Source organism: Parambassis ranga, chromosome 16, assembly GCF_900634625.1.
Source record: "Parambassis ranga chromosome 16, fParRan2.1, whole genome shotgun sequence".
Taxonomy (NCBI): domain Eukaryota; kingdom Metazoa; phylum Chordata; class Actinopteri; family Ambassidae; genus Parambassis; species Parambassis ranga.
This window is the reverse complement of record NC_041036.1, coordinates 6,881,346-6,995,107: the sequence shown is the minus strand read 5'-3', so window position 1 is coordinate 6,995,107 and position 113,762 is coordinate 6,881,346. Positions and strand designations below refer to the sequence as shown.

At 40.5% G+C, this 113,762-nt stretch overlaps 4 protein-coding genes across 4 annotated transcripts; all 4 read left to right on the top strand.

Moving 5' to 3' along the window:
- Positions 1-31,227: 31,227 nt before the first annotated feature.
- Positions 31,228-46,402, top strand: LOC114448634 (tumor necrosis factor receptor superfamily member 11B-like). Its single transcript, XM_028425718.1, has 6 exons — positions 31,228-31,302; positions 38,198-38,425; positions 39,214-39,358; positions 43,036-43,254; positions 44,693-44,917; positions 45,014-46,402. Exons 1-6 carry the CDS (start codon positions 31,255-31,257, stop codon positions 45,406-45,408), a joined length of 1,260 nt encoding a protein of 419 aa, XP_028281519.1. The 5' UTR covers positions 31,228-31,254; the 3' UTR covers positions 45,409-46,402.
- A 1,285-nt stretch (positions 46,403-47,687) lies between these two features.
- tnfrsf11b (tumor necrosis factor receptor superfamily, member 11b) lies at positions 47,688-49,877 on the top strand. The gene is made up of 5 exons (XM_028425727.1): positions 47,688-47,818; positions 48,606-48,990; positions 49,140-49,319; positions 49,404-49,485; positions 49,589-49,877. Exons 1-5 carry the CDS (start codon positions 47,810-47,812, stop codon positions 49,821-49,823), a joined length of 891 nt encoding a protein of 296 aa, XP_028281528.1. The 5' UTR covers positions 47,688-47,809; the 3' UTR covers positions 49,824-49,877.
- A 1,585-nt stretch (positions 49,878-51,462) lies between these two features.
- LOC114448622 (F-actin-uncapping protein LRRC16A-like) lies at positions 51,463-95,721 on the top strand. The gene is made up of 38 exons (XM_028425696.1): positions 51,463-51,844; positions 54,606-54,703; positions 66,578-66,628; positions 70,030-70,089; positions 70,994-71,115; positions 71,342-71,439; positions 71,629-71,699; positions 71,995-72,068; positions 72,277-72,352; positions 75,393-75,481; positions 76,599-76,693; positions 76,847-76,933; positions 78,055-78,158; positions 78,601-78,678; positions 79,174-79,250; positions 80,405-80,509; positions 80,692-80,761; positions 81,914-81,995; positions 82,088-82,187; positions 82,368-82,422; positions 85,107-85,279; positions 85,418-85,486; positions 86,204-86,297; positions 86,384-86,482; positions 86,664-86,792; positions 86,936-87,067; positions 87,177-87,352; positions 87,439-87,526; positions 87,664-87,804; positions 88,842-88,908; positions 89,067-89,293; positions 89,378-89,487; positions 89,596-89,817; positions 89,900-90,110; positions 91,394-91,433; positions 91,559-91,825; positions 91,959-92,090; positions 92,630-95,721. Exons 1-38 carry the CDS (start codon positions 51,805-51,807, stop codon positions 92,791-92,793), a joined length of 4,173 nt encoding a protein of 1,390 aa, XP_028281497.1. The 5' UTR covers positions 51,463-51,804; the 3' UTR covers positions 92,794-95,721.
- A 163-nt stretch (positions 95,722-95,884) lies between these two features.
- On the top strand, positions 95,885-103,704 carry LOC114448641 (secretagogin-like). The gene is made up of 11 exons (XM_028425729.1): positions 95,885-96,068; positions 96,362-96,432; positions 98,237-98,329; positions 100,131-100,220; positions 100,719-100,775; positions 100,857-100,934; positions 101,574-101,629; positions 101,783-101,828; positions 101,924-101,983; positions 102,611-102,679; positions 103,132-103,704. Exons 1-11 carry the CDS (start codon positions 95,999-96,001, stop codon positions 103,258-103,260), a joined length of 819 nt encoding a protein of 272 aa, XP_028281530.1. The 5' UTR covers positions 95,885-95,998; the 3' UTR covers positions 103,261-103,704.
- The last annotated feature ends 10,058 nt before the right edge of the window (positions 103,705-113,762 follow it).

Sequence of the window (113,762 nt, the reverse complement as noted above, 5' to 3'; positions counted from 1 at the left end):
CAGAAGCCGACCTTCACCCTCAAGGCCTAGGGTGTGTCCCCTTTAGGGCTCTGTTGTTTTATTAAGGTTAGGTGCCTAAAGCAGGGTACGTTTGTTGTGCTGTTGGTATCACTCTCCACATGAAACATCCATCCATCCATTATTTTGAACCTGCTCTATCCTGCAGTGCAGGGTCATGGGGGGCTGGAGCCTATCCCACCCTATCCATAGGTAAAATGCTAAAAAAAAGTACGTGTGCATAAAAAATATGTTTAAATGACAATGCTAACATATGGAATGAGACTGGGTCGGCAGGCCTGTGTCTCTGGTGATTTGCCTTGACAGGTTTTTGGAAAAAATGCAAACCATGACCTTTACCTAATCTAAACTGAGAGCGACAGCCAATAAGAACGCAGTCACATACCTGACTCATATCAGATGCAAACAGTCCCATTTTTTGTCTATCTAATGGATAAAAATACAATTATACAATTATCACTTTTCCATTTTATCTTTGTTTTGATGTCCATCAGCTCCAGAGGGAAATTTGATGGCTAACTTTCTCTGAGCAGGTAGTTTGTAGTCGATTTGACTAAAAACAAAAGTAAAAAACAACACTGATGTGACATTACAGCACACGAACAGCATATAGGAACAACCCTGTTTATCCTGACGGCTAATTGTTGGCATGTGGTTTAGATTGCAGCCTCTCATTAAAAGCGTGATTCACACTCTTGGTTGAGGGTTGACTCCACAGTGATAACACCACCATGAAACAGCCCTGTATTTTCTGCAGCCTTCAGTCCACATTGGGAGCACCACTTTAAAACAGCAGTAGTAGCAAAAACTGCCCACATGTGTGTCAATGACAAATCAGTCAGCAGCAACTTCAGCACATAAAACATTTATGTAACCCCTGCTCTGAACCCACATTCAATTTACTGTAGAGCTGGTGTGTCACAGTTGGCCTGTACTTCCTAGGTTTTACTGGAGATTCACACACACAAAGCCTATTCTCGGTAAAAAAGAATAGGCTAACAAAACACTGGCGACAACAAATGACAAACCCTGTGTGATGTATCTCTTTGTTTTTAATGATTTCATTTTTCTTAAGCGAGTCAGTTTATTTTCAGGGGAATGAGTGATCTTCAGCAGGGTTCAATTAATGTCATGATTCATTCTGCTTCAGCAGTTCCCCATCAGTCTTCAATGAGCACTGCTGGTCTGGTGTGTGCAGTCACCGAAAAACCTCTAATCTGATACTCAGCATTTAAAAATTATCATTAGTCTACTGACAAGAAAAGTAATTGGAGAGGATTGAAATATTAATGGTGCCTTTGAAATCTTTTCACTGGCTTTTATGGCTCATCAAATACTAATTTATTTACTGATATCCAGATTTGTTTATGTTAGTGGTTATTCAGAAACAAACAACAACAACAAAAAACACATTGTTTTCATCTTGATCAGGAAAACATAAGGTGCAGTTAATTTTGCGAGGCAATTGTGATCACTATGTTGTTGTGGCTGTATGAAGGATGTGCATGTTACATGGTGATGGACCGTCATCAACATGGTAGCCAAAACTTTCTGCAAAAATGGACAAATTTGCTTTGTAAAATGTGTTTAATGCATAGACTGGACGGACCCTCCATGACATCCTTCATTGTTTTATAAAGTGCCACCTGGACCCTCCATGCTCTCATTGTCTTAGTCTGCCTAAACTTTTGGTTAATCCAATAACAGGCAAAGAAGTAGAATGTGAGTGGAGCTGATGGCTGTAGTAGGACTGTACGTCTCAAGTGACATGATGCATGATGATGTGTTGATGGGTTTAGATTATTTGTGACAGATTTGAACATGTGTAAACTACATGGACACAGTCACTGGGGTTATAAAGTAGAGACTGATTTTTTTTATGAAGGCATAATAATAGGTTATAAGACAGGGTGAAAGTTATCTTCCTGGTTTAGGACCCGGGCCAGCCTGACACATTGACTTCCTCTACTAGCCAATTGTGGAAAGACCCTCTTGGTGTGGTCACAAAAACACATTCACTTCCCACCTTATACCATAGACTGAAAACTCATCTGGTCATCTTTTCCCATGAAACATTCCTCCCACAGGATGATTTCCCCTTTTTACTCACTGTGATTGAAAGAAACCGCTTTCTAACACAAATAAGCAAACTCAAATCATTTGTTGTTGCACTATAGTGGATTACGCTTGCCCTGGGTGTGAGCCCCACACCCACTACATCCTATGTCCAAATTAAAGACTGCAGCCTACAAATCTTCATTTTTAGTTTAATGTTTGTACCTTTGTCATCTGCAACAGAACATCAAGTAAACAAGTAAATGAGGACATAATAGTGAGTGTTTCTTTGCTAAAATGTAAATGTACTATAGCAGGTGTATACGACAGTGCACTTGTTCATTTTAAAATCCCTGTGGAAAGTGTGGGAAGAAAATGCAAAGTGAGAGCAGCTAAAAAAGTTGCCCTGGAGGTGGAGAACTCAAATGAGGGGGAATGGTGCTACCCACATGAAGTCAAAATATTTCAGCTACCATATGTGTCCTCAGAAGTGCTTATTAGATAGTTGAACCAACTTTGTAAACCCCTGGTGCCTTTCTGGTGTGGCTACAAATAGGCAATTCATTTGGGACTTTTACTACACTTTACACCACAGTTTGTTTAGGAGTAAGCCAGGCAACTTTTTTTTTTTGCACTTCTTTAATAGGTTGTTAATGGTTTGGTCAGTTGATAACCAATTAAATGATTTGACCCACTTTTTCACTTGATCATTTTTTAGCTAATGGTTAGGGTACTTGGTTGTGTCACTTCGGTTCAGACATTTTCATAACAAACACATTTTAAGAGCAACATCTGGCAGTTGCATCATGATTCATCATTTTTTTAGTAACCATGGTGACATCACCCATGACAACTGTCAGATTTCACATGCACAACTGTAGAGGCTTATCACCTTTTCTCTAGTGTGACCAGGGCTTCTAAAAACAAAATTCACTGAAGAATATTTGGGAAATAGTAAGTAAAGTAAAGACATGAAAAAACATTCAGTTTGACATGGTGGACAGTAAATATGGTTCTGAGGTGATGGATGGCTGTTTATGCTTGCCGACATTGGTTCAATATCAAAAGAAGCACATCACAAAAAGAAATGTTCAGTTTTAGACAAAAGTTTGTCTTATTGGACCACAACCAGCGGCTTTCCACAGCTTTAAATAAACTGTTTTGTTGCTAAACCTCAATTTTAATTGTGTTGCCTTAATCTAATCCTAACCTTAACCAAAGTGGTTAGTATTATTTCAGCTGTTTGACACACACACATAAAAAAAAATCCTGTTTCAGTATATGAAATGTCAGTTTCACTGCCACAGTAGTAAAATTGTGCTTATTATGCATTACACACCATATAAACCATTACAATTCTTGTCTTGCCATTTTTGTAAAAAATATGCACTTTTTTTCTCTAACAACTGGAGAAAGTCAGACAGCCACAAAACAAGCTTTGTTTGCTTAAGAAGCATTTTTTTACATCTATCTCATGGTCTGGATTTCTCTTCAGAATTTCACTCCATGTGGCACTTGATCAAACCAAGGTTCTGGACAAAACATCAATACTCGAGGAAGATTATAAACAGCAGCAGCAGCGGGAATGTGCTTGGGCCTGGTTATGACTCATCAGTATTGAATATTATATACATAAATTCTGCAGTATTTTGTTGTTCGTGTGTATATGAAATCATTGTAGCATATCGTTTAGCATGTTGTCCAGATATGAGGCCTGATTTGCTGTCATTTGCATCGTTTAAGCCGCAGCTTCCCGGAGAAAGTCCCCAGGGGAAGTTTGATCAGTTTTCCCTGAACCATATAAATGGAAAACAAGCAATTTTCTTTTAATTTTAAAAGCACCTTCCATTTTTAAGAGGGAGTGGGCAGGTGGCGCTGACACAGGTCGTCTTTATCTGCAGGGAGAGGTTATTATGAGACAGATTAATAGTGGCAGACAGACAGACTGCAAAATAAGCAGACATTCACTGTCTAGCATGTGCAGTCACGTGCAGTAATAAATGATAAACTCAACCGCCAACAGTATTACCTTTGAGCTGTCAGGTCTAGCACATAAATGACTGCCTGCCTTTACACCAGTCTTACTACAGTTTATTCATACATCAGTTTTTTTAAGCTAATATTGGAATAATCATTGTGATTGACCTTTGAGAATGGTCCTAAATTTCAAATAACTCTTAATGTTAATGTTAATTTTGACAACACAGTGAAGACACTACCAACATAAGACACCATTCCAGTAACAAATCAAATATCAGCTCCCCTCCTTGACATCAAACAGTGTGGCAATTCTGTCTAAAACCATCACTACACAAACACACACACAAACACACACAGCTACATTTAAAGCTTTTAATCAAATACTGATCTCACAGAGATTACAATTCCCCTCTCAGGATTTCAGACACTATACTTGGAGCGAGCGACTATTGTGCAAATGTCTTTATCTCACTCTCGATGAAACGTTGGATTAGATAGGGAGCCGTAAGCCTTCAAAATTGTCGTGTGCAAGTAGCTGGCAATATTAAATAATATGAGTCAGATGGGTGTTGAGAAAACCACCTCTAGAGTACTCAGCATTTCTCACGACTCCACCTTACAGCTTTGGATGTCACAGTGTTTTTATAACATACCTCATCCAGACCTGTGGTTGCACTTTTAATATTAAAAATCCTTCCTGTTCTTCATGATTGACTTAAGCCTTAAACTCCTCTCGTGTGTGTGTCTGAGCTACACCTAGAAGTTTGGAAATAACCTCTGCAGTAACAAAGAGGGAATCAACAAAGGCAAACACATGTCTCACAGCGCTCAATTGTCTGATTACATCTTCTTTAAATAACTATCAAACAGCACTTAATATTTATTATTACCTGTTTTTCTCCAAATGTGTTGTTGTTACCTACAAGCAGTCTTATGTTGCACTTTTGTAATTAAACATTTTTGTCATGTAAACATGTATGTGCATCAATCTGGACCTTATCTTTAGAACATTACTTCTGTAAGGTATCATGTACACCAGACAAAACATCCTACCAGAGACACAGACAGTTTTAGTGATAATCATCTCATCCCTTGTTGGATAAGAGGATTACAAAAACAAACAGTGTCTCACTTACACATCAATTTGTCCTGTGTCAGCATGTGCTAATTGTCTTTGGGGCCTCCATGGTACATATAAATATACTGTTGCGGAAGTGGAAATTACACATTAATAACATCTGATTCAAATGCTGTCAGGCTGTTCAATAGGTTGTTTGTTAGTGCTACCACCAGGTCCCACTGAATGGCCTGGACCACCAGTAGGTTCAATAGATGTGTTATCAGTCATTACAACAAAGCTGCTGTGCCTGTAAGGCTGGCAGTTGGAGTGATGAAAGGTTACAAAAGCCCTGGACAAAAGCCTGGATTTTACTTCATGTTTACTTCTATTTTCTGTTATTTGTTTAGGCAATAAAGATACTTGGTTCAGGTTTAGAGAAAGCTGGCAAACTCTAAATTTCACTTCCAATCACACTTTAGTTTAGTATCACTGGCATGCCAGCATGGCACTGATCCTAGTGACCATAAGAGGCCGTAGATGCTGGTAATCTGTATTATTTTCTTATTATCACTCATCTGTCAGCATATGATAACATCTATTTTCTCAAACATTTCTGGTCACACCCATATATTGGTTAGAATATCTATTCATTTTAATAGCTCCTTTGGTCATTGGACTCAGCCGATTACTCATTTTTGGTCGCTTTAACAGTCCGTTAAACAGCCCACATAGAGCCTAGTTTGATGGGATAAACAGACAATGGTGAAAAAACCTTCAACAATACTTTCATGTCACTGTGGACAAATTAGTGTTTTGGAGAATTCCCCCTCGCTCCCTTGAACACGTCGTGAAAGTGGTTTGGGTGCATTTTAAAAGCTTCCCGTCCTTCTACATCAGCCTCTTGGCAGAGCGGCCTGTTTGTCACACGCTGGGTCTTACTGAATGACTGATTTCAACATCACAGTCTGACACACACACATACACACAATCACAAATGCACACATGCAAGCAATTCACCCAATGCAACTGCGAGATGACCTCAGCTGACCTTTCCCTCTCAACACTGTAGCAGTGGTGGAAAAAGAAGGAGGGATACTACTCTGTAAAATGAATGTATTTACCAATTGTGATGTGACTGGTGGAGAGAAAAGCATCCAGTCCTGCTTCTTTTTGTGCAAACTGGCAACATCTAAAACAAAAGATACAGCATATAAGGCTTATAGAGTGGATGTGCCTGAACTTGCACATCCTATTTTAGGTTCATTTTGGGTGTTTTGGTCCATGCAGAGAGGTTCTAGTGTTATGTAAACACTTACTGTAAGTGTGATCAACCCAAAATCCCCCAAATGCATATTTTTCTTCCCTGATTATTATTAGTGTTATTTCTTTTATTCAGGATTAATAACAGTTGTTGCCATTTGGAGCTGATGCAATGCAAAAATGCTTAATGTAGCGTTACAAATGTGCATTTCGTGTTTTCCTTCCTTTCATTTTATTGATGACTGTTTTTACAACATGATTGTTGAGGTTTCAGGTCAATAATGTTTAAAAAAACAGCAATACTATAACACTTTTAAAAAGGCTTACCTAAAAAAACAGACTTTAAGAGGACTGAAACACCTCTTAGAGGTCAGTATCTTTTAGAAGAGTCTACTAGAAGTTCTTGGACTCGAGTGTAGATCTTTATTTTTATGCCTTTTTCTTCACGACGTAAATCACTGACACAGAAAATTTAATTTGCGGTGGATGACTTATGGAATGACAACAGAAGGCTGGAGCGGCTATTGAAGGCTGAGGTTGGAGCCACTAGTGTTGCTTTAGGCATGACTTGTCCTGCGTGTGTGTGTGTAAAAATGTGTGGGTGTGTGTCTTTACTGTGGATTTGATACTCTGTGTCTGGATTCAGAGTTACAACTGCAGCCATAATCTTTTATTTCATGTACACAGCACAGACTTGTTCACCTCATTGCTGTGTAATTTGTGCTCTATTTTCCCCCTGCATCACTTTTCTGTATTGGAATCAAGCAGCAGGCTGCGTTACAGTTCATGCCATGATGTGTGGGCTGAGATCATGACGTGTGGCTTGAAACAGCGATGTGTGGTTTTGAAAGGCTGCATGAAATATGGGTCCTCATTGGTGACAGCTCGCAAGAGAGACCTGCTCGGCTTTTTGCTCTCACGTTCGCACAATAAATCAGCCTTAAAGGGTGAATTGTTATACTATGACAAGAGGATGGGTGGAGAGGCAACATTTTGATGGTGTGTAGCTGAAATGAATTGATTCCAGAATTTTTAGAAATTTGTGCAGTTACTGAGATCCACAGTATATTGGTGACATTGTTTGTTTGAATCTTGTAACTTTCAATGTAGTGTGTGACCTATGACCTCTCTGAGGTAAGATCATGATTGATAACCCTCATGATGTTTTGTTAGTTCAGATTAAGTGTGTGTTCAGTATTTCTGTCTTTTAATGTGTGAAATTCCTGTCTGTTGTTTTAAATTGTCACGAAGCTGTGTAAAAGAATTTGGGAATCCTCTCATAAAACAAGACTACTGTATTATTATTTTCTTTTGGTTTATAACATTTCAACCACAAGGAAAGTAGTTCTTCTCTGTGTCTGTTTCTGTCCTTGACTACGAGAGCTATTACAGCCAAAACCTCTATAAGATCAGGTAACCAACTATTTTTTCCTTTGCCTGATATTTTTCTTTTAGTTTTTACTTATTTCTTTTCTTTACCCTGTACCCTCTGGGAAAAAAAAACACTTTCTTCACACTGCAAAAACTAATAAATTACATAAATCACTTAAGCTAAGTTATGTCATGTGTCCAAAAAAAGAAGACATCTTGCCTCCATACATGGACATTCATACATGGGAAATATGTGCACTAAGTACACATAAAAATATTTATGTGTTCAAGTGCAAACAAACATGATTCAAAAGGTATTTTAAAAGCCCAAAATGCTTGAAAATAGTGATGAACCGGCTGTTAGAATCAGCTCTTTGAAGTAAACGATCGAAACAACGCACACACACACACACACACAAAGAAACAGGAAGGAGGGAGACGTGTGAGTGAGAAAGAGAACAGCCGCTACAGGGACAACATGATGGAGAAAACGAGTGACTGCAGGAAATGCAGAAAAAAGGTCTCATTTCAATTACTTTAAAGGCGATTGTGCAGTTTGCACGGTTAAAATCTCATTGTATCAGAGCTAATTAACAAGCACAGGAGCTGTACCTCCATCAGTGCAGAGAACCTGTGCAATTCTGTGCCACAATTCCCATCACTACTTGAAAAATAAGGGTAAGAGCAACGTCATGTGATGAGCATGGACTAACTCGTGTTTTTTTCCTCCGTCTTCATTACTGTTTCTGCTCTCATCTGTTCTATTACATAAGCTAAGCCTAATGGCAAACAAATACAGACCTTATTCACATTCAGTGACAGCCAAATGTTGATTTTAAAAGATAAATGTTTGGGTGCATACATATTATGATATTGCAGCAAAACAAATGTCAAATAAATAAATAAATACAAATAAAAAAAATGTTTAAAAAAATCACCACTCTAATAGCTCAGTATCAAATTCGCCATATGCACACCACTTTGGTATGTGAGCAATCCTGAGCCATGATGGGATAATCAGTCTTCAGGGGAAAGGGTTTCACAACCTGGCTCTGTTTCCAGACATCCACCATGTGGTTTCCTCAGCTGGCTCAGGTGCCACCGTGAGGTCCCTCCTCTCTGTCATTCCTTTTCCCTGGCTCTGGTTCTTGACGGCAAATCAACTTTTCTCCAGGAATTGCATGGGCTTGGTGGGTCATCTCAGACAGCTTGGGTAAATTATTATGATGTGTTCATCTCATTTGGGCTCTTTGCTGTCTTCTTTCCATCATCCTGCTGGCTCGCATGTTGAAATCCTGGACTAACTTGTGCTCATCTTTCCCTTCAGTGTTGTCAGAGCGTGTTATGCTGTGATGGTCAGGTTTTTCCTGAGCACACTACCTGACTCACCATCAGCTGAAGCCACAAGAAGTGACAAAAAAGTCCCAGAGAGGGACTGGACAGAAATGAAAAAACTAATATTTTACAACACAAAACAAGCAAACTATTTGCTCTCCAATCTCTTTTCCACACCTAAGCAGAGGTGACATCTCTTGACTACACATCCCGTAATTCTCACTCCATTTTCTCCCCATCTTTCTGTCCTCCTTGATCCCTCCTTTTCCTCCACCCAGCCAGCGATGACAGACTGTCACTTACAGATGAAAGTTTGCGTATATTCTCTGTCCCCAGGGCATATGGTGGAACATATGATACGACAAATAGCAGGAAGGGAGGGTCGAGGCAGGAAAGACGACGAGCAGACTGCGATGGATGATTGATTTTATGGAACACTGGAGCAGTCACATAAATGTTCATTCATGCTGTCGCCTCTGGGTTTGGGATCATCCTCCCAACTTTTAATAGGCTGGATCATTTTGTGGCCCTGGAATACACACAGGCCCTTTTAAAATCACATTGGTCACTACCTTGGCAGCACCTTTGACTTGGATAACTTAAAATGTTTTTGTTTAGTTTTTTTAAGGAGTCTCTTTCTGAAGAGATTTTCACACCCATATAGGCGTGTCGTTCATAACACAGAAACATCTTGAGGTACTTTTCACCACAACATGTGGTAATGCGATTTTTGTGTATAAATCTTTGTCACATGCTGTGCTGAAAGTTTTCTGCACCTGAAGAAAATCTGTCTAAAGCTTGCTCAAGACTAATCTTTGCTCTGAGACCAAAAAATGTTCCACACCAGTGATCTTTGTTGAGATTAAATTTACATTATATTACAACAGACTTTGTCCCAACGGGCTTCTCTTTGTTCACTGTTGAAAGTTTGAATATTGAGATGGATACATGAACATGACAGATAATCTTTAATTGTCCCACAAGGAGATTTGCTTGACATTTACACAAACCAGTACTTGAATACAAATCCTGAGTTTTATTGTGGGATAAATCTCCTTATTTAAAACTGGATATGTAATGTGTCAGTCATTTCTATCTGCTATGTGATGATATTTAAATACAATACACATAGTCTTAGTTTAACTTTCATGTTGGAAATAAAAAAAAGTAACTATTTGGCAAAACATGTGTAAGACATTTGTCATATTTGACATCTATACAGTGTAGTCTTTTTCACCAATTCCCAGCAGAATTATTTCTCATTGCACGGTGACATTGGACTCTCTGACATCATCACCGCAGTTCCAGCAACACACATACACTCACCGTGGTTGCTCAGCCCATTTGCATTGACAAAAGACTGTTTAGTTTCTCTGGAAGTGGGCACATTAGAGCCACAGGAGCTACAACAACAATTCTTTTCTTCTATTTGTTCTTTCTTTTTTTTTCTATTGTTTTACCCTCTCCCTTCTTTTCATCCTGCAGCACAGGAGCACACATTTTTTTCATTTCTCCTTCTCTTCCTGTCTAAAAGGCTAAATCTGTCACTGTCCTCTTAGAGAAATAAACACAGCGCCAAAGTAAAAGCAGAAGGACAGAGAGCGACTTTGATGAGAGAAGCAGACAGGGTGCTGGCAGTTTGTCTGGGAGAAAGAGACAGTGAAGGAGAAAACATTAGGTTGCCAACACAGACTGAAAAGGTCACTCCAGATGCACCCGGGATGTTCAGGGGACAAACAGTGTCTCAATCAACTGCTTTTATGTAAACTTTACTGTTTTACTTAAAGCATTGACAAATAATTTGACTCCAAAAATGAAACATTTTAGTCTCTTATTGTCAAAGCTCATGGGGCCCTGTGACCCTAACACTGTGTACATTACTGTAAGATTCATACAACACGCCCTCACACATGAACAGAAACAGAATATTTGGATGAGGTAGTTTCATGACTGAGAAACTACTTTTACTCATAACTACTTGGTTGTGAAACAATTGTGGTTTGGGTTCAAACAAAGACTTTCACAAACACAGGACAAGAAAGAGACAACAAGAGATCTGCAACAAGCTTCTCTGACATCTTTCTTTGTGTTTTGTTTACATCCTTATTAGATATGTTCTTTGGAATTCATTTGATCTATTCTTTTGTTTAAGTGTATGGATGAGCGACAACAAAAATACAACAATAAATCTTGGACCGCTTCCAATATGCAAAGTAAAAGCTTATTTTGCACCAAAATCCTTTCAGTGTTCAATGTGAAGCCGGCTGTTTAATTTTTTTTGTATTGTGAACTACTGTAGATAAATCAATTCTGCCCACACCACTGCAACATAAATAGTCCTGCAGTACAACAACACAACCGGGGTTATGGTGATTAGTGGCAAGATCAAAAAAAAAAAAGTCCACCTCTGCACACTTTCATGGTCTTCATTTAGAACAAAAACCGTCCCTTTGGGGCAGAAAACGCTGTGGTAGAACTCAGCCTCAATAGATCATATTTGACTGAGGTTTAAGGGTTTCTACTTGTCTTAGCCTGTTAATCTGGGTAGCCACAGTAGCTTGGAACCCCATTGACATTTAGTCATGGTCGCGTGTCTGGAGGCTGAGCAGATTGCCGCTTGTTGGTGGGTGTGAGTCACCGAATGGTCGATGATGCTCTGGTTAAAAACGATCCATGGCATGGCGGGAGAATGGGGTGTCTGGCAGGTGAAATAACAAGCTCCGATGAATCACACAATTCATGTGAAAGGAGTGTAAATATTCTAATAGTGTGTGTTGTCTGCTAGAGAGAAAGGAGTAGTATTTTGAAGGGAGAATATTTTGCATTGATGAAAAAAGTGTGAGAGAGAGTGTGCAAATGTTAGAGTTGACCACACACACACACACACACACACACACACATGGACACACAGTGACCCATTCATCAGGGTCTGTGGCGTCTGGAAACTCCCCTGTCACGGCCAAACACACAAAAACATAGACACACACAAATACAGACACACACACACACACGTGCACATACACGCACAGTATATGGCGAAACACAGTGTAAGACACATAAACAGCTGGCCTGCTGAATACATCTGTCACATTTCATATACTTAAAGAAATTTGCAACTTCCATAAATCTGTTGGGTTTTCCTTGTCTGACATGCAAAGCTTCATTTAATGTTATGGGTCTGTTTTCACGCTGTTTAAATCACTGAGGCCTGGAATTGCTTTGGCTAATTGTCGTGTTGTATGTTTTTGTATTTTTGACTGAATTTGATTTAGTCATGGGTGTGGCACTTTTTTGTGCTTTGCAAAAATCTTGTTAGGGTCAAATTCACAAGGCTCAGTTGGAAGTGAGAAGGTGCAAGTTATCGGTGACCTGAAAAATGTTTTATATAAAAAATTAAGACCATGCAGAGGCACCAAAAAATGTAGTTCCCCCCATGGTCTCATGGGTGACATTTTTTGAAAATCTGATTTCATGACTATACCTCACGAAAAGTTATTTATTTGTATTCTCTGTTTTAGCTGTTATAATTGAATTTTGACGCAAATAAGAGCCCTACCCAGCACACACACCTTTATAGATCTTTGCTTACAGGATTATCTTGCCTTTCCTTTTTCCCAGCAAGACATAATGCCATTAACGCAGTTCTTTGTGGTTGAGTCGTAACATTTTTTGGTGAACTGTCCCTTTAATATAGTCCTGTCCATGCATAAAGTCCAGTACTCGGCCATGAACTTGTATGTCCTCTAAATTTCCAGTAACTGTCTTGTGAAAAACAACTGTGCTCCTCTTCCAAATTACCCAATGAAATTGGACTGGTAGTATGAGCTTTGACTTCAGACGTCTAATTTGACGGCTCCTTGATGGCAGAGTAAAGACAGAGAGAGGAGAGGAGAAGAGAGGAGAGAGGAGAGGACAACTCAAAGTGAAGAGGAGGAAATTGGAACATTGTGTGACCACAGAAAGGCCATAGACGTTTTTTTTTAATATGCCCCGCTAAAAAGAAGGGGAAAGCCAGAAAAACAAAAGGGGGTTTTGGCAGCACCTCTTTCGCAAGCAACCTGGCCAGCTGCTCCAGTGGGGTGCAGGGTGGGAGGGGTGTGTCATACACATGGAGGCTGCTGGAATGTGAATTCTTGTTCACTTTCTTTGCTCTTCCTCTCAATCCACTTTGTTTTTCCAAGACATTTATAAATAATTATCTTTAAAAAGTTCCTTTCACACCACTAAATCACACTTTCAATGGCATACAATGGCCCACTACTACATCATTTTAAAATGAACATGTAACAATGACAAATAACTACCACAGAGGATCACAAAGCCACATCAACCATCTTAACTTCCGAGAACACAGAGACTGGGGTAAATTAAGAAGTATTTCTTAAGCTATTTAAATCATATTATGCTGCCTCCGAGGAATAGAGTCAATTACTAAAGCAGAAACTTGGAAAGAAATCACCCAGTGGCAGGAATCAGGGACATCTAAACCACATTTTAGGGGGGACTGGAGAAAATCAGACAAATACACACCACAGAGAAACACACACACAGAAGCCTACCTATACACATGGAGACCAGAACATTTGCAGGAAACCCCAAAGAAACACACACATGCTGTTTGCATGACTTGAACATGAACATGAACACATACACACACACAGAGGCCTGGGATTGTATGTTCCAGGATATGTGTGTGTTCTACATTTACCAGAAACTGTATTAACAATAAGAACTCTAACAAGATGATTATATGATTATTACTGTCTTGGCCAGAAAGAGAGAGTTAAAATTGAAGAAAGGGCAGCGGCGGTCAGAAGGAAAATGACATGAAAGACTCAGGGAGGAGTTCTGGACGACCTTAAAAGGATTTAAAAAATTTTCTTTAAATTTCAAGGATGTTCTGATCTTTGAAGTCTGACCTGACAATAAATGAGACACATGCACATGTCACTACATCAGCGCTTACACGTAGTGTCTTTACAATTAGACTGTGGTGTTTGTTCAAACGCAGCCTACAGTTTTAATCACACACGTCATTCTTTCATGTTTTCCAGAGCTGCCTACCAAAACATAAAATCTGTAAGTGATAGTATTGTTCAGGGAACAACCTCAGTTCTTACACTTCCTTACGTCATTTCAACTGTTCCTCAGAAATTCACATCAGATGCAGCTGTTTTATTGTCTTGGTTTCACTGAATCCTGCCACATAATACAAGTGACCTGATAGAAGATTTAAGACTATCATTTGACCATTTGAACCTACATCCACACTCACTTCCCAGATGTTCATTGATAAACTATGGACCCCATTTGGTCAATCCACTCATGCTGCACCACAATACTGAGCCATTTGAATGGGAGCATGACAGAGTGGCCTTCTCCTCAAACCTCACCGCTGCTTTGAACCTCCAGAAGGTTTAGAAAGAGGCTTAGGAGCTCAGCTCATAATATGGTTACTGGTTAGCCACTAGTGACCACATTGTGCTCTCTGATGTTGCCTTCAGAGGCCCAGCGCAGCTGGCTGATGGTCGAGGCTTGGCTTAACAAAACTCTTTGTAGTGTGGCAGGTTGCAAAAAGGCAGGGAATGCCCCCTCATTGGATTGCTACCCCCTAAAGATCATTTCTTATTTAGAAAAGGAAGCTGTCACAACACATCAAGTCTTGAACATATTTACTGCCCATTTCCAGAAAGTCAGGTGATTTATGACTACTTGGAACAAAAAAAGCAAAAATGAACTGTGGCGCATCAGTTGAATACTTAAGCCCTGGTTGCTGCAGTTGTGTTCCATCCTCAGCATGACCTCACATTCCACCAGGTGAGAATCTTGAAATTGTGCAGTAACATGCATTTCAAGACAAACAAAAAGCGCCTTTTGCACTTCCAATATTAACCTCTCATCACCCATGAAGGCGTATGATATGACTCAATGGAGTTGCAATGTAATATTGATCTAAGATCTGGGGTCAGTGTATGGTGTTTTATTTGGAAATTTGCTCGAAAATTAAGCACCAAAACAGACATGTAAAGTGTGGATGCTCACATCTTGTTGGAGCACACGCTCTAGAGTGGCCGTGGTCAACTGAAGTCCTGCTTGGATGGGACGAGGCTTTAGAGGGCACGCCATGAACAGAATGTGCAGAAGCAGTAAAGAATCTATTTCTCCCTGTTCTGGGCCTGTATGTTAAGTGAGGCTAATGCCATTGGACAGTATGTAAGTATGAGTATGAGTATTTCTCAAAATCTAACAACTATGAGCTCAAGATGTTTGTTTGAGTCAGATCTCAATCAGCCTCAGTGAGTCTGGCTACTAATTTAACATGATTAGCACAACATCTGTGAAGTAGAACAAGAACAGGCATTGGTTAACATCCCAGTGTGAAAGCCCTCAGCCGCAATCCTGTGATTCACACAGTAAATATGCACTGTCTCCGTCTAGTCATGCACCAAGGATATCCTGCCTGGTTTGGTTCATAGAAAACTGGATGGGACACTCACACATCAATGAGTTTGTGTCAGTGAATCATGCCACCTGCTTTTAAAACTGAAACAACCACACCCTAACATCCTTACTGAAGCTGTCTTAAACGGTATAACTTGGAACAGTTTAGTTAGGAAGACTCACCCCTCCCTGATGCCTTATAAACTTTATGAAACATCTTACTGGAGAGTTCACATGCTGCTGCTCCCTCCCTGGTTGCAGAGGAGTGAGAGTTCTCGCACTATAGTGAAAGCAGACTGCAGCAGCTCACTGTTCACCTGCAGATGTGTGCCTGAACTTATTAGATCTACAATTTTTAAGGGCACTTATTGTGTCCATGCTGGGAAAATCACACCTGTATTGTGTACATTGTCTTTTTATGGACAAGCGACACTCAAGTGCTTTGCTGCAGTGCTGTGAGTCAAGCTTCCCTGGAAGTGAGTTGCAGACACATGATGTATGACATCATCCATCATTTCCATTAAATCAAGGTTACTCGGTACCTACTGATAAACCTTGACCGATGATTGACATGTTCATGACTGATAGTGGGGAAAATCCTCTTCACCCTCTTTTTCTGCAGCCACTCCCCTTCTCACCTGGTGTTGTGACAGGTAGGTGTTAGAGCTAAAACCAGAGCCTCACCGGCTGCACAACATCACAACTATCAAAGGTGTGATTCAGTTCCTTTATAACTGGATGACCAAGAATCTTCATCGACATTTGCCGAATAAGTTCTGACAAAGCCAACACTGAGCCTATGTATTAGAGGTAGTAGAAGAAGAATGTTGACCTCATGTGACCACTGTTTTGTTTCCCCATAAAAGGGTGAAATATGACCACTCCTGTCTTCCTCTTCAGACAGTCAAAGTGATTACATGCTGAATAAAGTGGACAAGCACAACCTGCCCAGTTGACGCAAATCAGCCCTTTCCAGTTTTTTCACTGCCTGACTTGTTTTATGCTGCCTATACCACCATCTTTCACTGCAAACTGTCAAAAGATTCACCAGGCAAATAAGTCAAAACTCCAGACATTAATCACATCTAGTTGCTTGCCCAGATGTTAAAAATATCTGTAAGTCTGAACCAATTAAGTGGTGAAAGCAACAAAATCCCCCGTGCCTTGCATAAGAAAACAAAACATTTCTTCATTTGTCATTTATTGTTATCAAATTCAGCCAGTCAGACACTGCCAAAATTAACTAACACCAATATTCCATTCAGCCCGCTATTTAACCTTTTGCTGCTCACTATTTCTTAGATGCAATGCTTCATCTAGTATGTACTACTGCTGGAGGCTTAGACATTATGGTCCAGAAAAGCCTGACATATTTTTTTTATTTCCCATGTTAATTTAGCCGTTCCACCCATATTTGGTAACCTTGTACTGAGATTAGATCTGTTAGCGTTACAGTCACCACCCTGTCAGCTGCGCCAAGCGCTGTTCTCCATCTGTCTACTGTGGCTCTGATCTTACTCTTTGCCCGACCTCAGTTTAATCAAATGCACAAAGATCTGGAGAGCATCTAAAAGAATGGGGAAAAAAAACTGGACAAGACTTTAATTGCTCAGCCACTAAGTATAAAAAAAATCCTGCCCTATAGGAAACAACACCTCTTCTGCTGGAGCACAAACTAATGCTCTGTGGTGAAGTTTTATTGGTTTGTAGCACTGCATAATACACAGAGCAGCCATTATGTGATCCAGGCCACACAGCTCTGCCTGCTTTAACAGTAGCAACCACGTGTTTAATCATCTTTTACAAAAGCCTCCTCCACCACCACTGTTATTGTAAGTTGTGAGCTATCATGCCAGCTAGGTAGCTGCCCACTCTGAGCTTTATATGAGCCCAGTCTAAGTGCCTGTTATTAACGCTGACTCATTGAACTTGAGAATTACTTTTTACACTGAATCAGCAACAGAAAGTTACTATTTAGTTTTGAATAATAATGTGTTATGTTTGTATATTAAAAATAATACTTCATGTTTCATGTTTCCTGTCAGGTCTCTTTGAGGAACACTTTCAGAACAAATAGGAAAATATTTATAGTTGCCAGAGCAGAAAAATGTGAGCGAAAAGAGAAAGAAATGAATGAACAACATTATATGTAGGTGTTGAGTGATTTTTGGGAAGTATTGTGAAACAGAGAAGTAAAGTCTGAATAAAATATATTCTGTTAACCCATGTTTAAGTCAAGGAAGTTCAGTTTGTCAAAGAGGCAGTAGAGAAACCGTTAGAAACTAGGGGAAACTACACAGCCTACTGACACTGACATGGCTGTCAACAGATCATCATGCTCTAGATAAAGCAAAAGATGATCTAAAGATTAAGATTAGTCAATAGATAAGCAACCAATGTACAGACTACCTCTCGATTGTATATTCCCCAAGCACGACTATCCATCCATCCATCCTCTGAACCCGCTTTGTCCTGTGCATGTCTATAATAAAAATAAATAAAAAAACATTCAAGACAATAAACAGGTGCTCAAGATAAGCGAGTTACCATGTGATTTTCTGGTTGGCAATAAAGATTTCATGTCTAATATTAATAGTCAATAATATTAAGTAAAATCTAACCCTTGTAAATAAGATAAAACACCCATAATAGCTGAAGTGAGATACCGTCTATTATTACGATTTTTGGTCACAAGCTAATGAACAGACAAGAAAGATTTTGAGCAAGTGTTCTTGCTTCGTCCCTCTCCTCTGTGTGTTTGTTTGTCTGGGTGTGGCACACCTGACAGTCATCCACAATCAAGCCTCTCACAGTCTCCCTCTCACCTCATGCAGCAATCACACTCTGCAGTAAATCAATCTGCTCTTCCTGCTAGCTATTTTCTGCGGTCAATCCTAATTAAATCTAGCTTACGTGTGATGCATTGCAGCTAATAAAGGTAATTCTAACTGTGAGGGACCTCTGCCAACCATTACAGCAGCAGACCTCACTGTTTATTTACCCCTGACTTATAAGCGCTCTCCACCACTCTACCACCCATTAGTACCAGTTGGCCCACACACACACACACACACACACGCACACACTCATGACCACTCTGTTCTCCTGGCTGGCTCACACTGCCTTCCCAGCACCAAGCCACTGTGTGATTCCACTGGGGGAACATTCATTTATGTTTCCCATTGCTTTTCAATGTGGAAATAAATAGTTTCCGACCAGACAAGGATCGCTGAACTCTTTTTAGAGGCATCACCAGAGCGTCGCTGATTATGGCCTCTAAGGCTGCATTTATATAATAACAGCTTTTTTAGCAGAGATGGACATAATGAATCCTCATCCCTTGTTTTCTCATCAGTCCAGTCTGGATACTTTAAGGAAAAAAAGTTGTTTCAGTGGTAATCCATCCATAAACTCTGAGCTCATGCAGGGATTGATGACAAACGCAAACAGAATTCCATCTCATGTTACGCATTTACGTATTGTTTTGTATTTTCCCAGCCTGTGTGTGGTTCAGGGAGAAGATAGGGTGGATGGTAAAATAATAAGATTGTACTGATTTGCCACAATACAATAGGAATGCACTAAATAACCTCAAATAGTCTTGGACTCCATAAATTGATGACTCTGACCCACTGTATTTTTCTTCAGTTAGTCAGATGTGGCTAGTTATACCATATAAGACAAAAATCACATTTAGGGAAATACCCTAAATGCCAGCATGTTTTCCAAGGCAATAATAATAATCAAGACCCTGGGGAATGAAGAAAAAAGTTTTATTAATGATTTTTTTCTATATATAATAGTTTTTTCTTTTTACTTTCACTTTGGTATTAGTAGGTGCATTATCACTGATTTGTATAGAGAAGTGCCTCACATAACAATTCTTTTGTCAGCACGCACTTGGGTGAGGTTACTTTTGCAGTGTTTGTTACTTGCTTCTTATCACACATTAAAATGCATTACATGTCCTTCTGATCGCTAACAGAGATACCCATAGCTGATAAAAATATCTGTTTAATGGTAGGATAGGAACCAAATCGGATAGAAATATAAATTGGGAGAATATTTGGGATAACCTGCACTTCCTCTGAATCCATCTAATTTGAAAAAAACACAAAATCAGAGCTAAGTGCTGATGTCCTTGATGCTTCCTGACAGTCGTCATTGCAGGTTTAACTTAGTGTACAATGTGCTGAAGGGCTGTGCTCATTTCACCATATGGTCTTTATTACATTTTATCCTCCATATTTTGGACAAACATAGTTTATTTATTAGTTGTGGTCGCATTTTAGACATTTAATTATTTTAGTTTAGTCTACAGTCAGTTAAGAAAAAGTCAGGACAATTTAGTTTTACTAAATAATCAAAACATAAAATTCCACATCATATCTTTATAGTTATAATATATAATATAATATTGTCACTGCTGTTTGTTCCTGTAGTGTGACAGGTAAATGTGTGTGTATGTGTGTGTTTGTTGTAATTTGAAATCATATAATCAAGGCTATCCAGCTCTGTAAGATTACAGAGCCTCCATTCAGTTCCCACATATGTTTCGGATTATTTTTTTATAAACATGTGACAAATAATCTGAAACACATGTCCAAACAGAAATAAATAATTTTTAAGTGGTTTGTCTGAAGGGTCTGGAAACAAACAAGCTAATAGTATTGCTTTGACAAAAAATAAACTATTATATAACAGCCATTATAGCTGTCACACTATACCACTCCTCCTGTTCAAAACACAATTTAGCAAATATAGTGTTCAACTGTAATTCTCAGTATAAGTAATGATTGTTGTCAAAGTACATGTTTCTCTGAGGTGACACAAAATGAAAGAGTGCTTTGCCACCAATAACATGCAATTACAGGGGTTAAACATCCAGAAATAAAAATGATTGTGAGTCATACAGTGTGATGTGACTCTATTATGAAAGTTTCTTAGTAGATAAAATCTTGAATAAATCTGCAGTTATCAGTAGGGTAAGAAGGAGGATTGTGCACATATACCAGATTTAATTCAACTTTATACATTTTACCTGCCTCACTCCCTGCTTGGCACATGTGGACTGATCAGGTTGCCTAGTGTGACATTTTAACACAACGATGCTACTCATGAATCAGTTAAGCCAAGGTTGTCCCTAACGGTCAGAGGTAAATCCCATGGTGACATAGCTGGAAGTGTTACCATAGCAACTGAGCTCCTCCAACCAAGTAGTGTCACCTTATAATATGGAGTTTGGATGCTTTGGAGACCTGCAGTAGTGTCATATAAAATGAATGTGGTGTTAATTGATTTAGGGGAAAAAATTGAATCCCAAACGCAAACAAGCAAGATCTTATGGTTTGTTTTACATGCAGGTGGTAATATTCCTCTATGTTTTGCTAATATAATCTGATGGACTCACACTTTTTGGAGTCTTTGTGTTGCCAGCAGTGGCAGGCAGTGCATATCACATACCTAGGCCTTCAATGACGTCCCACTTAGTCGTACCTAAATTAATACACCTCATAATAACATCAACATGACACCATGGCTCGAGAATACATACAGAATCACATTTAAACATAACATCATCTCAATATAAGCTAGCTGAGCAACACTTGATTTCCGGAGCAACAACAAAAAGCACAATAATTAACAATTAAGAGTGGGAAACTAAGATAACAGATACTGTCAAAGCCCAAAATAAAAGGTGATAAAATCCATCCTCCTTTCTTTTCTCAAGAAGACTTCTGTTTATCTGTGCATTTCAGTTCCACCAATAAGTCATTTCATCGTTCTACCTGGTCGTGTTTCTGGCATAAGTTTTAATACGCTTTAATGTCGAGAATGATGGCTCAGCAGAAGCAGTGGGCACAGGGACAGTCACGGCCGAACAGGCCAGTCCGTTCCTCTGCTGGAACAGGCTAGCTAGCTTGCTAGGGGTTGTCCGACTGCTTCTCACAACATCCAGCTTTTCGTGAATGATCCATCTCAAAAATGGCGTTGCGAGTATATCTGTAACCAGATATATCTCTTCTCCTCCATCATGGAATAAAAACACAGCTGTAGCTGTTAGTATCAATCGGACCTCCAGGGTTTAGTTCAGACATTTTGCAAAGTGCGGCCGTTTAGGCTCTCGCGAGTGCTTATCCAATCACAGAGCTCGTTCGTGTCCGAGGCCTTCTATCTGGCCTTGGTGTCACTGACTCGAGATCTGATTGGCTATTGCTGACTGCTGACTGTGTCCATTCACTTACAGCGCACAGGAGCCTGCTCTGTTGATTCTGAAGGCCGCAGGCAGATTTCAAAGAACCTGGCAACAGAAGCTAGCTGTAATATGATTGGATAAAAACTCTACCATAACATACAGCACTGGAAGCAGCTCAACCAAGCATATGGATATATTATGACTTAAAGAGGACAGGCAATCTGAGTATGTTTGGCCATCAGGAAGGCCTTGCAGGCCCTGACGGCTCACCACTGGTTGCCAGTAAGTGCTTGTCATATGTATTGCACTTCAGATTGATGCATGTTTTGTCAAAGTTGTTGATGACATATCGACTTGCATGTGTTTTCTCAAGCTCCAGTGCGACCCTACATACAGATGACATTTCTTTCTTAATGTGTCAGATATGTATAATGCAAGTTGTTTTTGTCACATTGGAAGTTTTGTGTTACAATACATCACTGTGGTTGAGTAGTCGTGTCTCACTTGTTGACCAGGATGTTAGGTCACTTTATTACAGGGAAGAAGTTTTTATTTGTGTCGCCTGTCTGTTGTCTGTTGTCTGTTGCCTGTGATATTTATGAAGGTCGGTGTGAGTCACTTGTTTGATCTTCGCTCCAAAATTCACTTGAAAATAAGTTCACATCTGCTGACAATTAAACCACAGAGCAAGTGATTTAGGTAAATAACAACTTTTAGAAGAACAGCTGACAAAATTACACACAAAATTACTCATATCTCTTGTCTCACTTTCTAGTCTGGTGTTCAGACGAGGATTTCCACCTCTCCTCTTTTTGCTGCAGTAAGAGGTCATTTGTCTGCTCAGGTTTTTGTGTGTGTAAATGTTTCCTGCCGCTCCGTGCACACATGCTTACAGGTCCTCCTTTTCTTTTAACTGAACGATATGGTATTCCCTCTTTCCTTTCATGTGGCTGTGATGACGCTTCCAAGAAAGTCGAGCAGCCCGGGAGTTTGGCCACAGCAGGGCCGTCAGCAGACCGCTGCTGTGGTCAGAGAGGGAGACCTTGCTGAAAAGAAAACCTCCCATGGATGGATTGGGTGAAGCTTAACAAAATTCTCCTCCTGACAACCTCTGTTAAACAAACATGGCACGATGTTTTGGAGGCCCAAAGGAACACATTCATTAATGTTTACTTGCCCCCTGTCTCCACCGACCTCTTCTTCCTTATTTGTCATCTTTGACTTGAGATCTATATATCAGATGAACCTTTCTTGTATTTATTTTTTCCTCCTGTTCCTCTGCTGTCTTTTCCTCTCTCATTTTTGTGGCATTTTTCCATCAGTGCACCTATCAATTTCTGTCTGCTGAACGTTTCCTCTGTGCCGTTTCCAGTCAGTCAGACCCCAGCTTAGACAAGTATGGTTTGCAACGCCCTTTTACAGGCAGTGAACCCACCAGTTTATATAGCTCACACACTCCTAGCCGGCTGGTAATTTCACACGTATAAAAACAATGAAAACATACATCTATCTGTCTATAAATTTCAGCACAATGTAGGAGTGTTCCGTATTCATCACATTATAATTACCTCTGAGAATAAGTGTGTCTCATTAGAAAAGCAAACAGTGTAATTGCTCGAGGGAGGTTGACTGGAAGTCATGTGTGTCGCCCCCTGGGCCTCATAAATATGTGCTGTATATCTTGGTGGGAGTGAGCAAATGAAATCGGGAAGGCCACATAATTTCAGGATTTTCTTTTACAACCTGGGTCCGATCTGCCTAATAGTCATCACAATGTTTTACACACCAGCTTAACTGCTGAGATTTGGAGATGGTGATGGAATCAAATTGATCTTACGGCACAACTTGATGTGGGTCTGCACAACAAGGCTATCTGACTGACCTCACATATGATTTTTCTATACACAGGTTGCACTGGAAAATTATTAGGTGGAATAAAAGCTACTAATCAACTGTGAGTGCCAGTGGTTACACAGTAAAGCAAAAGGGATGCAGGCTGCGTGCTTTGCAGTAAGCTCTACTTATATCCAAGTGGCAGCCTCCAACACAGCAAGTGCCAAAAACTGCTGCTTGAGGCTAACTCAAAATGAGAGTTAATCTGCAGACAAAATACACAGATCATTTCTACATTTATGACTGTCTGGGGGCAGATTCTTGTATAGCACACCTTTTTATATATCACAGCTAACAGCTAACAGCCATTTTTTGTACTAGCTTTATTAAATCTATGGGCTACAACACAGAGACTGTAGCTGTCAGTTTGGACATGGTTATAAGCAGACAGGCTGAAGTCTGAAGGCTGTTTGCCTCTGGGCTCTTTGCATATTTATTTTTTATTAGGGTTAGCATCATGTTAACAAAGAAACTTCGTCATTGCTGTGATGTCATGAATTAGTTCTGTGACTCACTGAAATGGAAAAGAAGCTCTTTGTATTGTCATGCCTCTGTTGAAAATTTTGTTGCAATATCTGACACCATATTTTTCCATTAAATTCATCATGTTGTCAGCTCAGAAGAGTCATAGACTTTCAGTAAATGCAGTTGTGACTTAGTATTTTTTCAAATCAAACATTTGGGGGTTTACTTGTGACTTCCTGGCAGCTAAAAAGAGCCAAAAACTGCCAACATTAAATATTTGTATATCTCCACTTCAGTATCCTGCATCCTGTCATCATAGTGATTATGGGAATATTAAGTCTTGGATTATGCTGAGCATAGCTCTACGCCATTATAGCATAATGTTTATTTAGTGACAGCAAAGGGATATAGGAATAATCTAGAGATGCATGTTATGTTTTTGTATTATATTAAAAAAGGTCATAAGCCAATGTAAAACCCCAACTACTGCCTGCTTCACACATGCAGCGTACATTCACCTTCTCTGGCAATTGTCTTTATCACCCCCTGCATACCCACTGTGTGCACAGCACACACGCCCACCCACACACTGCCCGACACACACTCTTGCATGCAGACAGACGGGCCTCCGAAGCCAAGCTAAGTGCCCAGTGCTGGGAAAGCCTAGTGGCCTGCATGCCAGTGGCATCCTGGTGAGAGAACAGGAAAACACGCTGCTGTTTCAGAGGCAGCCGGCCTGTTTGTCATCTTTTCCAAGGTAACCAGAGACAGCAGGAGATTAGCGCAGTGGAAAATACTCACAGAGATAATGATGGAAAAAGACAACAAAGCAAAAAAAGTGGAAACCCTGTTGACAAGATGTGATTATGTAATTTTTCAAAAACTTCACATTAAATGTAAAAATAATAGGGTGATATTCTGAATGAGAACAAGACAGCTCAGCAAAAATAAAGACATAGAGGATAAATGCACTGAAAAAGTATAAATCACTGTAGACTCCTTTTTTGACTGATATATGACCTTTGACCCTGTCAGCATGTGTTGCCTGCACAGAACTATTCTGGCTGAAGATGGACAAGGACAGAGGACAGATCACTTTTTATCAGTGTAGCTACTATTGCAGGTTAAAAGGAGCTTTATCATCAATCATGGTATCAATCATACCAATAAGTATGATTTACACTACAAATGCATCCAGAACTTCTGCACCTGTGCAGAATTTTTCTGCCTTGAGGAAAATTTTAAATATTTCTCAATGAAACATCCCGTGTGTTTTATTTTTACTCTGTTATGGAGATGTAAGAGGGGTGAAGCCTCACAGCATACAGCCCACAGTAGTTGCACAGTGAGGCCATCTTTACTTTGGGTCAGCGCCACTGTAGATTGTGGCCGGTGAGTAAGGCCTTCTTTGCCACTGGCTCATTTTTGGATGGTAAACATTTAGGCACAAATACACACATTGAGCGCTCCTTTCATGAAAGGAATTGGGCAAACAAGGAAGTAGGCTGCTGCCTCTTGTCTGTTGACTTTCACTGGCCATCACTTTCCCCCTGCAAAATAATTAAAACGCTGTAAAATGCGTCCTTGTAATTCACAGTGAGTTTATCTGAGACTCATTTAACAGCAATGAATTGTCACTCAAAAAGTCCATTCATTCGTAAAAATAAAAATACACTGTAGTCCTTTCTCTACTCTCAGCAATGTTATTGTTCAGTGTACTTTATGGACATCGTGAATATTGCTGCTTTTAACTTTAATCTGCATTCCTATTGGTGCATAGTCCACGGTCTAGTTCACAGCAACGTTTATAATGGCTACGAGCTCCAAGTATCGCATTTCCCATTCAAAACAATACGTGTGCTGTTTCGGTAACATCAACATCAGTCTTCTTAATTACACTATCTCCTCTGTGTGTCTGAAGCTCGTTTGCCTGATAAGACTTGATTTTGAAACACATTGTTGGCAGTCAAATACTTTAATTTAGTGCACTGCCAGTAAAGCCTTTATTAGCTTGTCAACCAGCAGTGATAATATGAAACTTCTATTTTATCTGCTTTACACAGGCCTGCCAGGGAATGCCAAGGTCAAGTGAAGACAACGAAACATAAAGTGAAGTTCATTCATTTTAATATACATCAGCTTTTAGCTCCTAAAAAGTAATATTTATATCATGAAAGTAGTACTTTGGCACATTGTGTGAGAGTTGTACTAGTAGCAGTGAAATGGATGTCTTGGTGGTCAGAGGGAGCCTGTACATTCTACATGATGTTTATCAATGTTAAGATAAGTTTTACAGTGTTTATAAAACTGCAGTTCATGTCTTAAATACCTCGTAACAAGGGGAAAAGCCTGTGAGCTCACCGCTGGTGTGTTTAGTTGGAGTAACACTCCATCAAACGGTTCCTGAATGAATTCTGGAAGTGACACCTCTCCATCAAAAAGGTATTCAACCATCTCCTGAGAAGGAGGTCTTGTTGCATGCGTCCAATTCAACACCACGCCATTCATAAGCGTTTCCCCTAAATCATTTTCAGTAACCTCACCAGAGAAAACAAGGTGACCACATCAGCTGCCGTGGAAATCCAGGGATCCCTCTGCTGTTATTTCTTCTCTCAAGGTCACATGTGACTCATTGCTTTGACTGGCACCACTTCCAACGCTGGGCACAAACTCCGCAAGAACCCTCTTCCCTTTTTTTTTCTAATGCCTGTCTCGCCTTTTCTCCTAGCTACTGCTTTCTTTGCTCACAAGCTGTCAAGTGCGCAGCTACAGACGCTTCACTCTCTTTTTCTGCCAGATCTGATCTCAACAACTGCTGCCGCCCCCCTTTCTCTGCATTCTCTCTAGGTATCTTGGCCCCACGTTGACAATTTCAGGATACTGTTGAGGCTTTTTCATCAGTTAGTAAAATAAAGACTTGTCCACTGTGATTTCCATCTGAGAGGCCCAGGCAGTGAGAGATATAAAATATCCTGAAACAAGAACTCTGAGGTGGACCACAGGAAGGCGGAGAGTAGAATATGAGAAGGTCAAGATCCTTAACAACGCAACAGCTTCTTCTGCGCCTGTACAACAACAGAGGTTATAGTGGTGTTGCCATGGTTTCCCGAAAACCTCTTGCTCTAAGGTCACCTTTATCACTGACTTACAGCAGAGCTAAAGAGGTGTAAACAACCTTTGGATGATGCCTCTTAGATGTCAGCCACCGCAAACCTCAATTAAAACCATCCAACGTTTTGAAAGTTTAATAAATTACCCGCTACCAGTTATGACTGTATCGAAGGTGCTTCAATGAGTGCAGTTTTCCCCGGACAGACTCCTGTTCTCATCAGGCTTTCAAATTGAAGCTGAGAAGTTAATTGCATGTACAACAGCTGGGATCTAAAATAACTGAACATATTTCACACCTCAGTCCAAATTCACCTCGGAAACCTTCCCAGGATCAAGGCCCCAAATAAATGTCAATTCTGTCTGGATTAGAATAAAATAGAATAGAATAGAATAGAATAGAATATACTTTATTAATCCCTTCGGGAAGATCCTTCAGGGTAATTCGGGATGAGGGCCCCCATAAACACATAGAGATGTGGCCTAAGAAATGCGGACACTCTATTTTCAAGCTCATCAACCTCATGTTACATCTTCTGGATAAAATTCCACATGCCAAATTAGCATCAAATGTACACCCATGTAGATGGTGACAGCCTGGTACCACCTACAGTAATACCCTGTGAGATGTTCATGCTGTGTAGTGTCGATGAAGGACCACCTACCTTTGACTATACGCCTAACCCTGTCTGTAAAATGTAAATACAGACACACAATGCACAAAATCAGTCAAAAAAGCACAAAAAGTTGTGAGCAAAAAGAAAAAAAAAAATTAGAAACCAAGTCTACAGTTTGGGTCAACATTAGTCATTAACCTCATTTTTGAGGCTAAGGTATGATTCCAGAGTCATCTGATTTGACTGTCTTTTTTATATTCCTTTTAAAAAAATCTAAAGAACAGCTGCAGAAAAGAATAAGCTTATTGCACATGGTTGAACATACAATATAGAAAATACTGTAAAACATTTACTGTAAATTAAGTAGAGTGAAGCTGACATGGCTAACTTTACACATAGTTACCTAAGTGGAGTCCTTGGCACATTTTCTGCAGTTCACCCTTCACTGTTTCAGGTCACCATCAAAACATCAACAGTTCTCAGTTCCCTTTTTTCCATTCATTCATTTGTAAGATCTGTTATGGAAATGAGTGCATGGCTCGGATGGTTAGGGTACTGGTTTCTTCTCTCTCTCACACACACTCCTACACAATCAACTCCATACAGGTGATAGTACCGAACAATAATAGTCTCTGATCGTGAGAGATCTACTATCTACCAGTAGTATGCAAACAAGGTGATAAAAACACTACAAAGAATTCCCACTTCTTTGCAGTTGAAGTTAAATCGTCACACTTTTACATAGTTGTAACTTAACACCGACCAGTTTTCTGCTTGATGGACAGATAGGTTACATTGTCACCATCATACAACATGTACATTGTTTGTGCATTATACAAATATGTTATATACAGGCACATAAATCCAAATTAATAGAATCTCTGGAAAAGCTTTGCTTCTAAATATAACTTGTCAGCTATTTAAAGTGTTGACAGACCGAAACCAGCCTGCAATTTATGGACGCAGGGCAAGTCAGCATATTACACGTCTTAAATGTGTGTGTTTGTGTGGAATGGTCATGCTGCAGTAGCATCTGGTTCACCTCGTCACACCCACGTTCACTCTGTTCGTACACTGCAGACCTTACCAGCTTCCAACACGTCACAAACGTGTGTTAATGTGTCCACCATTGCTGTGGTGTATCTTGACCTCGACGCTGACAGATGTGTGTGTTTCTTTTTCTCGTCTTTTGTGTGTGTGTGTGTGTTTAGTCGTACTGTGGTGAGCTGTGACCTCACCACTAACATTTCCCTCGCATGCCGCAGAGACCCGTAGGTGGAGGAGTGCTTATTTTCTCTGATTACGTCGAGACCTTGTGCTTCTACGTCAGCTGGATGTGACATTTTGTCATCCAGAACAGTGACAGGTTAAGACAAATGGAAAACCAGATTTATTTTGGGATCTTTTACGTCTTGTATCGGAGATCACAGGGCAGGAACGCCCTTTTTGTTTCAGTATGTACGTCTGTTCCCATCATTCTTTTTAACATCATGTGTAGGTGTCTCTGTTGTGGGGTGCATAAAATGGATTTGGAGGGCATAAGTCATTAATAGGGAAGAATAAAATTAAGAAAAAGTTATAACTATTTACAAATATCACTTCTCTCAGCTTTGATGGCTTTCAGTACCTTGTACGTGATCTTTTGGTTATCCATACTTTTGTATTTGGTATTGCCCTGACATTGACTAATAGCTAGGATTAACTAGGAAAAGGTAATATCAGGGGGACTTGAACCTCAGACCCCAAAGTAGAAGGCCACGTTTCATGTACCCACAACTTATCCCATAATGAAGTCTTTTACAGCTACATTGGTCCCAAGATCCAATGATGTCAGACAATATGTTCATTTGTTATGTTAGCATTAAAGGTAGGGTAGGAGATTTTGAAAACTCAGTGAGAGTCAGCCAGATTTCGAAAGTAAACACACGCCCCTTTCTCTTGGAGCTCACCCCGAAGCCACGCCTCCCCATCACATGGACGCATTACCTGAAGACGAGCTGTGCGGTCTGTGACTTCGGCCATCATGCACGTACCTCTCTGGTGCGCGCAGAGCAGGAAGAGGGTGACAACCAGCCAATACTCCGCGCAGGGTCGACCCAGAGGATTGGCTGATGTATTTAGCATTTTATAGCTTCCACAGATGATTAATATTCTTCGTTTTAATGTGAAACTGCCAACTAATTGCTAGTTGCTATAGGATTGTAAAGAGAAGTTACACTAATTTAACAAAAAGTGCATCAGAATGAAATCTCCTACCCTATCTTTAACATAACAATGTGTTGCATCTGGTGGATGGATTATCAGCACATTGAGACATTCTAGGCTGATCTATTCATTTTTATTCTATATATGCAATATGTTCCATGTCATATGACATCAACACATGCAAATATATTCGACACATCTAGCAACAATGCCATGTGGGTCTGTTGTGCTCTGCTAACAAGATGTCTTGGTAAGGCTGATACACAAAGCCCAGGTATCAGTATCAAGATTAAAAACCTTAAATTAATGCATCCTTCTTTTGCAGTGATTAAGGATGACAAAACAAGTGATTGTTATGTTTCCAGACTAGGTCTATCAGAGCTGTTTCGGGGTCACCAGGTCTACAGTCAGGAGGAAGACAAAATCTCGATCTTGTGGCTGAGACTGTTCTTCTTTGCACATGCTCTGTGCTGTTTGTGCGTGCTGAGACATTTCCAACAGTTCCTTCTGTGGACGTTCAAATAAGCATAGCCGGTCAAACTAAATGATTTTGGGCTGCTCCGAATAAACAGCTGTCAATCATTGTATTTACATGATGTCAAAGCAGCACTGAAAACATTTATTCTGGAACACGTCTCTTTATTCACACTGATTAAAGCTCAGCTTTAGGTGTGTGTGGATGGGTTGTCAAACACAGTAAGAGCACATTGTAGAATTTATACTATTGACACATGGAAATAGTTACTTTACTATAACCACTGCACTCTTATAGTTCAGTAGTCGGGAAAATGACATGTTACTGGCATTCTTTCTCTCTAAATGAGAAAAACGCACACATTTGTGTCAGTTTACTAATACTCATGTGTTTCCCTGGGCAACAGGCAGTCTGTTATGGTCACATTCCACTGTGGGGTTCGTGTATTTCTCTAACATGTGCCAGTGTTTTTTTGTATTGTTTAATGCGGATTAATTCCTAAAAGAACACTCATCATTTGATCATTGGATGCTGAGTTCCAGACAGAGAGCCCTGTCTTGTTTTTGAATCGCCTACACCATTCATTACTTTGCGTTAGAGCAACTCATGAGGATGCAACAGTTTATTTTTAGGACAGAGAAGAGAAAGAGAAACGTGGAGAGAGTTTTTTTTTACTGGATACGGAGCGCATGGGTGGGCACTCCCTCCCCATATAAGTACAGATGATGGAGACATCACAGACCATCGCACCACAGTTCACGTTTACGCAGAGGAGATGAGCGCACGGATAGCGAAATCCAACCCGGCCATGAAACTAATGGTGGTGAGTAGCTGCTGCTGCTTTTTCTCTCTTTTGGATTTGATCGGCTTGAATTTAGAGACTCTTACACTTAAGAACACTTTTCCTTGAAGTTGTTCATTTGTATGAGAGTTTAGAGCGACACGTGGATTAACGCTGCACTAGGCTCCACATTAAACACCAAAAAGGCGACACATTCGCTCATCACGATCCCTCTGAAGAGCCTGCGCCTGTGCAGGTAGTTATAGCAGAGTCTCGGTGTTTAATGAGATGGATTTAATGACACGCCGGGTTCTATTTATTGGTTTACGCACGAGCCTTACTGTTGTTACGTTGTATGTTTAAATTGTATTTATTTAAGACACTGCTGAAAATGTAATTTGTGTAGATGCACACGATTAAAAAAAATACTTGCATTATTAAGTCATTGCAAATAAATCCTGCTTCGTTTGTATTAGAGGTTGTTTGATGTTGTTGGTGAATAGAGGTTTCCGTGAATACACTGCTTTGAATACTCTCTGCAAGCATCATTTACAATTTTAATTATGTCACCAGTGTAAAGTTTGCTGTGGGTCATATTTCCTTGTTTTTACTATGGCACGCTTGAAATGAATGACTTCAAAATACAGTCACGTGGTGAGCTCCCCGCTGATGGTGTTGACTGCATGTCTAACATTAGCGCTAATTTGCTCTACAACCTTTTTTTTAATTATTTATATGTATGCCTCCGGGCTAAGAGCAGCAGTTATTTCCTTTGGTGTGCTTTGCATGCCGTGTTGTGTTGGGGCCTTTGCCATGTTTTGCATATGTTCATGTTCAGATGTTTATCAGAGGCAGATCACACACTGTGGCTACAAAACACTGGATGTACTATCTGTCCCTGTGGCCTGTGTGTGTTTTTCCATGTCTATGACAGAGAGAGCAAGAAAGACAGACGTCCCCCTTTTTGTGCAGGGTTAGTTTGTTATTGTGTTTGCAATATGTGTTGTGTGTAAAGCAGGTGTACAAACAAATGTGTGGACTTCATGCCCTCCCATATAATGTGATATCATCCGTACAGATTTCCTCTCACTCTCTGCAGCCTGACCTAAAACGGCAAACACGGTGCCACTGTGTTCAGTCACTTAACCAGCCAGAAAAACTTCTTTTTAGCCAACTAATGACTCAGTTGTGCAAACTCTTAGTCAGCCTTGACCTGTCAACATCCAGCCAATAAGTCAATCAGCATCTCTATGGCACCCAGCCAAGCAAACCTCACAGTCTGGAAGTAATTTCATGTTAAGGGGATGCTCTGTGTGTCGAAAACAATGTTTTGATCCGGCACCTCCTGCACCTGTGTGCTCTTCCTGTTCTCCTGCATGCTCCTGACACATGTGGTTATGTTGTCTCTCTGTCTCTCTCTCTCTCACACACACACATTTAATTTGGGCCCTTGCCTTGCAGGATTTTGTCCATGTGGTCTGCCTGCTTATTGTAAAGACACATGTGCAGTTTTTGATAGAAAAGTGAACAATATAATGCAACTCTGTCTGTTCACTGACATGCATTTCATCCATCAATCCTATAATCCCACTTGTAATCCCCGTGCAGCAGCATGTCCTCCCTCTTTTATCATCTATTATCTACACTCTCTTTATCTTTACGCCTCCTCTCCTTCACTCTCTGTTGTGGCCGTTGGTGTTCGCCACATCAACTTCCCTAAACCTAGCAGCAGTTTCACACACAGGCCGGTGGAGCAGCTATGGAGAGATCACCAAACCAAACAAACAGACAACATTTTTTTTTCTTCTAGTGCAAGGCAAACAAAAGGAGAAAGGGAGAGGAAGTGAGTGTGGAGGTGGGGAGACAAACGAAGGGTGTGTGAAGGTACACAATCAACATGTTTTAAGTACATAGGTTTATTCAGAAAGCAAAAATCACCTTTGGAAGTTGCTTCCGCACCCTTAACTTCCTCTTTTCCATCAACAGTAGTACTGATAGCAGAAGTAGGTGTCCATGTGTGTGTTTTTATCAGTGTGTTGATGATAATTGATCCACTGTATGTGTGTGGGTGCAAGTGTAAGAGAGTAGGTAAGTGATTAGGAGACACAAAGAGCGATATGATTCGTGCATTACACACACAGACCTTCATCTGTGTTCTTTATCTTACTACTGTATGAGTCATATTAAAAACAGCATGGCAGATCTGATGCAAATGTCTGCAGCAACAGTTTATCTGACTTTAGCTGTGGAGCATAAGAAGAGTCTGATTTATGTGAATTGAGATTTCAACAGGCAGACAATGCAGTTTATAAATCCTTCTGTGTAGATGTGTAAAGTAAATGCTGCTTCTGTTTTCCCCACATTTTTCAGGTGTTTACTCAAGTTACCAGGGGATGCTCACACTCTTTTGCCACAGTAAAAGTAGCAAAAATGTGTCTCAAGTTGAAGTCATGCATTTAAAATAAGACTTTATTTACGGTTATAAGGAGTATTAAGGCTCCTCTATATAATTTCTTTGCAAATCTGCAGGGTCAAAAACATTCTTATCAAATTTCATTATTGAATAATCTGCCATTTACTTAAATAAGCTGTTTGACTAATGCAGCATTTTATCATCTAATATTGTATAATATTAATGAAATTATGAGTTAGCTTATAACATATCAGTGAATTAAAAAAATGCAAATTGCAATTTCCCAAATAATGCATGATAAGCATGATGTTTTGATTTCTTATATAAAAAAACATCAAACATCAGAAGTAGGACATTTGCACACCAGCAGAATGCCTGCATTCATTTTAATTACCAGAAAAATCTTTAAAAGCCAGTTATAACATGCATAAATGTCTCAATAATGCAGTTTACTCATATTTTTAACCTTGATTTCAGCTGTATACTTAAAGTTTGCAGCACTTTAAATATAGGAGTAAGCATATGGAATGTGTTGTGATGTAGCATGGCAGCCTGTCCTGTCTCTCTCTCGTGCACACACACACACACACACACACACTGGAATCCCCCCTCAGACCACCTGCACTCTACAGTTAACTGAATCCATGTGCCTGCTGGCTAAGCTGGTGTGGTGTGGTTTGGTCCCTTGCTGCCATGGCTCTTCTCTGTCCTCATGCCATGAATTTATAGCTGACCTCAGGCAAGCCATGACATGGAATTTATTTTGCATGATTTGTATGTCACTACATTTCAACTTCAATGTGACTCCAAGCCTGTAACTCTATTATCTGTTGGAAGGCACTTAAATAACTGTGGATAATTCCTTTTGGACACATTTAAACATTTCCACTAGTGACACAAGTTGCTTATGTCTACCATTTTCAGAACGTAATTGGGATTTACTGAATCACATTAAGCTGTTTATGCTCTCTTCTGTTCAACATCTGTATTCATCTTAACCTGCAAATGTACTTTTGCATCATATGTAAACAAATCAAAAAGTATTTTGCTAACATGCTATTTTGCATGATCAGACTGCAACATTTATTTAATCATTTCGGTGCCAATTTATACACCAGTTTCCATTCACGTATAAAATGACTTAGCTATTGGAGATGTTGCTCACATGCACAGCATGTGTGATCATTTTTTATGACAGGTGTCTGGAGTTCTGCGGCTGTAGCCTCTCTGTCATTGCTTAAACCACTCATTAGAAAGAAGGATACAGACCCTTACAAACCAATGCACAGTTTGCTCGCCCAGCTGAAGTATATAAACATAATGACAGACGAAAACACAATAAAAAAGCTTTAGCTGTCCTCACCAAACATTACAGCCAGCGAACATTTTACTAGATTTTCATTTCTTGCTTGTGTTGCCTGTTGTGGTTGAGTGTGGTCCATCTTCTCTGTCCGACATGTGTGTCATCACCCTTTACAGACTGGAACACACTTGCGCTGTTGTTCATTTCAATCAAGAGAAACACATCTGTTAATAACGTGTGTTGTCAGTTAAAAATTTTGTCTTTGCCTCTCATAAACACAGGACTTCCTCTCAGCATGAGTCAAATGGCAAAGATTACAATGTATTTTAACCATTAACTATCCAAGTCAGCCATCTTTTTCTTACGTAATACAGTTTTACGTTAAGCTCTGATCAATTATGATCATTTACATCCAGCAGCACCTGCCCTGCCTAAAGAGCATCTAACATGTAGGGACTGTATCTGTACCTCCAGACCTTCGTCCATCCTCCACCCTGCTCCATGTAGGATGTGCATCTCGCTGAGCTTTGCTCTGATGATGCTAACAGTATAATTATGGCTGTCAGTGGCCCCTAGCTGCTGTGTAATTTGGGTTTCCAGCGGTCACTCCTGATGTCGTCAGATGGCAGCTTCTGAGGTGACAAGTGGGGTGAAGAGTTCAGTGTCTCATTTAGTTGTTGATAGATGGACTCACACAAAGACCACAGGATATCTTACTAATTAGTATACTCTTAAAACAGTTTCTTCTGCTACTGTCCTGGCTGGTTTGGGAAGTTTTGGAAAGTTAGCTGCATGTTCTTCCCATTTGTATAAGATGTAGAAGCTAATTCCTGCCAGTGCTTCTGTGCTACATTTGCTTCTTTGCACAGGTTTTATAGTGCATAAAATTGAGAGAGTGAATCCCACACAGCAGCTTGTGAAGCTGCGTTGAGCTCAGGAGTTTGAAGTCAGTCTCAGATCTGATCAGAAGAGTTCTCAACCCAAATACTGCTTGATGTACAGAGACTCTTTTTTGGAACAACACTGTTTGAAGAATTCTAAGATCCTGGCCCTTAAACATGAAAATTAAACACATGTGTAAGGGTCCCATGCATAAGGGTCAATGAAATCGAACACATGTGTATATCCAACTACTGCCTGACTCCCATCTAAAGATCAAAGAGGAAGCAGCAAGTGTAACCATACCCATTTTTATAAAAACCCAGGTGACCATCAGTTCACTCCACCCTCCCGATGTCTTCAAATTGATTGGCTGTGGTCTCACTGCTTAATAGTATGTATATACACTTCTTAATTTGAAAAGCAAGACTATGATTATGGGTTTGATTGCTGCTGGGGCCACCCATGCTACAAACAAACTCATGCAGTCATAGTACCGCTCAGCAAGCCGGTGCAGATGAAAGCCCTTCCTACCAAACGCTGCGCTCAGAGGTCAATAGGTTTTGCCGGGAAAACCGCTGCACTCGCCAGGCCGTTTGAAGCTTAGGTTTCTATTATGGTGTGTGAAACCCATTCATCTATTTTTACTGTCTTCTTCAGTGTCCTCCATTCCACACAGAACATGTAGCGAACATGTAGAGAAAGACAGCAGAAAAAGACAGCAGTTAAAAATAATTTGGAATACATGCAGTAACATATGGCAGAACACACACACAGAGACACTGAACACACATCAGTCTCTGATGAAAAAAATGTCTGTGGCCAAATATTTAATAAAGCAGCATCAAGAACAAATTCCTGCTTTTGTGCTGCTCCTTTTGTTTCCTGCTCGTGCACGGACTGCAGCAGATTGTGTTTTGTGGTGGCGAGCTTTAAGGTAAATGGGGTAAGCACATATGCATACACGCGGGAAGGAGATCAATGGCAGGCGGCTGGTAAACTGTAGAACAGAGTGGGTGAATGTTTTGTACTCTGGTGGTGAGAATGGGGAAAGCCCAGTAACCTCCAACAGTACTCTTTATGAACAGCAGCCAGGAGAGGAGACCGCAGAACACGGAGGAAGACGGTAATTGGACGTGAACCTCGACAAACAGGCAGCACACATAAATGCACGCATTCCTGCCTGTGTGCGCTTCTGCACGCATGTGTATTTATGTGTGTGTGTTTTAAAAGTTGTTTTCATTTTTAAAGATGCTCACAACATGATAAAAGCAAACACACACACACACAATGGATGAAGGCTCTATTGTTAGTGAGTTGTCCAAGCAGTGAGGATGTATCCGGGCCAACGGGAAAGTCCACAGAGCCAATGGAGGGCTGAGGGCCTTCAGGCTGGAAGGAGCCTGTTGTGTGACATCTGGTCTGCATGTGGCCTCGACCAGCTGCATGGCTACATGTCAAACACGCTCACCAACTGATATCATATATTTTAGGTCTGACTAAAAGCTTTTCAGTTCCTCCTCAAGCTGATGATACACGGGCTTGTTTTTCGAAGCATTAGCTCCGTAGGCCTGTCTCAGATGGTCGCTAACGGCCACCCACTTCACACCATATCCACTATATGATTCTGGGTGGGTGAGGGGTGTGTGGGTGTGGTGTGTTTCTTGCTCAAGGGCAGAATTAAAACGCTGTAGATCACCGTTGAATCACTTCAGATGCTTTTCAGCTGCCTGTCTCACAGAGCTGCTGACATGTGTAGAAAAGTGGCGGTGAGGTCAGAGAACACACAATTAATGTCTGCAATCCTGTGTCACACACGTATTTTCATTTAATTTAATATGTGCTGAATGTCAGCATGACTGGAACATCTGAATTCATTTAACAATGGTTAAACAGATGAGAAATGATGCCAGAGGTGAAATAAAATGTCAGGATAAAAACTTCTTAAAAGAAATCATTCAAACTTAGAAAAGGGACCGCCGTGTCTACTGAAAATATGCAAAAATGGAAAATATAGTGTTGTTATTTAAAAGGTGGTCCCAGTGCAGTAATCAGTGTCCACGAGTTTTCTCCTCAGACTCCCTTAACTGCACTCTGGAAAACAGAGGAAATCACTTTAGGACTGTATGTCCACCAGGAACTTCAACTTTACTGCTCTGACCTTTCTTTCAACTCTTCCTTACTGGAAGCTTTGGGTTGGCAGAGAGCTACAAAATATAAAAAATATTTGAACATTTTGCCAAAGAGGAGCTGTGCACGAGATGGGTTTCATTAGAGATTTTGTCACAGCTGTTGAGTCACTGCTAAACTTACTTACTTTCTTTTCTCTCTCACACACACAGCTCTTCACAGCTTCTCTTTCCTGGGCCTTTCAGCAACCAGCTGTACCACCAAAGTACCAGTACCGAGACCCTGTAACGTCTGACCTACTCTTGTGTGATCAGTGCCCTCCTGGCACCGCCTTGAAACAACACTGCACAGCTGAGATGCCAACGGAGTGCCAACCCTGTCCGGAGAGGCATTTTGCAGAGAACTGGCACTGGGGTGATACGTGCCAATACTGCACCTCGGTACGTATGAGGATCAGTTTACAGCTGCGTTCTTCTTCAAGCATGTAACAGTTTCTGCATTAATGAGTCTGTTTAAGTGCTGTTTTCATGAGCTTTTGGCCTGAAGCAGAAGGAATTTATTTTCCAGTATAGACCCATTAATACATTTACACAGCAAGTATGGAGCATATTTCTTTGTAGCAGTTAACATCTTTGACATCCAAAGAAGGGACCACAATGTAGTAAAGTAGCACCACTGAGCTCCATCTTGGATTAGGTGGCTGTTTGAAGGTGCCATAGTGTGGGATAAATTCACATTTAAATTCCTGGATGACTTTATTATGGCCCTTGATTTGCAATTTTCAAGACAAGAGCAATATAACTCATTTATCTTCTATCTTAGGCCATCTGCTCCTTGTATCCTTGATTTATTCTGCAGGCTTACAACTTCCCACGAGTGTTTTTTTTGTCATCTATCTTGTCCTTATACTCCTTTGTGGTTTCCCTGGTGTCCTTGATAAATGACTATTCTGTTTGTTTGGTGCCACATTTGTCATTTGCCGTTACTACAAATTAAAGATTTTGATGTGCTCATAGTGTTTTATGATCCTTTCCCCAGAGTTTAGATGTTTTCCACTCCAGACAGTATTATGTAATATAACCAACTCATATATTGTACTGAGATGTTTGTACATTCCACATGTTCAAGGCAGCTTGTGAAGCAGAAGCATGACAATCACCATGACCCGTGTTGTTGTTACTAAGCTCCACATATGTGACTGTGGTCTTCTGTGTTTGCTTGTGTTTAGGTGTGTAAGGAGAGACAGCTGGTGAAGCAGCAGTGCAACAGCACTCATGATCAACTGTGCGAGTGTGCGCCAGGTTTCCACCTAGTGGTGGAGTTTTGTATTGCACACAGTGCATGTCCACCTGGCTACGGAGTCACAGCTTTAGGTAAGGTTCGCATAGTTATCAGTATTATGCTGATGCACTTACATCTTTTTGCACAGATATTTTGTGGGTTTCCGGTCAAATAGGTCAGCATACAAATTGGATTTTAAGGCGGAAATTTGAGGAATAACCTTAGTTTACCAGAGAAAATCAGGTATGCAGAGAGAGGATACAGAGATTGACTTCTGTGAATAAAAGGTCAGACGCTTGTGAAGTGTGTGTTGATGGAGATGTACAGTCAAATGTGTACCCTTTTACTGTTTTAAGCAGAAACACTTTAATCTTTCATTCTGTCTGTCCCTTCTGTCCTGACAAGTTATATTTTTACACCATGATGTCCTCTTTTCTTCGCTCTTCTGTCTTCCTTCCTCTTCCTCTGTGAATCAGATCTGTTCCAGATGCAGACATCCTTTTTCCCCAGAACTTTTAAAAGCTTTCTGAGAAAGAATCAGTTTGTTTTTATGTCTCTCAGAAAGCAAACGAATCATGTATGAACACACATGACAAAGGGGTGCAATAAGGGTTTATTTAATGGAGTGATTTTGCATCTGTGTGTGTGTGTGTGAAAGCTACACGTGTGTGTGTGGAGTGGAGTCAGGAAGACACACGCAGGAACACCAGATATAATTACTCTTAAACATTTCTTTCTGTTTCACCCCGGTGCTGCTATTTGCAATAACAGTGTGTGATTGGGAAAGGAATTAAATTAAAATAATTAACCTGAATGTCTGACTACAGGGAGAAGAAAATCTAACTTTACAGTGCAGAAAACAGTATTAATTTTAATGTTTACAGGTAACCAACTTTATTGCAAATGCAGACTGTTGTAGCCTCTTTCTTTTACTGTGATAATGTAATACTAGTGTGATGAATATCTGTGCTGGCTTTGCGTCTTCTGTTAAATTCCATGTTGTCACTGTTCATCATAGCATGAGGGATCATCTGACAGATTATGAAGTTATTATATCTGTGTAATGCGTGAGTCAAATGAACCGCAGCGTGTTGGTCAACGATAGCTTGAACTCATTCCCTTTGATTCTCAGCTGAACTTCGTCATAGCACAGCGTGTACGTGGGTTTGTCTGTCACTTTTATTTTGATGGAATCCGGCTGTATTTAATTTAAAGGGTTCTAGCTGCACGAAAAGAGATGACTAATTGAAATTACTGTAAGGTGTTCAAAATATCAGAGTTTCACTTCATGATAATTGTAGCCAGTTCACTGTATTAGTGCAATATCTTCAACCAAATTGGGGAATTTGTAAAGAGTTATTATTATCATTTGAACACAATAAAAACTAACTGTAACTCAGTTAGGGCATGGTGGTCATGGTACAGCCCTTATTTGTAGCAGATTGGCAGGTCTGCTAACAACATTAAGATGCTTTAGCACCACCTACAAAGAGATCTGAAGCATTAGAATATTTTCATTTGGAAATTTATGACACCCCCTAATTGGAGTTAATATAATGTATTATAGTAGATCATAAGGCTAAGTTTAAGTGTTTTTTTCTCTGCTCATCTCTGAGTGTTCATAGCAACAGAGAACAACATGACATTTCCACAATGTTTGATTTGTACATGACTATGCATTTAAGAGGAAACTTTGGTTGTCGGTTTGTTTTGTCTCAGTAAAGGGCACAACCTTTCTCCTTTATTCCTGTGATTATACTTCCCCTAGATTTCACGGACACATGCTTATGTGGCACATACTCAGATATATTTCTGCTCTGTTGACACAATGTGAGCTACATCCTTTAGTCGACACTACTTATAATATGTCAGGGTTTCTGCTCAGCTGTTGGAGTCTGAACAAAGTCCAGCTCTCTTACCTTAAATCTTTAAATGAGATTTTAACTAGAATCTGTAATCCACATTTTCCACATCCGCCTTTGGAACTGATTTATCAAAACAAATCACAAAAATTCCTCACTGTCTCAGGTGATGGAATATGTTGTCATCATGGTTGAAATCCAGCCTGATTTCTTTGCAGATTCCACCTTTTTAGGCTGCTGCAGGTTTTCTACATTCATGAACAGAATCTGCTTATTTCTGCTGAAACCAAGGAGCAAACTGCCATGACATTTCTCATGACTTCATCTCAGACCTGAGAATCCAGCCACCACATGAATGAAACATCATTTTCCATTGATTGTGGTTATCATCTGACCCCCTTAATGCTGATACGGCTCACAGATGAGACAACATTTTCTCTGAACTGGACCTTAATGTCTAGTGTAGTTCAGGCGACATGAGACAGCATTTCAGGGGATTCCCCCTCACCCCCCTTGTAGCTGAAGAATGCATTATGTAATGCCTGGAGTTGTGGTTGGGCTTAAAAACCACAGGATGCTGGTTCAGTCTCCCAACAACACATGCCTTTGTGACTCCACTGCTTGATCTCCTGATTTGTCTGTGGTTGTGATTCTTTGCCGCTCTCCGAATGGTGTGTGTGTGTGTATCTGGCTTCTTTTGTGTTTTTGCAATTGAATTGGTCAACAATTTGGTTTTTGTTTGATCTGTATAAACAGTGTTGGCCTTTTTTCCCTCTTTTTTTCTTTGTCGGAGATATCCAAAATATTTAACATAATTGTAATTTATTTATTTAACCTGTATCACTAGTTTCATATGAAACAAGAATGAATTCAGGCCACAAATAAAACAAGATACATGCAGCAAAACCATGTTAAAATTAGATTAGAGATAGAAGTTAGTTAGAAAAATATCTTAATTTAGTACATCTTTTAATAGAATGTACAAAATGTAAATGTTTTTATATTTTTAAACAGGTTTTTTTTTTTAATTTACAGCCAGCTTAGTCATTATGTAACATGAACAGTTATAGTAGAGTATATGCTGATTTTGCAGGAAGGAAATTAAAAAAAAAAAATAAATGTCAGCATAATAGCATATTACAGTCAGACTGACTCATCCTCAGACTTGTACTGTATAGCTATACTTTGTCATCAGAAGTGCCGGAAATCTTTGCTGTATGCATATCAGCTTGCGGTTTTATGTTTTCACGGTGAGTAGTGGAATGTACCATTGTACATTTGAAAGGTTAAAGCTGATAAAAAGCATGGCTCATCATCCCACGCACTTTCACTTCTACGCTTTACAGCTAAAAAAAAAAAAAAAGAGGATGTGATTATAACTAGTTCCACTACATGTATTAACATACATGTGTGCTGCAGGTCATATACTACAGGAAATTGTAAAGAGTAATATGGTAAAAGTAATTCCATAAAAATGTTAATGGATAACAATTTGGGTGGTTAAATAAATAGAATTTGTAATCTACAAATATTAAGTGATCTAATTCCTCTGACAAATCAGTTGCAGTCACATGCAGCGATAGTAATAAATGACACAGAAACTACGGAGGTGTGGTGAGCCTGATGTGAGTCATTCTCAGAATTACAGTCATCTGTCGTCCTCATGAGTCGTCACATGTCACTGTGGCCCATCTTCTTAGAAACACATCATCACCGCATCTGATGAACTAAACGATGTACGGGTATGTCACGTTCACACAACGAGAACAGCTGAGGTGTTTAAGGTGAAACGAAAGATATGATCAATCAATTTTTTCACACACACACAATTTTAAAAATAGGCCACAAAAAAGCGAACTTGTCAGTTTTTTTTTTTTTCATATTTTGAACCTGTGTGTGTCTTCCAGGTACACCGTTGAGCGACACAGTGTGTGAGCATTGTCCTGATGGTCATTTTTCTGCCGGTGACTCCTCCACTGAGCTGTGTCACCCCCACAGAAACTGCTCCGATTTGGGCATGAAGACACTCAGGTGGGGCACGTCCACCTCAGACAACCTCTGTGGCGGCTCCCAGGACAAAAAGGCCCCGCTAGACTGCTCCCACCATCACACTATGTGCCACACTGGTGAGAACATGAATACAATATGGAATATTTTAGGACCCATGCAGGCTTGATACCATTGGCACAGTTTACACACACAAACACACACATGCAATAATGTTTTTGAGTAAACCTCAATTGTCAACAACCTAAAATCAGTCACGAGTGAATTATTTCGGACATGTGGCCATTTTCATTCCTGAAGGCGGGGGATTTCCTTGGTCAGGTTTGTCATCCAGATTCCATTCTTTTCTGTTGCGTGTCTAAAAACCAGCACAAGAGAAAGAACAGCCAGGGCTTGGATTGGATGTTTATGGCACTGCTGTCAAATCGAGCCATGACGGATCAATTAGACCTCAAACTGTGACATCCTTAAAACAATAACACAGGAAACTGAGTCGAATGTGAAATCAGATACAAGATGAGAATATATCTTAGTCAGACTTTAACTATGGTGGAAGCTAAAATATAATTCAAGAAGAGAAGAGAAACCACAGGACAGAACACACACATAGAGATGCATAGACACTGACACACACACACACACAAAGCTGCTCTCCCTCAGGGAGGGTGATGCTCTCCCCAAACATTCATTCACAAATTGTCTTCTGTGAATTACACAACCACAGATTGTCTGCAGCAAATCCTGGAATGGCTTAGCAGTTTTTTAACAAAAAAAAAACTTAAATTGCAGGGACTCAGGATTCCTGCGATTTGCAGAAAGCACCAGGATGTCAATGTCAATTATTGAGCAACCCGCAGTTACAACATCCAGGCATCAGACTTGGAAGCCAGATATCTTCTTCTCATTACTCACGATGAAACTACACCAATGTTGATTCTCAACCTTTTCCCCCTAAATCAGCCAGAAAAGATTTTCACACACTAAACCAGACAGAAATGCTTCATAGTAGTCATGAAAGTTGTTATGTCATGTTTGTAGTTTCACATCATCTGCAGCTGACAAGTCCTCACTGAACGCGGGAACATTCAAGGTTTCACAAATTTGGCAAAGAAAACCTGCTCATTACAGAAATACTTTTGCCTTTTAAGGAAGGCTTAGGAGACCAGGGCTGCCTTAAAAAAATGTAGCTTTGGTGCGGAGCAGCAGGCACTTTGGGTTCTGTGCTGTCAATAAGAAACAGGAAGAGGACACATTGTTGATTCTTTTATGGTCAAATTACAAGTCAACCAACATCCAAACACATGAAATGTATTTCACCGTCTCATCACAGATTCTCACTTATTTAACAGTAGTAAAGTGAGAATACAGCGATGATGGTGTTGCTATGACAACATAGCATCACGTGATGACACTATAAAAGTTGTGTGTGCTGAATAATTCCACTATTTGTTCATTATGAACTGAACTATGTATTGATTTTCATGATAGATTATTACTGTATTTTTATTATGTTTCAAAGCCAATTGTCCCTTTTTTGTTTCACATAATTTATTCCAGATGTGACTCTTTGCGAGGAGGCAGTCTTCCAGGCAGTAGCGTCGCTGAGACTGTCCTCGGTGCCTCTTGAGCGACTGCTGGAAAACCTTCCTGGTCGGAGGGTTGACCGTAAAAGCCTGGAGAGGCTGAAGAAGGCCTGCTCCCCCCAGCAGCAGGTCCTCCAGCTCCTCCGACTATGGAGGGAGCAGAACAAGGACCAGGACAAGCTGTATGGCATCATACAAGGTGCAGAGGAGGGACACTTTCATTTTAGTTCAGTTAATTGTATTATGTTGTACCACCCTTGTAGTTTGTATTAACATGACCATCCTGTATCTCCAGGTGTGAACCACTGTGAGAGGAAAGTCTCCCGTTGCAACAGCCTAAAAAACCTGACCCTTGATGACCTCCTGCAGGTCACCAGCAGCCTGCCGGGAGTCAAAGTAAAGGAAGAGGACGTCCGGGCCGTGGTCTCCACCTGCCTTCCCCGGCAGTACATCCTGCAGCTTCTCCACCTCTGGAAAGCAGCCAACTACAACCTGGACATAGCCAAAGGTCTGTCTCACAGCCTGAGGATGCTGCGCAGCGAGGGGGCGCCGCGCTATCTGCTAAAAGGCCTGAAAAAGATCAGCCGCATCATTGGAACCACCTCAGTGCACAAGATGTATGAGAAGATGTTCGTCAGCATGCTGCAGGATGAGACGTGTTTTAAAGCTCATAAACCATTAAATGAATGAAATATTTAGATGCAAGCAGGAATATAAGCAAACACTAATGCACACACACAGCGAGCAGGGGGATACATTTATATATTAAAAAAATAACAGACCTGGGTCACATGGTAATGATATGCTGACTAATGATGTCAGGTCTAGTTTCCTAGACATGTTTTGATGTAACAAAAAAGGGAATGAGGTAATAAGTGGTGCCAATAATATCCCTCAGAGTACAGTATCTGTCTGAAAATCCTTAAAAGACACACACACACACTTATATTGTGCACTCCAGACAGACGTAATTACAAACAAAAACAGTTTTCTGAGAACTTTTTGACCGGAGTCTGTGAAAAATGAAAAACTATTTAAGATGTAAATAGCACACTATTTTATGGAAGATGGGCTGGCAGATGTTGATTTTATTGTTATTGCTTTCTCGCTGTTTGAGAGGAAGGATTTGGTTTCATAATGAAATACATGTATTTTCCTGAGTTGTCCACTGTTTGTTTGTTTGTTTGTTTGTTTTGGACTGCTGACAAGTAAAGCTCATTAGATTTTTTTTTTTAAATTGTCAGTTATATGAATGTACAAAGGAGTGCAATTGTTTTCTATTTAAAATGTACTTTCTGAATATGTAAAGGCTTGTGTTTTATCAGAAATACTGGATTCCAAATGCTGCAAGTTCATGAAGTGATATATTTGTTTTATATTTTGTTTTATCACTTTTATATTATAAATGTATGATCTTTATTGTATATAGATATATATATGTGCCTAACTGGTCCTCTTTAAGCTCGTGTAACTTGTGAACATTAATGTTGGATGATCGGACTAAATTCATTTTGTAAAAATGCATTGTTTTCATCATAAATAAGCATAGAACAGATAGATGGACGGTTTGCCTCCATCCTTTCTGCTGTGACTCCAGAACAATAGAATCTGGAAACACAAACAAATGTCTTCCTCCTCTTCTTCTTCTTCTTCTTCTTTTTTTAAATAAATGTCTACATTTTTATCCCTTTTTTTGAATATTTGTACATCTAAACATCAGTATCAGAAATAGTTTATTAATCCCAGGGGGAAATTGCTTACATTCAGGTGCTCCATGCATGCTCAGAAAGTTTTATGTATATTTCATATCAGTGGGTTTAGTTTGAAAGTTTGTTTTGAAACGGTTAGGGCTGCATGTGGACAGAGTTTAAACCATAATTATACTTGGATCCATACAATTTGTTCCATCCACATCGGTTCTGTTGAGCTTGATTTTCTCTATGGACTGAGAAAGAAAAGAGCTCAAGTTGATGTGATGGATTTGAAAGCTGGAAAATCTCCTAAAACTCAAAATACTTTCTGGATTATCCACAGAGAAATCTTTCATCAGCAGCATTTGATTAGAAACATATTTTTCCTGGAGAGTTCGGGTCTGCTGTCGATACCATATCAAGCACCACTGATACCATCTGCCTATTCAATTCCACATTTACCTTTAAGAGATCCTGACTGTTATGAAAAAAAACCACTGTCCTTGTAGTAAAGTGAAAATTTCGTTCATTCCCCCAAAGCATAAATTCGGTAAGTGACCCAAAAACGAAGGATGACACATATCTGAGCTGTGTTTCATGTTCTGTAGAAACAGGAAGACGTGTTGATGAAGCTCTTCATTGACTCACTGATTTTTTTTGTTTAAAGAAAAGCCTTTGTTTGCACACTGCTCTGTGACTCAGTCAGATTTCAGAGAAAGATGTTTCAGCAGCCTGCAGTAGTGCTGTGGTTTAACAAATACTATCATATAGAACATGGTGATGTGCACGAATTTCATTCAAATCACAGGATAAAGACGTTTCCCAGAAACATCAAAGTCAGGACATTTTTAAGTTGTGCAAAGCAGTTATTTCCCTAAAACTTTTTGTAAATTTAAATATTTCATAACCTCTAAGGTCATGATTTTTATAATATTACAGAAAAATATGAATATGATGCTCCATATAATGTCGGATTAAACCTGTTTTGGAATAAGGTCAGCTCTCACAACATGCATCATCATGTTTTCATCTCATATTCTTCACCTGATTTGCTGTGTGATGAGATTGGCTTTGTGTAGCTACTGGAAACACAAAGCTTTTCAGACAAAGGGAACCAGAAACAACCAACCTGATTTCAGAAGCATATCAGAGTAACCCATAAAAAAAAAATGTTTGATCTGTTGCTTAGTCACATATTATGTCATGCGTTATTACTTCCTACATTTTCCACAACCTTTTGCTCTTAATCACTTTATTTACTTTGACGTATGTTACACTTCAGGTGGAAGTGGTCTGACCATTCTCACACACACTTCTGACGCCCACACACAGTTCCTTGCTTCACTATAAAAAGAATCAGATTTGACTGTCAAACCCTCTGTGACAGAAGTGACAACACCATGGACATGGTGAGTATTTTTCATACAACACTGTTCTCTGTCAGTTAGAGAGGTCAGAATCCAGTATAGGCAGCGACATGACTGATTTTTCTACTGATTTTGCAAGATTTCAATTCAATTTCAATTCAAGATTTGAATTATGTATTTTTTTTAAATTATTTAACAACTTACTTCAAAATATTTCATACACAAAATAGATTAAAAAATATTATTTGATACAAATTTGCTTTGGAATATGGTGCAGTACTTTACTATGTACAATGTATTATTGATTTGTGGAATGGATGCCAATATGCTGTTCACATGTGAGGATGTGTATCCTCAGGCACATCCACAGTGTTCAGTGCAGCAGTCTTGGGGGAATTATGTTGTTTTATTGGAAAACTGCGAGGAGCTCTTTTGTATAAATAGCTATTGATTCTTTTACAAGACAATTTAATATATTTTATGCTGTTTAAATAAAAAAATTTACAAAAAAATGTAGTTAAACTGACATGCAGTTTGTCAAAGGCGTGCAAATTAGTGCAGTGATCAATTATCTACTGACACTTTTGCACGTTTTTTATTTGCATTAGATCAAAGGTCACTAACAGACAAGAATCTGAGCTCATCTGAAATTCTATAACCAAGTTTGTGTTATTGTCAGTGTAACCATGATGACTGTGGGACATTTAAAGAAACATTTACCCATCTACATGTAGCAGGGTTGTGATCCATATTACTGAGCTATAAGGACCTATAATCAGTGGTTTATTATTAGTAGTAATTCTTTCATTAATGTCGGCCCTCCCCTCAGCTCTCCCTCTTACTGCTGCTCCCGCTCTTCCTCCTCCGCGGGGCATCAGCTGATCCCGCTCCAACCTATCAGCACCAAGACCAATTTACCGGGAGAATCCTCACATGTGTCAAGTGTCCACCAGGCAGTCACATGGTCGCTCACTGCACCGCCTCCACGCCCACGCAGTGTGCGCCGTGCAAAGATGACCATTTCACCGAGCTGTGGAACTACCTCCCAAGGTGTCTGTACTGCAACAACTTCTGCACTGCGAACCAGGAGGTGGAGACGCAGTGCACTCCGCTCAAGAACAGGGTCTGCAGGTGTAAGGAGGGCTTTTACAGGGCTGATGGCTTCTGTGTCAGACACTCAGAGTGCAGCCCCGGATCCGGCGTTCAAACCAAAGGTAAGGCAGCTGTTTTGGTGTGATTTCATTTGACAATAAAGTCCTCATTTGCATGTTTTATAAGTTCTGCACAACTGCACTGGATTGTGCGCAGTAAAGCGGCTCTCTGGAGTTACAGCAGTGGTTTAAATATGACTGTTTTTTCTTAGGTACACCTCAAACGAACACCGTTTGTGAAAGGTGTTCAGAGGGCTTCTTTTCTGGATCATCCTCTGCGCAGGATGCGTGCGTAAAACACCAGGAATGCGCAGAAGGACAGACAGTGCTCCTACACGGCTCTGTGTATCACGACACTGTGTGCGGCACCTGTGAGAATCTTGCAAATGGAGGTATGTAATCTGAAGAATGTCCATCACACAGGATAGAATGTAAAGGATGTAGATTAAGTTAGATTTTAAATTTGTCTTCCCCAGGTGAGACGCTGAGGACGTTCCTTACAGGATTCTTCAGTATGCACAGGATGCGAGTTGGACGAATGAAGAAATTTGTTCAGAGGTGTGTTCCACACCTAAATTTAACTCTTTCCTCCTTGTGTTTCTTTGTTTACCCTTTCATCTTCTTGACCTAATAATAAATTCACAAACTTATCCATCCTCAGGTATATTTATAAGTCAGGAGAGGAGAGGTCCACCAGGGACACAAACCTTCCCAAACAGAGAGGTCCTCTGATGGATCATATCAGGATGTGGCTGGGTGAAGCTCGAGAGGAGGACCTGAAGAAACTGCCCCTCATGCTGAAGGCCACCCAGCTCAACACCATGGCAGAAAAACTACTAAAAAGATTTAATGAGATCAAGCAGCAGAGCCCAGACTGTAGATTAAGTTGGGTTTGACTGATGATTTAACAAAAATAAAAATATTTTTCTACATTTTCTTTGCAACACAAACTTTTTTGTGTGTGTTTCTTGTGCACATTGGAGACTCTTTAGAGGATTATACTGTGACACAAAATCAGTGCCTGAAACACAACAAAATTAGAATGTTATTATGGAAAATGTAATGTAACACATTTCATGTGCAACTACAGTCATGTAAAATGGTGTAATATGAGCAAATTACCACAAGATGTCGCCACCTTCTTTCGTTTTAGCAAACAGAGAGTGAAGTAAACATGTTACTTTCTGCATTACAAACAAAGGACTATATGGGCCATTATGATCATAGTAAGCAGCTTATTTTGTAAAATTCCAGAACCCAGAGTTGAGTTGAGGAAAACCCACAACTCTGTCAGTTATTGTTTACATCTCTGCCGTGGAGTCTGGGAGCTGTGTGTCATTTCCTCATTCACAGTCAATATCACAGTACAAAGGGAGGATCAATCTGCAGACAAGATCCTCTATTTTATTCAAACCCTTACGTCATTGTTATTATGACCACTAGCTAATATTCCACATGATTCAATGATTCATGAAAATGCAATAGCCAGCTCATTCCTTTATTTTGAACCCTTTTACTATATTTAGACAGTAAATGTAGATGAGAAACATTTAAACAAATATACAACAAACAAATATATTTAAAAATGTGCCATTAGTTTTGACCTGAAGATTTTATAAAATGTGTGAATAAACAAAACTATTGGGTGGGATGTTAAAATAACTCAATAATAGCTCCATAAATAGACTCATGTTTGAGCTAAATGTATATTTTCATCACCGGACGTAGTTGAACTTTTAATGTATCATTAAATACAGTCAGGTTTGGCTAAATGAGTGAGTTTAATGTTGGATAAGTCTACTCTTTACTATTTATACCCGTCGCCATGGTGAATGCAGTAGCCTATCAGAGTTCAGAAGCAGATTAATTAAACTAATTATGACCACCTGCTCTGTAACTGGAGTCAAGGTTAGATGCAAAATGTGAATGTACATGATTTCATCCATCTGATGTCCTTTTGTAAGTCATGTGACAATTGTAGAGCCAAAGTTGTAAAATATTTAATTTTATGTGTAGGATCCAAAATAAATCATCTGGATAGACAATATAAATTCTAATTTATAATGATGACAGGAATTAACCTGCAAAAACATGTTTTAAACATTTTTAGTTTCTAAGTTCCTAAGTAACTTAGGTTTTTGTGATAGGCCTAATTCATAAATGATTATTCACATTTAAAAAAATAAATATATTTTGGCATTTCATGTATACTTTTTTCTTCTGGTGGCTTTATTAGTTAATTATTGTGTATGAGTTAAGGCTAAATGTGCCCTGGGAGCTGTGTTGTGCTTTATATTTAGGCTGCTCTTAGTTGTACCGTGGGGCCACTAGAGGTCCCTGGTTCCCAGGAGCCGCAGGAGCTGCTGCCTGCTCATTAATATCGCCCTGACACCACCGCCCCCCTCCTGCCACGCCACACCGCCTCAGCACCGCAGAGTCTCCACTGGCTGTCGCATCACTGAGCGGGGAGGGGCCGCGCTTCCCACTATTGGCTGCTCCTGTATTACCGACGGCTTTACGGTAGAGCCACAGAGGATGTGCGTGAGTAGTCCTTTCATCTCCCCCGTTGCGCAGAGTCTGCCGGGCTTCACCATGATTTTAAGAAGAATTTAGCTGTGATTGTCTCCAGCACGGTACCTCTGAATGCCCGCTAGTTGCAGAGATGCAGCTCGATAAACGCGGATACATTGTTCGGACACCGCGAGAAGAGGAGAGGAGCATGTAACCGGGAGACACGCACCGGCTACGGCGGCAGCGGAGGAGGCACCACCTGACACTTCTGTCTCTCGCTCCTCATAATTTTCCACCTGATTCGTGGTTATCGTGGATGTGTTAACTGAATTCCTGTCGTTGGTTTGGATTTAATATTTAAGCAAAATGAGCGAGGAAGTGTCAGAGGTCCCCAAAGAGCTCCGGGGTAAGAACACACACACACACACACGGATTTGTAGCCATGTGTCCACACTGGAACAATCACTGGTCAATGAGCGTGCATGTGCACCGAGTGGGAACAAGTTTCACTGCCATTATTGTGTCCAGTGTATAAACTCAACGTGCTGCTAAGACACAGATGTACCATTTTATTGCACATTGTGAGGCTGTAAATGCTTCAGCTGTATACGCAGCCACAGTGTGTTTATATAACTAATGTAATGTGGACTGCAGCCTGTGTTTGGAAGAAAAGCCAAATAGTTTATAAACTGAGCTGTGATTGGTCAGCATGTCCTGCCTGTGCGTGGATATTTACTTCTTGCATCTCCCTGGTAGCCTCACCAGCCTCTTTACTTTATTTGTACTGACTGACTATGGACAAACCTCTTAAGAGTCCTGCAGTCTGTTTGGTTGGAGCTTCAGGGTCTCTTTGTTTGGGAAAGTAGCTCAGTTTCTGACACCTCAGTGTAATGTTGGAAAAGCTTGAACTCTTCTTCATTTCTCTCTGTCTCTCTCTCTCTCTCACTCACACACACACTCCTGGATTCACACGAGGTCAGTGCAGAATGTCAACCAGCCCTACACTAAAATGCTGCTTAGTCATTCACTGAGTCAGCCTCCACTTCCACTGAAGATTTAATGTATATCCCTGCACCTTAACACACATTTCACATGCTATATTCTGGCCTGAAGTGAAGCCAGCAGAGAGCTTTTAAAGTAAATCTCTGAGCTCTATTTCATGTGGGGATTAACCCTCCTGAAGTTACTTAACCTTTTGATCAAACACCTGTGAATTCTGGATACACTTTGCATCACTTCACACACATTTACCCATAATTCACTTCTTGAGAATTTGGAGCACAGTTTGGACGGTTTGTTTCTTTCATGTCTTGCTGTAATGTTCTAAATATTATTTATTCTGACATGGGAGCGTGTAGGGAGAAGTAGGAAGGGATGTTCCAGTCCTCTCTGCATCTGTTGTTGGAAAGTTTTCTGACTCTTCCCTCTAAATGACCTGAACTCTGCACATTTAACATAAGGAAGTTGATTTGTCATGATCCCATGGCCTGAGCAGCAGTCTAGGCATCTATAAAACCAGTCATTGTTGGAAACATTCACTGGTGCCTGTGATTCAGCATCATGCAGTCCTGGCATCCAGCATGTTTGTCAGCAGGAGGCTGCAGATGGAAAATTCCTGGATGAAATGTGGCTTTCTCTGCTGAATTTACAACATGCTTCATTGACAATACTATCTGTGTGTCACCTGATTACACATGGAGTTAGTTGTATTACAGTTCACACACAGGTAAAGTTGCTTCTTTAAGCAGTTAGCAGTCATGTTGCCTCAAACCTGAGTAAACAGGGACACTGTTGTGTACTTACAACACCAAGTATGCCCCAATTACTGCCAGTAAGGAAGCCCCTGTGGGTGTTGTGAGTTTTCACATTTGATATGATATTGATTTATTGCATATGTTAATCTTCAAACCTGAAATGAACTGCCCTCCACAGCAGACAGAGGAGCTTATCTGTGAGACCATTAAGAGCCAAATCTGGATGGACTCTGGGTCAATAAATGGAGGAGTGACTTTACAGGCTTGTGAATTGTTTGTTTGAGCTTTTTACAAGGCCACAGGTCTCCTAATTCACCACCATCCACACGAGCCCCTGTTGAAACTCACAGCTTTAATAAATTAGTAGTAATTTTTACACAACTCTGTCAGGATCTCTCTCTTCTGTTTAAGACCAAAATCTGCCCTGGATCATTAAAACATACAAAGCCTCCTTCTGTTGGAGGAAGCCACCAGAGACTTCTCTCTGCGACTCTTGGAAATGCTGCACATTTCCAGTGGAGTTCATTTAGGAAGCTCAAGGCTGGCAGATGATGCATTTTGCACACTATCTAATTATTAGTTTCACTTTGATCTGACGATGGTGTGAGGAAGCCTGTGGGTGAGGATACATGCATGCCAGCACAGATGTACACACACACAGAGAAACCCTGTCAGACACACTGAACCAGTACAGTTGTGTGTCTTAGGTGAATGGAGAGGAGGCATGGAGAGGCGGATGACCCACTTATGCTCTGTAAGCCAGTCATCCGGCTGTGGACACTTCTGCTGTGTGTGAACAATCAATCTGCAACGGGGAACACAGACTCAACATGTGTTTATGTTCAAATCCACATAATACATATATTTCTATAGATTAACCGAATGGAATTTACACTTTAGATCAAAGTGTAGCTCCTGGTGGGTGTCAGCCATGTTGGACATGCAGAGCATCTTTTCTTTAATGTATAATAATTGTATGTATATACTGTATGTTTACGTGTTATTTGCAGTCAGAATTACTGGTGACAGCTCTGCATCTCTCCCACTGACAGTGAAAAGGCACCAGAGAGACATCAGAGCAGGGAGCAAATTAAATGGAAACAAGAAGAGTGAGGATTTTTCCCACATGGTGTATTAAAAATAGATATATTTTGATTAAAAATGTGTAATTTATTTTGTGGGTATGAAAAATTATTCCCCCTCCTGGCAGATACATGCTGATCTGAGTCAGCCGAGGAAGCAAAAATGTTGAAATTCTGACTCAATTTGATAGATCAGTGTTAAGACTATGCAATAAAAGAGTCTACAGAGAAAAAAAACCCTTTTATGTTATATATATAAGTTTGAGACACAGATCTGCCACATTTTCCTCTTGAGTTGTTTCTTATATTATCTCTTCTTCTCTTTGTGTAGAGAGTGTGAGGGATGCAGTGGGGAGGAAGGTGAAGCTGTCACTGAGGAAGAGAGTCAAACTGGAGATCAAAGGGGACAAGATGGAGAACAGAGTCCTGGTGAGTCAACTGCTGCTGCTTTAAAGATACTTCTCCATTAAGGATGGGGATGTCTTTGGAAATGTACAGTTTTCATTTGATAACATCACAACCTTCCTTCTCTCTCTTGTATTAGTTGTCTTGTATCCATGTTCTTAACCCTACTCCCTGTTCTGTCACTTTGTCTTAACAAGGTTCAGCTGCTTTGATTTGAGGGTGATTTATTGCAAATCAAAGGTAGAGAGGTTGTGAGCAGTAATAATACCAACCCGAACAACTCCTGTCTCGTTTAGCCTGTTATCTTTCAGTCCCAGTGGTCATGTTTAGAGGAGTGCAGTGCTTTTCCAGTATTTGGTCATGTGATTAGGGATTTGTAGTGAAAGACTACATAAAGAAGTGTTCTCATAAGCTCTGAGGCTAAAAGATTTATCACAGTTTGATTCGGCTGTGCTGCCCTGCTGGAATTTGTTTAGTCACTGTGACCTAATTTTTGGCCTTAGCTCAAGAATTCATGAAAAGGTCAGCTTCATTGAGACATCACAATAGTCTGCAGGACACTTTTGGTAAAATCCTGCTCTCAGACTTTACCACACATATGACATATTATAGATATGACTGAACTGAAGAACATGCATGTATTTGAAGGAAAAGTAATAAATGGGAGACATTTATTACTTTTCCTTCAAATACATGCATGTTCTTAAGTCCTGAGGAATTTATTACTTTTTAAAGTTGCCTGCTAGATGCTAGAGTTGGACTTCCTGCATCTGTAATGATGGATAGAGTGATGCCCCCTTTTGCCATCACGCTGTGTAGATGTCTGTGCCACTCTGTTGTGGCTATGCTGCCAATAAGATACAAGGTCACCAACTGTGTGTGTATAGTGCAATCCTCCAGTATCATCCTCTTTGATTTAATTCACTGTGTGGAGAATCGCCTCCTCCAAGGAGACTCTAAGTGAACTAGAAAATAGTATAATTAAGAACAATTATGCATCTGTGGTGTCCCCAGCTGTCCATGGATGTGGCTGCTAGCGACTATAATTGAGGTCTTCTGGTGCTGTTACTATTTCGGACTGCCTTTGCCTCACGTCTCTCTCCTTAAAAGGTCAAGGCACAAGTCACATTTTCAGACTTAAAGGTCTTTACCCTGAATGAATTCCTTTATGAGGGACTCACAGTTCTATGAACCAGCCTTCGGCGTACCTACTAGTCAGCTCAGACCATTAACTTTTGACCACAGTGTTAGAAATCTCCTGAAATCTCTAAATCATTAAACATGCATATTGGCCTTTTTCTGGGATGAAATGGGATAAGAACAGTTTCATCAGTAAATCAGTGTGTGAGCAGGGTACATAAAGTTTGACAGTTGAATCAGAAAGCTTTCAGTCGCTGTGAACGTTTAATAATGTGCAGCTCAGGGTGGAAGCAGCCGTTAAACAGCTCCCAGTGGAATGGAATAAAGTTCTATGTAGAAGAGATCTGCTCTAACATGTAAAACTCACATGTATTAAGATTTTTTATGTATCCATGATATAGAAGTCATCTAGGGAGATGGAGGTGAGAGACGGAAGTAATGAGCTTTGCTGTCACATCTTCTCTGCTTGCTAAACGACGTGAACGCACACTGAGGTGGGAAGCAGCAGGAGAGACCAAGCTCCTATGCAAGAAAGTTGTATTGTATTTAATCTGTTGGCACCAGGGTTATAACAGCTAGTCCAATTTTTATAGCTCAAAAAGAGGATTGTTTCATATTGTAAAATGTAGAATATTTATAAGGATTCTTGTTAACTGGGTAACTCGGTGCTGTCAAATTGAAAGTAAATAACCTTTTCATAACCCCATCCACTACCCTTCTTTTGATTTGTCTGTGCAGACTACGTCACTAAAAAACATGGACATATTTGCCGGGTTTCACGTGGCTATGATAGCAATGTTACCATGTGGGAGGTGGACACAGAGGGTTATAGTAGTGCATGCGCACATGCACACAAAACAATGTGAAGAAGTGGGTGTGAGTACTGGGAAGTGAGGAATTCCAGCAGAGCGGTTCTGGTATTTGATCCAGACGCAGGGCAGGAGTTTGTATCTGCTTGACTGGACTGAACAAATAAACTGCTGTTTGTTGTTCTGCAGAAAAGCAGCGTTTGAGAAACTGGTGGAGGAAGTGGCTCGAAGGGAAAACAAACATGTCACGGAACTGTAACCTGTGAGTGTTAGTACCAAACGGGGGGCCATGCTGAAGGACAAATACAATTAGAGATTGTTTGGTGATCAAATGTTGTAATCCTGTCCTCTTTTCTAAGAAGTGTACAGATAAGATGTTGGATAACAGGGAGGCCTTCACATTTAAAAAGTACACCTAAAGACGGCTTTCTTATCTTAGCCTTGATTATTCTATTAGAAAATCTGCATGATGAGTGACGTGTCACTCCAATACATCAACCAATACATCACCAATGTTTTGTTTTGACTAGAAATGACATAAAACTAGCTAAAAATGTGAGTTAATGCAGGTGAAAATGCATCAAAATAACACACAGATAGCTTAAATCGTGTAGCTACTACACATAGAATGCCATTAAAAGTCACATATTATTTATACACCATGACATAATATCACATTGATGTGGCATGTTAAATAAAAACACACTTTCCATGAAATAAAGATCTTAAAAAGATATAAGCAATAAAAGGAATAGGTGTAGACGAGTTAATGTGTACATGTCTGTGATTAACAGGACATAAAAAGTGATTTAATCCTCTGACTAATTCACACACACCTGGATGGAATGTTTAATCTTTAAACCATGGACTGTATTTAAACAGTGGAAGAGTGTCTCCAGATTTTTGAGTGTTGTAGTTGAACATAGTAACTCTCCATGTACAGCACAGATACAAATACACAGATAATGAAGGCAGCAGTATGGTTATTTCCACTATCAATTTGCTTGTCTCCCAAATATACACAAGTCTTTCCTTCTTTGCTCAGGCTGGGAGTGGAGCACTACAGTGCCCGAGGCATCTCTTAAGCACAGTAAAGCTTGATAGATACAGTCATCTCCCTCCTTTGAAGACAGGAGGATGAAGGAGGTAGGGATAATAACATCAGTCTATCAAACACACCCTGGGGAAGAGGAGAAGGGAAAGGGCAGGAGATTAAAAAGGCCAGCGAGACATACACTGCACAGGGCAAAAAGGGGATGGAGGGAGCGAGGAGAAGGGTAACAGCCGCGTACTGTAAAACTGCTCCAGTGAGGAAATCACATACACATAACGAGTAAAGGAGCTTTGAATGTTGTCCAACTGGTCGTTCCTGCCGCGCTTCCCTTTTTTTTTAAGCTCAGACTCTGTCATTAGGCGCAGTGGGAAAATGGAAGTGACCCTGTTCTCTACTCCTAGATGATCACCTGTAACGTTCCCTTAGGGGAATGTGGACATGTATACAGCAAATCCAGAGTATATGTCTCATTTAAGGCTTTGGGGCATGGCTTGTATGGCTTGTTCAAACATGATATCAACATTCTTTTATTATTATAATCCTTTTTTTCCAGGAGTGGATTGAAGGTGACATTAAATGGAGTGTGCGCATTTAAATATGAATGAATATTCATTGTCATTAACCATGCAGCTTGGTTAGTAATCACAGCAAAAACCTGAATATTTTGTGCATGTGTTGGAGCAATGGTTTTGTTTCTCTTTCTTTTTTGTATCAGATGACTGCACGAATCATGACACAGACTTTTTCTCCCTTTTTAAGTCATTCCTTGGGTATTTTTGGAGATCTGTGGTCAGAGCAGAGTCTGACAAAAACCACTGTGACCTCATAGGGTGGGGGTGGTCCTTTCCCTGCCTAAAAAAAATACATCTATTTTAATTTTAGCTGTCATTCTTGAGGTTGGGAATCATTTTGGAACTTTTCTTGGCTGAGCGGACATGAACACAGAAACACTGTTCTTTGTCTTTTAATTCGAAGTTCAGCTTGAGTTCAAACTGTTATCTTTGCTTCGTCTATTAAAGAGTTAACTGTGCTTTCAGGTCCTCTGTGTTTTCTATCATTATGCCGTGCTGATTATTAACATAATTAGGGTGACATTTGAAGCTAACCGGGCAGAAAAAATGTGTCAAACGGGTCACAGTGTCCCTGCTGAGTATACACTGCAGTTACTATAGGAAGGCCTTCAGTGGTCACATGGATTTGTCTTGTTCAATTAAATACACAAAGATGCTAGATCCTGAGGAAGCATGTATGGTGATCATGATGTTAAGCTGAAAGTATGCATCTTTTTTTTGTTTTGTTGGACTGAGCACTGCACAATAAAGAGTTGAATGTTAAGCCTGGCTGAGGTATGTCAGGCAGTCCTGATGTTAGCACACCATGCATCCACACCCTGCCATCATGGTTGATTAGGTATCATTGTACACAATGGTGTGTGTGTGACTAAACTTAACTCTGCTTCTTGTTGATGAGGACCTTTATGGCTTTTCAGCTGCTAAGTGCACACACAGTCTCAAATAGCAGCTCAACAATACCCAGCTTTCTAACTGCAGCCCTTTATTTTTCACTATGCACCTCCATCAGGGTGTTTATTGAATTGAATAGGGATTTTGTTATAGGTTGTTTCCAGCCCACAATGCCTACTAAACCTCCCTGGAGAGACATTAACCAGCCAGATAGCCCAGCTCCATGCAAACCCCACCCACCGCCCTATTCATGTTTATTATCTCATAGGTCAGGGTCATTGTCGCTCACACAGTCTCAGTAATATAATTGACCCTGCCGCAGGTCATTGGCTTGATAGCTTTGGTTTTTATAATTTCACACTATTGACTTCCAATATGTCTGCTTTCAACCGCGGGGTCAAAAGGGACACATTAGGTCTGAAGTGACTTTGTTTTTATTTTCAGTTCAGTGACCATTTTGGCTTCTTCTAATATGCTGAATGCTGTGAGTGCTGCTGTGTCATACTGTAAATTACACAACTGTTAAGTGTTATAGTGAAGCAGCCTGGATGGCACAGTGTCGATCGGACCTCACTGGGTGTAACTAAATGAGGTTTGTAGGTCATCGAAAAAAGCATTGACTCGATGACAATGACTTTTGTTCACTCAGTAGTAAACAGCCACAAAAAAGAAGGTCTGATCTGAAACAAGGGATTTAAAACAACCTTTTGTTGTTTGCGCACACATGTAGCTACTTTCTCTACCGGTTATATGCTTCGGCTGCATGACTGGTTTTTATAGCGTCCTTGGAGTTAATGTCACTTCACTGTTTTTATCATGGCCATCTGCAACTATTAACCCTCTTGCCTTGTTGTATATTCTTACCATTGTTACATACAAAACTGATGAGTGAGATTCAGTCGCATATAGCTTACCCCTCCGTGGGTCCTAGGTCTTTGTTTGCAGTCGTGTGGGGGTGGATTTTGACAGATCAGCAGTATGTTGAACCAGATGTTGATGTTATATGAGCATCCGTTTCTTCAGCACTGTTTTGTTGGAACTAGCAGTGAATTCTTTTATTTTATATTTCTGCGGTTTCTCTTGATAAAATGTAGAGCTACAGCCAGAAGCTAATTAGCTTATCATAAAGACCAAGAAACAGAAGCTATATGAGATATCAAATGTTAATAATTAAAGAGAGTTCAAGCCGTGGTAAGTGGATTTTCAGCACCATTGCAGTCTAACTAGCTGTGTGGAAGCTATTTTGTTTTATCTGATAAGATTATTTGTGCCATTTACATGTAGTTATTACATCACCATTGACTTCCCTTCTGTTGAAATAAGATCCCGCAGTAGTCCATAGTATAGGGCGGAACTTTGGCGCCCTGCTTTGTGTGGCCTGTGTGCAGATTGTGTTTCATACATGAAACAGCAACTTTGGGAGGGTCAGACAAATTTTTACTGCCCTCAAACTGGAAAATGGTGTGTTCCTTTTCCTCCAGTGCATCATAATGTAAAGAAATACTCATCAACTACATCAACTTTGGCACCACAGAATTCATCTTTGAAGGATCTGTGCCTAATACAGTTCACTATTTCCCGCCAGTCCAGAGAGAAACCATGGGTAGTGCCAACACCAACCTTCTCCCTCCTCCCCCTCAGTTCTCTGCCTTTGTCTGTGTTCCTTTTTTTTTCCTCTAATGCTTTCTCTGTGTCATACAAGTGTGCCTGTCTCTTTAACAAAGCACTGTACTCCAGTTTGTGGAGGTTTCCCACTTTGGATTTCTTTGCATTTCTATGTCTTTATCCATGTGGTCTGCAGTGATATCCCATTTACCCAGAAGTCTTGGCTCACCATCACATAGCTACACACCCACACACACACCAACACACACAGCCTCCTCCCTATTGTGTCTGGCTGGCATGCTGATGAATGAATGAACCCCTGTGATTCTTCCCTATCTCTATAACGTAAACACGCAGAAGGCTTTTTACAAGGAAAGTCTGCCCATTTATCCCCATCAGGCTCCAGTTCAAAATGTTTTATTCCGGAATACAATCCTAATCTCAAAGTACAATCATTTAATCCCTTTACCTGGCTGTGTTTGTTGCTGAGATGATAATTTAAGAAAAAAATTCTTGTTTTTAGTCTAAAGAACAATTAGCTAACTAGCTGCTGCACTGTTTTTAAAATAGATTCTAAGTGCTCCCAAATAATTCTATTTCTCATGCTTATAACCTCATTCATTATTCAACACACAGTGCATACATGCTGACGATAAGTAATCTGACTTAAAACAGCGGCGGTGGTAACAGCAGAATGAAAATAAAGCATGAAATGTAACATAATCAGGCACCACATTTATTGATGTCTCAGCTCTCTGCAGCTGTGGTCTGATGAGAACAACCAATCAAATCGGTTCAGGAAGTACCAGTGTCAGCCGCCTTTGTTCCTCTCCACGCTCATCTCTCCAGCACTAAAACACATAATGATGAGCAGGGCAGTGATAAAAGAAAATTGATGTCTCTCTTTCAGAGCTTTCCGTGGGAGCCGGCACAGTGTGGGGAGGATATGCACTGCAGAGAATGGGTTTTATCCCAGATTTTAGGACAATTATACTAATTTTGTGTTTTGTAGCTTTGATGTCTGAGAAGTCTTTTCTAGAAAAATAGTGTATTATTAAGCATGTGTCTCCCCATGCAGTGAGATATTTGTAAGTTATCCTTTAAGTTGGGTTTTAATATTAATGCTTTAAAAGCTGAACTTGTCTGGTTGCTTTACAGCATGAGAGGGCAGTAGCCTGTTGTTGTAGAATGATCCAGACAATCCTACAAATGTCTAATTTAAGAGCGCTGAAAGAAGACCCAGTGATACATAATGTTAGCCGTTTGATCGCTGAGCTGTGGTGTGCTGGGAAATCACATTGCGCTGTGGTTTTGGCGCAGCGTGAGTCTGCAGACATTACAGGACAAGACCTCAGCTGCACTGTCAGCAGCTTGTCTTTGCACAGGAGAATTGATGTATTGTAAAACGAATGATTTCTCTGCCTGAGTTTAGAGCGGTTAGGGGACTTTCTCCAGTTTAGGTTTTTCCACCATGGAGATCCCTCCTGTGTCAGCCTATATTCCCACTCTACATGCGTTATCTTTGGCTCCAGAGCTAATTCCTACTGGAGACGAATGGCAGGAGAACAGAGGACTGGACTTCCTCTGCTGCTGAAACGATTAACCAGGTTTAAAATTTGTGTTGTTCAGGGTTGTTTTTAAGACATTTTGACAGACCTGATGGCTGTGTTTATGCTAGAGCTTTAAAACCCATATACGTATCTGGGTTTAAACAAACCCGGGTCAACCTTTGCATAACGTTATTAGCTCAATAAATGATCACACAAGATCTGTCACTACTTTACTCGTGTTTTACCAATCTAGACGCTCCAAATTCATATTAAAAGGGATGAATGACGACGGTGATGTCACATTACCACAAAAACATGAGCTGGCATAGAGAGACCAAAAGTGCAGGGACTGCAAAAACACACATTCCTAGAAAGCAGTGCTCAGTAACTGATGGACTAGTTCTTTCCATATGACAACTGACCATAGCTATAAATGCAGTCAGGGTTATAAATATTGTCACAATGATAAGACTTTTGGCATTTGGTCTCAGGGCAGAAAGCAACACAAAAAATACAAGTTAGCTATTTCTTAATGGATGTTCCTCTTGTACAGAATACATTTGTTTATGGTGCAGTCCATGTGACATTTAATTTGAGATGAGGATGATAGAGTGAGTTAATGCAGCTAAAATGACCCGAAGCATCCTTCTCCTTCCACAGATTGGATTTTTCTGTGGTGTGATGATGGTTTGATTATTCATGTGTAAAGTCTTACCAAATAAAGGTCCTACATAACCTTCTGTTCAGCGAATGTTCGGGGCTAAGAGAGCATGAAGCATTAAGAGATTATGGAAGAAAAGTGAGAAAATGTGTGATAGGAGAATAAAACCTCACTGCATTGAATGAGCTGATTGATTTCTGTGTACTAAAAGCCTAAGTGAGGGTCATCCCAGCAGTGCTGCTCCTCACAGAGATGAAACCGCTCCTAAACACTTCCCTTCATTAAAGACCTCAAACCTTGGATTGGATTTAAACATTGGCTCCTTATCAGCAGAACAGCACTTAGAATCTATTAAGTCATTTCACTTGCTGAGCTCTTCCGCTCTGCTCCCTCTCCCTCTCCCTCTCTCTCTCTTTCTCTCTCTCTCTCTCTCTCTCTCTCTCCCACTCGTGTTCACTTCTTGTCTTGCTGGCCGATCTCTGTCTTCCTCTGCACACACCTAAAAATATTCAGTTCTATTGTGCTGCTTTTACAGCACATCATGACTTATTAATGCTGGGCAGACACACACATCCAGATGAAGGGCATGTTGGCATTAGTTATGCAATAACTGCATATAATAATATGCGCTGTGTCATGAGGTGGGTGCTTCTCACTTTGATGTTCATTTAATGGCAGCAAATTTGAATGGATGTTTATTTATTTATTTATTTAAAAAAAGAATACACACCAAAACCACTATCATATAGTGTGAGTGAGTTTTGTGTGGATTTTGTGAACTTTTGAAAAGAGTTGCTTTACATTTAGATGGAAACCAAGCTGCTGATCATGGTAATTGTTCCAAATTCCAGACAGTATGTTTGCTCATAGCAGCTCAGTTTCTAGATGGTGTCCGCTAGCTGTATCTTCTTGCAGGCCTAATGCAGGTGCAGCCTAAGCTTCTCTCTGCCTTTCTCTGGCTCCTTAGCTGAATCTGCAAACCTAAATCTTACCAGCTTTAGGACGCACCCCATGTGCTTTCTAATGGTTTTATTCTCAGCAAAATAAATGTAGGAGAAGGACATCGCCCTCATCCAAAACTAAAGGAATAAATGTAAATAGATGGATATAATGGAGCATAATAGTACCCCAAGACATGATGGATGAATAAAAGCAGCACTATTGGGGGTTGATTTCCTGTGTTTGAGTGCTGCCACGACTGAAGGGCTGCAGATGAAACACCGCTCTGTGATGCTTTGCTTCCTACAGAGATGGAGTGTAACTGTTTGTCCAGTGTGAATGTTATTGAAGGGGCTGAAAACTCATTGACATTCTCAAGCAAGGCCTGGCACAGCAGTGTGCTACTTTCATGTGTGAGCGAGTGTCTGTCACTGTGTGTATTCACAAAATTCATGTGTGCAGTATGCGCTAGCCGTTGTCATGGCAACGTAATGTAAGTGTTGGTGTGCATATGTGGATGAATGATGAAGAGGAGAAGAGATCTTTGTGTGTGTAAGAGGTCTGTGTCAAAGTTTCATAATATAATGATTTTGGCTCAGATATTGATCAGCAGAGCTGTGTGTGTGTCTTAAGTGTGTCATGTGTTGCAGCAGGCCGAGACAAGACAAATGATGCTTTAGCGCTCCTGGCATGTGAGCCACTCGTCACTGTACAGACTAAGAGAGAGAGAAAATAATAGCAGATGCTCTCTCTGGTCTTGTAGACATGCTCCAATGCTGCTGCCATCTGGTTGGCCGAGTGGAGCTGAAAGCGCGATGGTGGTCGTTGTGAAGTCACAGACTAATGGGAAGACTTCAGGGTTTAAATCTACTTAAGACCGGACAAGCGGTAGATGAGAAGTTACAGGGAGAAGGGGAACGAGGAGGGGGGAAGTCACAGGGTGTTCTGCCTTTGTCCACTCAAAAGGGCAGCTGGAGAGAGCACAGCACTGAGAGAGTAGAGAGGGGCAGTCATGCATTGATAGCAGGATGAAAAACTGAAGAGGCTGCAGCAACTTAACCTAGAGTAAAACTGCTCCAATAAGGAGCACTGAATTCATTTTGGCAGGCAGTAAGAGAAGTGTCCTTTTTAAAGTAACCGGCTGCCTTAATGCATTCATTTAACTGATTAGGTACTGAATGATGTTTCTCAGTAAGACTGGACAGTGCTGCAGGTTAATGGTCATGTGACAGCAGTTTGGTAGGTTAACTATCCATTAAATATATGTTCCATTTATTCAGATGGAATTGAAGAAATATTTAGTGACTGGATTATTTACAGGTCTAGTAGTTTAACTCGTTATTAAAAAGTGTTGGAACTGGAGAAAATGATCTGGATCTGGTTGCCCAGGAACTATGACCTCCATTGGACAGCCATGCATGTTGAAAAACTGAGGCCGAAGGGCTACCCTGCGTGTTAAAGTATGACTTTCAGGTAAACTGACCTAGCGTCCATATGTAACAAGTTGGGAGTGTGGTTCTCATCTGCATTTTAAAGCACACCTGTATGCATATTTGTTGGTAAATGAGAGCTACAGTACAGAAATGAGACACAGAGGACAGAGGGGAGTATAGCAGCGCTGCCTTTTGCTCTTTAGAAGAGGTTATCTTTGGCCACACAGGCCTGCCTGTCTGTCTCCATCTCATCAAACTGCACAAATGCTGCCTGTGGAGATGAAGCACTGTCATCCCTTTTACCCCTGTCTTCCATCCCTCTGTTTCTCTTTCCACATTTTTAAAAAAAGCCTGTGACAGTTTCTAGACATTCCCTAATCCTGGTTTCTCTTTCTACCTTTTTCTGCCTTCCCTCCACTGCTTCACTTCAAGCCAGTCATTGTTTCTCAGGGACTTGTTAATATGCTGCTAGGCTCTCCCTCTGCTCTTAGTTCCCTTTTTACTCTTTTAGTTTCCATTCTGCTCTTTTTGTGGTATCACTTAAATCCAACAGGTCTAAGATATCTCTGGGGCCTTTACTGTGTTTTACACATTCGTTCGTTCTATCTTTAAAATATCACTTCCCATAGTCTTTGTTCTTTTTTGCAGGCGGCACTGAAAATGTTTTTATCTTGTGCCCACCAGTTCTTAAAGTATAATGTTTATATATCAGTGTAACGCATTCTAAACCCATCTCCATAAACCAGCCAAACAAACTTAAGGATGCTTGTCTGCAGGGGAATGTCAGGTTCATGCAGTCCAGTTTTAGTCTTGACTCTCCTTTCACAGTGCAGCAACAAAAGCAGCCTCACCATGTGTTATGATGAGCTGTGGCTGCTGGTGCCTGATTTGCTCTGCAGGCAGAAGCGCCACAAACAAGAAATCAAGGAAGACGCACTGAAGCGTGATGCAACACAATTACAAGTGCCTTCATGTAAAATACATGTTAGTGGAGACCAGAGACGTTTCCTAAATGATTGTCTGTTCTATGTGTCAGATGAATCTTTCTCCTTTTTTTTTCGTTGCCTGTTTTCATCCTGATGGAGACGTTTCAGAGTCACAAGTCATTTCATCCCGATGAGTCAGCTGGACGGTCGTCCGTGTTCTTTGTCATTTCCTTGTTGTTGTTGTTCAGAGTGTATATTTACAGCTGCACAGTGTATATTTACAGCAACACACTCATTATTCTCTCTGCTCCCTCTCAGGCTCTCGCATCTCACCGGGCCTACCTCTTGACAGCACGCATTCCTGCCAAGGTAAGAGTCTGTTTCCACAGTCTGTGGACCTGTTTCACTAAAAAAAAACAAGAAACAAGAGAAGAGTTTCAATTTAAATCCATTACAAAATACACTTCAACCATCTTGGCCTTCCTGGAAGATAACATGCTCATTGTGTGTGAGCCATTGCCTAGTGTGTGTGTGTGTTATAGATATAGTGCTATTATACAGCTGGTTGACAAACCTTTTTTATACAGTGGTGCTACGATGCAGCACAGATGGTGTCTGTTAGCACCATCACCAGCAGTCGTCGTATGATTTAACACAATACAGATGCTCACTGAAACTTCCACTACTGCCATTGTTAAACTTAGCATCAGACTCACACAGCTGTTTGAGGGAGCTGGTTGTGGCCTGTTAAAGTCAATGTTTACATATACTGTGTGAACACACATTGAACCTGCTTTGATAAAGAAGCATAATATCCATAATGTTCTTCCCAAATACTGATAGACTATCACATAATACCTTGTATCAGCCCCAGGAATTATGTAACAGTTAGCCTTTAAATAGCTTTCCAGTCAATAACATGCCTCCGGGGATGGTTTAGTTTATGATTGTTTGCTTAAAAAAATGATTTATAGTTAACTGGAGGTAGAAGCTGTCTTGCGTAACCTCATGTGTTTCCATTGTTATGAGCCACAGGTTCTGTTTATTTAGCTGGCTCTGCATCTGCTTTATATCAGCAGATATGCTGTCTTTTGACCAGGAGGGATTAGACACCTGCTTTATGAGAAACTAACCCTCTATTTATAACCCTTTATCTACTCTATGTCTTGTCTCTTTTTCCACTCTATCTTTACTGTGGTCTCCATCCCAGAGATTATCCTTGGCGATCAAGCTCTATCTCTTCTTCTGCTCAGCCAGATTACAGCCACAGATCACCTTTGCTGTCCACGCTTTTCTTTAAGCCTTCATTCTGCTCCCACTCTCATCCTCCTCTTCTTTTCCAACAATCCAGATTATCTCATCCTCCCTCTGCCTCTTTCCGCTCCCCTCTCTCTGTCTCGTTTTTCTCCTTCCTCTCTTACCACTGTGCCAAAGGTCAGCAGGGATAACCGACATCTCAAATCCACTTCAATCTGATGGGGTTTACCTCAAAACAACCAGTATGTGGTTTTCAAGGAAAGTCTTAGGAATCATTTAATAATGAAGAGTCTCTAACTATTAGTCACACAAGGTTTAATAGCTTATGTGGAGCCAATAATTCTGTTGATACACAACAGACTCCCGGTTAATAGATCATGAGCTGAGTCAACTTCTGTGCAATTCCAATAAATAGAACTTGATGTGACACCAAATAAACCTGGGTACCGTCCCAGTATTCTCCATGTGTGGTAAAGGCTGAAGCTGAAGACCCGCTGCTCACAGCTGAATGCTGTTAAAAGATGAAACCTTCCAGCATCCATAGAAACAGCTGACTGCCACCGTATTTCTCCTCTTATCGACTTTGTTAATGTGAAATCCATATTACAGTGGAGATGAATCAACCACAAATGAAGGTTGCCTTTTGCTCACTGTTCCAACATGTAAGCTGTGGACTCTGTGATCATTTACATTCAATTCATTTTCTTTCTGTAAAAGCTGTTTTACTGACTCAGTGCTTAGATAGTTTGGGGTTAAAGTGTTGATATATAATCATCATACAGGAGACCCAAGTATAGTGTGGTAGTGTGAGTTAACCTTCAGTTAAACACTTCACTGCGTGTCTTCTTTTGTTGACTTCCCCCCTCCAGATCTCTCAGACCCCTCTCAGCGGATTTTTCTGCGTGTCTCTTCAATTGATAGTTGGGCTCCTCTTGTGAAGCTGCAGGGCCTGTCTGCCAGTGTCTCCCACACACTACAAACACAGACACACACTCCGTTATATCTCCAGTCTTTCTCTTTGTTTATTTGTGTTGCCTCTTGGACGTGACACAGTGCAAACCATCTAAACCTGACATAAACTAGCAAACAGCCACACAGGTCAGATCATTTCATCTTCTGTAAATGACAACAAATGAAATTTGTAATTGTCTTAATAACTCAAAAACAAACCAAAAAAAGAGCGGTTAAGTTGACAGACGGACATTGAACGAATGAGTGAGCGATGCAATTACTCAGGCATTTGGTTGCTCCATGCAACTCCCAGCATGACACTGCGAATTGGCAAGACCTCAACATTATCACCAACCTACCTTCAGTCCATTTATTATGCTGCCACACCGTTTACCATCTGATTTACATAAATGGACTCAAGTTTTCTGCACATTATACAAAGAAGTTCTTACTAAAATGTTTATCATTACATTTAGATTTATAAAAACAATAAAGCAGGTGTTGTGTGTGTGTGATTGCTGTGTGCACAGTGTTCTCATGTCCCGTCCTCTCTGGCTCCGCCCTCTTGTCCAAATCGAGCTTTCTAAAAGGAAGATTGTTTTTTGATATCAATGCTTTTCTTTCTTTTCCTACTGCACTGCTAATTATGCTTTAATCTGTGTGTCTGTTTGTTTATATATAATTAGTTCACACCGTGAAAATATTAAACGAATACTATGGTGTGTGCTATAAATGGAAGAAGAGTGTTTTTATTAAAGAATGAGCAGCCATAGGCATTACTGAAGCAAACACACATGCTGCAGTCAGACAGTAGACAGACAGTCTGTTTATCCTCTCCCTCCTCTCATCTCTGAGCCAAGCCTCAGGAGCACAGCGCCCACCTGGAATAGTCTGGCCTCGCTCCCTGGCCTGCCCTCAGGCACTACTGCTACATGTGTGCGTGTATGGGGGGAAAACTGTAATCGGTATTTGTATCCACAAGTTTCCCAGCTCTTTGTTTTTGAAACAGACAAAGAGATGAAACACTGCTCTGCTGTTTAACATGACCTGTTTTAAAGAGCCTCCCATTTTATTGAATATGCTCTTTTATCGTAAATGGTGAAAAATAGAAAATTCTACTATATGTGGGACAAAGCAGCTGCTAAGGTGTAACTATAAATGTGTGTGTATATTTTACTTTAGTCTTAACACATGCTACATATCAATGTGACTCAGGGTTGAAGCAGTCTGCACAGGAGCTGAGCAGGCCTAGCTGTTAATTATTGAACAGACACATTTTAGGCAACATTCCTCAGTCTGCAGCCACTGTACCAGAATGTTACCTTTTTATTGTCTCTCAAAGATACTGTGTAGAAGCACACCAGCTGACATAACCACAGCATGCCTGTATCTTGAAAAATATTTACCTCTTTTAGATAAGGTAATGGGTAATGCTGTCTATGTAATATAATAACCAGGAAGAGATATTTTTCTTTTAGCTTTATTCCTCTTACTTATTATGAAAATATACCTTTGACACACCACAACATTTAATGTAAGTTATGTGTGCTCTTCTCTTTTAGGTGGAACATTCCTTTAATTATCTGGAGATCCAGGGAATCTCTTGCAACAAGCCAACCCAGGTACCTCACATCATCACACATGGAGGGTTATAGGATTTGTTTTGTGCTAGGAAATAAGCTCAACCTTTTCTTTTTTTTTCTTTTATTTGCTGAGAGTTACAAAAAATATATGTCATTCTCAAGTCTCATGAATAATTGTAGCCATCATGAGCGATCAGCTTATCTCTGTGGGAAATGGAAATGACATCTCACTTGAGTTGTCTTGTTGCATTCCCCTTTGAAGACAGTGTCATAATCAGATTTAGTGAGGAGAGAGACGTTGGCAGGAAAAGATCCTGCATAGTTTAATCTTTGGAAACTAGATGAGGCTCCAAACACAAAATACTTGGTCTGATCTTCTGTTGGCTTTTGGACCAGAGCTGGTGAGCTGTCAGTCAGCAGGATCTACCTACAATATATGATAATCCGTCAGTAACCACACTTTTCCTGCAGCTGAACCTCCGTCATCTCAATAGATGTCAGTCCTCTTAATATCTTGACTGATGGTCTCCTGTGTACCGGCGAGGATTATGCTAATTTTGGCCTCACAGAAGAGGCCTGTTTCACCTACAGCTGCATTTGCATAATTGCGGCTAAAGTGGTTAGCCAGTCTTCACAAATGTCATTTAATCTTTACTTTTTCTTAATGCAAACGTGTGGAATTATTTGTCTTGTGTAAATTATTCCTTGGTTTTCAGAGGGTACACAGGAACAGATGGAGTGATAAATTAGCACCTGCTACCATCCAAATACAAACAAACAACAACAGCTTTTAGGGCTTAAAATTAATTTTCCAGTCTGACAGAGAAATGTAAAGAACATAGAATGGATTCATGTTGAACCATACGCTCTCCATATTCTCAGACAACTCTGCAGACAGGTGTAACTCTTCACTACTGTTATACTGATAAACGTGTCTCTCTAGCTGCTCATAGAGTATGAGCGTGGCTCGTTCTCTCTGAAGCTGCCCTCCACAGAGGAGGTGGACGAGGTGGTGGCTCACATAGGAAACTGTCTGCTGAGGATATGTCCCGGACTGCCACCCAGGTGAGTTCTTCTGACAATAGATGTTCTCTATTAGAGAATAGATGCTTTTATTTAAAATCATTGCAGTACCCCTGTAGTTCAGAGCACAATTTCCTGATTCATTATTTGTAATACGTCCATTCAACAGTAAGACCCAGAGCTGCTTATGTTGAAATCATTTACAGTAGTTGCGGCGCAGGTGTAAAGATAGGATGACTCAATGCTTTCATCCATCTCCTGTTCTCAGTAAAGTGATGAAGAAGCTTTGCATGGAGCCTCCAGACAGACTGCCCTCCCTGCAGACTCTGTGGGAAAACAACAAGCTGGCCGAACCTGGACCCTGTGGTAGGATCCTCTGACTTTACACTAATTACTGTGTCTCCACCCCATTGCAAAAAAAATGTGTGCAGCTGTGTGTGTGTGAATTCTCATCACGTCCGTCATCATGTCCATTTTTGCTCAATCCACCTGTCACAGGTCATCTTTGTTTCTCTCTCTCTCTCTCTCTCTCTGTCTCTTTGATTGTTTGTGCAGGTGGATTTTCTCAGATGTACAGGTGTGTTTGTGACTGGCTCGGGCTGCCTCACAGAGAAGAGGTGCAGTGGGTGAGTGATATTTACATTCTTTTATGCGGCTTTGTGTCTTTGACACGTCCTGGTTCATCCATGTTTCAGAATGCCGCCAGCTGGATACATAAAAAGAGAATTCTTTTGACAAACACCACAACATCATATGAATATATGTAGAACCCTTTCCTCATATCTTTGTTTTTTTGACCTATTTTTCTTGCCTTAGACAATTTTTCTTGTCTAAAATGTAATAATCATATATTTTCTATGAATATTTCAACCACTGTGCATGTTTCTACAAAGCTTTGATGAGTTGTTTTGTTTTTTTCAGGACGTAGACACCATCTATTTGACACAAGACTCTAGAGAACTTAACCTGCAAGACTTCAGCCATTTGGAGAACAGGTGAGAAATTAAAAAATCATCAGAGCACACCGGCATAATGCAAACACTCAAGCTGATGACACAGACGAGCACCATAGGGCACACAACATGATTTATTTTTAAAGTAAATATCCTAAAGCTACCATCAAGTGTTATGCTGGAACTGATGAAGAGAAACACAGAATGGCAGCTCTAACCTTTTCTTTTTCTCTCTCCTCCTCTTCCTCAGGGATCTGGTAGCTATAATAGCAGTTTTGGAGTTTAACCAGTGGTTCACCAAGCTCTCAACCAAGGACTACAAACTGGTCAGTAGACTTTAAATGTCAACATCTTCCTGCTGTGTTGTTATGGTCACAGGCTCTAATGCTGCTGAATGTCATCCTGTATCAATGAGAGAAGATCAAACATCCTGCTGCTCTCTTCTTGCTACACACTGATGCAGTGATGTTTTTTTTTCATCGTTGGAACATTTGTTAGCTTTTTATGCTAACAAGCTAAGTTCATGTTCAGCTTGTTAGCACAGTATTAGGTGACAGCTATAGTTCAGATTCAGCCAAACATCCCGGTACATGCCTGCCTACACGTCCTCTGCTTTCTCTCCTGTGTCTGAAATCACATCATATGTAGTGTCATTGATGCCTGCTTTTGTACCTAAAGCAGTCTTTGTGGCTGCTCTCACTGCCTTCCCATTTTTACTCCTGGAAAGCCAGAGAGGCGCAATTTCACCAAGTAACAGATGGAAATTCATCTTTTGATTTTGTAGTAAATTTGAGCTGACAGGCGGACCCGCTTAAACCGGTGAGGCGATGCTGAACTGCATTGTGAGCATGGCTGAAACTCACATTTGAATAAGAGCATTATTATGCGATGACACTATAATCCCTATTGTAATGAAAAGCAGAATTGTATTTTATTACCATGTTATTACTGTAAATTAAAGGTCACCATTTATAATTTTACTGTTGTTGAATGAAACCTTAGTAGATGGAAAAAAAGTTGACATTTCTTTATGTCTCTTTCTATGTTACACTCCATACAGTGCAGGCATCTGTTCCTCTACATTTGCCTGTTCTGAATATTTGCCTCTTTGTTACCTCCATCTCCCCCTCCAGTCTGTTGACTCAGGATCAGTCCAATGTTCTTGTGTGATAAGACTCCTAATCCAAACGAGACAAAGGGGCTCAATGTCTCAGGCTGTTGCCCCCCTGCAGCACTCTATTACCAACTCTGCGTCTCAAAGATATGCTCAGTCTCACCAATTACCCCACGCAGCTTCCTCAGTCCAAACAATTATCTCATGCCTCCGTCACACAATTCTTTTTGGGTGTTGAGGGTATTATTAATATTTTTTTTTTAAATCCAGTCCCATGTCAGCCATGCAGATTCAGGCACATATGTTTCATGCAGGCACATGTAAAGTGTGTCCCCGTCTCTGGACCCTGAGGTTTGGAGTTTTATTTTCGCAGGTTTGAGAGCTTATGGTTATTGTATACGGTAACAGGCTGCTTTGTAGGCATGTTTGTACAGTGATAGCAGAGAAGCTGGAGAAACAAAGATTTGATCTTGAGCCCAACTTTGAATAGTTTCTGATTCCTGCCCCAGTGGAAACAAGAAAACGGAGAGAGAGAAAGTGATGACAGAGGCAGAAACATGGAGGTCAGAGGAGATAAAATGTTAATTAAATAATAAATAAATAAGAAAATCTGTCAGGATGTATCAGGAAAGGAAGGAGGAATCACATTTAAACAATAAGGAACAAAAGGAACAAGACAGGAGACAAACAAACCATTGGGAAACAAGACGTGAGCCAGTTAACACACAAAAGGTCAACTCGAGGGCAGCGCTGTTTGTTATGGTATCTGTGAAACACAGTGTTACATCGGGAGGACACACTCTGCGGATCATGCAGAAGGAAAGAAACAGAGGTTGACAAGCCTCCAGTGTTAAATTACAGTCCAACCGTCTTTATCAAGCAGATAAGAAATCTCTCAACGCAGCAGACTGGATAATAGAACACACTCACACGCATACAGCAGGCTATCACAGCGAGGGATTATGTTGCTCATCCAGACTTCACTTGGCCTGTTTGTCTTGTGGTCTAATCAACATGCTGAGCCAAAAAATGAGGAAGGAGGAGAAGCAGAGAGGACAGAAGTGATAAGAGGACTGGCCTTCTCATTACCTCATGGTCCCACGCTGTGTGCAAGTGTGTTTACACATGTGATATTTTAGCAGGGTCAGAGCAGCACAGCATGACAAGGCTCTTCTTTAATAAATGATAAATGGTGCAATGCACATGCTGACAGTTCCTCTGTGCCATCCTCGGCAGTGTTACTGTGAGCGCTGTGGAAAATACAGACCTCTTTGTGCTCGAATGCCACAACTCCTCTCCTCCACTCTTCACTCACTACCCTCATATCTCTGCCTCTATATGATGTGCCATCCCTGTCTTTTTTTAATTCCTCTTCCTTAATACTCAGAGTAAACACATGAACAACGGATTCTTTCTTCTTTCTTCTGTCTTCTTGCGTTATCTCCTTTACCCTCCCCTCTTTCTCTCCCCCTTCACTGTAGATAACAGTGTTGGACAAAGCTGCCACTGTTTTGGCCACACTGAGGCTGCTAGCTGACCGAAACAGTCCCCTATAGTAGTCTAATGTTAATTACCAGGAATAACAACAACATAATGGGTCCGGTGCAGTTGTGTTATCATAATAGAAAGTGTTTGTTATGAGTCAGATCATTTCCAGTAACAGTGTAAACTGGTGTATATTCTTGAGTATGACGCAGCACACTGTGAAGTGGGTCAGTGAGCACTGGGGAAGGGCATGGACATTCGGCTGTTGAATTTTTAATTTTGTTTCAAAATGAGTGCTTTTGCTCCCGCGGCGAACAGCTACGTCTCCTCCCGTGGTGATGAGACCACAGAAGCGAGACCAAACTTTCTCCCTCTTTAAGTGTCCAAAGTCTGCACTCCCCAGCCTCTCCTATTCACGCTTAAATGGTCTTTAAGTGGAAGCTTTCACTTGTATACTGCTTCTTTTCTTTTTTTACAGTCCACAGTGCAGCTTTAATTAGCACAAATGAACAGCTTTCTGGAGTCAAGTTGCAAAGAAGAAGCACTTAGGGGAATCAACTAAAAACTAAAATTCTCTGTTATTCCTACTGTGACCTTGAATGCTTTCATTAGCCTCAAAGCTTGTTCAGTTAATTAGTTTGCTTTTGATTCAACATGATGAACGAAAGCAGTTTAATTGATCAACGAGATGAGCTTGAAAATCTAAGGAAAATAATGTTTATATGATGCTACCAGCATAGTTAAAATCTGACATCCTTTGTCTTCAGTCTGCAGATGTGTGTGAGCAGATACTTCGAGTGGTGTCCCGATCCAGTCGACTGGAAGAGTTGGTTCTGGACAACGCAGGACTTAAAACGTAAGACTAAATGCAGACTCTCAAAGCAGGACAAATAAGACAGCATAATAATTTTCAATGATGCTATTTGCACCCACCAAATGGGCATTTGAAATGTGACTGTAAATTGAAACATGTGGTTTCAAACTCTCATCTTTTGGGTGGAAGGCCAGTATTTGAGCCACATAGGCACCACATACCACCTCACTTCATTTCCTAAAGCCTTTCTGCTAGTGAGGTCTGAATATTTTGGGCATGACTATTCATCTGTGGGCGCAAATAGACACTTCACTTTGCAGGAAGGATACAGCTCAGCCTGTGGAAACAGAGACAGTGTTTTTCGAAGGCTATAAAATGACTCTAGTGCAGTCGGAGTGATCTCAGCTTCAGCTGGGAGGCTAGAAGAACAGAGTTTAACTGATTAGCTTTGAGCTAACACATTTAACTTTAAAGATTTTAAGGTCAGTGTGGAGTTTGATGATATTGGCTTTTCAGAATCACAATAAGTCTAATGAAAGATGCTACTTTGCATCATGGGAAAAGCGGTTTGTTTTCTTGAAGACGTTTTTCCGCTGAACAAACGCAGAAATGGCAGTTTTTGAGTTAATTAAGGAGGAGGCGAACATGTTAGAAGTGGAGGAGGAGAAAGATTTGTTGCTACTACTGCGACAACTATTCGCAACTTCGCGGTTTTGCTTCTTTGTCCAAATATCTGGTTCCTGATAATGTTCAGGGAGGTGGACGACTCCCTGAACATTAGAAAAACGGTCCGAAAAATGCCGAGAACAGCAGGAACATTGCAGAGAGCCTGCAATGTTTGTCTGGAAGTCTGCTTCAGTTAAAACAGATTCTATGTGACACTTTTTTGTCCAGTTTTGCCGTTTAATTCAGTGCTGACATGGTGGCTTTTTATAGCATTTCTGTGTATTCAGCTGTTTAAAGAAATGTAACTAGCAGGACACATTTGGTGGTAACCTTGCCACCAGTCTTCATGTTGCATTGCACTTTTGTTCAGCCCTGCTTTCCTTCAGTGGCAATAAAAGAATATTTATGGTGTTATATGATTTTAATGGGCTGTGCATGTGCAGTGCATTTGGTCATACACACATTAATGGATACACCCTTTCATGACCTGCAGTGATTTTGCCCAGAAGCTAGCAGTTGCCCTGTCCCACAACCCCAGCTCAGGACTCACCACCATAAATCTTGCCAACAACCCACTGGAGGACAGAGGTAAGACTTTGCTAGAATAACGTGTTCTATACTGCAGTTTTAAAGCTTTTAAAATGGACGAGATGAAAACACAATAACAGAAGTTATGCTTAATTTAAGTGAAGTGAAACTGACAAGAAAAAAATCATGATGTGTTTCTGGCTCCTGCTGCAGGCGTTTCCTCTCTGGGTGCTCAGTTTGCCAAACTTCGCATGGGGCTCAAGCATTTAAACTTTTCCAAAACCTCACTGTCGCCCAAAGGTATGTGCTGTCTTTCCTTTTTCTCTGTTGCGATAATCAGCTGGCTGTTTTATGAGTGTTTGAATGCACCCCTACAAGCAGGTGCAATTCATATCCTACACTAATGTGATCACACCCACCACTGAGATGCTAATGAGACTTAATTATTGCACTATTAACACACTGTGTGAGAAACGTGTGTGTGTTAACAGAAGACAATCTGTGAACAGCATGTTTTCATGTGCTGTGAAGAGGCTTTCTGCAGACGATCTGTAGCCTGTCTCATCATATTTTTTCCACAATAAATTTCAACAATTACTTGCAGGTTAAGATTCTTCTTGGTTCACATCCAAAGTAAACTCTCCAACACCCAACAGTGTCAGTCGAGACTCCTCGTAAACATCCTCTGCTCTCAGGCAATCAATAAAGAGCTATCATATTCCACATTGTGGGGTTAGTAAGGCTGCTCAAGCTGAGCCCTGCTTGTCTCGCTAAAGGCACAATCCATAATCTTTGCTCCCAATGCTCAGAGGAGGAGCAGTGGAGTGAGGACAGTTTAACACGTTCTGTTGAAGCTGTTGCAGTCACACAATTAAACTTTAACATTTCCTATTCGTTCCTCCTCCTTTTTTATCTTTTCTCATCTGTCTGGCTTTATCAAATCCATCACCGGACAGTCATGCTTGAATTACTGACAAGCTGAGTCAGTTGTCCGTTCAGTGCGTCAGCCATGTGATAGATGTGATACGGGTCAATGGCTGCATGCGTAGCATGTCAACAGTGAGCCTACACACTCCCATAGAAATCCATGTATGCAAAGACATGCATATGTTTCATTTCTCTTAATGTAGCACCTCAAAATGTTAATTTTAAATGTTATTTTTTTATGTATTTCTAATAAAAACAGCATATCTCCTGATCAGCATTGCGTGATGCTGACAAAGGCGTACCATCACATTCATAAAATAGAGGAGTAAGCGTTCCACGCTCTCACTCTACATTCTGACCCTGTTCTTTCCAGTCTTCAGCCACCACTCATTTCCTCTGCCATTTCCTTCAATATGCTGTCAAAACATCAAGTGGAGATGTGAAGGCTATGATAGTGCTGACTGTGCCTCTGTGTGTGTGTGTGTGTGTTGTAGGGGTGAATAGCCTTTGCCAGTCACTGAGTGCCAACCCATCCATCCCCAGCAGCCTCGTCCATCTGGACCTCTCAGGGAATATGCTCAGAGGAGACGACATGCAGGTACATTCAGAATACTGTAGCTGAATGAAGAGGACCTGCCACTCTGTTTATATATTTTTATATGTGCTATCTATGACCAAACTGAGACAGGATAAAAAAACGAAAAAAAAAAAAATATGTTACAAAAACGTCCAGAGAGGGAAATGGCTACTGTAACTGTATCCTATTGTTGCCTGGCTACAAGACCCTAGGAAGTTCCTGACCTTTGGGGCAAACCGGGCTTACATGTTGTTTCCAGTCTTTATGGCTAATCACTAACTCACCACTTGCAACTCATATTTCTAGAACAAACAAACAAAAAATCTGGAGAAACACAATAACACATTACATTTTACATTACATACTTGAATAACAGGATGGTGATGATGCATGTTAAAGCAGTGTGGACAGATATGGTGGGATAATTACTCAATTCTATGTATGTTTGTGTTTATCTTTTTAGCATTTTTACCACTTCCTTGGTCAACCCAACAGCCTGATAACCCTTGACCTCTCTAACACTGACTGCTCATTGGACCAGGTGAGTCAGTCGACTTGATATGATGTCTGACTAAGTATCCAAATTAAAGAGGGATGAATGTCTCATCCATTATGATAAATGAGCTACTGAATTACTTTCTTTAAACGTGCAATTAGAGTTATTGTACTGCATTGTAAGTGCTGGTCATTAATATCTGTGTTGTAGGTGGTGTAATCCAATTACACACACACACAGTGCTCTGAATACTGTATGTGATGTATTGATGTGGGTCTGAGAGCCAAACACAGCATATTGATTGGTTTGAGATGTAGCCAGCTGTCAGCCGGTCACTGGAGGTATTGATTAGCTCCTAAATCATATTCAGCTTCAGTCGCACACACATTCCTAATGTTGCAATGATCCAAAACGAACAAACCGACCCAACTTTTTAAAACCTTCAGGCTGAAAAGGGAAAGGGTTGAAACCAGCAGATGACTTAACATATCATGTGTTTTGAATATTAAGATTACATTAACATTTTTTTGTGTGTTCCAGGTTTGCTCTGCTTTGCTGCGAGGCTCAGTCCAACACCTCTCTGTTCTCAATGTGTCAAAGAGCGTCTTCCCTCACAGGTAAAGCCCTATGTGGGTTTTTCTAACTCCAAAATGAGTAGGCAAATTCATATGTTATTGCACTTAAAGTTATTTCTCAAAGACTTGTCAATCAAGAGGACATTTGTTAATTGCAAAAATTACTAAAATAAATAATAAGCAAATCATTGTTTTTGTACATAGGGTAATAGTTCATTCAGAGAGGGATTTGTCTGTAAAACCAGGATCAGCCATCTTTTAAGGCATGTACCGGTAATTGAGAGCCTAAGCCTAAGAGTCTAAAACCCGATATCAGAGAGCAGTCAACTGATTAGAAATAAAAAAACAAAAAATATCACAAAATATAAGCAAGAACTTCAATCAATTTATACCAAAATTTGAAAGCTGAAACCAAAAAAGAGCGGTTTAAAGTTTCTTAGAGATAAAAAGCAATATTTATGTTTAGCCGTATCATAGAGCTTTTTAGTAGAAAGTTGAGAAATGTCCTGTGTTTGCATGAAGATGCTTTGTAGTGGTAGAATGTCTTATTGTGCATACAGTATGTTCCCTGGTCTCTCGGTATGTTAGTGTGTGACATCTGCTGGTGACCAAGTGCCATCACACTGTGTGTGTGTCTAAAGTCATCCAGGTCATTTTCATTCAAGAGCTTGAAGCGAGGCATCTGCACTTGTAGAGTTTCATGAAGACGAATTCAAGAAACTCTACAAGGGCAAGCGGATGCCTCGCTCCAAGCCCTTGAACAACTGTGTGGTGTGTGAAACAGATGGGTGAGGGGAGGATGGAGTTTTTCTTCCCATCATTATCTCTCCTTCCAGTGTGTCTCTTGGGAGCTGAGGACTTCATCAGGGGAATAGGGGAGCAGAGGTGGGGGGGGGGGGGGGTTGGAGAGTGAAGATGAAGAGGGTAAGGTGACAGAGTGGAGCCGGAGCAGGAGCAGACATGAGTGTAGCAGGTGTGGAAGGAAATAAAGGGGACTCAGAGAGTCTCCTCAGCAACACTTGGTTTGTTGAGGCACTCGTAAACTGTAGATAAAATTATAGTGTGTCACAAGCACATGACAGGAGTACTAACTCTCTGCTGCATCAGATCGAAAGCTGTCTGCAAAGTTGGTGACAGTGTATTTCAGGTTTTTCAGTGCATGGTGACATTATTGTATTTCTTTTCTGTCTCTGCAGGAAAGGAAAAGAGGTGCCTCCTTCATTCAAACACTTCTTCAGCAGTGCGGCTTCTCTCGGCTACATCAACGTGTCAGGAACCAAGCTGCCGCCAGAGGCCCTCAAGTGAGCCACACATTCGTTCACATTTAATGTGTCTGTAGAGCAGACTGCACATTTTGTTCCTCCAAACTATATTGCTATTTAAATCTTTATTTTTTTCAGTTGAAATTCAACTCCGTCTGCACATGTGGTGTTATTTTACTACTAGTTTTGTAACTAGATGTTGTTTAATGTTGCTGCTGTAGGGCACTCCTGCTTGGATTGGCCAGTAACCCCAGTCTGAAGGATGTGTCTCTGGACCTTAGCTGCTGTGAGGTAAGACCCAAACAGCTGAGAATGTTTTACACCATCAAAACAATCTTTGTGGACACCACAGAAATATAAATAATTTCATTTGGGGCTGAACGGTCCCTTAAATTGTTACCAGCCATAGTGTATGTATATCAAACTATCAAATCTATGGTGCATCTATGGTGAGTCAAAAAACTGAAACCAGTAGATCCTTTAGTGCGTCTTATTAGCATTAGCAGTAGCTGTGTTTGTGTAAGTGCTCTTGTCAGCTTGAGTTTGGCGAGTGTGGTTTTTAATACTCCTCCAATTCAATCAGCTTTTTAGGATCCACTCCAAACCCATTTGACAGGCCAATGACACCACTAAGAGGCTACATAATGAAATACTTGGCAGACAGTGGAGAGAGAGTGAGGTGTATATATGTGTGGAAGGGGACAGTAATTGTTTTCCTCCTCACAACTCTCACACACACCTTCATCCCCACCCCTCCTTTTTCAAGCCGCAGCCGACTTGCCGCAGATACTGTGTGATTGCTAAAGATAACTCATGAATACAAATTACACAGGAAATCCAATTCCAGATTCCCATAGAAATCTCCCAAAACTGGAGCTGCAGAGGAGGGGGGAGGAGGAGGGGATGATGCGATGCGTCCCTTTTTTGAAGCCCTTAATGAACCATTTGGTGGAGGCGGCCACAAACTGCTCTATGACAGCGTACAAAATAAGGACTTTCTATAACTCCATGCCGAGTGTGTTGTGTGTGTGTGTGTGAATGTGCGTCTTTGATGAGTGTGTGTTTGAATAGAAGTACGATCATTAAGCATCTGCGTGTTTTGTTGCCGGTAATTGTTGGCTTGGCTTTGACATGCTGTTCTCTCCCTCTAATGCTTCTGTAAGCTTGGGCATTGTGTAAGTAACCAGCGTGCTCCCTCTCAATAATTAACAGCTCATTCTTTCTTATTTTGATTTGCATGTCTGTTTTGGCTGATACTTTTCTGCTCGTCATATTGTCCATTTTTAAATGAACATTTACATATTTATCATGTGTAGATGTGTGCGTTTAGAAAACTGTTTCACTAATGAATTTCAGGATGGTTCAGTAATCTGTTCTCTTTTTGTCTTAAGTCATTGTGCATATCTTAGTTTTAAAACAAAGCTGTGTCTCCTGTCTTTCCAGTTGAGGTCCGGAGGGTCTCAGATCCTTGAAGGCTGCATTGCTGAGATCCCTAACATCTCAAGCCTAGATATCTCTGATAATGGTGAGATGGCATGCTTATTTTAAACTAAATCCCAAAGCACAACTAGTAAAGGCATAAAATGACAAATGCATCTTTTATTTGTCTTCCACCAGGCCTGGACTCAGACCTGTCCACTCTCCTTGTTTGGTTAGCCAAGAATCGCTCCATCAGACACCTGTCTCTGGGCAAGAACTTCAACAACATCAAATCCAAGTAAGAAAAAGGAGGTGATGTGTTCAGCATGAGCCTTTAGTTATATACAATATGAATGACTGGTATGCTTAAGGGTTCTAATAGCACTGGTGCAATGCAGGGAGAAGATGTCCATGATGGAAATGTTGGTGAATTTTCATCATTGACATGTGTTTATTGTCTTCCTGTCTTTCTTCATAGAAACCTTGCTCCAGTGTTGGACAGCCTGGTTCACATGATTCAAGAGGAGGAGTCGGTGAGTTCTTAATGTTCTCTGTGTGCTTGTGTGAGCAACAGTAGTCTGAAGTTAGCAGAAAACATCTTTCAAGCAGTCGTCTCAGGTTCTCCAATGTAAATCACTGCATCTCCACCAGCTGCTCTACAGCTGACCTCTGACCTTTCCCACCAGAGGGTTGTTTTAATAGAATTCCCCAACATCGATCAATACCTCACAGCATTACAGTAAAGGAATCAAAGCAGGGAAATGACCTGCAACACAAGTATGTAGATTGACATGTCCTGTAGCTTTTTTATCTTGGTTGTTGATGATCTAGTGAGAGTTAGCAGACAACTCAACCTCACCCCCCTCCCCCTCCTCCTCAATCCATCTTACTCATGTTATCTCCCTCTCCATCACTGGAGCTGTAACAAATGTTGCCCCAATGTCTGACCTTCTTTCTTTCCGACTGTGCTGGGTGTGTTAGATTGATGATCCCCTGTGCTGGATTGGTCTCTTGGTGCTTGTAGTCGCTGTGTGTGTGTGGTTATGAGCTGGTTATCTGGCTGTGCAGGTGGACACTGGTACACAAAGAAATGAGGGGGAAACTCAACATATGGATTATGATAAAGAGAAGGGGAGAAGCTGAAGGTGGCAGATCCAAGGATGCCCAGTAGGGCTGGATTTATATATAAAAAAAACTGGAATAAACACACTGTGGCTGGGAGGGATGCTGTTCTCACACAGCAAGCTCTGACAGATAAGGCTTGTGGAGATAACAAGTTCCCAATTTTATACAGCAGTGCATCCTTTCCTCTGTTGCCAGACAGAGAAAACGCACATCGCATACAGCTCTCCACTGAATCCAAGTCGTAGGATGTGTCCTGGCTGCCAGAAGATAAACAAACTATCTTGTTTGTATCATGGTAGTAGGTGTTCTGTACATCTGCTGCATGATGCTTGAAAAATGTTACTGCTCCCACTCTGTGTCTGAATGCTAAATATAAAGCTGTAGCCTGCAGCTGCTCAGCTTTACAAAGCAAGAACTGACTAAAACATGGGGGATTAGCTGCTTTTCATACTTTGCAATTTAAAATAATGTCATAATTAAAAAAAACAACTGTTTAAGGCCAGGAGAATCTGTGTTGCACGACTGGTAATGGTTCAATACTGCTTGAGAGGGAATCATTATTGCATCCCACCCTGTCGTGGAGTGATAGGACACTATTACTCACACACACACTGCAGTTTTCCAATTCAAACCAGTATATAAAACACAGTTCATCATTTAATAGACACATTAAAGAGGTTAATGTGTCTTTGGTATAAGGTGACATTTGTTTGTATAATCTGGGTTTCAGTTTTTTTGAAAGTCTTTTTAAAGAAGACATACTTACATATCTGGAGTTATGATTTAATTCATTCTGTTATTGTATTATATCATATCATTTCCTGCCCATGTAGGTTTGGGAGCCTTTATCTACATTGCATCTGCACATTTATGTAGTTGTAGTTGTTGAAACCCTGTGATTAGGATCTTGTTTCTGCTCAGCAGAGCTGAAGGAGGAGTTAGCCACCAAGGCAGCTGGTGCATTAACTTTCATTCCTGTGCCCAACAGGGGCTCGTGTAGGTTGTAAATAATTCTCTGTGTATCCTCAGACACGATGTAACAAGTAATTTTCTGCCTCACTCGTCACTATTGCGATTTATAGTTGATCAGAGTGCAATAAATATGCCCAAATATACAGACAGACACATTTATTACTGTGCAGATCCTGCTCAGTTTATTAATGTTTACACACAAACACACTGTCTGTGTGTGATCAGTCAGGTGCTTTGAACTCCAATGAGCTTTCTAGAGTTGTTTCTGTGTGTGTCTGCAATTAGAGCGTCACATCCACTGTGATAATCTACAGGGATGCAATCTTACTCAAAAGCTGTACTGCATAAAAAAAGACCTTTATTACTGCTGTACATCAAAAAAAAAAATACAAAGAATTAATGTGTGACTGGCAGACTGTGAAATGACAGTCCAATCTGGAGCAGATCACAGGAGACTCCAGCTGTGTAAATGGCATGCATCATAGAGCTGCTTAAATCTGGTAAACAGACGGTCGCTGCTGGGGATTTGTGAACTCTTGTACTGTATCACTCCCACGTCAAAAAAAATCTACTTGATCCACTGCCGAATGATTCATTTCTATCAGTGGAGCTTTGAATGATAATATCACTCTCTATTTTACTCACTTCCACTTCAGTTTCTGGTGAATGTTTAATCTCCCTAAGTATAGAATAATTTATTCTCACAGTATGGAGCCTTTGAGGCTTTTGTGATGGTGTCAAAGTTGCTGTGAGCTCTGCCTGTCAGGTCCAGCTGCATGCTCGAACTCTCTTTAGGGGCAGTGCCAAAGATCACAGGGTGGGTGTAGAAAACATGCAGAGTCAGTATTAACCCTAACGAACAGAAGACTTGGAAACCAAGCATTCAAAGACTGACAGGAAAACAAGCTGGCCCTGTCGGAACGAATATTAATGGGCTTAGTTACACTTTTTACAAAAGCCTTTGTTAAAGTTGGCAGTGATGTACAAGATCCAGAAAGGGCAGCACATCTACTGTGACTGCTTGCGGGATATGTCTGTCCTGATGTCTTGAATGCTCATGAAACAAATGCATTGAACACACTCTCAACACTTTGCTTCCATGCCTTTTCTCTTCCCCCAGCCCCTCACCTCTCTGTCTCTAGCAGACTCCAGACTAAAGACTGATCTGACTATCGTTCTCAACGCCCTCGGCAGCAACTCTTCCCTCACAAGGCTCGACATCAGCGGGAACGCCATGGGTGACATGGGAGCCAAGATGCTCGCCAAGGCGCTGCAGATCAACTCCAAACTCAGGTATGCATGCTGGGTGCTCAAAGTGGTGTACAAAATACAGGATTTTATCCTTTAAGATGGATCTCTGTAGATCTTTCATACTCCCTCTTGGACTCTTTATGAATTTAATTGCTTCCTTTGTGCGCTCATTTTGTGCAGGACTGTGATCTGGGATAAGAACAACACCAGCCCTCAGGGTCTACAGGATGTAGCAGCCGCTCTTGAGAAGTGAGCAGCACCATATTATCCACCAATGCACCATGCATACGATTGCATTCTGTAAAATTACACATGTGCACTGCATGAACATCCCTTGTGTGGTTGGCTGTTGCAGCCCAGATGTATTTTGTGTGCTGAGCAGGAGGAAACCTTGAGGTGTGTTTAGACAGGAAAGAGGGAGGATGAGAGGAAGCAAGGCACAGAGGGGAGAGAGTGAACACAGAGAATACAACAGAGAAACAAGAGCAGGAGAGAATATGCTGAGGAAAGCAAGGAGAGAACATAACAGATCCAGAGATAAACGAAACTAAACAAATCAGTTTTTCATCTATTATATCTTCTTTCCAAATGCCCAGTCTTCTGTGTGTGAGTTTAATTTCTAAATTGGCTTCTGGGACACATCTGTACATCTACATCTCATATTCTCCCAGCAGTACATCTCCTCATTTCCCTTCTGAATCTCTATATTGTATTATTGAAAGACCATTTTTTTCCTGTTCTGATCTTTATTCTTTCAGCATTGAAGCACACTTTTATAGAATTTTTTAAAGAATATAAAGCCTCACAAATTCCCCATAGACAGTCATTTACTGGAACTTGAAGGAGTGAGTTATTGAAGCAGGAGCCAGGAGAGCTAACAAGTTCATACAGCAGTCAAATGTTTGACTCTGACATTGGTACATCTCTAAAGTGTGAAATAATATATTTGGGCTGTGTCTCCATTAGAAACTACACCATTCGTTTCATGCCCATCCCCATCATCGATGCCTCCCAGGCTCTGAAGGCCAGCCCGGAGAAAACAGAGGACGCTCTGCTAAAGGTTTGGTTGAAAACATGCAAAGTGCAGAAATGCCCTTTCTCTTTTGGTTTATCATCGTGACTTTGGCTTTGTGTTTTTCTCCCTAGATTGAGAATTATTTGTACAGAAACCATGAAACCAGAAAATACCTGCAGGAGCAGGCTTATCGGCTTCAGCAGGGTATCGTCACCACAACCACACAGCAGGTGTGCACACAAATGGAGACAGACACACACTGCTGTTGCTGACTATTTTTATTCCCTGTGGGAAAGCTAATCTAGTCATGCAGCTCTAAATGTGTCACTAGTAACAAAAAAAGGAAACACCAACTGCTCAGGCTTGGCATCTCACACAAACTCATATTTTGTTGTTTTTTTCTTCTTCTAGATGATGGAGAGGATTTGTGTTAAGGTGCAGGACCACCTGAATTCTCTGAGGAACTCAGAGACAGACGCCATCTTGGAGGATGTCAGGGCAGCAGAGAACCTTATCAAAGATGCCAGGAACTCTAAAACGGTGAAGACAGGCTCAGTTATCACACTTGAGTTTTATGCATTTGATTTCAAATGTTATGTCATTGTTATTGCTTACCTGTTGACGTGGCTTTGTTTGTCTCCTCCTGTTGTATAATTGTTGCTTCCTGGCTGTGTTGTTCTCAGCTGCTGCCCAACCTCTACCACCTTGGATCAGCATCCAGAGAGGACTTGAACAGTTCATCAGTGGGTCCCATCCAGGAGAAGCTGGAGTCCATGGCTGGAGAGGTGACTTCTGTCATGGACAAACAATTGCAGGTAAAGTTCTTACCTCGTACTAAATTGAACAGAATAGAAAGGTCATAATATGCAACATGCAGACAAAGAAAAACACAATATCATACTTTCCTCCTTCCTCTCCCACCAGAGTCTGTTGGAGTCCATGGTGGATACAGCAGAATCTCTCTGTCCTCATGTCATAAAGAGGAGTAATCTTCGTCCTGAGCTGATAAAGGCCAGTTCAGCTAAGATGGTTGTACCTAAAAGCTTTGTCACCAAAACTCTTGTGGAGCAGTCGGGGGTGGATATTATCAACAAGATCAGGTGCGTGTTTTGCTTCATGTGTTACTTACACTGCACCTCCTCCCTGTTACTTTATTCTGTGAATATCACTTTTTCTCTGTGTCCAGTGAGGTGAAACTGAGTTTAGCGTCCTTTCTGTCTGATCGTATTGTGGATGAGATTTTGGAGGCTCTCTCCACGTCACAACAAACACTGGTAAGACAGCACTTGACTTACATACTCATGGATTGATCGTAGAATTGTTGCCACCGCTGAGCGGGAAAACTGCATCATTTTCATTCTTCCTCTTCACACACCATCCCTCTGTTTTCTCCCTCCTCTTGTCCTCTCAGGCTGACCACCTGGTACGTCGAGGTCGTCCCTTGGTACAACAAGAGTCTGTGGACCTGGATGTCCCGGAGGAGAAGATTCCTAAACGGGCTTCGGATGAGATACTTGAGGCGGAGAGGCTTGAGGATCTGGAAACATGCATGGTGGGTTTTAATGGCTGCTCAGGTAGAGATAAGATAAAATAGGAGAGTAAACAGTGCAAATATTTGTTAAGAGCTTTTATGGAATAACGTATCATTAACAGCGGAGGAAGATGGGAACTATTGGAAAATGAAACTTAAAAATATTCACTACTTTTGTGTTGGCAAAAAAAAGACTGAGGTGTTCATTTGGCAGAAACGTGTCCATGCCTTTGTCAAAAGCAGCCTGTTGTGTCTTCTTCTGGTGTGTCTCTTTAATCTTCTATCCTCCCCCTTTTTGCTCCTTCAAAGCAGCATGGTTGTCTCTTTGGTTTTCCCCGTTTTTGTCATCTTACTGTGTTGTCTTCCTTTCTCTCCAACCCTTTCCTCTCTTTTCCTTCTTCTCCTTTCCTACCTTTGCTCCATGGAGACTCTGTGCTGCAGTGTAAGTAATGCTCGACTGTCCCTCCACATTCTTCTGTCTGTCCACCTTTCTCTCACCTCACTGTACTTTCCTCTTTATGCCTCTGATCACTGTCTGCCTGACATGCTGTAGCTTTCACTGCAGTTTGATACCCTTTAAAGAATAGTAGAGAAACCATAATACTTAGTAGGATAAATTGAAAGGTTTTGCCGCACTGCACTGCTTGGGTTCATTAAACACACTCTGTCATCACCACCTTTATAAATGTGGATTGCAATTATAATAACATACACAGTGTTAACCATTTATCAATGTGTAAACACTGAAGGTGTCAGTATTCACTTTAAGCATAATAAAGAAAATGGTTTATAGGACATCCAGTTTAACCCCCTAGGGACTTCAAAAGTACTATTGCTAACATTTTAGCCTTATTTAGCATGGGGCATAGCAAAGCCCACATTGTGTTTGAAATAAAAAATCCAGGAAGAATTTAAACAATTTATCAAAAAATACTTCAGAGGGTTAAACATAAAAGTCCAGACACAGAAATCTGTGGCAACCTGAGCTTAAACTGCTAATATTGAAGATACTATTTTACTTATTGACCAGCTGTTCTTTTACCTGTTCCTCTCCTCAGATGACTCCTAAATCTAAAAGGAAAAGCATCCATAGCCGAATGCTGCGGCCAGTGTCTCGTGCTTTTGGTAAATAATATTTTTTTTATATTGAGGTCTATCAGACTGTGCTCAGCTATGTTACCTTGGCATGCTTTGGTCTTTTTTTAAAAAAACGTATTGATCCATTGTGATGTGATGACAGGTGAAAGTGCACTCTATCTTTAAATCCAATTACAAACCAACAGAGATGGAGTTTGACCTAGACAAGGCTCTGGAGGACGTCCCTGTACATGTGGACGACACTTCCACTTCATCTCAGACCCCCCCTACGCCGTCTTTGGCCCTGCCTAAACTGGAGCAACGTCCGCCGGGAACCATGGTAGAGCTGCCATCTGAGGAGGAGAAGAAGCTGCAGCACTTCACCAAACTGCGACCTCGGAGGAACAAAAAAACTCATTCCAGCAAAGTACCTGTAAGGAAGGATTTTTGAACTGTCATTGCGTCATTTGCCGGAGGATTCTGACAAGGAATCAGGTTTTCTAACCTTTTCTTTCAGCAAATCAACAGCACTCCGTCTCAAGATGGGGAACAGAATGGCCTCATGGGAAGGGTGGATGAGGGTGTAGATGAGTTTTTTTCTAAAAAAGTCACCAAGATTGATTCCAAGTAAGGATTATGCTCCTTTGGACATTCAAAATGTATGCATGTTGTTGGTATCTGTTGCATCTATCTCCTCAGTTGTTTTGACACTGAAGTCTTCTTGTCTCTTTCCAGGCGTTCCCTGAAAAGCTCAGAATCTCAGGATGGAGAAAAGAAGAAGAAAGGAGGATTTCTAAACCTCATCAAACGGTCCTCCAAATCTGATAAATCAGATAAGTCAGACAAAAACCAGGCTGCATCATGCTCTGCGGCTTCTGCTCCTCCATCAACTGTCCCCGAGGAGCCTTCCTCACCGAAGGTGACAGTGAAGAGCCCTGCACCAGAGCCAAAGTCAAGGTGAGGATGAAAACATAAAAGCTTTGTCTCCTGTGCTTTCTTTCTCGAGCACATCCTTATTGACATTTTGTTTCCACTGCAGGGACGCCTCCATTCGCTCTCAACCCACAGACTACAGCAGCAGCTCAGACCGGTCAGAGGAGCTGAGGACACCGGACTCTATAGACGAACCGTGGGAGGGTTCAGACGGCAGGGGGAGTCCTCAGGGAGGGAGGCGGTACCCCGGCATGCAAATGATGGGCAGCGGCCTTCTGGCAGAGATGAAAGCCAAACAGGAGAGGAGAGCACACAAGGTAAAGGATGCTGAAATAATATTCTGATTTGAACCGCGTTGCAAGATGTGAGACTATCACTAGATACTGTGTCTATATTATGTTGCATTAATTGCCCTTAATACCACCTAAGAAGATCTGCGCTTACAATGATTGTATTCAAAATAAAGAGACAGTTGCAGATTAATTACAATAAAAGAGTACTAAGATAAATAGTGAGCTAGAAATAAGGACACATTAAGCTGTTTTTGTGTCAAAGCGCTGTAGGTGTTAAGCCTCCCCTTGTCAAAGTTGGTTTGTTCAACACTCGCCAAGTGTGGTTTCCAGCTGGGAGAATGTGGAGAATAAGAGGCAGCATAGATGCTGAAACACTTTATCTTCAGGCAAGCCATTGCACCTGACAACACGTTGACATGAAAGCACAAACAGGGCTGATTCTCTTCCAGACGGCAAGGTGACAGTAGGTGCAGGAAGGGAAGCGCTGTTGGCATGAAAGGCAAATGAAAGCATGACAGAATGGAGACGGAAAAAAGCTGATGTTCAAATTCTTTGTCATGATTCACAGCATGACATATTAAATACATACTTCAACACAAAGCCATCAGAAGCACTCACAGCTCAAAAGTATGTAAGAATAAAAGGCACATTTTAAGATGCAATAATTGTTAGTTTGGTCCATTTAGGGGAGAATTGGTGTGATTAAAAAGCATTAAAGTGTGTTTGTGTGTCTGTCTAAAGTTTAACATATCAAAATGTGAGTCTAGTGTGTTCAGTTGAAAGATAATTGGTCCCTACAACTACTGCTAACACAGCAGACCGTGTGCATGTAGGTGTTCAGTAAGAGGTTTATGGCATTTGCAGCATTAGGGGTTTTCTGACCTTGTATCAATGGTATTAAGCTTCTCCTACCATCTGCTTGTTCTGGCTGGTTTCCAGGTATGTGTGTATGTGTGTGTGTGTCAGTGTGTCGGTGTGTGCACACCCATGTGTTTGCAGGTAAAATAAAGATAACTGTTTAGGAAGCCGATCATTAAATCAGAGCCTGGATGTGTGAGCTGGATCTGTTGGTAGTAAAGCACCCCCTGGTGACAAAATGTTGCTTAGCACTGTACACCGTCATTCTGTAAACTTGCATTTCTCCAAGATTCTTAAATATCAGAAAGGACCTACAGTTGACTGAAACTGAGTTGGCTCATTTTTCACTGCATTATAAGTCCTACACCTTTCGTGGAAATTGCACAATATAAGCTTATACACATAAAAGCATATAGTGAGTAAAGAATTTGTTCTTGTGTCTCCTATAGTCTTCCAGCCCTGACAGGCCTGACAGCAATGCAAGTACAGGTAAGCAGTTTTATTTTTTTTGTAAAACCAGAGGTGCCTGCTCTGGTTTCACACATTACAATGTCTAAACTAATTACATATACTACATAACTTGATTTCTTTTACTACTTATTTTCATATCCCAGCGGCCAAGCCCCAGCCCACCACTTCAGAAAACAGGTCTCCCAGTTGCTCCATCAACAAACCAGAGCCTGCTTCTCCAGAGAAGACCTCACCACGTGGAGACTCTAAGCCTGAACCTGTCCCTCGTCTCAGAGCTACATCCTCCTCAGGTTCTTCCGGAGGACCAGTGAGCCCTAAACCCCCGGTGCCACAGGGAGCAAAGCCTGCCCTGGCTGCTCGGCCCACCATCCCACAGAAGCCAAGGACCACCAGTACCAGTAGGAGCATAGGTACTGTGAAAGTCCTGACAGGCTGACATGATGAATGAACTTTTGTTCCAATTTTTGTTGTTTTTCTTAAATACAAGTACTAATTTGTTTACACAATTGTTTTGCATTTTTGTCTGATCATTTTTTCACATAGATGAAAGTTCAGACTCCCCCAGCAGTGGCAGCGTGTCTCCTAAAATCACACTTCTCCCTCCCACACTGAAGAGAGCACTATCAGAGAAAGACAAGGAAGGGCAGACCACCACCAACAAAACCCTGCATGAAGGTGGGTTAAAATTTGAATATCTCTCCACGTGGCCCATTAATATTATGCTGATATCTAGAACCTGCCAGAATGGCAGACATTTAATCTTGTACTGTCAGGATCAGACAATTTATGGGCTTCCCCGTGGTGTCATATTTGTATTCCTTCCATGCAGGCTGTTGTCTTTTGTTAGAAATGACAGGTGTCCAACTGATAGATTCAGGTCATAACTGTCACTCAGTGCTCCTGTCATCTGTGATGTATTCTGTAACAGACAGATTGTTTTTGCACCAATACACCCCCATCCCCGTATATAGCTGTGGGCATGATCAACAGTATCCAGGCTCCTTATTGTTTGTGTACAGTTCCTCTTTATTCAGCAGAAAATATACTGTAACCAGGATAGGTTATTTACATCTGCAGAACATAACCAGAATACTGTACAACAATCATTTCTGACTAATACTCATAGAGAGAGACCTAGAAAAATAAAAGAGAAGATGTGGCCAATAACAACAACACGTATAAAACTTACTGTAATTTTCATGTCTTGTTTTCAGTGAGGTCGGCGTCAGAGTCTGTTCAGCGATCCAGCACCAACTCTGAGGATCGTGGCTCCTTCAAGGCCAAGGACCAAAGTCCTAACCCACACAAGGAGAAGGCAGCAGGCAAGAAGTCATCAGATTCTGGGGAGGAGGCAGATAAAGACTTTATTTTAATATGAGTAAGCAAGCAACAAATCTCACTTTTCCCTTTAGAAGAGCAACTAAGGGGGAAAAATGATTATTATGATTTCATTTATATTAGATTTGTGTACCTGTAGGTCCTGTCTGACCACTAAGTACAAATCAGGTTTGGTTTGCAGGAACACCTGCGGAAATACACTATTTTAATTTGATCAAGTGTGATGACACTGTTGAGGGATATTAACCATTTATGTCACCTCTTAAAACAAACTGTGCTAAATCTTAGAGAGCTTCCTTCTCCTCACAAACAGCCTTTTCTCTACCGACTTTGGTCTTACTCTCTGCTGTCAGGTGAAAATCTCATGTCTCTCATGTCATGAATACAATCTCGGGGTTCAAGGCGATCGCAGGTATTCAACCAATAAATGAAACCTAAATTTCAAATGAGACATGACACTTCCAGGAAACATCAGAGAGGCTGTGAAACTACTAATCTAATGTCTTTTTACTGTTTGTTGTCATAGCTCATCTCCCAGGGACCAAACACACAACTCTACAAAAATAACTGTACTTTACTTGAAGTCAAACATAAACCAGACCAGGACCCAGTGCTATTTTTCTCTTCAATATATTTGTATAGATTTTACTACCGCATATGCTATTTTCAGTATCTGCTATGTGATTTCCAGACTTCAGAGGTAACAAATCCATTATGCAATTCATAGTTTTTTTTTTTTACAGGAATAAACAGGTTTCAGCTGAGGATTTCAGCACAGACAAACATCTGAAATATACATTTGATGTAGCTCCTATTACAGTAATAATGATTTACTCTCACGGCATGCATTCAACTCATCAATTCAGATTACACCAACTAAACTCTAGTTAGACTGTGTGAGAGCTGGAACGACCAGATGACGTGTTTGTGGTACACTTCACTGATAATCAATATGGCTTCAGCACTGTTATCTAACACTGTGGGAAAGAAATGCGTGTATGGGAAGAGGGGTTTGTGTATCTTTGAAGTGCAATACAGTTTGCGATTGTAGTAGCTTAGTCTCATTTGGTTGAGTTGGTTAAATATTCTGAGGAACACATGAGATTAAGCTAATTTAAATGTATCAAGTCTGAATTGCACTCATAGGACTGGTGCGTTGGGATTTAGAGCTATTATTGAATCACCTGCAACTATACACCAATGTTTACATTAGCTTAGTATGAGCTAACATGGGTAGCACAGGGGACTGTTTGCACTGTTTGACTCCAACCTCACTACTAGATGCCACTAAATCTCACACACTGGTCCTTTAAAGACAGACAGGTCCTCACTTCCCACAACACACTGTTGTCATACATTTGCCTGGTGAGCTCATTGTCCAGTGAAAGCAAACAGAGGATGGTTATTATCAAATTTCCATTTTGATAATAATAATATTTGATATTAATTATCAGTTTGTGCTTTGCTTAAAAAAGGACACTGAAGGAACTCCAGGCTTCAATATTTAAATTTAGTTCACTTTCCATTCAGGATGGGGCATTTCCATGGCATTGACTGTGTGTTTCAATCGTAGTGGAATCTTATTTCCTAGACAGTATGCAGTGCCTGGATTGAAAGTGATCTGAGGGGAGCTGTCTGTTACCCACATGGACCTCTGGGCTGCTCTGTGTAAACAACTTTCAGGCCCTTATGCTTCAAAATATCAACACAGTTCTCAGGCCAATTCCTCTGTTTATGTTCTTATGTTATTAATAGCAAGAAATGCCCTTTTCACACAGCTGAACTGCATTCTCAAAATAATGTCACATTTAAAATCATACGTTCATTAACAAACACAGTAAAAATCATAACGGTGACACTATGTCTACTGTTTGTCGTATTACGCTGCATTCAAGTCATAGTGTAGTCATCCTGTTTTTTTGTGCCAAAATAACCTCCAGCGTTAATTCTTCAATGTGCACTAGACGTTGGGTCCTTATGTGCAGTGTGAAAGGGGCACAGCTTGTGTTTTATTGTACAAGAGTCTAATTCAAGTCAGGGCCAAAGGTCTTACTGGTGCACCTTTCCTACACGATGGTGTCTATTAATGTCTTTGTAGGGCTATGATTAGATTTCGTTTCTGTCACTAATCATGGATAACACGTTTCCTGCTGTATATACTCAGTCTGTCCCTGATGTCAACAACTGCAACATCACTTTTTTGTCTCAAAGATGTTCCAGAACACTGAAAAAAAGAATATGCGACTACTTTGCAATATGTTTGAAGCCAACACACAGGACTGCGTTCTGTTGGTAGTTTGAACCACTTTTCTGATGCAAGGATAAACGATCTTTAAACTCTCTTCTGTTGCACTCAACAGTGTGTGTTTCTGTTGCATTGTGTGAAAGTCTGACAAGAAAAAAATGAGCATCCACTTCATTTCTGTTGGTGCATGGAGTGGAAAAAAATAACCAGTAGCATTAAGTCTACGTGTGTGTGACTGCATGATGCGTGAGTTGTACTGTATGTATATATGTGTGCTTTCATACATGTAGGTGTGTGTATGTACTATTCACACACCTATGTGAAGATGGCAAATCCTATATTGTTTTGGTACTAAGTACACTACTCTACTAGGGGTTTGTTTGTAACTTATTTGGAATAAAAAAAAAAAGAAGCAAATGACAGCCGGTGATGTCTTGATCCTTTGTTGATTTACCACTCACTTGTACATTGTGTTCATAAATGTAGAAATTAATTCTTTGTATGTAATAATTTGTAATGATTTAAGTGTTATATGTTCATCATGATTCAGAAAGGAAATGATGGCTTGCTTTTTTTTCTTGAGCTGGAAAGAAACTGACATGTTTGCTCCTTTTTAATCAGTCTTGATATATGATTTGTTCCATTTTATCACGGATCAGTATGTTTCACTAAGTCTGGTGTTGGACATTTCTTCATGCAAATAATTAAAATAATTTTACAGGCTACAACATCTCTGCATTGCTTCATTTGTCATCTGGAGAAGTTTATAACGTGCTCTTGCAGTGCTCTGTATCTGCCACTAGATGGCAAATATAATGCTGCTCATGTCAAGTGTCTCTCTCACTCTCTCTCTTTCAAACACACACACATTCAGAGGAGGTGTGGTTTTTACTAAGTCACAAAGAGCATATGTCAAGCAAGCAGACTACTGAACAGTGAAACACAGCCTGTCACCACAGACCTAATTTTTGTTTGTAAAGTTGACAGCTTACTTTTAAAAATGGACAGTGCTTTTGATAAGCTGGATGCAGCTGGTTTTCTGGAAATCTGGCAACACTTTGATGCAGATGGTAAGTACATTTTATGATATCTTCATATTTGTTTCCTCCATAAAACACAGAATAGTACTTTGAACCTATGTATATTATAACTTATGCCATTAATAGACACTAAAGAGGGAAAAACTGTATTAGTCGTGGATGTAGGAAGTAATTTAATCACTAAACGGGGTAGATGAAGAAAAGAGCAGCTGTGTGTGAAGTCACACATTATAAGCACAATTTGCTGACTTGGTGTGTAAAGTCGAGAAGAAGATTTCTACTCCTTTCACTGCATTTAAAACTGGTGTCTTTTTTGTTGGCAGATAATGGCTACATTGAAGGCAAAGAGCTTGACGACTTTTTCCGTCACATGATGAAAAGACTGGGTCCACAGGTCAGTCAACTTTGTTAGAATGAAATCAACCTTAACATTTGATGACAGCGCTAACAATACAGTGTATGTCAAGGGGACAGCTAGAGAGGAAGGTAGCTGTAAAACTCCTTCTGATGCCATCTAATGCAGGTAGTAGAGCTGGTGTCAATCTATGTGCAGCATCAGTGGCTGTTGTAGAAGCAGTAATGTAAGTGCAGTGATCCCTTAAGGATGTTTTTTTTTTAATTTTATTTTATAAACGTGTTTTCAAAACCTGGCATGCAAACATTTTCTAATATATGATCAGATTGTTAAAAAAAATTAAATGCGTCCACTTCTGACAGAGTTTTGTAGCATCTATGTGTTCAGCTGTGTGGGCAGCTGAACCTCTCTGCAGCTATCTGGATGGGTGGGGTGACTGTAAAGATGTTAGATCCAACACAATTAGAGAGAGCTCTGGGCGCTGTCAGGAGGAAAGCCATTCATTGGAGGCTTAGTTACAAATTGACCTGAAAAAAAAATGTGTAACTACACTAATGGAACACATCATGTTTGCAGAGAAGCTAAGTAAAGGTTCTGCTCTTCCCCTGGCTGGTGATAATGGATAAAGTGAGCATATGCCTATTAGCGCATGATCTTATGTGAGTATGGGTGGACTACCCTGGCTACTAATTGCGTTGCACAAAAACAGACCACCAAGCTCTAATGTTTGCTTTCCGTCATTATGGCCACAGAGGAGAAGTGCAGCTACACAAACACTGCACTGTCATCCTGATATTTTCTATCCAGCTCCTCAGGCATTGACTAACATTAATCACAGAGTGCTCTTCTATTGATCTGTAAATCTCACTTTAGAGAGTAAATCTTTCTTTAGAGCTATTTAACTTTAATGAAGCAATAAAGCAATGTACACAAGTTTGTGTAGTGGGAAGATGGCTTCTCAGTTGGGAATTGGCTGACCTAAACATTATGCTGAAAACAGTCTTTTTGTTATCAGAGCAGTTCTGGCACCTTGTAGCCTGCAGACTGTATGAATTGATGATTCAGACTTTGCACAAAAGATCAACAGGTTTCTATAGTTACAGCACAGTGACTGAGGGTGAAATAGACAGTAGAAGATGAGCTGTTAATTACATTCTAAAATAACTTCAGTGGCAGGGGATGTTCTTAGATATTTGAAGCTTTTATCTGAGCTTAGGCTGAGAATGAAACCGGGTCTACACACGAAAGAGAAGAAAAAAAAAGTCAGATAACAAGCAGCAAACTGCAGTTTATCTTTATAATGCCATCTGTTTTAAAAGCATCACATGAAAGTGGCTTCTGATTCTCCATTATCTGCATCTCTGTGCAGACTGAAGAGTGTATTACTCGACAAACATGGTTGTTTTATATTTATAAAAAAGACTTTCATATTCTTTGGCACTGTATACAGTACAATATTTGAGGTGTAAAACTCTATGCTATTTTTGCGCTTTAGAATGACTGTGTAGGCCAAGGACAGGGTTGAGTACATAAAAGCTTTAGGAACAGTAAGTGTGAGATCAGAAACCAGACCTTGAGAAAAGAAAGCCATGGATTGAGGGAGTATCCATGGTGACATTGCCTAAAATAAGTGTGACTCAGCCAGTAGTATTTTTACTAAATTCAGTCGTTTTTGTTGTTAAGATGTAGGAAGGGGTATAAAAAGGAACGTGCCATTATATTTGTGTATGTATTACAGTGTATTGTTTGAATTTGTCACACCACACACACCATCGCCATGTCTCTGATCATTTAAATTGAATGCATGCAAAATATAAATGTCTATATATTTTATTCTTAACAGGAGAATGTCACTGAAGAGAGAGTCCAGAGGCTGAAGCAGAGGTTTATGTCAGCCTATGATGTCACTGCTGACGGAAAACTACAGATTCAGGAGGTACGACCATCTCTGTGTCTTAAATCACATCAATCCTTTATACATATATGCAGCATTAAACTAAATTATAGATATTTCAACATCCTTTGTCAGGCTGAACCTCCTCTTCTCCATCAGACTCATCTATTCCACTTCCCTCTCTTGTTGCATTATCAACTACCCCCTCCTTCTTCTTTAGCCATATCTCCTCCTGATCTTTTATTTATCTCATGTATCCATGACAATGACAGAGCCAGTACCTTATTTAAGAAGGACAGAAACTAATTTCCGGTACAGCTCAGGGCCATGTTAAGCCTTCCACTTCCAGTGAAGAGACAGCCAGAGAAGTTGAGTCAATTATCTGAATGCACGCAATACAAAAGTTTTAGTGCAAATAAAAAGGCTCACACCTGGGTTTTAAATTACTCACTGACAATCAAACTTGATTGAAAGACGCTACAGCTGTTCAACAGAAATTTTAAGGCATTTTTTGGATGACAGCTCTCTTAGGTTTTAATCTGGGTAATTGATGCAGCTCCTGGCACCAAAGCAGCAGCAGCAGCCGCTGTGCTTCATCAGAGCCATGAAGTGCATTACGTCTGCAGAGAAAGACATTTTTTACACATTCATTAGCCCAGTCTCTTAATGTATTGCACATACACAGGCCCCAAATGCTGTGGCTTTTCCTCATAAAGCTGGAACAAAATCAATATTTCTTCTATAAGTGGCTTGTCGCAGACACACTGATTTACTCTAAGCTAATGCTGCAAAACTGTGGTCAAAGCTCTTTGTAGCTTTATGCTCTGCCAGTAATACTTTTTCTAATCAAGTGTTTAGAAAAAGTTTACTTGCAGTCAGGTGCTGAAGGTGATAGAAATGTTCGAATGCCACTGTTTGTGCACCCTCCTACCAACAGTTAGATGCTGAATGGCTGCAGCTACAGGTCCTCTGTTTAAGGAAAAAAGTCACATATGAGTCGGATGATCATCAACAAGACTGATGATGTTGATAAAAAGTTATAGACAAAACAACAGGCAGAAGATAAACACCGTCGCGTTTTGAATCCAGGGTGATTTTCATTTAATTTTAACATCTTAAAATGTTTGTTCGTCAACTGCAGCCACATTTGTTGCAGCAATACTCCAGACACAACTCTAACTTGTAATGCCAGTTTGTTATGCGCTACAGATGGAACAAGAAGGAAGTCAGCCAGCCACAACATCCTGTGTCATAGCGGCACAAACTACATAGTGACTGGCCTGAGTCAGTGTATACTGATAAGAAAGTAACGATACTATAGTATAATCATACTGCAACAACCGTGCAGCATGTTATGCATTTAAACAACTGTTGTTTATTGTGCATTCATTGGGGATCAGTGCATATGTTATATTTTACCATATTCAATATGCACCTGCACTTTTGTGTGTGTAATCATAGTGTTCTATCTTACTTGATCTTACTTGCTGTTGCCATCCATGTTGGTGCATTGTGCTTTTCCTGACTTCAGTTTTGTGACTCGAATGTCCGCAGTATCATCTTGTATTTTCATTAGATTGATTATGGAGGTCAGTTTAATCTGCTAATGGAGGCTGATATTGTTGTAGAAGGACAGACAGGACGAGAGCAACATGAACTGGAGAGGAGCCAGGATTAGCTGGAGCAGTGCTGGTTCATCCAAATAACACTATAGACACACAGTAATTATTCTGAGTGGTTTCTTGCTATGCAGACTGTTATGTGCAAAGGTTTAAATAAATCATCAGGTGAAAATTTCATGCTTAAGAAAACACAATAGAATGAACCTCTTTTTGTTTTTCAGTTGGCCAATATGATCCTGCCCGAGGACGAGAACTTCCTGTTAATATTTCGCAGAGAAGCCCCCCTGGACAACACTGTTGATTTCATGAAGGTATGTTCTGTCATTCCAGACCTATACCTAGAACTATTGATGTGACCCACATGTGGCTCACTTAAGCGCTGTCCTCCGGCCCACTTCTAGCGTGGAATGACATCACTCAAGTAGTCCACATCCATTTGTTATATCTGAGCCACAAGTGGGCCAAACCAGACCATAGCCCCACCAAAATTAACTGAATAAACCACAACCCCTATAGACTGATGCCACATCTTAGCCTAAAGAGGCCCACATCCAAAAAAAGATTTGATGTTGATCTTTTCCTAGTTTAAACCATAAAACCAGATTAACCAGTGACACCGCTAAAGTGTAGAGCTGTAGAAGCATGAGGAAGTCTTTCAACTATACTATGCTATCCTACTAAGGAGTACTACAAATAAAAAAGCTATTACATTAAACGATGTTATTGTGTTATGGATTATATAATATTAATAACTACTTGTTGATTTAAGGTTGTTGATTTGTTGATTTGACCTTTCCTGCCCACTGTAGATATGGAGAAAGTACGATCTTGACTGCAGTGGCTACATATCAGCCCAAGAACTGAAGGTGAGGTTCTCAGCACAAATATAACATAGCTACAACCAGTCTTTGGACTTACTGTCTGATTAAGGAAACTTTGTGTCTTAGGCTTTCCTGAAAGACTTGTTCCAACAGCACCACAGAGAAGTGTCATCTGATAAGCTAGAGGAGTACACTGATGCAATGGTAGTATCACAACTCACACACACACACAGACATTTCATAATAAATCTCAAACCAACATGGATTTTGATGATTATCTGGAAAGCATGAAACACGGCACAATACTGTTTTGTAAGACACTGTAACAGAGAGTGTGGTTAGAGTCAAGGTCTCTAATGCTAACAGTTTATGCCTGTTAACTGAGTGTGCAGCTGTATTTCCCTGTGAGTGGTGACATACAGGAAGCTCTGTAACTATATGTGATACTGGTGGTTACAGTCAGATCTCACACAGCCCGTTCAGGAAACAATTTTTTTGCATGAGTGATTTCAAAAATAAAAGTTGTACAAACATTTGTAAACTTCAATGTTCTGTCAAAAAACAGCCACAGTCCACAAGCATGAAACCAGCATTGTTTCCACCCTGCAACTGTCAGGACAAAAAATATCTATACAGAGCAAATATATTTAATTATTGATCTTCCTGAATAAGTGCTTGTATTATAGGCCATGTACTCCTGCTATTCAATACATTTGAATTTAGATGCGATTGATTGATTCATGCTCGGAGACAGGCTCCAGAGTCACAGGTGGTAATAAGCAGCAGCAGAGCAAACAGATTCACAGAGGCTGACTTGTTTTTACACTCCTATTTTCTGTACAGATGAAAATCTTTGACAAAAACAAGGATGGCCGGTTGGACCTGAATGACTTAGCCAGGTATTTTTGATTTTGGGCTTTGTGTACTTTAATGAGCCACTTTTTGAAATCTACTATTTTAAAATGAAAGATAAAGCTCTTAAAGTAATATTGAAAATAATATTCTTAGAAACTAGTAATGAACTGATATTAAAGTAAGCCTTTCTTTCTAAGGATTTTAGCTCTAGAAGAAAACTTCTTGCTTCAGTTCCATATGGATGTAAGTGTATTGTTTGTTCTTTATTTTTATTTATCATTAGATGAATAAAATAGGAATACCTTTCCATCTCTGACTCTCACTGATTTTTTTTCAAGGCCTGCAGTAAAGATGAAAGAAAAAGAGACTTTGAGAAGATCTTTAATCACTACGATGTTGTAAGTATGACCAGTTTATTATAACCAGACCTCATGTCTGTGCAATGTTGTCGTTTCTTCTTTTCCCCTAAAGTGGTATTCTACGAGTTTTAATGCATATTTTTAAAGATACTGCACTCCTCAACACAAATCTCTTAACCAAAGAACATCACTGGCCTCAAAGGATATCACTGCCCCCTAAAAGTCTCCATTATCAATTAATAACTGTCACATTTGCATACTGGACTGTGGTGTGCGGGACTCAGCACAGCAGAAACGCTGAATTAAATTAGCCATGCTTACCTCTGTAATGAAATACACTGAAATAAAACAGCCATTATGTAGTCAAGTCACACTCTGGGGTAATGGGTTAACACTGTCATTGTGATTAATCATAGTGCTCTACAGAGGACTCCTTGATCAGCTTCTTCTATTCTGTGCAATCATATTCATGAGATGTTGTCTACATTAATCCACATTGGAATTGTAGGAGCATCAACACCACAAATTCGTATATTTCTTTAGAGATAATGACCACAGAAATAATAACTGAGGTGTGTTTCAGTCCCATCTATATGATATGCAGATAAATAATAAGAGTGTACAGTAAATCACACCCAAACAGCAGGCTGTTTTTGTTTCCTTCAGAGTAAGACAGGAGCACTGGAGGGCCCTGAAGTGGATGGCTTCGTCAAAGACATGATGGGACTGGTCAGGGTAAGAATCTGTGTTATCTGTTGTTCCGCTTGTGTTTTGTGGCTGTATGTGCATGCACAATATTTCTGTTAAGTTAAATAACAATGTTGCCACTTTGTGCAATAAGGATATAAGATAAAACTGTAATATTTTAACTGCATCATAAGTTTTGCCTGTTGTCTGAATGATAAAGTAATGTCAAAGTAATATGTTGAATAAAAATATGACTAAAACACAAGTAACCAACACATTAACAATGTGACTAGGGAACCCCTTTTACATCATATGCATACAATCATTTAAATTTACTGTGCGGTATGAAGTCTGCTTTTAGGAACAAGTGCTTCTCTTCAGTAATGGGCTAAGAGGCATTGCGTGTTACTAACACCACATTTACTGCTGATAGCCTTTTTACTCTTCCTCATCTCCCCTCTCTCTCTCTCTCTATCTATTTCTTTTTATCTCCTCTCAAGCCAAACATGACAGGTCCTGAGCTTGATAAGCTGCGAGCCATCCTGCTGCGTCACTGCGACGTCAACAAGGATGGAAAGATCCAGAGAAATGAACTAGCTCTGTGTCTGGGTGTCAAAGCTACACCTTAGTTACAAAGTCAGTTATGTGCTATTGTAAAGTGAAACACTGACTGCGTGTTTGTGCTGTAGAGTATAATATAAAGGTGGAATGCTGTGTTTGGACCCAGAACACTCTGATAACTAGAGTTATTTAATGCCAATATGTGTGTGCAGCCTGAACATGAAAGAAACCAAAGTGTTGGATAAAACAACAAAAAATCTTCTGGTTGCTGTGCATGTTTTAAAAGAAAAAGAATGAGATATCTGTCTGTGCCATAATAATTGTGGTGTGCTCGTCAGTGCACATGTTAGTGTAGCTTTGGAAAACACAACATTTTAAATTGTAATGTAGCATTTTCTTGCAGTACGTTGGTCATTATTGACAATTGGCCACTTGCATGTTTCTCAGGCTAAATGTTGTTGAGTGTGTTTTTAATATAATGGACTGTAAAAAATAAAAAATTATGCCACTGATATTTTGTCTATTTTTCTATTACTGAAAATGAATGAAACACATGTGTCATATAGACCGTATTCTTCAAAGTACAGCAAAAAGTACAGCATACAGTAATATTGCAATATATACAAGGAACTGACATTTTTTTTTGTTGTATTGCATAGACAAGCTGTGGTAATTGACATTTGTATTACGTATTACTACACAGTGAACCTTCACAGATGAGGCCTGACAGGTTCAAGTTGTGCCACTGTAATAAACACTGTACAGTACACTGATATCTGAAATTAAATACAATAATAACTTGGGGTCTAAATGCTTGAATTGAGCCGTCACGGATCAACAAAACGCACTGTAACACAGGTTATTATGATGAACCTCCTATTGTGAGATGACAGACGAGCGGGCGAGCCTTTGTTTGTCAGATAGGAGCCGCAGAATGAAAACCAACACTGTAGAGTAAATGGAAAGCCCATCGGCCACTAATGGTGCGGACCTTAAAGCTTTACTTTGCCTCAGACTGCTGCCTGATTGCCCTTTGAGTCTCCACAAAGCTGTGGTGTGTGCTTTGATATTATCTATCACTGTCTGTGTGTGTGTGCATTCAATACACAGGGAAGCACCACTACAAACATTAAAAAACACACACACACTTTATGTAGTTAATAGATTCACTTGTTTGCATGTACATATACTGTGTATCTGTGTGGGCAGAGCAGCTGCTACACAGGTGCTGCTAAACAAACAGTTTCCCATTCCAGCTGGAAGCTTTCCTGACTCATGTAAATACACTGGATGTTTAACAGCTAGACTAATTTAGGTATTTTTTGTATTATCAAATAAAACCATTAAACCCAGACAAGATGAGATACTTTCTGTGATTATTCCTGAAACCTACAGAATCTTTTTTGAGAAACTAGTTTTATATTTCTTATTGGATTAAGTCTACAGTAAAAAAAAAGAAATTACATAAGCACAGACCCTCCTGTGAAAGAATACATCTGATAAATCTTGTTCTGATTTTATTATAACAACAGCTGGCTCTTACTATGTATAAATGTTTTTTTTCCTATTTAAAGTCATTTCCAAGCTGAATCAATTTATCAACTGGACACGAGGTCCTTTGTGACACGAGGCCTGTTCCTGAAACGGATCTGAATCAGTATTGCTCCCAGCTAAACAGTTTGTCAACCTGTTAGGAAAGGCTTAATTCTTAAGTAATGATCTATGTTGAATGCATTTGTTTAGTTGTGTTCCACTGCTGTCACATTATGAGGTGATTAACCTGGGGCTTTATAGCACCTTTCATGATAAAATAACTGAAGTCGCTATAATGTGTATAAATACAACTCCAAAACACCTGCTGTCTTGTGCCTGTGTCTTTTTTCATTAATTATAATAATGTAAAAATTATAAATATATTTAATTATAACAATGTAGTCTTTCGGTGCAAAACAGAAGGAAGTTCAGGTAGGTACCGCTCACCTGGCTTATTGTAACCTCCTTGGAAGAGATAGGTCCCAGCTCGAACCAGTCAACCTCAGGGAAGGACCTTAACAGCCCCAGAACCTGGGGTAACCCTGGAAAGAAAGAATAAAATGGAGAGTCCATCTTAGTGATCGCTCCAAACAGAAATGGAACAATTCTCCGGGAGACCAGCTGCTTGACTAAAACTGTCTTATCAAACATAGCTGTGAAAGTCTATTATGGCATTATTCCCTGACTCACCTGCTCCCTTACAGGTCCTGCAACAGCACTGGGACTGCACCTGGACCCCCAGCTGGAGAGGGTGGTGACCTCACCTACACAAAACCCTAATGCAGAGCTAAGGTTAGCATCTTGGCCATCGTGAGGGGTAGAGCGGGTAAATTCTGTATACGAGTTTGATAGAGCAAAGTCTCGTTAACGTTTTAAGCTTTAAATAGAGCCTGTGTCTATATTAAAAATTTATATTTTTAAAAACTATAAACAGGTAAACAGGAACTTTGAAAAGTAATAGCTGAAAAAAACAGAAAAAGCTGAAAAAACTAGAAAAGGATTTCCTGAAGAAAATCCGAGTTATTGCTGCAGCTGAATCATTGCTTTCAACACCGACGTGGACGATTGCTCTGAAGAATCTGCAATCTGAATTTAATTTAATCAACACTTAATCCTGATGGGTGACAAACAGAAGATCAGCAGCCATGTCTGTGTTTTCACTGAAATGAGCAGATCCTTTCTCAGATCATAAACAGAACAGGTTAGTCACACAGTATCACTTTCTAAGACCAAGAATAACCCTTCATTGAGTCCTTACACAGCTATGACTCACTACAATAAGCAGGATACTATTCAATACAATTTTATTTAGATGGCACATTTTACAATCAGAAATTGCCTCAAAGTGCTTCACAGACACCCAGAGCCAGAACCCCCTTAAGAGCAAAAGTGGCAAGAAAAAAAACTCCCTTTTAACAGGAAGAAACCTTGAACAGGACCTGATAAGGGAGAACCTTCCTGCTGATAGTCGGCCAGGTAGAGGAGGAGAGGTGGACAGGAAAGAGAGGAACAAACATGCACAACAACATCCGTGGTCTAATGGCTGAGGAGAAGAAACTTTTAAGTCTGGTGGTGTGAGGGCGGATGCTCCGGTAGCATCTACCAGACGGTAGCAATGATGGGGTCTGATGATTTTATGAGCTCTCCTGAGGGGGCGTGTGTTGAAGACGGTTTGCAGGTAGGAGAGGTGACAGTGGAGGCACGTTCTGCTGTCTGCCACACTAATGTGCTGCCCCACAGTTACAGTCAGTAGGAGCAGAACACTGAGGCCGTCACACCAACACTTTTGTTACAGATTAAAGATGAATCTGAATTATCATTATATCTAGGAGCAGGCATGGGTCGATCTGTATGCATTTATACCTTGCTTTTATAGGCTATTGGCATTAAAGCATCTACTCACACGAAGACGCAACTGAGCAAACGACAACAAAAAAAAAAAAACACAGGAGAAAGAACGTTCATGTCTGCAAAGTTTAGTAGAACACATCAAGTCTTACAGAGACACTTTACATGCACAATCTGTTCATCCAGTGGCAGCAGAGTCTGTTCCATGTGGTTCTAAATTTGGCTGTGCTATTACAAAAGGTTGCCCAAAACATCACAGACCAGTATTGATCATCAACATAACACACACATCCTAGTGTAAAGCTCAAAGGTCAAGAATTATAAACTTCTGATCAGTCATCTTCAACTCTTCTTGTTTCAAAAACAATCGCGACTAAAAAAGGAACTGACACTATTCATTCTATATCAGTGTGAAAGTGTAAGCATAACTAATAAATGAAATTATATGTACAGTAGGAATATGAAAAAGATAAAAAAAGATGGAATGTAAAATAGACTAAATGACTCATCTGTGCTATCAACTGTAGCAGCACAAACAAACATGCAAGTGAGGGCAAAAAACCCAATGTCAGCTTGTTCTGGGAAAATTCCCTCACGACTCCCTTACATGGGCGATCACGGTGTTCCGCTTGCAGTGAACAAAAAAAGCAATAAAATAAAAGGAAAAACGTAACACTTTCAGCATGAAGTTAAAGAGAAATAAAATGTGGGGAAACCACTACATCTAATCTACACCTAGGCGTTGCTCCAATGATGATGTGGCGGTGGTGACACAAGCCTTCAGCTTGCACGTCACTGGATCCCCAATGCTCCTTCAAAAAGTCAGACCCTCCCCTTCCTCTTAGCTTCTTTTATGAACAGGGGCAGCGTTCGGCGTACACCCCAGGTGATTCATCTAATTCTGGTCAGCCAATGTCGACCTCCGGGTCAGATCCCTGGTCCTCAGCCATAGCACACAATCTTCATGAGAACGGAGATTGTCAGGCCCGACCCACTGAGCAGCCATCCTGGAGGTCATCATGGACCTGAGGACAAGAAAAAAAACAGCCAGCAAAGATCCCAGAACAATCACATAAACAGCCACAATGACTCCTTTAAGAACCTGCATCAAAGAACGCAGTTAGCAAAACACCTGGAGAAGTAAAAATGTTACAGTCAACAGCTTCCTTTATACTTTGTTAAGTGTTAGTACAGGAGGAGGAGCCTTATGTTCAACACACATCAGATCACTTTGTCCAGAATATCTGGACTAGCCTACTTTCAGTCCTGGAGACTTTTATGGATGATACACAGCTGTTAACACTTCAGTCGACAGGTCAGGTCCCTTTGAATCGGCCTGACAACCGGCTGCAGACAGGTCATAAGCACTTCAGGCTGTTTTAGTTTAGGATTCCTTCTTTTTATTGTGCATTTGAAAAATGCACATAGAAAATAAAACTCTTTGAATGTTAGAAGACATTGAGGTCAAACATCCACCCAATTCATTCCAGTACTCCAGTAGAGTTTCACCAGCTTGGTTTTCAGTGTTACACTCTGACATTCCTTGACTCTGAAGGTGATACACATCCAAACCTTTCACACAGGTGATTAGCTCGACATGCTAATCACCACCTAGTCCAAGACAAGTTAAGGGAGCAGACCTGATAAAAGAGAAAGATTAAAAGTTAGGGGGAATTAGGGGGGGAAATACACCAACACAGAGCACACTTAATGAACCCCTCAACAGGAGTCTGCCCACTGGGATAGAGCAGGCAGGAGAAAAGACAAAGACAGTTTAGCAGAACTAATACAACTTTACAAAGGCATTAACAATCACAGACATAAGAATGAGCCATCAGCCACAGCATGACAAGGGAAGCTCCACTGGATCAACTTTTAAGAATCCCGGGCCTCCTGTGGCTTGGTCCGGCAATTGGCAGAGCCGAGTCAATCACTGCACACCACGCACTGAGCCTGTGAGGGAGAAGAGAAGAGCGAAAGGTAGAGACCAGAGAAAAGCAAAAGGGGATAAAAATGGACCTCGACGGCCACGGGCTGTATCATCCATCTTGTATAAGTACAAGATGGATGAATGAATACATCAGAAGTAGCCCCTTCAGATCTAGCACCATGGCTTGTTGATCTGTATTACATTTCCATTTTTCCAATGCAAAGGCACTCTTCCTTCACCTGGTGAAACTGCCTGTATTTCATCCACAAAGGCTGATGGCTGGTTTGAATAAGTGACTCCTCAAAAACAAAACATTTGCATGCACTGCATCCTCAAGAAATCCAGGAGCTTGAAATCCAAGTTTGGTTCTTTAAACACTCAAACCTTTAGACATTGGAATACAACATCAGCTGGTAGGAGAGATCATGGCAATAGACATGGAGATGCTCGTCCTTGTTAATATATTTCAGAACAGATGTAATGTCTGTCCATGTCCGTTTCAGCTCCATCTTGAACAAAGCATCCACATCCAGCACCTTGGTTCCTTGATCTTGTGGAAATGTTTGCGCCACAGCAGGATCCATTCCTCCACTGTGAAGCCACCTCTTTCACAAACGGCACATGGATCTTGTAACATCTGAACAACCTGTTCTGATCTCACATTCGACATTTGCATGAGCCTTACTGAGCATAAAGTAGCTGAGCTATCAGTATCCATGAATGCATGTCTGTCATCTTGTTTCCTCCCCTCCCCCCCATGCACAGGAAAAATGGAGTCCAGCTGACCGTCCCACAAGCAAAAAAAAACACACTGAAAACCTTGTTGCTGTCCTTCAATGAGAGCCAACTATGCTTCCAATAAAGCATAAGTTGAGAGATTGTGATTGCAGAAAGTCTTCAACATCTGATGACTGATCTCTATCAAAAATGTTTTCAGGCTAAAATCCAGCAGCAGACACCTCAAAGAAATCAATGACTTCAGAAAAACATCCCTTTTCACCTCCAGGTCATTTCCATGAACTGCATCCTCACCAAGAAGGTTTTCTGGTCAATCCTTCTGAGCCATTAAAAACAATCCAGGACTTTGAGTCCAACTTTGTTTCTTTAAAAATGAGACTCAATCCAGCTGAGGTATCCAGAGGACTATCTTTGGAGCCAATGTGTCACCACTGAGAAGAGCTTGATGCATCTGACAAGGGAGATCCTGCTGGCAACAAATGTTTGAAGATGCTCATCCTTGTTAATACATTTCAGAACAGATGTCTTGTCTGTCCAAACCATGAAACCGTCACACAAGCTGTAGCTCTTCCTTCAGCCTTAAATCCACTCAGAGCCAAGACAACACTCCACATCCAGTTAGAGACTGATGTTTCAGCTCCATCTTGAACTTGAATAAATCAGATTCCACACATCGGAGCATTCCTAAAGAGGAAGACTGTCTTCATCAGATCTAGCACAACACAACTTCCATATCACACACATTCATAGCCCATGGAGCTAAGAACATCTGAATGGCCGCCTTCTCTGTGCCTACACCCAGTCATCCACAAAACTTTTAACAGCTTTAACTGTAAAGGCAGAAAATTCCAACGCATCGTTGTCTGCATTTCTTCTTCTTGTGCTTAAAAAGAAATGCAACAGGAACATGATACCGGTCCAAATATGTGCCAATATGTTGGCCAGCAGAGAATGGAAACTTCTGTTCTCCACCTTCACCTGGTGAAACCGCTTGTATTTCATCCACAAAGGCCACAGGCTGTTTCTCTGAATAGAACAAGGACTCCAAGCAGAGGACTGGTGAGGTCTGGATCAACAATGCACCTTGAATTGTAGCGAGACAAACGGTACTTGCAGTGAGTCCTTCCTGGGATGGTAGACGCCATGGTGTGGCATGTACCAGAGCTTTCCCTTTGCACACTGCAGCCGTTCCTCAGAAATGGGTTACAGTGGTTGTTCAACATGCAAAATGAGCTCAGTTGTAACATCCAGCCTTAGCACAAGGCTTTCTGAGCAGAACGAAGTTGAGCTACCGAGAAGAGCATCCACATTGCTTTGTCCTTACACACAGGTCCTTACACAGAAATAAAGGCCTGCACCTCTCTGTGTCCCCATGTGAGGAACAGTGGATGTTTTAACACACTAGAAATGCTGCCATCATGAACACCCTCATTTATCAGACACCCTTTCATTGTCAATAACCAACTTAGTATTTTCATTCAGATCACCATTAACCAACATTTTTGCTTTGAACCATATTTCACCAACACCATGATTTTCAGACACTTTCATGTGGTATAAACACATATTTGCATTTCCAGCAAATTCTTCTTCATTTATCATTTCAACCATATTTCATGATATCTTGGCAAAAAAAACCCAACAGTCATGCACACACCTGATTTCATTACACTCAGTGAACCCATCACAACCTTTTTGTACCTCTGAACGTTTACATTAAACCTTGTTAGTTTTCCTTGAATGAGCAGTTTTAAAGTTCCTCTTTCAACCATTCGGCACCCTGTTCAAATTTTCAACAAGGACCTGTGCAAATTTTCAACAAGGACCTGTGCAGTGTTCCACCACACATTTATTCACCTGTGTGTCACAGACCATCACACTCACAGCAGTTGTATGATGGACAACGGCTCTCCATCACTGCTGAAGGTTAGAACAGTTTGGAAAACATTCTCACATTAGATGGCAGGTATAACTCCTGCACCAATAACCATCCTTTTTGTTTTGAACACCCTGATTTTTCAGACACTCATTTGTTATAACCACTTAATGGTATTTCCAGCAGACTCTTCATCATGATTGATTTGAACCATATTTCCCTTTGGTATCATACAGAATCCATTACACACTTCAGTGAACCCTTTTGTACCTTTACCATCTTACATTGCACGTTGTGTAAATGTTTCTTGAATTACCAGCCTTTAGTTTCAAACACCACCTTTGCAGAGTTTCATTTGTGTATTGCCTGTATGATGTTTCAGCATCACTCTCAAGACACCTTCATTTTCATACACACCCTTTGATTTTCAATAACCACTTATTTGTATTTTAAATTCACCGATAAACAGTTTTGAACCATGTTTCATGCTTCTTTGGTTCCTCTTGTGGCAACCAAAACGACACAGAATCACCTGATTTCATTACACAATTCAGTGAACCCATCCACACCCGTTTGTACCTCTGACCATGTAGAGGTTTTCTTGAATTAGAGGGATTTTTTTCAAGTCATTCTGCAACCTGTTCAAAGGGTTAGGGTTAGGCCATCAAGCCCTTGGAGCGTTACCATTACTCACCGTCTGACATCAGCAGCTGTCACTCACCAGTCACAGCGTCCTCATTCATCTCTACCATGACAGTCAGTCTGAAATCAATTCTTTTAAACACTACAGTAATCAATGCATTGTTATTGTTTCATAATGTGTGCATACAAAGCTTGATGGTCATCTGAAGTGGGTTGCTCTACTCACCTCCACAGGATGACCATGATCACCGCCTCACGTCCACAGCGAGAAGGTCCTGCTCCCCGTTTTCTATTCATTGTGATTATGTTCCAGTTCATCTGCAACAAAGAATGACAAAGAAGCTCTTAAGTGAAAGCACAGACAAATCCAAACTGCCCGCTCTGTTGAAGGTCAACTCTCAGAAGTTTTGCTACATTCAACAATAAATGAGTTGAGCTCCTTGTTTAGTACACCATGTTTCTCCAGACAAAGTGCATACAGTCAGTGCCTTCATAGGTTTGCGACAAATAGTCAGGGACACTGCCACCAACTGTAAATATTACAGTGCAACTGAAACTTTATAATGCACACAAACAACCAAGCTGACCAAAGTGCTACAACCTTAATAAATTTAACACTAATACAGTCAAAAAATTCAGAGTTTATTTTAAGAAGGGATTTTAAAACAGGTACAGGAGGCCTGTTTAATGTGCAAAGGCAGGCCATTCCACAGTTTGTGCTGCCCTCCGGTGGCCTGGGGACAACACACAGGGAAGAAATTCACTGCTTATTTGAAGCAACTGTTCAAAACGGCATTAAACTTACTCTAAGTCACTGCAGCAGTCTGAGCAGGTGTCCAATGTTCACGCTGAATGTGACTGAAAAACAAAGAAAAGGGACAAGAACATACAAACATCAGATTTATCTGGCGAGCATGTACATGGAGTAATTCAGCCAATCTTAGCTTACTCACCAGTTCTTCATCCCCCTCTGAAGGAATGACGCCAGGAGATCCAGACATCGTGGCCTCACCTCACAAGATGCACATGTTACCCAGGTACTTTGAATACATACTTATACATTGAAGTTTTAAGTTTCACATAATTTACAAACCCTTTTGGATCTTGAAAGCCATCTTCTCTTCCTCATGCCTTCACCGCCAGTCAAATTCGTTAAATGTTAAAAATTAAATGTCGCTTCAAATTTGTCCAGTCAGTCGTTTTTGGATCTTGAACGCCATCTTCTCTTCTTCACGCCTTGGGCGCCAGTCAAATTCGTTAGATGTTGAAATTGAAATATTGCTTCAAATTTGTCCAGTGAAATTTGTCAAAGACTAAATGTAAGAGTTATTCTTTAAAACAGATCAGAGTCATCACTTCAAGGAAGGGACTGACACGGCAGCCATGGAAAAACCAGCAAAAAAAAAAAAAAAAAAAAAAAAAAAAAATTGGTCTTACCTTTCGGAGATTTCCCTACAAGGAATACATGTTATGTTTAACAATGTGGATGTGAGAGTGTGTGTTTGTAGAGAAGAGAGGGGCTTCTTGTGAAGCTATTGATGATAACCAATTTGGGTAGTTTAGTTTTTTTTATTTAAACTACACAACATGGTAGTCTCAAAGATAACTTTACAAGGTTTGTGTGAGTTTGTGAGCAGAAAAAGCAAGAAAAAAAAGTCAGAAACAGGCAGAGGCCATGACAGACAGGACAGTTAGAGATCAGGGCCCATTTCATTAAGGTTCAGCAAACTGCAGCTATATGTTGAAGAGTGTGAGGAGGCCGAGTATGATATATTGAACCTAAAAACTACCAAACCTGCTTTGTGAAATGGGCCCCCAGTAACACATCATCACAATGACATTAATTCCATCGCACAAAAGCACAGTACAATGGACTAAACTAAAATAAATGTATAAATCAAGAGATGGAGATAGAGAAAGGGATAGAGGCGAATGGCACACGGGCCGAAGGCACAGCGGCCGAAAGCACAGCAACGCACACACACCTACACTTGATCTACTAT

What these genes read in the sequence shown, in the direction of transcription:
- LOC114448634 (XM_028425718.1), top strand. Translation starts at nt 31,255, where the DNA reads ATGAGCGCACGGATAGCGAAATCCAACCCGGCCATGAAACTAATGGTG. An exon ending in CGGCCATGAAACTAATGGTG is followed by an intron (nt 31,303 to 38,197) that starts GTGAGTAGCTGC and finishes TCACACACACAG; the next exon opens with CTCTTCACAGCTTCTCTTTC. An exon ending in TCACACTATGTGCCACACTG is followed by an intron (nt 43,255 to 44,692) that starts GTGAGAACATGA and finishes AATTTATTCCAG; the next exon opens with ATGTGACTCTTTGCGAGGAG.
- tnfrsf11b (XM_028425727.1), top strand. An exon ending in TGAGAATCTTGCAAATGGAG is followed by an intron (nt 49,320 to 49,403) that starts GTATGTAATCTG and finishes TGTCTTCCCCAG; the next exon opens with GTGAGACGCTGAGGACGTTC. An exon ending in ATGAAGAAATTTGTTCAGAG is followed by an intron (nt 49,486 to 49,588) that starts GTGTGTTCCACA and finishes ATCCATCCTCAG; the next exon opens with GTATATTTATAAGTCAGGAG.
- LOC114448622 (XM_028425696.1), top strand. Translation starts at nt 51,805, where the DNA reads ATGAGCGAGGAAGTGTCAGAGGTCCCCAAAGAGCTCCGGG. An exon ending in CCTAGATATCTCTGATAATG is followed by an intron (nt 81,996 to 82,087) that starts GTGAGATGGCAT and finishes GTCTTCCACCAG; the next exon opens with GCCTGGACTCAGACCTGTCC. An exon ending in AGGAGAGGAGAGCACACAAG is followed by an intron (nt 90,111 to 91,393) that starts GTAAAGGATGCT and finishes TGTCTCCTATAG; the next exon opens with TCTTCCAGCCCTGACAGGCC.
- LOC114448641 (XM_028425729.1), top strand. Translation starts at nt 95,999, where the DNA reads ATGGACAGTGCTTTTGATAAGCTGGATGCAGCTGGTTTTCTGGAAATC. An exon ending in GCAACACTTTGATGCAGATG is followed by an intron (nt 96,069 to 96,361) that starts GTAAGTACATTT and finishes TTTTGTTGGCAG; the next exon opens with ATAATGGCTACATTGAAGGC. An exon ending in TGAAAAGACTGGGTCCACAG is followed by an intron (nt 96,433 to 98,236) that starts GTCAGTCAACTT and finishes TATTCTTAACAG; the next exon opens with GAGAATGTCACTGAAGAGAG.